The following is a 144,179-nucleotide window of genomic DNA, read 5'->3' on the forward strand; positions in this document are numbered from 1 at the left end:
AAGCTGTCTGGTTTTGAAGCATTGGGTATATAATATAGGTGAATTCATGTAGGTGAATGCCTGGGTAGGTGGTTCAAGATGTACAAGAAAGGGCTGCAGCACCTCTCCTGCAGCCCTGGGCAGTATGTGGGGGGCACTTCAGGAGGGAATATGTCCCCCAGTGCCCCACAAAGCAATGCACCCCCTTGTACAAAATGACTGAACTGAACTTTTTAAGTTTCTGCTCTTTGTTCAGTGAGATCCAGATCTGTCAGTGACAAAGAGAAAACTAAATGTGACTGAACTCAGTAAAAGATCTAAGGTGCAACCTGTGGCTATGTAATTATTAAAGTAATTACAAAATTCTCATATCTTATCATGATTTCCCACAGCCTTTTTTACTCAACTTATAATTGGCCATAAATTTAAAAGTGGTACTTCACACACATGAACGTGTACATGTATTTATCTTACTTTCATTCACCTTTTTCTACCTTTTCTCTTTCCTGCCCTGTGCACTGAATTGTACCTTTCATCTCTTTCTTATGGAAATCAGGGTAGCAAGGTTTAAAATCTGGGCCATATTTAGATCCTTCCCTTGCCACTCAACTTTATTTTTCACTGTGAAAAAAACCACTCCTCTTCTCTATCCATATTTCTGGTGCACTTTCAGAAGCCAGCTCGAAATGGCAGAAGTTTGTATCATACAGATCAACCCCAGGGTGGAAAATTTATCTCCCAAATTATAGTTCAGTGTATTTTTAACAAACCAAAACTGCCTGGCTTTGCAAAAACATCCACCCAGTCGTTAGAAGTCTAAAGACATGGAGCAGAATGTGCTTTTGGGGGGAACTGGAGCCAGCTCGTGATGATGTGAAAAACAGAAAAAAAAAAAAACCAGGCATTGCTCTGGGCAGATTTTCAGTTGTGTCTGAGCTTTCATTTTACTGGATATGTGAAGGCTTTAGCTCAATATTTACCATGAAGCAGAGCAAAAAGGAAGGAAATGAAGGACTTGAAGGAATTTTTGCTTTCTCAGTAGTAGTTTTATCAAAGTGACAGCCAGGCAGCTCTGTAAATAAACCGGTCAGCTCCCATTGTGCTCTTACCTGCAGGAATTCTCCCATCTGTAAGGAAAAGGTCACTGAATCCTTCCCCAAGAAGTCTGTCGATTGGAGACTCTCTCCCCAAATCATAATCACTGTCTCCAGCTTCACTATCACCCCGGCCACTGTCTTTCAAGCTGAATTTATCCATATCTTGCAGGGCATATCTGTGGAGAGAATTGTGCTGGAATTAAATTATGTCATGTACATTATATTCCACTTTTTGATTAAAAATACGTGTCTCTATTTTTGCTACGTGTACATGCACTGAAGCAGAACAGACCAGATCCTTACCTGTAGCTTCTGGAATATTTGTTTCCTCGAAAACTTGGCCTTGGTTGATACTGGCCCTGGTGAAGCATCGAGAGAAGCTGAGAAACCTGCTGAAGAAAGGATGAAAAGACTGATTCCTTGAAATGAAAGCTCAAACTCCTAGTTGTAAAACCACTAATTGAGTTCTCAGGTTTGTTTGTTGCGTGTGGCCTTTTTTTCCCTTTAAAGTTTAATTAATTCAAATTCCTGCACATATAGAGTGCAGTACAACAGACTATTTTGTAGTTTCATGTCTGCCACAGGAAACATCTGAAGACTTTGAACAATAAGGAAATGCACTGCTGTTCATTAGCCTCTGAACTCACAATAACTCATTCATTAACAAGTAAAACAAGTAGTCAAACAGAGATGGAGTTTTGCTTTAATAGGATAGAACCAACCTCTTACCATTCCAGCCTCCTAATTCAAAATAAAATGTCATTACTCTACATATAAAGAGTTACCAGGACACAGCTGTCACTTAAGCCATTACTTAGCATTTTCAGTGAAAACTGGGATGGAAAGTCTCAAAGTCTGAGATCCTCTGATCATGAATTACAACAGCTGTGCTTAAACAGTGTTAGTATTTTACCTTTTCCTTCCCCATTAATGTAAGAATTTCCTGTACTGTTTCTCTATCTAAATAGTCAGGCATTCTTTCTTAAACAAACCTACACAGAGGGACAGGGAAGGCCGAGAAGAAAGAAAGAGCAGAAAACCACAGCAGAGTAATGTCTACATCCCCCCTCCCAGGGAAGAAGCAAGAAATAATGCTAGTAATGACAGATTTAATCTGGTTCCCCAGGCTAATGGGTTCAGTTGATAGTGGAGTAAAACTGCAAAGAGGCAACATCTAAGGAGAAATCCCCAACAGCTTCTCATTAGGCAGAGACCCAATCGCCCATTGGTCTCTCAGAGCACCTCCACACTCCCACGTGAAGGCATGAGTGAATCAAGTGCAAACTGAGGTATGGACCTTACCTCCACAGCTGGGGTAGCATGGGTGAGTTCCAGAGAGAAATTCTCAGGCACGTGGTTAGAGGAGATTGTCACCAGGCTGTTCAGGGATTGGTGGCTGTGGTGGCTCTGCCGGCTGCTCATTTGTCCCCTTTCCAGGGTCGGAGATGACGATGGAGAAGCTCTGTGGTGGGATCTGATGGGTAAAGTGCCATTAACTGTTGGCACTAATGTAATGTCCCCTTTGTGGATCTGTCTGGAGGGGCGTTTTGGGTGGTGCTGGTAGGTTGATTCCGCCACCCTACAGTTGTAGGACCTGGTGTCTTTTTTCTCTCGATTACACCTTGTGGCAAAGATAACCATGATGACCAACAACACGGCACAGATTGACCCTAAGGATATAATTGTAATCATGGAGACATCCAGGGAGGGCTGGCTTACCAACGTTGCTTCTGTGCTTGCAAATGAATAAACGTACTCAAAAACAGTGCACTTCAGAAGTGCCTTAGTACTAAGCTGAGGACTGCCTTTATCCTGGACTATCACAAAAAATTCCCATTGTTTTGTTGGCACCGATTCAACACTGACATTGATAGAGATGTCACAAGTTTTGGGATCCATGACAAAGATGCTGTTCTCCTTGTCAGATGCTATGGAGCAGCTGAGTTCAGAGTTCATCCCAGAGTCTCTATCTGTAGCCCTTATCCTGGTGACAAGAAAGCCAATCCCAGCATCTTTAGGGATGGAGACTTCTGCCGTGCTGTTGCGTAGTGCTGGCCCCACAATGACAGGAGCATTGTCATTTTCATCAATAATGGTCAGTACAACCGTGGTGTTGCTAACAAGCTGCTGACTTCCCCCATCCCTAGCTTGAACCATAAAGGCAATTTGATTTACTTCTTCGTGATCAAAGGTCCTCAGGGCATAGATGGCCCCATTGGAGGGATCGATGGTCACGTAGGTGGTTATAGAACTCCCCAAAATATAGCTCTCCAAAATAGTGTATGTCACCTGCCCGTTGTCACCTAGATCGGGGTCTGTGGCTGTGACTGATGTGATGTATGCTCCTGGAGAGTTATTTTCCAAGATAACAACTTCGTATCTGTTTGTCTGGAAGCGGGGTGGGTTGTCATTTTCATCACTGATTTGGACAGTAAAGTGTTTCACTGTGGAGAGACTCGGTGTTCCCTTGTCCTCTGCTATTACAGTCAAGCTGTATTCAGATCTCTTTTCCCTATCCAGAGTGGCATTAGTCAAGATCAAATAGTTGTTTTCATAGGTCTTTTGAAGCTTAAAGTGGCCATGTCCATGGAGCTTGCAAACTATCTCTCCATTCACGCCAGAGTCCTTGTCTTGAACTCTGACCAGGGCAACAAAAGTGTCCAGGGGTGACCCTTCAGAAATGTAAGCTACCTCATCTTTCTCAGGGGACATCAAGTTTAAGTTAATTTCAGGTCTGTTGTCATTCACATCCACAATTTTAATGATAATTTTGCAGTGAGCTGGAATAGAATTGGGCCCCAAATCCTGAGCCTGAGCATCTAGTTCATAGGATTTGGTTACTTCATAGTCCACTTGCTTCAGGAGGGTGAGGTGCCCCTTTTCTGAATCTATCTTAAAAGTCTCTAAAATTTTGGCAGACACATGACTGCTGAAGGAGTAGACGACTTTCCCGTTAGCGCCCTCATCTGGGTCGGTAGCATTGAGGTCTATGAGCAAAGTCCCAACCGGGGAATTTTCTGGGAGTTGGATGATATACGACTGCTGCTCGAAAACAGGGCTGTTGTCATTGGAATCAGAGATGCTGATCTTCAGGAGGGACGAGCCAGACCTCTGAGGCACCCCTTTATCCGAAGCAGTGAGCTGGAGCTCGTAACTTGACTTCAGCTCTCGGTCCAGCTCCTTAACCACGATCAGTTCTGCATATTTAGCACCATCAGTCCTGGTTCTCACCTCGATACTAAAAAAATCATTTGCAGAAAGGGAGTAAGTGTGAAGGGAGTTGTCCCCTACGTCTGGATCAAAAGCACTGTCCAAAGGGATCCGGGTTCCTACAGCTGCACTCTCAGAGATTTCAATCGGGATAAGAGCTCTGGAAAACTGGGGAGAGTTGTCATTAATATCCAGCACTTCCACCTCAACATGGAACAGCTGCAGATGCTCAGTGGGCAGAGTGATCACATCAAACTCGATGGAGCAGTTTAAGTTTTTCTGGCAGAGTTGTTCCCGGTCAATTTTAGCTCCTATGCTGATTTCTCCATTATCCTCACGGACTACAAGCAAGGGTGAATTCCCCCTCTGCATGGCTCGAAAGCGAACCGAGGCAGGGTTTGGCATTTTTAATAAAACATCAGCTACATCCTCCGATAGTCTTGCAATTACCGATCCAACTCTCTGCTCCTCATAAATCCTGTATTTCAAATTCTTGCCCAGCACAGCCTTACTGAAAGATCCTATCACCAGTGCAAAAATGAATATAAAGTGCATTTTACTGCCGATTCGGTGCATTTGTAAGTTTTCGCAATTCATTTCTCCAAGCAAGTTAAAAAGCAATTATTTCGACTTCCTCCGGTACCTTAAACACAGCTCACATCTGGTCCTTAAAAAACTTGAAAACCGCCTTTTCTCCTCAGCCGAGCACTAATACCTTACCAGGCGAGAAAACTTTCTTCCTTTTTTTTTTTTTTCTTCTGGCTATACACACCGTGCCAGGGCATCCAGAGACAATCTGTACGCGGTCCCCGCTGCTCCTCTCATCTGACTCCCCGCTCCTCTTCCAGGCTGAGCCGTGCCGGGCCAGTCCGCTCCTCTCCCGCCGCCAGCATCCAGGGACCGCCGGGCAGCCAGCGGGAGCCGACCCGCTCCTCGCTCCCTCCTCCTCCTCTCTCCCCGCTCGCCGCCAGACTAAACACCCTCGGTCGCCGACTGCCAGCTTAAAAAAACCCTCCCAACTTCACTCCCAACTCCTCAGACAAAGCTTTTTTTTTTTTTTTCCTTTTTCTTTTTTTTTTTTCACCCCGGCATGTGCCGAGCCCCGGCTCCAGCCAATCAGCCCGACGGGGCCAGGGCGGCCGCCCCGCAGCCCGGGAGGGAGTGGGAGGGAGGGGAGAAGGAGAGGGAAGGGGGGGAAGGAAAAGGGAAGAAGGGGGAGAAGAAACGAGGAGGGAGGGGCGGCTCCTCAGCCCGCCGTGCTCGGTGTTGCCAAGATGGAGGGGGGGGTTGGTGGTGGGAGTGGGTGAACTGATGGGTGGGGGGTCGGGGGTGTAGGAGGTTGGGTACGCACACAAATGACTAAAGGGCAACTTTAAATCAACTTGTCCGTATCCCCCACTCCATCCCCACCTACCCGCATTTTCGGGGGCACTTTCAAGCGGTTTGGGGTTGTTTGGATTTGGGTTGTGGGGTTTGGTGGGGGTTTTTTTGAGTGATTTTAATTTCTCCCTGCCAGGAAAAATGCGATCGCGCTGCTCATTTCTGTACTTTAAGGTTGCCTTGTTTAACTAACTGGATTTTTTTTATTATTATTTATTTTTTTTTTTTGTGCTTAGTAAAGGAGCTGGGGGTGACGCCTCTCTAACCAGAGCTGCTTCTTGCTGCTGATTTACCTCTTTACCTGCTTGTAAACCTTTACCTCCCAACAGCTCTGCTCCTGCCTGCAGCACGGGGAGATCTCCCTGCTCCGAGCTCTCCCTCCTCCTTTCCCAGTCCCGTCCTTTTCCCAGCTCCCTCTCCCAGCTTTTCCCTCCTCGGCGCAGCTGCTTTAGCCCGAGTTCGGTCGTTCAGAGTGTGCAACTGTCTCTGCCTCTTTCTCTGCTGTTTTTTTTTTTTTTTTTTTTTTTTCTATTTGCTTTGCCAGTGGTTCTTCAGGAGGTCTGAGGAAGCGCTTCATGCTTCACCATGGCAATTTTTGCTAAGCGCACCTTCTTCGTGCCGAGTGTTCTGGAAAAAAAAAAAAAAAAAAAAAAAAAGCAGCCACCAGATAGATTTGTTTGTAAAGTGACAGTTTCCTCGCCTCTCTACACACAAATAATCTTATGACTGAGTCGGTAACATATTTTGTGTACACCAGAAACACTAGGGATGGTTATGTGAGCCTCAGACTGCACCCAGCTCACAGAAGCTGATGTGTTCTGCTCGTTTCAAATGTATGTTTTTAGGCTTTGATTTCTATTTCCTCTTCTTTGAGTTTGCTTTTTAGGTTTAGCATTTTAGCCAGTTTTGCTGTGCTTGTCATTGTTTTTTCTGCTTTCTCTCTTTGCTTCTAGGTGTTGCCCATAACCAACACTCTCCTACTGCTCTTTTCTCTCTCATATCCCCCCCCCCAAGTCCAAAACTGCCAAAAGTAAATCTCTGAGTTCCACAGTTTGCTACTAGCTCTCAGCAGAGCTCACTAAGAAGGTTCTTGCTAAAAAATAAAGCAGAGGAGGCTCAGCGTGAACCCTCCTTCTTTTTAAGCATTCAAAAGCATTTTATAAGCCATTGTCTCTCTCTCTCTTTTTTTTTTTTCTTTTTTCTTTTTTTCTTTTTCCACACACCAGTGCCGTGTGGCAAATTGTGCAGAATAGAAATGCCCATAATGAATGTATTTAGTACTGGGTCACGCTGATGAACATTCTGCCCCCATGAATAATACTGTTTTACAAGTTTGCAGCCCTTTCAAATTGCTGATCCCCAAACCCTATAGGCAAACTAGAAAAGCTAACACAAGCAACTGGGACTTTAGAAACCCATAGCCATCTGGCCTAAAGCTCTAACAATCCAAGCCAATAATTATATCAATTCAGGCTTTAGTGAACCCCTTTGCAAACACCAAAAGAGCAAAGAAAGGAATTAGTGGCCATTCTAAGTTCTGGTGGAGAGAATTCAAAGATAATCTAATTCCATTAGTTCAGGAACAGCTTTTTTTGCAGCTCTGATAAATCTTCCTAAAACATTTTTCCAAAACATCAGTGTAAACTCTTTTCTGACCATAATTGGGGAAATAGGCTCAATTAAATGCTGTTCTTAGTGTCAACAAAAAGTATTTTGTTGATAAAAGAAGTCAATGCCCCTTTACATGATGGGTACAGGAGATGAATAATTCATAGTAAAAATAATTTCACTGCCCAAGTCCTAGAGTATCATGTATATTCTTACATGATAACATCTTCCCTGTAACTGTTTAGTACATTTAGATATATAGAATGTGCTTAGACAATTTTTATCTCTTTCCAAGCAGTAATTCTACTTCATAACATCAGTCTTTCTCAGAGATGTACTCTGTACATTAGTAGAGGGCCAGATACTACCAGATAGGAACTACCAGATAGGAATTACAGCACCTCTTTTATTTTTTTTCCCCCTTTTTAAATTTATTTTTTGTTTTGCAGCTTCACCAGTCAGGTTATCTGTAATAGTGTCACTTAAGTCAACACTGTCCTGCAGCTAAGCAATTACACTTACAATGACAATAAAGTGTTATTGGCACAATCATCCTTAACTAAATTCTGGACTAAAGTAATGAAAAAGCCTTGATTATTATTTTGTTTTTCAATCTGACATTCTTTGAAATCTACAAGTGAGAAGGAACACATCTTGGGGTGGTTTGCTTAGACACAGCACTATGTAAGTGTGTGGCACTTACAGAAGTGATTTTTTCTGTCAGAGGGCTTACGAGCCAGGGCTGATTTCCTCCCACATCCAGTGCAAGAGTTTTTTCTCAAAGTCTCTTAAACTCCAGCCCACCTTTGACATGGCAGGCTGCCCTGACAAAGGAAAGGGAGAGTCCCACGTGCAGCCAGCAGACACTTCTTAGGGAGCCTGGTATTGTGATGCTGGGAGGCACGTGAGTGGAGTGCTGCTGGCCTCCTGGAGACAAATCTTGGTTATTCCCACCTCACACACGTCCACTCACCACAACATTCTTCTCAAAAGTTGCACTCAAATCCTCCAGTGATGCACATGAGGACAAAACCAAACTAACTCCAAACAGAACTTCCAGTTTCCTTCTGGTGCTACTTCCAAAAGCCCAGCTGCATAGCAGATTAGTTAATTTTTCACTTAGCTGAAAGGAGGCTTATTCCTGTGGTCGATAAACTTTAAAGTCTGTCTTGTTTCTCTGAGGAGTTTTACTGAGCTCTCAAGCATATATTTTCTTCTAAAAGTTACTGATCCCCTAGATGAGCAGTACTTCTGCACAACTTGGGTAACAGAATTTTACTTTGAAGAACTATTTTGAGAAATAGTCCCTCAGCAGGGCCAGGGAAGGAAAAATAATTTTCTTAACAATGATAGAAGCACAGTGAAATCAGTGCCATTTGGTTCATTCCTCTTGCTGTGTACACACACATACAAAAATGCAGTTTTGTTCACTTTCAGTGTGATTTATTGCCTTATGTTGCATCATGTTACAAAATGTCATATGCACTATGCTCCGGTGCACAAGACACAGAAAGATAAAATTTGATTTGACACCTGTGTAATGAATGTGAAAGACAAACACTCCTAAGTCAGAAGTGTATTTTAAAAGAAAATTTCCATCACAATGAATGACAAAACCAGGGGGCTTCCCCTCTCCCTCTCCCTTCTTCCTACTCTTTCTCTCTGTCTCTCCCTACCCCTATATCCCAATTTTCCCAAAGCAAAAGAAGTGACAGAGCTCTCCCTGGCCTCTGTATGTTAGATTTCCATCTGTTGCAGCATGAGTGCAATGAAAAATATCCTTGTAGGCAAAAAAAGTGTTGCCATTTTATACACTTTACACTCCTGGACCCACAAATAAGCTGGGTCAGTAGGATGCTGTTCAGCAGAGTGAAAGCAGGCTGGCATTTCACTCTGATTTTTTTGCACAGATAAATGCATTATAGAGCTTATCAGAAATTACTGCTGTATCTGCCCAATATAGCAACTATCTCATCATGCTTCTACCAAATACCTTTTTCAGAACCAAGGTGCATCAGAGGCTGGATTCCTTTAAGGCACATTAAAGGCAGGACAGGACATTGGATTACCAGGTCTGACCTCTGCATCACAGTCTTCTTAATTAAGTCCAAATACATGGATTTTAATCCGTGGGACACCAAACACTGTTCCTCATTCAGACATCAGTGATCTGGTTCACCTGAAAAGACAAAGAATTGTTGACCTAAAATGGGACCAGACAAGTCAGAAAACCCCCTCAATACTGGCCATCCTGTCCTAAAAACCCAGTACCTTAACAATATACACATATAACCCTACCTTAAAGTAATCCTGCAGAAGGTGCCCTGCCTGGCAGTTTCTGTTCCCAGCCCAAGAGTCTCAAAGGCCACACTCTGCCATATGAGAGACACCTGGGAAATAGTTGGCCAAGGTAATAGGTGTAACAGCAAAAAGGATCTTTCTGCCTCAATGAACAGCCTGTCAAAGCACTGGAACGAAAGGCAAGGTACTCAGAAGTAGGAATAAACAGAGAAATGGAGTTCTGACTCCCAATCTATGTTTTTTACTTTTTAACTTCTTTAAAAGAAACGTGGTAGTTATTAAACTACATCAAACCACAAAATTCTGTACACCTGCTGATGGGTGAGAATTATTTTTTTTTTATAAGTGAGTTCAACATTAGATCTTATATGATCATCAGTCAATGGCAAAGGGCAAAGGAGCAGGTTTTCTGCTATATGAGTAAATTTCCATGGCAGTTTTGCCATGCAGCACTGTGTATATAAATAGCAAGTTAAATCTGTACATGTTTCATGCATGACAATTGATGTACCTGGATATTCAGTCTTTCTGAACCAATATTTGTCTCTCAAAAGTTTACAAAGTCCAGAAGAGAAAAGCACATGAGACTTAATGTTTACTGACTCTCTATTCAAAACAAATCCCTGTAATGTATCACTAGATTATTTGAATTTTGAGGATTAATATGGCACTGTATATAATGGAAACTCCACTTTTGCTCACCCTAATGCATTTGTCATTTTGTTTAGTTATTTTTCTGTAAAGCACAAAGTAGAATGTGTCTCTATTTGATAGCTCTTTACCAAAAATTGCCTTTAAGAGCGATAGAAGCACTACAGCAAAATGAGGGTCTGAGTAGGACACACACTTGAGATTAAAGACACCTTTCAGAACCATTGCACACTTTGTTCCCACCACCCCTACACCACCAAGGGTAACACTGTGACCCTGTTCCACCCAAAACCAACTGGGGGTCCCATTTCCTAATGCATCATTTTTCCTTATGGCCATCTCTGTAGTTGCACATACAAGTAATAAGAGCCAGATGTTTCAGAGGACAGTGGCTATAACCTTCAGTCCATGCACAGGAATTCAAGGAAGAAAGATACTCTTCAAGGAAGAAAGATGTCACCTCCTGTCCTCTAATCCACCCCAGACCTCTTTTTTTCCCCCCAGTGAAAGCCCTATCCACATCAGTGCCCTTTCCCTGAGGTACACTTACAGGATTTCCTCCTTACACACTGGCATGCTTGCATTGGGTTCTCCACATCTGGTTTTCTTCCAGATGTTAACAAATTAATATCCTGCGTGCACTGGAAATGGAAATTCTTTATATGAATTAATTTGAAAGGCTTTTTGTGCCTTACACTACTACCATTCTAACACCTTGCACCCTGCAATACACCAGCTGCCTTGTGATATTCCCAAGGCCACTCTTACTTTGGAGAGACCAGAAAGAGCAGCAGCATTTGTGGTACTGTTCTTCTTCCCAGGAGTGAGGCTTCTGTAAAGGTAGGGTGTGAAATCTGGTGTAGATGTGAATTTAAGGCTTCAATACATACTTTGTCAACTTACCAGCTCAACCCAAGCCTTTCATGGAATTATAAGCTGCCCAGAACTTTAAGTTTCTCCTGGATAATTGCTGTTTGAGGTGTCTTCAGACCAAAGCATGTGTTCAATCTTCTACTGAGAGTTTAAATCAAATGATCCAGATCCACTCATCTGTACCTGCTGCCAGCAGATATTTGTGGCCACCCTGCTGTAAGGACATAGGGAACTGTTGTGAAAGGAAAGCATCACCTCCAGCAGAACCAGAGGGAAGCCAGAGGCTTTTAAAATACATTTTTGTCTTCTTTTAACCCCCCAAGACTGATGGGAACCAACGCCATCCCCAGAAGGATTTTGAGCAGCTTCAGGCTCAGTTGAAATTGTCTTGAGGAGCACGAACCTCACGGGAGTGCAAAGCTGGACACAAAGTCTTGCAGCAAGAAAGGACATTTGATCCCATTTCTCCAGAAGTAGATGTTTGTGGGCAAACATTTCCTGGAAGGCTCTGAACCTCTAACTGCAGCATTTAGCAAGCTTGTGTTACAAAGGGCTGTCATTTAATGGCCTTCCTCTCTTCAAAACCCCAGGCACAATTCACCACCCACCCTTCTTTGTGAATAAGGGCCAAATATGTTGTTTGTTTGATTTTACAGTAAATATTTAGATAGCACTCCACATGGGTATCTGCATTTTTTTATTATTATTATTCTTGATTTTGCTGGGAAAAAGAAGAGAAGGGAAAAAAAAACCAACCCACTCCTTGCTTCAATGTCATGGGAAAACATGTGGAAATACAAACCTGCTGTAGGAAGCAGGCACAGTGGGAGCTGTAATGGGAAAAAGGCAGGAATGGTTTATCAGCAGAATATGTAACATATACTGAACATCCGGCTTCCCAACTAAGTTGTTAACAGAGCTCAATACAAATGTTTCTCTTTAAAGAATCAGATGTTCCTCTCTTTTTTTTTTTTTTTTTGTTTTTTAATTCAATAGCTGCAGCCCGGTAAAACTGGTGCCATAAAGTCATTGCAACAGACAGCAAACAACTTTGTTATCATAATAGGCTTTTTTTTTTTTTTTCCCTCCTTTTTTTTTTTAAACAATGGCTCTAGCAGGTGGCATGTGGCTGAGACCCGGTCTATCACCATCTCCAGGGTGCCAAAACGTCCCTCAACGTTTCTGTGGGAGGAATTTGTTGGTGGGATTTGGATTGTAAAGGCACGTGAGCATCTGCTGCCTGCTCAGTCTCATTACCATGGACACAATCAGCTCCTGCAGCTCTCAGCCAGGCAGCCAGAGTGGGGACTCAATTTTCTTGCCTCTCTGACAATGCTCATTACCATCCAACCCAATGTGGGGGTTCCTCTGCCTCTGAGCCTGGGCCAAGGGGCTGTGAAAACAGATCACAGAGAGAAACACTTGGGAAAGGAAGAGCAAATTGACATAATAGCTGCTAACAACCTGGAATCAACAGCCTTGGATACAGCACCACCAGAACACTTTGAGTATTCATAGTAATGCCCCTTTTCCCTTTTGTCTAAGTCACTTTAGTCCTGAAAATGACATTCTATGGTTTTATGCCTTCTCTATAACCTTTTCTCTGTGATTCAGGAGATACTACACAGCATTACTTACAATTATTTAGGAACCAGACTGAAAAGACTGAGACTTTTGCTCCTTTTGGTATCACGTAAAGTAGAACTGTATTAACTTCTTCCTCTGGCAGCCACAGCCTAAAGAAAATGTTACCACATATCTGCAGATAAAGACTTCACATTCTGCCAAGTGTCTGCACCCCACATAAAACTCCAATTATTTTACATATCCTTACAATAGATGCTGCATAATTCCTCCTTGCTGGCCTTATGGCCTTTATCTGCTACAAAGAACTCTCAGCCCATAAATGGAAAATTAGAGAAGTCACACATTATTCAAATAAATCATCAGCTAAAAGCAGAGAGGAGGGGAAGGAGAAAGAGGGAGAGAGTTTAAACTTCTCTGTCTCCTGCACATCCATCACGGGTCCCTGTCTTTCAACAAAGAAAACAGAAGGGGTTCAAGACCTGAATCTGTGATCATCTTGGAGTTTTCAAAGGTTGCACAGATAGTCATTTGTGACCTTACAGACGAATATTAGATTAAAGCAGGACTATATTTACCACAACATGTCTTTCCTGAGACTCAGCTTTTGTAACACAGGAGGATGGAAAATATCACAGAGAGCTGGGGACGAGGCAGGGGCATGACATTTGCTTGCAGATGTTTTTAAAACTCAAGGAAGTGTTATTGTTTCCATAAATCATTACTAAAGGTTTATTTTTCTCAACCCCCTGGATATCTTGTTAGACAAAATATAAGCCAGGCATCCTCAGCCCATCAAAAGATGCACTAAAGAGGCTAAAAGGGAAAGAAATGTTGGCATTTTAGTGAGCTTCCCAGCTTAATCCCAAATTCCAGGCAGCACTGGAGTAGTTGTGCAAGCCAGGAGGAGAGGAGGGACCAGGGCCACACCATGTCCAGAGCTCAGGCTTGTTTGCAGAACTGCCCCAATTCCCTTGGCTTTGTCATGGAAATGTGAACCCTGAAAGAAGAGTCTATTATGTCAAATTACAAATTTTATTATAGGGTTTTAAGTAATTGTTTGCTGACTGTTGTCACGCACATGGGGGTTGTTGGAAGTTGATGTAATCACTTTGGCAAATTTCCACCAGCAAGGAATCAGCCAGGGTGAACTCTGCAATCAGCTGCTGGGGGGGGGTTCACATCTTGCAATTAATGGGTGAAAGAGAAACACAGCCACCCTTCAGAGTTAATTTACACAACCCCATTTTAGCAGTACTGCATTCTGTCTTAAGGGGATGAAATGTATTGTGGACATATTAGCATTCATAAAATTCATTAGAAACCCATTAGTTCAAATGAAAGAGTTCTGTATATGTAGCTCTTTCCTGCTATATAATTTTATAGTTATTTGCTACTTTAAAATTTTACATTTGTATTGCCAGCAAAACAATATGAAGTGTATAGGAAATAGAGCAAAATTATGTGCTCTGGTTTTCTGCAGACATTTGGATCAACTTTTCACCCATCAAGAAGATTTTTGTTTCAATCAGACGTCAATTAAAATAAATATGCAAGACTATTTCAAAATAACCTTAACCTTAGTGGAATGCATTCTCTCACCAGGCTACATTAATATGGGTACACCCACATTTTTGCTGTGGTCCAAAACATCTATGTCAGATTCTGGACCACTTCAGTATGATGTAATGAGCCAGCTGGCATTTTTTTTTTAATTCCATAAATTCATTAAACCAGTAAATTGTAATACTACAGTGACAGGAATATAAAACACAAACTGACACACTTAACTTTCCAAATGTAGCTGTAAAGAATTTTCACTGAAATAAATGATATGGGTTATATGTATACACATACATATGCATTTGCATGCATTTATGTAAATGTAACATTTTTAGAGAAACTTTTTAGAAAGTTTGGTAAAGAGAACTTTATAATGGATCTTGATAAGCTGCTTTTGCAGTTTTCATGTATTTACAATTGTTGTTTGTGGATGCCTTTTCTTAGGGCATCTGTGCTATTAGGATATTAGGATTTGGTCTCTCCACAGATTTCCATAACATACTGAAGCTACTAAGCAAGTGCAGAATAAATCAAGCACACACAGTATGGCATCTGGATTATTTCCATTAAAGTTCAAGATACAGATAAAAAGAAAAATTGATTTTAAAAAGGGGCAGAGTCTAAGTGGATTTGGTGTATTACTATTGGGATTAAGTGTTACACAAGTAAAGCTCCATGACAATGTTTGGTATTATTGCTAGGAACTGTTCTGGCCATCCTGTGTTGTTTAAGTAGCATTTTTTATATAGCTTCTATAACATAATTCAAATCTTCTTTCTTTTGAGCACCTTGGTAAAGACAAAGTCCAACAGCTAACAATAAAAGTCCCTTACAATTTGTCACTTGAATTTGGAAAGCTAGAAAGCCCAGTGATAAATGTACAAAGCATATATAAAGAAAACCTCAGTGTTTTGGCAAGTTTGATATTTTTCTGTTTTTAGCTTTGGTTTATGGTCACTTTAGAGAAAACACCTGCACTGGTTTTAAATCAGTTAAGTAATCTGTAACCTGTCATAGGTGCTCTGAAAGCTGTAGCATCTCTTTCCCCAGGTCTGCTCCGGTTGGAAGCTCAGCCAGGGTGTTTTCTATTTAAGCCATAAAACCCTTTTCCTTAAGTGATTATTATTTTCATCACACCAGCTCATGTAGGAATGTCAAACAACCTTTTCCTCAGCTTTACCACCAGCTTTTATTTACAGCTAATGAAGATAAACTCCAATCTGTTTGTTGATCTGAGCACGAGAAGGATGAAGCCCATTGACTGCATGCACAGACAAGTTAATAATTCCCATAACTACTCCTGGAGCCTCATTTCAGTTCATTAGCACCTGACAGCTCAGGATGGTTTGATTTACTTCTGCCTTTAGGGGGTCACTGGTCTCTATCTGCCTTCTTTTTCTCACCAGGGATGCTGCAGAGGGAAGCTCTGTGTTTGTTGTTTGCCCGGATCCCATCTATTTACTGCCCTGCTGCCTCTGTAAAGTCATCCTCCCAAAACAGCTGCTCCTGTGCCAAATTCTGCTGGCACCAAGCCCTCCTTTCAACAGGATTAAAAGGAGATAAACAGTCTCTCAGTGGAGGGCTCCTGATGTGGGCCACATTCACCTCTCATTTGCCGTAAGTGAATAGAACTGAAGGAAACTCCATTTTTAGTAAAATCAATTAATAGATTTATTTCCTTGAAACACAGAGTAGGTGTTTGCTCTGTAACAGGCATAACTCACCTGAAAGAATATGATTTTTCAAGAAATAAAAAAGGAAATAAACCCTTGGACCTATGAGACCCAAGTGATTGACATGGTTTCAGCTAAGCTCTCAGTAATCTGACAATTCACACATGTATGAAATAATCAGGACACTTCAGAGATATTTCCATTCAAAAATTACTATTTACTACTTACTAATTTACATAAATTATCTCTGTTACCAGGTTTAATTTACGGTGCCCCAAAATCACAACAGAGAAATTATGGTGTGTTTTTTTTTAAATAGATTTTCCACACTGAAAGAATTGTGAAATGAGTTTCATGGAGCTGAGCAACCTGCAGATTATCAGGTTTGTCACTGTGTAATATACACAAACAGCAAGAGATACAGAGAAGAGACAGAGAGAGACCACTCCTCTGACAGTTCATTATCAGTATTTTGTAGGGCAACCAGCCTACTGTAAATCTATTTCCAGAAGACAATAATTTTATAATTTTTGGATGTTATTACACATTCTCTCTTCCTAGTATTGTGAAACCATGAAAACCTTCTCTATTTTATACACTAGCAACTGAATATTTAAAGCAGAATCAGAACTATTACAAGAGGAAAAAAAAATTCAAGTAAAATTCAGCCTTGAACTAAAGACCTCTATGAATCATCAAGTGAGCCTGACATTGCCAGCAGACGAATGTTCTGTTATCTTTGTGCCATCCTTTCTAACAAGAAGTCCCCCAATAAGTTATTCTTTGTTAAAAATTTAAAAATAAGACAGTTTTATAGCAGTTTCCAGTTCTCAGGCTCCCAGCTGGTACTTGTGCCTCTCTCCATGGCATATCCCCTTTCCAAAGCTGACTCCTGTTATGCAAAATTGTTCTCACAATATTTTTACCACTTAATACAGGGGGGTAAGGGACAGGCAAACAAACCCAAACCTGCAAACGTGAAGCCTTAAAGTTACTTCTCAGCCCTAAGTGTTCTCCTTGATGAGGCTTTCCTTCTGAGTGCCACATGCTACATAAAGCAAGCAGAATCCACATCCTTTTGGACCAGTATAATCCCAGATTGCTCCCAAAAGTGGTGGTTGAGTGAGTTCTATCAGCAGTTTTTTCTGCTTTATCAATTTAGTACTGAAGTGTCTGATGCACTCAGTGATCTCCTAACAGTCAAAGCAAATTATCCTTTAGAATACCTCTTTCTATAACTAATCAAATCAAGAAAGAAATAGGATTGCATTCATTTTTGGGGCTGGTTAAACACTCTATAAGAAAGGCTACTTCTTTCCCAGTTAATAAGACTTTTCTTCCCATCCTGCATGAATTTTACCATACACTTTTAAGTATAAAAAGGTAATAATTAAAGCCACTGGCTATTCCCTTACTCAATCTCTTCTGCTAAACAACTTCAGAGGATCACAGCCTTTTATGTGCCTTATAGGGTTGTTACAGCACACAAATACAGTGAGCATTTACTACAGCAATAATAGAGAATACCTACATAGCTAGATATGGGCCTCTACTTTGATACAGAAAATCCATATTAAAAATCTAGGTATTGGCCTTTGACATTTTTGAGGAATTTTCCCATGATTATCACTGTATTTGTTCTAGATGCCTTATTCTAATTTTTTTTTTTGCTTTATTAGATGAATTGCTTTTGCTGCTGCTTTTACTGCTCATTGTGATTTGTTTCCTGAGCAGTTTAAAAGCAGTTTATACACATGTAGAGCTGCAGCTACACAAGCACTTCTCTGAAATTAAATGGATTCTTGATTTGAATCATTCCCATCCAAAGTGGGTGCCACAGCTTGGGCTTTCTCCTGAGTAATTTTGTAGTGGCAAGGGGAGTAGATCCTTTGGTAAACTGGGTGATTTCAGTGAAGGGCTTTACGAAGCCAAAAACTTTGATCTGGGCATCATATTTCATGGGAAATGAGAAGAGAATGGAGTGGTGCAGTGCTGCTTTGTCTGCTCTCTTCATAGCTAGGCAGGGAAATTGCTGTGTTCTGAATTCACTGTACCATTTTTAGGGCCAGCTGACAGGGAAATCGAGTCCTCAGAGTATAAACAACAACAGCAAAAGGAGATTTGACAAAGGTACTGAGAGAGGATGTAATTTTTCATGACCCTGCACGGAGGAGCAGGGTGGTTCTGCTGATGCAGGGGACCATATGCTGGGAGCCAGGACATGTGGGGCTCATTAACTCCCATCCCAGTTATGAAAGCTTGGAGCAGGAAAGAGCTGTGAAATATTTGGGAAGAGCTCACAAGTCAAGAAAATATGCTGTTCAAAAGCTTTCTGCTTTGGCCATTAGTATTGCAAGGAGAGGGGAAGGGAGAAAGGGAAAGGGGAAAAGAGAAAGGATAAAGGGGAAAGGACAAAGGACAAAGGGGATAGGGGAAAGGGGGAAAGGAAAAAAGGAAAGGGGAAAAAGAAAAGGGAAAGGGGAAGGGAAAAAGGAAAAGGGAAAAGAGAAAGGGAAAAAGGAAAAGAAAAAGGGGGGAGGAAAGGAAGGGGGGAGGGAAGGGGAAAGGGGAAAGGGGAAGGGGGGGGGGGAGGGAAGGGGAAAGGGGAAGAGGAAAGGGGAAAGGGGAAAAGAGGGGAAAAGGGGAAAAGGGGAAAGGAAAGGGGAAAGGGGAAAGGGGAAAGGGGAAAGGGAAAGGGGAAAGGGAAAGGGAAAAGGGGAAAGGGAAAGGGGAAAGGGGAAAGGGGAAAGGGAGAGGGTGGGGGAAAGGGGAGAGGGGAGAAGCGGAAGAGAAAAGGAAAAGGGAAAAAGGGGAAAAGGGGGAAAAGGGGGAAAAGGGGGAAAAGGGGGAAAAGGGGAAAAAGGGGAAAAAGGGGAAAAGGGGAAAAAGGGGAAAAAGAAAGGGAAGAAAGGGAAGAAAGGGAAGAAAGAGAAAAGGGAAAAGGGGTTTTACCCAGTCTAAATGTGTTCTTAACAGCAAGAAGTTCTTCTTCACAAGACTGAAGAATACGCACTACTTGGAAGTGAAATCTATTAGAGCCTATGAATCATGTCAGAGTTCTTGTGATGGGATCTGCCCATGCAATATTTTTTTTGTAGAATATATATGAAGGTTCATCTTTCATTTACATGGCAACATGTCTCCAAGTATATGCACATATATGTATTATTCTGTATATATATTTTACAGACATACAAATAAAAATTGTCTTTCAAGTGGGCAACAATTTTAGGTCCTCAGGAAGGATGAATAAAGTCAAGAAGTTAAAATTTGCACAGAAATTACAACTGCTTAAATGTTTTTAATACAGACTATAGTTATTGATCAGAGAATGTCAGAACACAGATTGGCATTAAAAAAAAATCAGACTTGATAAATCAGTTATTTTTAAACATAATATCATTATATACTAGTTCCTGATCCCTGCATTTCTGAGCAGGCAGAAAACAAGGGAACAAGGTTTAATTGAAAGAAGTTTAGATCCCAAATAGAAACAAATGCCACAGAGTGGAAATAGCCTCAATGCCAAAATGCCTCCCAAGCTGGCTGCAGCCAACAAGAACAAATGATCAGGACAACTTGAAGGGGCATTTCATGCTTCCCAGTAGCAGTAGCCAGTTTCCCATCTCTTTAGCTCACAGAATCATAAACCTGGCAATGGACAGTGGTTTTTATAAGCTTATACTGCAGAGGGGAAAAAATCCTCAAAGCAGTAAGTTCCTTCTTGGCCAGCCTGGATGTTTACTTGGGAGAGATCTGCTTGGGAAACTCCCATTACTTATATACCAGTCTTTGTAACTCAATTATAAGAATTGATTCATTTAAAAATTGAAACAGGAGATTTTTTTCTTTAGATTAATTTAAATAAAGTAAAAAAAAAAAATCAATTATTTATATTCCAGATCCATTCCAAGAAAAATATTTTCATTGTCATGATTCAGAACTCCCAGGACAGAGCTGAATCTTGGTCACACTGCCCAGGTCTCCCAGTTTCCAATAGCCCCTGTAAAAGTCTGACTTTTCTGCAAGTTATATTTTGGAAATGCTAAACCAATGTGAGTCAGTTCAGGAAAATCTTGAGCTCAGGAAGACTTTGTTTCTATCACTTGTAGAGCCCAGCCAAGAACTCACTTGGTTCTGGTGGAGACAGGGGATTCAAACATCTCTCAATACTGTACCCATCTAAGTTCCTTATATACACAGAAGTCACATACCTAGGTTTTTACTATAATTTTTCAAACTAAACTTTTAAACAACACCTTATTTATTTGTAAGAGAGATATCTGACCTGAAAATCCACTTTGTTTCTATGTGGATGAGATGAATGGCAGATGAAAAAGCAGTAATTTCCTCAGAGAAAAACACACGGTGACTGCAGAACTTCTTGTGGGCTTGAAGACCTTTATTTTACTGCCTAGAAAGAAAAAAAAATTATGAAAAAATTAAAAATATATATATAAAGAAAAAGTAGGTCTTGAACTATATTGCTGGAATTGATTCCATTTGAAGCTGTTACACTGAGTTGGAGCCTCTTGAGTAAGGATGTTCTTAACTCCTTGTGTTGTGCTGTAAAATGGCTTCTCAATAAAACCTTGCTGGGTGAAATTCCATGGTGAATTATTGTCATTACGGTGGAAAATCAAGAGAAATACCAGTGGTGGTGGTGATTGTGATAATTCAGTTTCATTATATTAAAAAACCCCCATGATATTGAATGACCTGTTGATTTTGGTTTTACCCATGAAAACTCCTGATAAGGCTGCTTGATTGAATATAAATATTATTTCTAAACATTGGATATTTTTCCTCACCTCAACCACAGTTATTTTTTGGTTCTGCAAATTTGCTAATAAAAGCATAATCCATTATGATAACTCTTTTTATAGGTATGTACATATCAATACAAGCATCCACACACACATACATAATCAGCACTATATCTAAATTAATAAAAGAAAATTAAATTTTAAATTACAATGAAGTCACATTGGTTTTTTAAGTTATTTTGCTGCTTTTTTTTTTTTTTAAGGTGCTCCAGTTTTGTCATTGGCAAACAGAAGCAGCTGTCATCTTCCTTTTCAAGTGTTCATGCCCAAATTTTGCTCAGAAATCTTCCAATTTTCTTCTAGCAGGAATGGCACAGTTTCTAAAGATGTGAGCTCAATGGCAGATGAGATCCAGGGGCTATTTTCTTAGGCATTATTGTGCCTATATTTGTATGTGGAAAGGCCAAGTTCACTCATCCACTCAAGTGAACATTTGTGACAAAATCTATCCTGAATGTAATAAATTTGTCCATGTCAGAAACTTCTGTATGTAGCATATAGGTGTATATATATGTATATATATATCTGTATATATAGCATTGCAAAGATGCTTTTTGGAGTCTGAGCTGTATTCCTTAAGGGCTTTCTGGAGGAAGAAGCCATTTTTAGATTGTTTGGATTCTCCTTGTTACAGACAGATGGAGATTGTGACATCTTACAGGATTTTTTTCCTTTATTTCTTCTCTGTTTAGCAAAACCAAAGGAAATCTGGGCTAGAAAGGTATACATTGCTCATGGGATTTGCAAGTTCATAAAAGTATGAAAGAAATTTCCTTTTGCATTCTGGTGGAAGATGTGGGAAAAATGTTTTAGTAGGAGAGTTGTGTTTAGTATCCAAAGGCAAAAGGGATGTGCTTATTCTATATAGGTACAACTAGGTAGGGAAGGAGCATCATCCTAAATGTGCAAATCAATGAATACATGGCTTAGAGTGATTGGATAACACCTCAGAAATGTCATTAAATAAAATAATGAGAATGTCACATGAAGTCTTAGCCTGGAAAAATGTGTTAGATTTATGGACGTTCTGTGAAGGCAACAAACTGAAACAGCAGTTTAAGACACTTAAGCATCATAGAGAAATCATCTGGTGTTGCTTGGAAATTTCAGAAGTAAAAAATAAAAGTTTGGGTGTCAGTTCAAAGCTTTTACAGCCTGTTTGAGCTGCTTTAGGGTGAAATTAGGATAAGATCTTGGGCTGCCAAGCTGCAAACCAGCCAAAACTGCTTGTGCCACTGATGGGATCAGTTCCATTCAGGAGCCACAATTTCAGCTCTTTTTCACCAGGGAGTAAAACTGTGGAGTTCCCCCCATCCATTTGGCCCCCTGGCTTTCAGGGAGCTTTCTTTTCCAGTTGCAATCAGGGGAGAGAAAAAGAGGAAAAGAGAAGGAAGAAAAAGAGTGGGCAGGAGAAGTTTTCCACAGAATGCTCCTACCTCCTGTTGGATGTATCTCAGTGGAGTGGGCACTGTAGAAACATGTCACTGCTCCAAAACTGTCTTTTCTAATTCAGTGCATCCACGTATCATTAGGAATCAGCTTCCCAGTCACTGGAGGATTCAGAGTCAAGAGAACAACTTTGACTGTTAGATATCAACTCAGATCAGGAGAACTTTCTTTCAGCACTGAACCACCGGTGTATGAAAAAAAGACTAAAAATATAAATGTGCACCAGCATGTTTTGCAAAGGAAAGAATTCCTTCTACTCATGTGTCTAGATGCTTGTAGGAGTCAGGGGGCTACATTCCTCCTGCCTCTGGAGTTTTAAAGGGAGTTTTAAAAGCTTCTGGAACTCTGCATTATAAATTACAGTCATTTATGTGCCCATATTCTTAAATCCTAATTACAGTGTTGTTGGCTGGCAAAGCTGTGGATGGTCAAGGATCAAAGCTGAAATATTTGAGCTTATTAGAATTTCATTAGAGGTTAACATAGAAGCATGGTGCTATATACCTTACACCTGAGTCATATTTCACACCCAGATTCTTTGAAATCTATGTATACATTCACACATCTCTTCAGGCAGATTGGTAATTTTACTATAAACCTATTCTGTGATGAACTCAGGATTCAAGATATGTGTAAGAAATAGAAAAATAATAATATTTGAGTCACAATATTGGAATGTTGTGCCTATTCCCATGTTAAATATAAAAAGGAAATTCTGAATGAGTAGAAGGGGTGCTTATTGACTCTGAGAAATGCTCCCTTCTTGCACATACCTCATCACAGTAGGTGGCCTGCTGTAAATTCTTGATCTTTCTGGGTAAAGAGTTAGGAACAGTGAGAGTAGCCTCACTTTGTCACAATAAATAAAATGCTCCTCTCCATGAGTACCACATAAAAACAATGCTTCATATTAGCATCTCTGCATTTGACAGCAAAGATATATTTTGCCACATGACTGAGTCTCAGGGCAAAGAGTTTATTTATATAACTTTGGTTTACCAGTTTCCTGCATAAAGACTGAAACCTTTCTCTAAATGATAATCTTTTGACCTCTAACAGGCTGGTGATTTACAGAGCCACAAAGACAACACACTGTATTTAAAAAGCTTTAAAACACCATTTAAAGCTTTTATGGTGAGACCTTGCTTCTAATAATACACTTGCTTCTCTAAGTACAGACAGTTTTCTCAATAAAGAAATACCTTTCTTATGTTTGAAAATTAAGAATTTGCTCATGTTATAAATACATTTTGCTCCATCCTGTGAAAAACACCTCAGAAAATATAAATACAGTTTCAAAGTATGTGGTAGTAAAACAGTGAGCAGCAAGGGCAGAGCAGGAGGACAGAGAAGCTGCAGAAGAAACCCCAGGATGTCTGCTGGAAGATAAAATGACATTTTTGATGTAAAAGCACTCTAACAATGTAAAGTAGAATGATGATGTACATAACCATTCTAGTGTAATGGACATGATCTTCACTTGGACAGATAAGATGTTATTTAGATTCTGTCATAAAATATAAGTCTTCATTTTCTTTATACATTCAAGTAACCAGATTTTCCACTCAGTGAAGCAGCACAGTTGAGTAAGTCACAGCATCAGATGCTCAGACTTTAAACATCCTCTCTCTTCTGGGGCTGTGTTGTGCTTGACTAGGAGCTGGTTCTAAGTAGATTTATTCCTAGGTATTTCAAATGTGTAGCTCCTTTTGCTCCTGATGATTCCTGGATAAAAAACTGGCCCGTGCTCCTGTTCATTAGCCTTTTGTGTGGGAATGGGAAGGAGGAAGCAGGATGCTTCATGGAGCAACCTCTTTGTGCCAGCAGGCAGTGCAAGTACTTTGTGGGGGGGGTGTAAGGGAAGTTGGTTAAGGCTGGAACAGCATAAAGTCAAGAGTGGGTAATTTATTGCATACAAATGCAAATATCAAGCTATCTTCTCTATAATGGTTAAGAGCCTCACCCAAAGACCCTTAAAGTCAGAAGAAGTCTTGTCTTGCTTGAGTATTATTCAGACCAGTCTAACAAAAAAGCTATCAGAGCATTTTTCACTACATAATAACCACCTAGAAAGGATTTCTTTCACTTCCACTTTTTCCATTGCAAAGGAAAACGTTATCTAAATAACATCAGAAAATGCAAGGTTTCACTTTTTTATAAAGTAACTAGATTTTCTACTCATTGCATCACTATGAATAACAACCCTGGACGTTTCCAGGACAAGTTTTCTCCTCCAGCTGTCAAAATATTTAATGCTTTGAAGGTTCACAATTAGGCACTGCAGTTCAAAGTGCTACATTTTGTTTCTGAAGCTTTGGGAAGAAATAATACCTTGGTCCCACTGGGTCCTTTAATAGCAGATTTCTGCAAGCTTCTGGGTTAACCTCAGGCTACACTCAGGATACTCAAGCCCTTCAGTGCAGTGATTTTTAAAAATATTGAGGACCTCTGGCTATTAGTTTAACTTTCCCAGTTGGAGGTGTGGATTGAATTAGCACTTTCAAGCTCCAGCTGTGTCTTTTGGGAATGGGATACAAATAGCTGAAGAGAGGGAAAAATTCCTTGACAGCTGGAAAGAAACAGTGGGACTAAAATGGGAAACAGCAGTGACTGAGCTCAAAACAAGGGAAGGTGTAAGACAGGGAAGAGCTTTCACTGAGCTGTGGGACATCAACAGAATATGATTTGTGGAAGGCAACATTCCTGGGATGAAGGGAGCAGGAGAAACACGCAGCACTGCCTGGGTTGTTGCTCCCTGGATCCTTCAGGTCAGGAGCAGGAAGGAGTCTGAGGATCAGCATTTGATGGCAGTGACCAAAGAGGAGCAGAAGCTGGGAGGATGCAGGCAGTGGTACCAGAAAGAGAGAAATCCATGGAAGCAGCAGAACAGAGGGAGCCACCTGGGAGAAGAGGAAAAGAAAGGACCTGATGAGAAGCTGCAGCTTCTTCCTTTGCTTTCCTGATGATCTGAGCTCACTCTTCTTGTGCAGATGCTTAAACAACATAAAAGCTTCCTGAAGTCAGCAGACTGCAAACCAGGCTAACAGCATGGGATAATTTCTGTGTTCCTGTAAGAGCAGGCCAGGATGTTTTCAGCTAATCATAGCTTCAGCAAAATATGCTGTTCCACCTAAATTAAGACATTTACTGGAACCTGTTTTTCACAACAAAACTTGAAATGGAAACTTGTCTGAAAACCAAGGTCTAGTCAAGTTTCAACACAGAAATAATGTCTGCTTCTGTTCTGCCCCCTTTCTCAAGACATTTGAAAGATTTGGGGTCCTCCCATTGCTGCAAATTCTTTAAATATAAGGAAAGAGTCAGGGTGGGTAATGCAGATGAGGAGCTGAAAAATAGAAATGTCTGCTTTCAAAATCAGAGTATGCTCAAATAGGAGTAACTGGAAAACCAAAGGATTCTTAAATAATGGTGCAATAAAACCTTAGCATTACAGCAAAAACTAAAAGTTAATCAGTCCAGGCTATAGCAATAATGCATGAGTAAGAAATATTACATTTCTATCAGGCAAGGGGAGGCAAATCCAGCTGTAGATGACACAGTGGTAAAGCAGAGAAAATAAGATTTTGATTATTTGAATGACAGACATAATCCTGGAACTTACCTTTTTAACAAAGTGAATTTAAAAAAGAGAAGCAAATTCAGTTCTTTTTAGCATCTTTTTCTGAAGATAACTTGTATTATTAATACAAGACTAGATTATATTCCTCTGAAGAGAAATAAAGTCTACTGTATTCCAATCAGATGTGTTATTAGAGCTGACACTTTCCCATATTACAGCAACTTTTGAGGCTTTTATTTTGGAAAATGTGCAAGCAGGATTAAAGAATGATTCTGGAGACAGGAAAAAGGGATAAGAAGCATAGGGGAGAAGTGATGAGTAACTTCTGTATGTAATGCATTTTCTTTAAACAATACTTTAATATAGGAGGTGGGAGGGGTTTCATTTTATCAGGATGTAATCTATAAAGGAAATTATCAGGTGAATTTAGTAATAAAGAGGTGAATTTTAGAAGAACAAGTTATATTTCAGAGCTGCTGCACTGAAGAGGACAGTTGTAATGTCTCCATATTTAACCACATTACCAAACTCTAAATCCTGGCCCAACCAACTTTATTGCAAGGAACAAGGGAGAGATCCAACCACTGAATTATATTCAGATTTAGCTCTATCTTGGTATTATTATTTTCTTAGAGCTGAAAAGGAAGATCTGACAGTCACTGTCTCTGACTAGTGGGAAAAAATGGGGATGAAAAAAACCTCAGGCCATGAGTCAAGGGGCATTGCAAGAATGGCTGAGCAGCATAACTCTTTTGTGCTTAGGAAGAAATATGCAAATGCTGATGTATAGCACACAATGGAGGCTATATTGTATTTATATGAATAGCAGGAGCTTGCATATGCACCCTAGGTAATGAAGTGTAACTCACACTGTTGGACCTGAATGCATCCGTGGAGTTGTTCCCAGGTCCTCCCATCCACATCTGAAGCTCCCTATGTAGTTAATCAACCTCTCAAGACAGACATTAAGAGGATCATTATGGAACAAAAGGAGGATGCTGGTGACAGAAATTTGATATTGTTGGAGAGGCAGAATTAATTCTTGTCTTAGTATTTCCAGAGAAAGCTAAAGGTCACCTCCTGAAGAATGTAAAGGTGAATGTTAAAAGGTTTTATGGTAACACTAAAGCAGACAGACCATTAAAAGTATCTGAAGTTTGCAAGGCTTTATAAATTCTAAAAGAAAACAAATTATGAGCCAGGATTGAGGAGAAAAGAACACACAAATTTTTATACTTGCTTAATCCTTCAGTCTGTACAACAGTGAGTGCTCAAACAGGGTCAGTAATTTGGAACTGACATTACTGACACCAAAAAAAGAAAAAACCCTACATGAATAGAACAGACCTATGTGCTCAGTAACATTAGAGAAGAAATATCAATAAGAAATGAGATGCTTACACATAATTTAGAGCTATTTGAAATTGCTGAAGGCAGCATGGTTACAGGAAATAAATTTTTTCTCTGCTAGCATGCATTTAGCCAGAGGGAAGAAGAGTTGAGTTAGCCTGTGGGTAAAAGCAAAGAGAATTTTAAGGAGGCTTTGAATAAGTCCTAATGTACAGTATGGCTGCTTCTTGAAACTGAAGCTCACAAGTCATTGTGTTCTAGACCAGGTTTGGGATAGTTCCCATGAAAAATCTGATGGGAATTTGTTCTCAAGTCAGCCATACCAGCATGCTAACAATTCAGCCACTGCTTCAGACTTACTCAAGACCTTTAATTTCCATGTATTATGGACCTATGAATATTATTTGAATCTGTACAAGCAAAGGTAGATGACTTTTACCTGTAATGAGCTTGGCATTGCCTCCTGAGGGTCATTGTCCAGCTTAGAGATAATTTCTCTAATGAACTTCAGTGTCTGAAGAGCTACAGCCATCAGTGGGCTAGCAGAGTTTCTACTGTCTCTTGGGTATTTCCTGTTGTTTCAGGATACTTTATGACTGAAAAACAAAACAAAAATAACCCTAGAAAAACCACACACACACACAAACCAAAAAATGAATGAGAGTAGGAATATTTTATCTTCAACAGGATGACTGCTGAGGAGGAAATGAAGGTTCAGGATATTCCAAAACTATGTTTGGAACAACAGGTAGAGGTTCGTGTTAGTAAAGATCTTTTTTTAACAGGTTTCTCAAGAACAGTGAAAAAAATTCAGTCAGGAATAAGAAAGACAAAGGTACCTATATTACATTATTGCTTTGAACTAGGACAGCTGCAAACAGAAAATTACCACAGCTCAAAACATCAGAACCTACATCTTTGCAGTATCTTCTAAATGTTCTATCTTTCCATCTTAACTCAGTTAATACCAAAATTACCAGACCTGGAGGTCCATATCTCCACTTGTTTCCAAAGGATTTAAAAGGGGGTATGCATGGAGAGGCTGGTGAACCCTAAACCCGGATATTACCCTAGAAGAACAGACATCATTGGGCATGATTGCAGTCTGGAAGAAGCAGGAAATCTTTCTTGTATATGGCATATACTGGCATAAGCCAACATCTCCCCTCCTCAGATAAAAAGAACAGTTTCCTTGATCCATGTAGTTAGGATTTCTTTTAATAAAACATTCTTTATTTCAGTCACAGAGCAGGTAAACTAGCATGAGAAGACAAGGTGTACCTGGTATATAGGTAACAGCTCAGCAGTGCCTGGCTCAGTAATTCTCCTAATTCTCCTGCAATGATTTCAACACATGGAGAGAAACTAAGGAAGGGCCCTGCAAAGTCATCTCTGCTGAGACTGCAACCTGCTCAAGTGCTAATTCCTTCTTTCACATTAAAGCATAAACAGTAGCTTACAGTTTATTCAGCCACCTGGATTTTCTTATTCTGATTTTTGAAAACACCCTGAGAGCACATCCAACCCCTCTCACTGCTTTTGTTTTTTCTGGCAGTGTTAATTACATTAGGGCTTGAGCACTGTCTTAATAGAGTGTAATTGTTTGCTCTGACCACATTGTCTCTTGAGATCTTGCTTGTTAAAGTATTTGCATGTCTTAAGTAGATGATGGGCTTTAAAGGAACTGGAATTCATTAAAATACCCTCATGACAGAGGGTGTATTACAGAGAGTGTTCAGATATCCCTGGAACAGGGTTATTTAGAAGATGCATCGTGTTTCCAAAGATACCAGATTGGTTGTGCTTCTCCTAGAGATAGGTGTCATGTTTTTGTCTATAAAATATGGAAATTGCTTTCAGGTCTGAAGCTGAAAATAATACCTGGATGATATATTCAAGAGAGTGCCTGTACTTGTGTCTCAGCTAGTAATCATGTTTATAAGGCTGTCATTATTGCTCTTGGTTTCAGCTCTGTTAATATATATGTATTCTTCAAAAGAGAAGTGCAACACAACATTTTCAAGCCATGCAAACATCATCTGATGCCTTAGAGTTACAAGATGGAAAGTGAGCCATGAAAAGACAGGGAGCTCTTTCTCATTAACTATTGTAAGATGTCAGCAAGATTAAGGTGGCAGGGTATAGAAAGATGAAGAAGAAAAGAATTACTTAGCAAATAGGCATAAATGAATAGAAAATGGGAACAAAGGGTTCTAGCTCCTTCCAAGGGTAAAAATAGGCCAGCAGACATTACATTGTGCTACAATCAACTCATCCACTTGATCCTGACCCTCATCTTTTATAGGTGAGACTAGTGGGAGCAAAATGTTACCATCTAGCCAGTGCTGGGAACTTTCAGAACCATTATTTCTGAAAAGAAATGAATATTCAAGGGCCCCTTTGACATAATGAAGGTTAAATCCTCACAGAGTTTTGCTGTGAGAGCTGTCTGGTGGGGCTCTGAACCAGCCTGGCTGGGAGCTGCCTGGCAGAGACCTGGCCAAGCCCATGGGTCCCCCAGGGAGAAAGGGAGCATCACCATGCAGCTTCATCAGGTGGGCAGAACAACAGCTCTGCCAGGAAAAAAACCACCATACAGACACCTAAACACACAGACTTGCCTGCAAATTAGTTCATCACTTCAGGTACTGCCAGGGAATAGCTGGAAATTGCCAGGTCAGACCATCTACAGACTTGTCATCTTGCTTGGAAAATACTTAAATCCTGTTAGTGAATGGTGTTTGCAGCACTACCTGCTAAGGAGAGAAAGAAGACACCATTTTGTCTGCAGAAAAAAGTAATTCCAGGCAGAAACTGCCATTAAACATCTGTTTTGAAGGGGGGAATTAAAAAAAAAAACAAACCTGTGACAAACCATTTGTTGGCTAGCAGCAAAAAGCAGAGTAGTAGCATCTTAACACTTCAGAAAAATGTTATTAGCTTTTTACAAATGCAACAGCAAATTATGGACAGCATTTCTGAGTTGTTTTCACCTGACTTAAAGTCATGTGAATTCATTGTGAATTAAATTCAGAATGATCACGTAAGTAGAATGGTCTCCCATACCTAGGCAGCTGCTTTGTGGCCCTGAGCATTGCAAGAAAACTGTTTCTGAAACCTAGGAAACCACTTCTAACATCTTGCATCAATTTAAATTATGAGCCAATTTAGCAAAGTTGATGTAAATCCCAAGATAATTACTTTCTATCAGATCTGTGCAGATAGAAAAAGATATATCCCTTCCCTCAGCAATTGTTTCAGTCCAGAAATTGTGGAGTCAGAGCATATTTAGTTTGTGTCCAGACTTCAGCAATAATAATTACATAGTTTTGAGGCTGAAGCTGCTAGGAATTGACTATCTGCATGTTGATCAGATGGTGCTCTAAATCACACTCCCAGCACTGATGAGATCAATTTAGTTTCCACATCATATTGGGAAAAAAAGGAACATACCATTACCTAGAACACAGTGAAAAGTATTTACCTCACACTTTTAATAAATCATTAAAAAAATCTTATTCTCTCATTTAAATTGTTAAAAGAAATCTTATTCTCTCATTCTACCAATGTTCTTACAGTCAATGTGCAGAGCAGGAAGGAATTTGCTTTGCATTTAGTGGGGTGCCATTTGCTGTATGGCTGATAACAATTCTGGTAATTGCAAAAAATGATTAAAAAATAAAAAAAGCAAGCTTCATTTTGCTGGCTGAGTTTGTAGCCCTTTGTTACCCACATTTATAAAGGTGCTCTTTGTTGTGCTTTCATCTTTTTATTTATTTGGGTTGGAAATGTCCCTCTCTGTTCCACTGTATTATAAAAGCTTTGCTCTGTTTCCCATCTGCTGCCTTGGAGAGATCAATTGTGGAGCATTCAGCAGTGGAAACGTGAGGCTTTTTGCCACAGTTTCTCTAAAATTCCTCTTGCCAGTCACATGCAGACTGAAATGGGTCACTTTGCACCAGCCTTGGCACTCAGCCTCACTGTTCTCCCATGAGCCCTTCCCAATAATTTAAGAGGGGTAAGAGTGGGAAACAACTCATGTGACTTTTAATTCCAGTTTTCTTGTTCAGATGCCAGCACATCAAAACCAGATCTCTCTGGGCAGGAGCACTTTGTCATATTATCTGGAGTAATTCTAGTTTGTGAATGATGTCTGGTCAGTTTAGTGTCTCAGTTTGGTCACATTAATCTCTTTGACCACTGCCTTAATCACTGAACTCTGCCAGCTCATTTTTCATCTTGCAGAAAGAAGCTGTCTGACTTTTTGTCTGGTGCCTGGCACAGTGATTGCTCTGCTGACCCCAGCGTAGTCAGAGGAACCCAGAGGTCTCACAGGCAGCATCAGGACCAACCACAGAGAGCAAGGAACATCTCCTCAGCCTCAACTAACTCATCCATCCCTTAATGACCATGCAAATAGCTCAGTAACCCCAGATGATGTAACCAATCCCACTGCAGATACCTTGGCAGGTTAACAACCCTCTGCCTGTCTCAAGCAGCACAAAGACAAAAACCTAATGAATTCATAGCCAGCAATTAATATTTAATTACTAGAGAATTTTGTACTTATACAGGATTTACAAAAGCCATGCTTTCCTGTGTTGTACTGAGCAAAGAGACAGGTAAGCAGAAGGCATTCACTCAGTGTATGTAATCTTGATAAACTCACGTTGCAGAAACAATCTTGAAACTCTCTTCTTATGCATCTGCCTTGGTTTGTTTGCCTTAGCTGTTCAAATGAGTCATGGATTGGGGAATATGATCATTGCTGTTAATACCTTCAAAAAAACTTATTCAGGATGTTCAAAATGTATTTGCAACTAGAATCTGTTACCCTGCCAAAGGCTTAATATTCACCTTTTTGTCATTAAAAAGAAATAATTCAATATGCTTCTTTAACTAACCATTGTTAAAATATCTGGCTTTTTGTTCAAAACTTACAGGTTTTATTTAAAACAGAGCATTTTTCTGTTAAACCTGTGTAATTAAGACAAGCTAAAATTCAACTATGGAAGCCTAGAAAAGATGTGGACTGGCAACAGATCGTTCTGCTACTGCTACAGAAGTGTGTAGGAAACACAAACACGTATTTTAGAATATAATAATTCAGTTGGAAGGGACCTATAATGATCATCTAGTCCATTTAGCAACTAGCCTGAATACAATGCTAGAAATACTAAGTTGCTTGTAATATCTCTTATCTAGAGGCCTTTAGAATGACATTCTATCAAAGAACATGTACTTTTTTTTTTTTTCCCTTGGAAAAGAACTCAAATAACTGGGTTTTGTTTCTGCAGTATAGGAACAAGAGGATGTAGTTCCTCATGATGACCTCTGAGGTCCCTTCCCACCCAGCCAATTCTATGATTCTATGAAAACAGTAGTAGTTTTGGGGTAAAATGAGGACTGATTGGCATTGAAGACAGAAAAATGCCTAGCACGTTCCTTTCCCTCCAGTCCCACTTTGTCAGCCCTTTTCATTAGTTGTCTTTTACAGTTGTCTGTGATTTCTTAGCTTCCCTGATAAAAACAAATCATATTTTTCCCTCAGAAACTAAACAAATAAAGTCTATTCTCATAAGAAAGCAGCCTGAGTTCATGAATATACTCCTGTCCCTATGAACTCCTTTCAACTTTTTAAAACCACAGAAGTCCATAAATCTAAAATGTTGAGAAACTTACTCTGAGCTGGAAAACATAGATAGGCACCAACCTTCCAGACATACACCACAGCTTTTGAGAAATGTGTCAGGATTTGCTTTCTCCTTCTATGGAAGTGATAAATTATCTTAAAAATAGAAATATATTTTTGTGTTGTGGAAGCATTACATTCCAGGACACTGCAAGATGAATTAGAGGCAATCTACCCATCTTTATGAGAGGGACTGAAAGGGAAGAAAAGTTGTCCAGAGGACAGCAGCTGCAAATAGAAGACTTTTTCACCAACTCATCTGTGATCAAGCTTCCCAGCAAATCAGGGGATTTGCAAATAATGCACTGTAAGCCACTACTGGTTGCTTTTGAATCTATTAGAGAGGCTGCTGCATTGCTCAAAATAGAATACAAAAAATGCTACAAGCACTAAACTCAGTTTTCTAGTAAGCAGATTTTAAAAACACAATATGATTTCTCCTAGCAGGATCTTCTTTGCTTGACAGTGAAATAGAGAAAGAATTAGGAGGACTAGATAGTGATATACACCTGGACAGACTAGAGAGCTGGGCCGATTCCAACGGGATGAGGTTCAACAAGGCCAAGTGCCGGGTCCTGCACTTTGGCCACAACAACCCCATGCAGCGCTACAGGCTGGGGACAGAGTGGCTGGAGAGCAGCCAGGCAGAAAGGGACCTTGGAGTTTGGATTGACAGGAAGCTGAACATGAGCCAGCAGTGTGCCCAGGTGGCCAAGAAGGCCAATGGCATCCTGGCCTGTATCAAAAACAGCGTCGCCAGCAGGTCCAGGGAGGTGATTCTTCCCCTGTACTCAGCGCTGGTTAGGCCACACCTCGAGTACTGTGTCCAGTTCTGGGCCCCTCAGTTTAAGAAGGATGTAGAGGTCCTGGAGCAGGTCCAAAGGAGGGCAACCAGGCTGGTGAAGGGACTCGAGTACAGGCCCTATGAGGAGAGGCTGAGAGAGCTGGGGGTGTTCAGCCTGAAGAAGAGGAGGCTCAGGGGAGACCTCATTGCTGTCTACAACTCCCTGAAAGGAGGCTGTAGCGAGGTGGGAACTGGACTCTTTTCACAGACGACCTTCAACAAGACAAGAGGACACAGTCTTAAGTTGTGCCAGGGGAGGTTTAGGTTAGATATTAGAAAGAATTTCTTCACGGAGAGGGTGATTAGGCCATGGAATGGACTGCCCGGTGAGGTGGTAGATTCTCCGTCCCTGGAGACATTTAAAAAAAGACTGGATGTGGCACTCAGTGCCATGGTCTAGCAACTGCTCCGGTGGGTCAAGGGTTGGACTAGATGATCTCTGAGGTCCCTTCCAACCCGGCTAATTCTATGATTCTATGATACAAGACCTAATATTTCCATGGAAAATCTTATTCATTACGACATGGCAGACAGCTTTGAACATTGCAAACCAACCAATGCAAACAAAAAAATGTGGGTTTCCTCATATGTTGGACACAGATGCTCCTTTGGGTGTCCTAACAACTTCATAAAATTCAGACTACTCATGAGGCTATGTCCAAAAGAAGTATTTAAAGGAAACTGAAAGATACAGATTAGGGTCTACTTTTAGGGAAAGAGCTGAGAAGAGCTAAGATGTAAATTGAAACCAGTATTTCATTGCCTAGAGGTTAACTGTGTGAAAATGATGAGAAATTTTGAGAAAGAGCTTACTTGGAAAGACTCACACTGGAGACAGTGTGTAGCCCATCAGGACAATAAACCTCCAGCTGCCCTAAAAGAGCTTTTTCCAGGAGTTGAGTTACACAAATTTATTTCCTGGAGGCAAAGTGCCAACGAGTATCATTTACTCAAGACACAAGGACTTAAGTTGAACGTAGCAGAAGTTACACTCCTGATTTCCAGTGGGGGCTCTGCCAGCATCAGGCAGATTCCCCAGTTTGGTCACTGAAGGGTGAAGTTAAACAGTGCTCTGAATGGAAGGCTCTGATGGATCAAAAAGAAGGCTGATTTTAACATGGTTTGTATTAAAGAGAAAAATACCAAAAAAACCCCACCCCAAACCAACAAAATATTCAAGTATCACATTGAGGTATTGTGTCCAGGCCCCAAAACAGCAGCAATTCTGTAACTCTACCCTGGGGTAATCACCATGTAGGCTGGAGACCAACTTACAGCCCTTTTTATTGTAGCTTTCTTATTTCTGAAATGGGTAGGATTTCTCCCTGGCTCTCACTAAGAGATGAGATTAGATCTCACTAATGATATTTTAGTCATTGGATGTTGTCCCAGATGTCAAATCAGACCATGCTGGAAAGCATTTTTTTTTCCATTGTTGGGATTGTAAAAAGAAGTTTAGGGTGAGTGAATGATACATTCCAGTCCAAGGAGAGCTGGAAGCACCACTGAGCAGCTCTACTGAGAAGAAATGAAACTTCTTCCTGGCTTAAGGTCCAAATTGTTGCAAGGGAATGATGGGTTTTGGAGCAGTGATGAGTAAACAAGTGGACCCTCAACCTATTGCACTGGGTGGAAAAAAAAACCAACTCAGAGTAATCTGGGTTGAGTAGAATTTGACAGAATTAAGACAACACTTGCAAAGTGCATCTGGGTTTCACAGACAGAATTGAAGGAGCAGACTGAGTACAAATGGCACAGAATTTACTTCTAAGAGCAGACATCTTAGCAGAGCACTCACTATGTGATTATTTTGCCACAAGCACATAAGTAATGCAATGCAGCCACACAGATGGCTGTGTCACATTATTATTTGCAAGAAATCCTATGAGACCAGAATATCAAATAATGGACAGAAGGACTAGCAGAAAATAGGGAAGGAGTGCTTATGGAGTTAGATGAAACCTGCAATACAGGTTGCAAATTAAATATACAACATGCCAGGATTTTCTTTAGAATGTTAGATTATTAAAGATTTAAATGATAACTTGGAAAATGGGAAGCAGAGAGTGGTAGTTGCTGCTGGGGAGAATGCTGAGGGTACAGGACATCTTAGCACTGACATGGGAGCAATACTTAATTTCCAGTTTAACAGCAGAAAACAACTTCCACAAAATGGAAGCAGTTGATTGATCACCATATCTTTCATTTGGGTAAACTGATAGGGGCTATAGAGTGGCTGGGAAGTAGATTAAGATAAGTGGAATGAATAAGCCAACAAATAGCTTCATCATTAGTTCCAAATGCTCTACCTTAAATTTAGCCATGTGAGGAAGCAATCCAAGTCACATTTTCATTCTATCTTTCCCTTTACCATACTGGAAAACCTGGGAGTCTTGTTGAACCCATATAAAGGAGAATTTAAAATTATATTAGCACTGAATTCACACTTCACAAAGAAATATATGTGGGTAGGCCAAATGCATATAAACTCTGACTTTCTTTATTTCAAAAGAAACATTTGAATATTAGCAAAGTTTAAACAGCTTTATCTCTTCTTTTCCCTGGTAAAATCATTGCTCATTTAGTAAATTCACTGACCACTCTCTGCAGCAGTGAAATCAGTGGTTCAAGGAGACACATGAGTACATTGTAAGGATTCCTAAGGATTCTCTGAGTACATAGAGCAGAAAATGTGTGAGTAAAGGACCAGGACAGTTCTTGTGGAGCAATAAAACACAATGACTGTGGTCTAGGCCTGCTAAATGCCAGCCATCTGCACCCTCTAACCTGGCACTTAAGTGGTGGAGGTTTCCTGGTGGCTTTTCACTTCTGATTCCACACTTACTCTGCTTTCACAGTAGAAGGCACAACTGACATTGTAATACTAAGGGCCATAAAACACCTGGTAGTTGGAAGGGAATTTTCTAAACTAAGAATGGGTCAAGCCTAAGTAAGTATTGCCAGGATTAGATGATGTTACTGGGACCTCAGAGAAATGATGCTCAGATTTCTTCAGAAAACCTTTTGGTAAAGGTGTTCAAAAGGCAAAAAAAGAGAATAAATAATAAAATTAAAAGCTTTCAAGTGAACTTGACTTGTCCTTATGCTGTCCTTGAGAGAGACAACTATATATATATGTTTTTAAAGGTTGTTCCAGTGGTCATAGTAATGAATGACACTTGCATTTGACTTCAGCACATGCAAAGGCTTTGTTTCAAGAATTACCACTACTTAAATTAGGGCCATCTGATAATTCAAAAGAAAATAAAAAGCCTTCTCTTGGCAATATGAGCTGAGGGTAAATCTCAGAGACATGCAGAAGGGCTGTTTGGCCCATTCCTCTTAGACAGCAGCCCTGGGACACCCAAGGCACTGGAACAAAGCAGCCTAAGTACACACTTCAAATAATACACATTGTGATGGTAATGACTTCCCAACTCAAGTCTTAAGTCAAACATGTCAAAAGCAATGAAATTACTCTGGAGAATGACCAGTAACACTAATTGCTATGGCTATGAGAGATCTGAGAGTGCTGAACATGTACATGGTCACTGGAGATGATGATTTTGAGAACTAAAGAGTTTTCTCTGTTCATCTCACTGCTTGGTTAATGTTGGCTCTAGCATTCCCACCATATAAATCAAGCAGTAATGTCAAGCCACGTTTTTAACACCTCCAAAGGAACTCTTAAGTTTTTTTGTGACAACTGTGGTGTTCCCTTAGCTCAGCAGAAGTTGTGGCAGGGAATCCTAGAAGATTTCAATTAAATGTAATAATTTGATATAAAAAGCACAAAAGAAGCATGCAGAGTTACTTCTTTGTTTCTTACTGTCAGAACTGCAACTCTGCCAGTAACTCTTAATACAAAGTTAATTTAGTCAAGATACTTGAGAGCCACTTGGCTATGTTTCTAAATTCCTCTCTTTGTCCTTCACAAAGCTCTTTGAAGTGTTACTCTGTGAGGTGGATGTTGTAATGAGCCTATTTCTAAGAGGATCAAAGTAGCAGAGCTGCCCAAAGCACCATCAAAGATACACAACAGAGAGCCCTTTAATGAGGGAGAGAGGGACAGGACTGTCTTCTCCCCCAAATAAAGCCCTAAACCTGGATTTAGATTAAATATTTAAAATTGAAAATTGTTTTGTCTGCCACTCACTGGCAGAGAGTGCAAACCTCAAAGAGAAGAGAAGATTTCTCCAGCTGACTGCTAAAATGTAGTGACTGTCATTTGCTTGGTGCTTCACCATCACTTAACCAAGCCCAGAAACCTGTGGCCAAAGCTCAAGGTGGCAGTGACAGCCAGAAGGGACACGGGCAGGACAGCAGCCTCGTGCTGGAGCAGATTCCTTTCCCATGGATATGAAAATAGAAAGCAAACACAGGGCAGGAAGCAGCAGCAAAGGCTGTGGAGAGAGGAGAGAGCTTGGAGGGGGAGTAGGGAGGGAGGGTGGGAGAGAAAAAAGGAGTGGGAGGGAGGACTGGACATGTAAATGATGTGCCAGGAAATGAATTCCTTATAATGTCTCTTGCCAGAAGCTAAATCCTAGCAAATGTAAGTTGTCTTTTTCCCTTTCTTTTGCTCTTTCCATAGATCCTCTGAGGGTCAGAGAGGAAGGCACAGGGACAGGAAGAGGGGCCATGCAGTGTTTACTTACTTATTGTGTGACCCAAGTGCTATATGATCCAGCTTTCACATTAGAAGGCATGTGACCCCATAAAAGTGATGAACAGGATAATATCCTGCTTCTCATTACACAGTTTTTCAACTGACTTTATTTGGCCACGGGGATTCTGCAATGTGTTCTAGGGCTGAAACACCAGAATAAATGTGTTTCTGTTCAGAGGCTGGATGTGCTCATTGCCCCACGTTCAGGAATGAGATGGGGGCTTATTTTGTTTGACTTGATAGCTATCTGCAAATACTGCCTCTGCTTAGCTTTGTGTTTGTTTAAGGAATCACCTCCTGCATACAGCAAGACTGCAGAAATGGATGCCACTGACCTGTGCTTAACTGGAGGATAAGACTTGTGTTTAATCTTAAACCCATTTTTAGGGTTTGTTTTGGGTTTGAGGTTTTTTTTTCTGTTGGTTTTTTTTTTTTTTCAGAATTTAGCAGAAACCATCTGGTAGAAAGTTATAAATCCTTAGCAGCAAACCTTTGGCTGCTGGGCAAAATACACTTCGAGCTCATGAGAAATCAGTAATACATGATGCAGCAAGCAGAATGACTACTCAAAGTGGACACAGAATAACTATATAATACATTAAAATATAAAAGTAACATATAATCCATTTACTGGGCATTAAACATGAGAATCAGCCCAGACTCCTTTTTTGGTTCTCAACACCATATATCCCAACATCTGCAGTGCTATGGACCAAACCAATACTTGAAGTTGACTTGGATTCTCTGTTTAAAAACATTGGACACTTCCAGATGGAAGGAACACAGATCTTAACTTTTTTTTTTTTAATTAACTGCAACACTACAATCATTATGGAAGTTTGTAGGTAGCAAAATTTTGTGATGGAAGTAAATAAACTTAATTAAAAGGCTGCATTTCAGCAGAAGGTACTGAGAACCCAGAAGTTTCCAGTGCAGGAAGCCAGGAAACACAGCTCCCAACTTCCTTCCCTTACAGGGTACAAGGTACACAGCTTTTCCTAGAGTGCTGTAACTTCTGGGAATGTAAATATCTATGAATGCCTGTATCCTACTTAATTCTGTAAAATTCAGGAACTCTGAAAAGCTTTTTAAAATTAAATAACTTCCTGCATATCCATTTCTAATTAGTATTTGGGAACCTAATGAGAATCTGCAAAAATCAGGACCATTGGGTCTTGGTTGACACTTTAACAGCAGATAAAACTTCTAAGGTACTGATAGCACATAAACCTTCAAAAGCTGCCCACTGCACAAAGAGTTTATGTACAGAAATGTACATATAGGATGTGTTTAATGATCCATATGCTGTGGGCTCACCTCTGTAGAATTGCTTGAAAATATTTTAATGCTACAAGTGAAAAGAGAAATTCTTAGCATCCATCTGCTTCTCTTATGTTCCTGTTTCTAGCTCCTGGACTTTAAACCCCTGAATAATAAAGAATATAAAAAAGTAATATAGTAATAGAAACACATAGTCTCTGTAATTTTGGGTAGATGTGAGAGATAACACACAAGGACAAGGACAAAACGAAAAAGAAGGTTGAACAGGGTGTAAAGCTTTTGAACTTACTTGGCCTGTTGAAGGATAATCTCCACCAGGGGCATCACTCAAAGATTTGGTTCACAGGAATTTAGGTGTAGAGGATATTCAGGGCCTATACCACCACTCTGCTTTCTATATGGTGCGAAATATGTCTGATTGAAAGGTGTTGTCAAGAAGAGTCCCATCCCAGTTTTATGTAGAATCTAAAAAAAAAAAAAGAGAGAGAGAGAGAGAGACAATTGATTTTTAAGAAGGATGTTAATCCCTGAATACTAAATATTTTTGAGCACTGTGATTTCTACTGATTTCTTCAGCTTTGATACCAAGTATAACCTACATTAAGCAGTTCTGGAAATCCCATCCCATAGGAAATCTTACTGTCACTACAGAGAAGAAAGAAGAAAGAAGAGAAGAGAAGAGAAGAGAAGAGAAGAGAAGAGAAGAGAAGAGAAGAGAAGAGAAGAGAAGAGAAGAGAAGAGAAGAGAAGAGAAGAGAAGAGAAGAGAAGAGAAGAGAAGAGAAGAGAAGAGAAGAGAAGGAGAAGAGAAGGAGAAGAGAAGGAGAAGAGAAGGAGAAGAGAAGGAGAAGAGAAGGAGAAGAGAAGGAGAAGAGAAGGAGAAGAGAAGGAGAAGAGAAGGAGAAGAGAAGGAGAAGAAGAGAAGGAGAAGAGAAGGAGAAGAGAAGGAGAAGAGAAGGAGAAGAGAGGGAGAAGAGAGGGAGAAGAGGAGAAGGAGAGAAGGAGAAGAGAAGGAGAAGGAGAAGAGAAGGAGGAGAAGAGAAGGAGAAGAGAAGAAGAGAAGCAGAAAAGAGAAGAAAATAGAAGAGAAAAAAGAAAAGGAGACTTGATGTCTCTTATTTTTGTCTTTATCTTCCTATCACAAAACCAGCTAGAGAAGGAGAATACTGAACACATATGCTTGTGACTAATACTGATTTATAATGTGGGGTCATAATTTGGCCCAAATGTTGCTTTTTTCTTTTCAAAAAGCTGCAGCATTTTTCAGGCAATCAGTAATTGCAGTGCCTTTTCACTTGACAACATGAATCAGTAGAGTAAATAAAGAGAAAAATGCAGCAACAAACAAGTAACACAAGAGTTCTGTTGTGACCACCACCCACTCACAAGAACACTATTTCCCTTTCCTTCATTTATTTGCATATGTACTTATTTGCAGAAGACAAAACACAACTGTGTAGATCATTTACATTCTGAAGGATATGAAACTTGGACAACTCTGTGGAAAATTCTCAGAAATAATCTTGATGAAGTGGTTTTATTCATCCCATTCTGCTTTTCTCAAGGGCTGACATATGCATAAAAGGGGAACATGATCCCTTGCACATGTTCTCCATGAGGACTGCATGTAGCACAATTATTAACTTAAAACAAGTTTGCTGACTCTTACCCAAAGGCACTGCTGAATCAAAGCCAAAGGAATTCATGCTGGCATTTCTCCATCTCCACTCAATCAGTGAATAGGCTAGAAGGACAATTTTCACTATATTATTACAGGGTTTCAGAGGACCTACATGGTCTGTCCCAACACCTCTGCTGTGCAGTGTGGGACCTTTTAAATCGTGGACTTCTAGAACTATTGAATGCCAGGTTGGAAGGGATCTCAAGGATCATCTGGCCCAGCCTTGCTAGGTAAGAACATGGTTTGGATGAGATGGCCCAGCACCCTCTCAAGATGAGTCTTAAAAACTGTCCAGTGCTGAGGAAGCCAGCAGCTTGCTGGGGAGCTTATTTTGATGGCTGACTCTTCTCACTGTGAAAATTTTCTTCTGATGTCCAACTGGAATCTCTTCAGGAGTAATTTGCACCCAACTGCCCCTCATCTTTTCCATTTGACTCCTTGGAAAAGGGAGTCTCCATCTTCTTGGTTGCTTTAAACACTGGAACATGGGGATACATTTTCCCGAGCCTTCTTTTCTCAAGGCTGAATAAACCCAGTTCTCCCAGTCCTTTGATCATCTTTGTGGCCCTTCTCTGGACCCTCTCTAGACTGTCACTTTAAGGATACCTTCCTTTCTTGTGCTGCTGCAGGCTGAGGATGCTGAAAGACAGAAAGAGGGATGGATGAAAGGATGGAGAGCTGGGACTGTGCTTCCCTAGCATGACCAGGTCCTACCAACATAAACCACCGACATTTCAGCAAGTCCCCCTTTTTTCATTTCATCCCTCAAAAAGGGAAAACCATTGCAGTGAGACCATATATGACATGTGCTGTGTATGTGTGAAATGGACTTGATTCTCTTCTGGGAGACAGAGAAACCACAGGGTGGTCACCTCAGCTCCCAGATAATAATTTACCATTATTACACATTACAGAAATGTGTCTGTGGGGAGAGCAGCTCCTTATCAAGAGAGGACTGACAGCAGAAGCCCTTTCCCCTCACAGTCATCTGGCTTTGCTCCAGCACCCTCTCTGCTCCTCCTGGTTTGTCCAAGGGCTCTGCCTCCTATTCTTCCTTCAACCACTTCCTTCCTTTATCAGTTCTCCCATCTTTAGGTCTTTAAACCTCGAGGAGAAAGATCCATCTCCAGGTTGAACCAAGCCAAACCTACAGAATGCCGTCTCAGAAGTGGGAGGTGAGAATCATCTTTAGATGATGAGTAACCCTGGTTCCTGCTTTGTGCTCCTGGATAAAGCCATTTGCAATGATCAGCTAACTAATCTAACCAGCACATTTTGGGAAATGAAGAGTCCAGTCTCTGTATGAGGTTTTTTCCCTGTACCAAAGCCTGTATTTTTTTTAATCACAACTTATTTGTCAGTTATAAAATTCATCTTGGGTCAAATCCAAGCCAAGCAGTTGATTTTTCAGAATCACTTCAACTTCTTTCAGTAGTCATTTGATCTTCCCAGACTGTCCCATGGGAACTGGACTGGATTAGTCCCCTTCAAGCTAGCTTTCCTTGTCTGATGTATCTCCCAAACACTTCAGTATCTTCCCTCCAGTGAAACCTCAAAAGAGAACTACAGAAGTAAATATACAAATGGCTGCTGACAGAATAAATGGAGTAAGGAGAGAGCCCAACTTACTGGAAGTGGTGAATATTTTATAAGGATGAAAGAATAATTACACACAGGCAGATAAAATGTTCATTTAGTTTTGCTATGGTCAGTACAAAAGGTAAGAAGATATAAGAAAATTAGAAATAAACTGCTTCTTCCAATATATTTGGAGTCCCAGCTCCCAGAAATGTGTCATTTAGAGAGCTTTCTGAGCTCCTGATTGCATCCACTGTCATATCAACTCTATGCTCCTTCAAATTAATATTTCAATCTATTTAAATCCACCTATAATTTCAGCCTTCACAACTTGCTGCAGCACCGAGAGTTTCAATTTATTATGCAGAGTGTGAAGAAAGGATTTCCTTGATGCATGTCAAAGCTTGATTTCAAATTGGGATTGGGTGTCTTCCAGTCCTTCCAGTGAGAAATAGTGAATAATGATTCCCTATCTACCATGTCAATCACTAGTTTTCAAACTTGTACCATTCCCCTCTCATTGCCTCTTCTGTCCAAGCATCCTCTCCTCCTGTGTTAATGGTTCCTTTGATCTCTCCAGTCTTCTCCTATGTCCCTCTCCAGTTCCTAAAAGTGTCTTGAAGCAGTTAGAATCATAGAATCATAGAATTAGCCGGGTTTGAAGGGACCTCAGAGATCATCTAGTCCAACCCTTGACCCACCGGAGCAGTTGCTAGACCATGGCACTGAGTGCCACATCCAGTCTTTTTTTAAATGTCTCCAGGGACGGAGAATCTACCACCTCACCGGGCAGTCCATTCCATAGCCTAATCACCCTCTCCGTGAAGAAATTCTTTCTAATATCTAACCTAAACCTCCCCTGGCACAACTTAAGACTGTGTCCTCTTGTCTTGTTGGAGGTCATCTGTGAAAAGAGTCCAGTTCCCACCTCGCTACAGCCTCCTTTCAGGGAGTTGTAGACAGCAATGAGGTCTCCCCTGAGCCTCCTCTTCTTCAGGCTGAACACCCCCAGCTCTCTCAGCCTCTCCTCATAGGATCTGTGCTCGAGTCCCTTCACCAGCCTGGTTGCCCTCCTTTGGACCTGTTCCAGGACCTCGATATCCTTCTTAAACTGAGGGGCCCAGAACTGGACACAGTTCAGGGGATGCAAAATGACACCAAATGAATTTAAAACAAAACATTTCACAATTTCCATGTAATATTGTTCATTCCCTTCTTATGCATTCTGCATGCTCTGCTTTAGTCTCACAGAGGACTGAAAATAGTTACAGAGATTTAATGATTTTTCTGGGAACAAAAACTTGCAATTTGAATGAGTTTTATAATTTTTTTTCCAGAGAAGAGTTGGTATTTTTGTCTTTATACATATTTTCCTGAACCCTACTGACATCAAGATAAAAGTTCAGTTTACCACAAAAAATAAATTATCTCCATAAACAACTCTCTTAATTTATGCCCACGTGTATAATTTTCCTTTTTTTTTTTTTTTCCTAGTTGGAATATTCTGCCAGCAAATCTGAAAGTTAAAATGACTGCAGGCAGATGTGAAACAGGCTTCCTTCTGAGGCTGAACAAAGCATAAAGCATGAGAAGCACAAGAAGTGAATTTGTCTTGGTTTTAGTGATTTTTCTTTTAGTAGAGTCACTTACCTTGGTACAACCTTGTAAATCTAAACAAACTCAGTTGGTTTTAGTGGATTTGCACTCACTGAAGGGAGAAAAGAATTTATCACCCCAAGTTTTATATTAAGCAGTCCTCTAAATGTCATGCTGCAGATATTTTATTTTTTTTTTAAACTTTCAAGCACTGTCAAACTATTGCTTGGCAGTTATGCACACATGGTAGGGCAGTGAGATTTTCTTCTTAAAGAAAAAAAAAAAAAAAAAGCAAATTGCAAGCCAAAATGAAGTTCAGACATTGGGGCTTTAAGCCTTTCTCAGGTGACATTACTAAGAAAACAAAAATGCATATGCTTGTTTTCAAGCCTTGTGCCTAGAGAGGAAGCCCAGCCCTGCTGTCATCCAAGCAGCCTGCTCTGGAGATGCTTTTCTATTCCAAAGCATCCCCCTCCTTCCACCAGTCGTAGTCACTTGCCCCTTTTGCTCTGAAAATAAATCAATTTCATCTGGTGCAGTTCCATTTCTTTCTTCTCTCCACCTCAGTCCCACTCTCCCTTTGAAAGCCTCTTTCCCCTGCACCATATGGCAGCTTAGAGAAGGGCAGAGCTGGGATCCAGCTCCTAACAAAAGAGGCTGTGGTGTCAAAAAGGCTCATGAATGCATGAGACACATTCATGTATAGAGAAATGCCTCCAGCTCAGTCAGGGAGGGCTAAAGACTGAGCTGATGGGCCTGACATGGCTTTTGGGTTGAGAAAGGCAGCAGCTCTCTCTGCAGCTCATCCCCTCCTCCCTCCCCCTCTTTGGTTTCATGCCAAAATCCTATTAGATCCATTAATGACATGAGACACAAAGTCAGAGTGTGTGGCAGAACAAGAAATTAAATCAGGCCATTTATTTACTCTCCTTATTGCTGTTTTTTGAGATAGAATCACGCTACTAAAAGAAAAAAAAAAAATACACAGGCTTTAATAGCCTAAGAATACACTGGCAAGTCTTATCCCCCAAAAAGGGGATTGTGCACACTCCAGTACACTGCCTATGGCAGCAGATTTACAGCAGAACTGCAAGCTGAACACTTGCAGGGCAGCCCTGAAATACTGTTTAAAGGCCTGAAATACTGTTTAAAGCCCACTCTGGGCTTTATTTTCCTTTCCCAGTTTGCTCAAGCTGCTGTTGATACGAAGGACTCTGATGCTGGAAAAGGAACCAGACCTCTTGCTGTATGTGCAGGCTGAGCTGTACCAGACCCACACTTGACTTTTGAATATGAGAGAAATACAAACTGGCACTTCTCACACTGTGCATTCCTTTGCCCTCCTCTCCCTTCTGTTTTGCTTCCTCTTTCCCTGTCTTGTCAAAGCTTGGCATGTTGCAGTCCACAGAAATATCTACAGAATGCATTCACAGCCTTTATATGTTGAATTAATGAAAATGATAGAATATATACATCTGAAATACATTTATTATAAACTTCTATTACTGCTAGGGAAAAGTAAAGCCAACTCTTGCACAGCAGAATGCAACAGCCCCTGTTTTATGAACAACACTGCACTTAAAATGGGGGGAATTATTCTACTTTATTTCTGCAAAACGAAGCACAAGTTAAACTATTAAACTTGAACTTCACTACTATTACTATTACTATGCTGTTTTCCCCACAAAGGCCCCTGCAATCACAAACCCCTGTGTCCCTAGGGTTATTTGGAGGAACCTGGGCAAGCTTCCAAGTGCTGGTAGATGTGACCTTTGCAAGCACTCAACAATAATGTGAAATAAATTCCTGCCCACAGGTAGAGTAACTCAGGAGTGGCAGGGAAGTTTCACCATCAACTTGTATCAGCACCAGTGAATTGTGTCCCTACAAGATGTTACTAAATGCATGGCAAATGTAATTTATATATAATATGTTTGCAGTATCTCCCAAGTCTTTCTTCTTGAAATGCATTTAATGCAAAGCTACTGAAGAGTCAGATAATTCTATGTATAGGCTCAGGATGAGTCACAGACAGTGGGAAATTAGTTTCAAAAATAAGCTACAATTAACTGGGAAATATAAAAATTCCACTGGAGATCACTTGGACTGTCTTTTGAAAATATATTCTGCCATACACTAGGAATAAAAGTGTTGTAAAGCCTGCTCAGGAATGCCTCTAAATTGGCTCTGGGGAGGCAAAGCAGCATTCCTGATATTTGATAGACTTAATAAAACCCCAGTGCACTTGGGGTTTCTTAACTTGTAACAGGCAGAATTTAAGCTCTCATCTGTGAGCAGGACTTGTGCTGGGTCCCTGCTGGGAGGGAAGGAGGGGAGGAACAATGCTGCCATTCAGGCTCCCCCATTCAGCCCAGCCACATCTGTTTACATGGCCTCTGCCCACCTCTGAAATGTTTGGTCCTCCCACCTCCATTTTATTTCCCATGGTCCTGAATGGTGAAGGCTCTGAAAGCTTTTCTGCTGGAAATCTGGAGCTTCAGATTAATTTGATGATACCAGAGCTGAAAGACAGACCAACAACAATGGTTGCACATTTCTATAGTCTGCTTGGGATTTTATTGTAATCTGAGAACAACTGTAAACTTGTCACCAACTACCTGGTTTTCCAGGTAAGTAGCTGGTACTGAACAAATGGAGCTGAATTTAGAACTTAGTTTTCAGTTACATAAGTTTTTAAAGAGTTCTTCTTGGAAAAAATAATTTTATGGCTCAAATATTTTTAAAAACCAACACTGGCAGCACTCACAGAAGGACTAGAAACTATATTTGACCAAAAAACATTACACACAACCATGCTTAGAGATTACAGCTTTACATTCTGCACTTCACTAAATAGTTCATGTAGAAAATATTCTGACTACAATAAATTTCTGTCTATTTAGGTACCAGTTCTATAATGTTTAGGCTGAGCATCACTTTGCACAGCAGGTACTTCACAGATAAAAGCAATGTAAGGAATTTTCAAATGGCTGAAAACCAACAGAACAACCCCATGTTTTTATTTGAATTGAAACTTCAGCTCCATGTCATGTAGGATTTTTCCTCCAGATAGTCAGAGGAAGCCCATGATAACCAGGGAAAGCAGGAGACTCCCCAAAGTCCCTTTAGGCCCATGGTTTACCACTCAGCATCCCCCAGTGTGATCCAGTTTTCTGTAGCAATATAGAAACATAAAGCAAACTTGGTGAATTCAGTGTCAGCATGATTTGTCTCCACTGATTAACTGCATTAAATGAATTTATGGAAGGTTTGCCTGAATAAGAAATGCAGGCTCATATGTCTGCCAAAGCCATCACAGTAATTGTACCGTAAAACTGCAAAGTCTGCAAGTGTGCTGAAGTTCTTGTAGCTGACATGATGGTATCACAACACATTGTACACAGAAAACAGATAAAATCCTGCAGCTTCAGAGGGAGATTACAAAAGAGAAGTAGCTAAAGAAAAACCAAGACAGTCTGCTACTTAGGAAGTATTAAATGGCAGAAAATGAGATTGAGGCAGAATGTGAAAAACCTGAAAAAAGACACTCAGGAGAAGATTACTGAGGTATGAACCCTTAACTCTCCTGTAAATTGCTGGGAACTTAAGTAGTGCTTGGTGGTTTGCTTTGCAGACTTTGTTGAACATGCTTGTGCCTCCCTGATGCTTCCAGATGCCAAGTCCTATTCAAGATTACTTTACATTATATTATGTATTTTCCTGATGTTATTCTTCTAGGATCATTAATTACCATGATTATAGCAACTCCCTAGAAGAGGGAGGACCTGAGCAATCCTTTGCCTATTCAGTATAGAACTTGCTCAGTGATAGTTGTCATAGGTGTCCCTGCCCATGGCAGGGGGGGTTGGAATTAGGTATCTTTAATGTCCCTTCTAACCCAAACCATTCCACGATTCTGTGATTCTTTTCCATGAAGATATTTAATCTAATCATTTCTTTATGCACCAAGCAATAATTTACTGAAAGATCCTGACTGTTGTAACCATTTTCTTCTCTGGTGTTGCTAAATATAAATGTAAATATAAAAAATAAAGATATATAATTATAAAGACATAAAAGGGGTAGCCTGAAAATAAAAAGGCAGGGGACAGAGAAATCCTCTTTTTTTTTGGTCTTCCAACCATACAGAGTGAAATCAGAGGCCATATGAATCCAGTCTGACTGCAGGAGTTCCCTGGGAGCATTGCAGCATCCTGGGGGGCAACCTCCTCTCTCTTCAAGTTCAGAAATCTTTGCCAGTGACATCAGTAGGGCAAATATATTACTTTGAAAGGTCAAGATTTATGAAAGAAACTTCGATATAGCATTAAGAGCTTGGCTGAACATATAAGAAAATAAATATTTTAACATCTGAAGTATAAATCATGCACTGTACTGCAGCTGCCTGCAAAAAGAGGCATCAGAAGCAGGTAACTGAGCAAAAGGAGGAAAGAAGTTTTATCAAAACTGTAGCATAAAATCAGGTCATTAAACCCAAATGCCTTTTTTTTTTCTTCTGCATTTATCTTGCATAGAAGATAAATGTTACTTCTGCTGAAGAACAGACAGTAATTTAAGTCTAGAGCTAAAAGTTAGTCGAGTATGACCAGCTGAAAATTTAAGTTCACCATACATTTCTTTGAATTAAAGCACCACACAACAAAGAATGGTGGAGCATTGTAAATTTATACACAGGTTTCTGTGGCTTTTTGCATTACTTTACTGTTAATTTCAATGCAGAATATGATTGATGGCTTTGGTTATTGATTTCCAGGCTGCTGAAACATCACCCATTGCCCTCACAACAAGGATTAAATTCCCTACCTATCTACTAAGCAAGCACTACAAACTTAGGGAAAAGAGTGCTCCTCAATACTTTTTACCCCACATTTTCTCATATGGTGACTTTAAAAGTTGTTTGAAGTAGTGTGTAGTCTACTAAGATTTCCTAAAGGATTTTCCACTTGTTAACAATGATGACCCTACTTTTATGGTAGGTGCATGTGTTCCCCTAAGAAAATAACATGGCCAGAAGCAAGCTCCAGCAAAACATCTCTGACAGAACCCCCTCTGCATGTTCACAGATTTCTGGTTTACATCTCACCCTCTCCTCCTGAATGGAGTGAAAAAAATGTGTCATATGTAAGAGTTTCATTTCAGAATGGCAGCTCACTTCAAAATGAACAAACCAACAGGGCTGGGGGTTTAAAGGGCCTGAAAATAAACCAGAACTTTTCAAAGGGAAGATTTCAACTTAACCCAATGTTATTTCTTTTCACCAACAAGAAAATATTCCCACAGCCCCAGCATATAATTCTTCTCTCAGAGATAACACTGCAGATAAAGACAACTTTGCCCATGCTGCCTGTTGTAGATAAAAACCCTTTAAAAGCTGTGTCCGTCTGGATGCTTCTGTTCCTTGCTTGAACATTTGAACCTGTTGCATGAAGGGGAGGGGAGAGAGGAGGAAGGTGAAAAGACCAGAGAGCATGGCTAATCCCTTGAGCCATCTGGTGACCTGAGCTCATGCTTTAGATTATGCTGATATTGAAAACCTATTCCTTTCATTCAGTTCCCTTCCCTGTGCCAATTTGTCACTGGCTTTTTTGCTGTGCTAGGGTTTCTTGCAGTTAATCATGGTGAGAATCAATTGTCTTTTCATGCCACAGTAAATATTCACAGTGGAAAGAGTTGGTTTTTTTTTTTTTTTTACTCATTTTTTTCCACCCCTGTCTGCTACTTGCTGTGATTTGTGTAAGGTGTTGATATATTTTCAGCAAACTGAGATGAAATGAAGGGTAAGTTTTGTTGGGCTTTTTTTGTTGTAGTGTTTTTTGTTTGTTTGTTTTATATTGCTTTTTAAAAAAGAGGAAAATAACTAATTCATTCAGTGTCTGCATAGTCAGGAAGAGTTTTGCTAGATGACAGGGATGCTGAAATGTCCATGTTATGCAGGGTTTCAAAGAACTTTACCTAAATACCACCTTATAATTCATCTATAAGACACATTTGTGTGTTTAATTATCTAAGAACCTATCTGTAGCTACACTGCATGTCACAAACCTCTCAAACCTGCTAAATTTGCATCCTTCCCAGTGTAGCATATTGCACATTAAGCCTGACCAAAAAGCTGATGGTTTCCTAAAGCATCCATAAATTTAGGGTCTATCGACTCGTGCAGTTCTGTAAGAAGCCAAATCAATCACTTCTCCACCATGAAGCAGCAGGGAGACTTCACAGCTATTTGACTTTGTTAGGTTTCTTACAGATTTGACAAAATTACACTTGAGGACGTTGCAGTTAACTTTCAATAATGTGCAGGTTTTTTCACTATATCTCATTCCATGCATAAGATAATTTTTTATATTATGTTTCCTGAAGTATCTGCAAAGCAGTTCTGTCATAAATGTACTGGTTCTGTGCATTCTAAGTGAAATCATGTTCTGCTGCATGCTCTTTCCATATATTAATTAATTTTTTGTAGTCCTCTTCTGCCTAGATGGCAGATCTGATTTGTGAGGCTTCCTTTCTCAGATAACCTTTTTTTTAAAAAAAAAAATAAAAATAAAAAATTCTTGCAACAGTTAGATCTAGGTTTTAATATAAAAAGGAGAAGAAACAATCACAAAGCACAGCAAAGGTAGGAAAAAGCAAATCAAAACAGCTGAGAAATGAACAGACTCTGAAAGATCTTGCAGCCAAGAGTCTGAGTACTTTTTAAAAAGTGAGCCAAGGAAGTAAAAAGCTGCTGGGAGGCATATTTGAGTCCTTAAGTATGAATTGGGGGTTAACTCTGGTTGGTAACCAAGCCCCACACAGCTGCTCACTCATTTCTCTGTGGTGGGATGAGAGAGAGGAATGGCTGAAACTTGGGGCCAAGGTAGTTAAGTATGGAAAGAAAAAGCAAAGCAAATTAGGGAATCAGTGTGTTACCAACACACTTTTTGTGGCAAATGAAGATAATCAGCTCTATTCCTGCCAAAACCAGGCCAAATTCCTGCCATTGCCTCTGCCACTTCATCCACCTACAGCCTGGGGCGCAAGGAAGAGATGCAGAGCTCTGCCCTCTCCATCACTCGTGGGGAATTCAGAGACTTTGGTCTAAAAGTTCATAATCTTTCAGGTCTGAGAAAATAAGTGCATAAGATTTCATTTTAGGAGACAAAAAGGTTCCCTGTTCTGGCATAAAAAAGAAAACAAAGGCTAAGGGATGTGATAAAAAACTACAAATAACAAGTTAAAACATCCAAACCACGACTGAGAACATCCCTGGCCAAGAGCATTGGATCATATTAGCTGGAACTAACAGCTTGAAATAAACACATGCAGTGCTTTGTTGCTATTTATTAATACAAAATCCTGTAAACTCCAGATTATTATTAAACAGTTTGTATAGCAATACCTCCAAGAGGTGCTAATGAATGGAATCCTTTGTTGTGGCAAAGGCTGGAGGGCATGCAGTTAAAAACACAGGAGATCAACAAAGCTTTGGGGAGCTGAGGTACTAATTGGACTCAGTATTCTGGAATTGTAAATTAGGATTCAATATTATTATGTCTGGCCTGCATCAAAACCAGGGCCACTCAGCCAGGGTCCTCTTGTACATCCAGCTGTAATGTTTATTAAGGTTTGTCCCAGTTTCTACAGAAACAAATTACCACTCAACTAGGGGGAAACAACAAGTCCAGGCTGAAGAACAGGATGGCCACTGGAAGAAGTAAATTAATTGTATTTCTACTAACTTATCTGGCATAGCTATGCTGGGGTGCAAACTGCCTTTACATCAGAAAATATAAAATCCTGAGGTCATCTCTAAAAGTGAAATAAACTCCTGAAAAAGGTGGCAGAGGATAAGAAATCTATTTCCACCATCAGTATTTCCAGAATCCAAGAGTAAAATAGCGTTGAACAATTGTGAAGTTCAGATTGTTGGCTAGCAAAAATTACAAGACATAAAAAGAAAGAAATAAATCTCACTTTAGAAGGCTTAAATGAGCCACTAATTGACAGGAGCTGAAAAAGCCCTTCTCTTGTTGGCTGGTTATTTGTCTGTGGATTCTGCTGCTCTGTCCTCTGAAGCATCTGCTGCTGGCCATTACCAGAGATCAAACAGGGGACCAGATGGTCTGTTGGTTTCACTCATTACAATGCTATGACTGCTGAAATGTAAAAGCTCTTCACAGAACCAGAAGGAGACCATTTACCACTGAATGCCTGATCTCTTTTAAAAAAAAACCAAAAAAAACCCCAAAAAACCCCCCACAAAAAAAGTAAAATAAAGGAATAAATAAAAAATAAAAAGAAAAACAAAAAAGCCAAAACCACGACTCGTACCCCTGTGAAGCCAAGAGAACAGCAACCCAATTTAGTGACACTTTAGAATGGAAGAATTTAAATTATTTGGGAGCTTTTCCCACTGAGGAGGATGTGGCCTTTGCAAACCTTTCTGTTATTACAAAAAATTATACTGAGGGCAGTTTGAGAAGCTAAAGGTGAAGCTGGAACTTGGTGATGTAGCCTGGCAGGACAATGTTGGATCAACCCTTTAGGACAGGACTGGTTTCCTGCATCCTAAGTCAAGTTGTCTGTGATTTAAAAGCACCACATCTGATCCTCTGTGTTTGCTTCTCACCAGAGGACCAAAGGACTAGAAGAGAAATAAGGTGGCTCAAGAAGTCATCCCCAAGAGGGGAAAAAAATTGGCATTTTAGAGAAGGAGAGTATGGGAAGCCTCAAAAAATGGTGAATACTGTTCCCTCTTCATTGGTTTGCAGAGTCTGATATTCTAGGGATGTGGGGTCACCATTTTAATTCTCCTTCCTACAAGTATAGTCTCAATAAAATATGTGGAGTTGATAGAAGCAGAATAGATGAAACAAAGTAAAGTAACCTCATAATTGGGCTTGCTTGGTGATAATGAGCCTCCAGAGGACATTTCCCCTTCCCAACTTCTAGTGTCTCTATCAAGATGGTTCTCAAGAATCTTGGTATCTGAAAGCACCCCCAGGCAGTGACAGCTCTGGCTTCTGCATGTAGGAATCTGAACATATTTCCAATCTGAGGCTTCTGGTTTTCACCCCGTTTTAATCTCTGTTTAATAGTTATTTATATTTTGGTTACTGTTTTGCCAATTCAAAGACCAAGAATTTATAATGTCTGAAAAAAGGAGATTAGCTGGGGTCAACTGCAAGTTAATATGCAGACAGAAAACACGGAGCTGGAAAGATGCTTAAGGAAGAAACAAAAAAACGTGGGCTTTTTTCCTTGGATTCAGAAACAGGATGTGTGTTTTCCTTATCATCACAGTGATTTATAAAGGGGAGCTGCTGTCCCATGATATAAACCTTGAATATGTCAAACCTCCATAACTGGACTGCCTCAAAGCACATTCTCCAGCTCAGTACCCTCATCTTCCCTTATCCTCCCCTTACTACTTCCTGATACCCTAAACCCTCTGAGTCTATTTTGTGTGCAAAACCAAAATCCAAAAACTACTGCACTGATTTACAGTGTGACTTGTGAGTGCCAGAGGCAACACTGTGTCTGTCTTGAGTCTTTTAGAAAGAGCTGCATGTTAAAATAACTCTTAAAAAGCACTGATTTTTAATAAAGCAAACTGGAAACTCACACCCTATCAGCATACACACCTCTCACCTATGATGCTTATGTTGATGCTTGTTAATTTAAGTTAACCAATATTATGTAGAAAACACAAAATCTTCAGCAGCTTTTTTTACTTTTTAAAACAGTTCCTGTGCAAGAGCAGCTTTTCTGAGCAGCAAGGCTATTATTTAAAAGGGAGGCAATGAGGACAGAGCTGTGAGGCTTGCCAGCCCTCTTGGAAAGTTGCAGTGCTCACATGGCAGAGCTGGGGTCAACTCTCCCATGATGTATCCCCTTTTCTTCAGACAACAGGAGCTGTAAATATTCATATAAGGACACTAGAGATTCACACTTAAATCCCATTTCTCCAGAATATGAATTTATGTGCCTATTTTTGCACGTGACCCAAGAAAAGCCTCCACAGAGAAGACAGCAAAGTGGATTTGTTCTGTGAATTTTCCTATGGTTTCCCCTGATCTTGTTTGTTCATTTACTTGATGGATCACATTTCCAGTGAATGATATCACCAGGCCCTACTTGTGAAGCTCGAGGTAGAGCGAAATAATAAAAATCATTTATAATATTTTAGAGTGAAATATAAAACAATAGATCTTTGAAATAGCTGGTACCCTGGATGGAAATGTTGTCAAACTAGTTGGTACCAAATTCTTTCTCACTGCATAACATTTAATTTTTGGAAGGAATGAAAAGAATAGAGACTGAGTTTAACAAAAGATTACATAGGAAAAATCTTTCAAAAACTCTCTACTAAATTATACTCTCATTACCATGGCTCCTCCAATACACTGAGGGTAGTACAATAACTTGAATATTGCTAGAAAAGAGAAGGTTTATTTTGAAAACCTATGGCCAGGTATGGGTTGTCCAGTACAGGAGAAACAAACCCCAAGAACTACAGCTGGGTATGAGAAGGAATACAGCTATATTGTCATGTTCTTTAGATGGAAAATTCAACCAGCACAAAGAAAGAAAAGGGAAAAGGGATAACATCTGCTTTTGCCAGGTAGCATTGAAAAGAAGACATGATTCTGCTTTTCTTCATCATGGTTTTCCACTTGAGGCTAAATGCCAGTTTATTAGCTAATAGCAAGTGGTGTGAGTGACAATCTGTTTAGTCTGGTTTAGTGATCCTGGGTTGTGCATTATCTAAATCATGGGAAAACTGCAGGGATCTCTGCTCTTCACATTCCACATCAGCTCCCAAGGCTGTCTCTTCAGAAAGCCTGGCAGAAAACATATTAGGATACTTGGTGCCTTCCCTGCTACTCAGAGTCATTATTTTAAGGCAGAAAATGAGTTGTGGAGGTGACTCCTTCAGCTGCTCAACTTAAGAATATAACCTCAGATATAACATTCCCAAGATGGGACTACAAAGATGATAGGATATTTATATTCTTAACATGATTTAATTTTATTTTTATTTTATTTCACCTGCTGTAGGTGACCCTGCTTTGGCAGGGGGGTGGACTAGATGATCTTTTGAGGTCACTTCTAACCCCTACATTTCTATGAGTCTATGATTTTCACTGAAAAAATTAGTTCCTTTGTAGGTATTGTAACATTTGCCATGTTTTGGTAAAGTCATTAATACTTAATTAGAGATGATTAAAAAAAACACTGGTTATTGACTCATACTCTTTGTGCATTCCTACCAACCTGTGCTTTGTGCACCTTTGACTGTGTACAGCTCTTCTGTTTAGGCAGGAAAAACCATCACCCAAGATGTCCCACAAAACAACCACAGAAAATATTGTCCCTGCCAAACTTACCTATTCACTGCCAACTTTATCTGTCAGTGTTTACTGGGTTAAATAACAAACAAAACAAAAAAACAAACCAGAAAAATCCCTACTCAGAACCAATCCCTCTCTGACAGTGATATTTTTTCTCATGGGTTTTCTGAGAAAAGAACTTTCATTTACTGGGAGCCCCAAACTGTACCCCAAAATGATGGCTGCAAATGCCATCACCTCCTTCAGCTGACAGTGCAGCAGATCTGAGATGTTTATTTGCCTCTCAATTCCAGCTCACATAGAAAGAATTTAATTTTTAAATGGCAGATCAGGTGCCCAGTTGGTATAATTTCTAATGGGATCTAAGTGCTTTAAGTGTCATGTGGAAAACTGTATGCTTAAGGTGCCCAGTTTTTCACATGACTACAAAAAGGGAGCAGTTGTGTCAAGAAATCCTGAGATCCATCACTTGGCTTCCTTTCCACCTGTCTGTGTCCTCCTGGAAAATTCCATGTTACTGGGATTGGGGCTTTAAAGATGGTGAATCAGCTCATCTTGTGAGATGCAAGGTGAAAAGAGAAGAGAAGGAAACTGAAGATAAAAAAAAAATAAGAAAGCTGCTACTGTACTTCATTCATAGTTCTCCCTGTCAGACAGAGGAATACATTCAGAAGGAAGGAGGGAGATGTTTACTGAATTCTTTTAAAAAAGAATCTGGTTTAATTATCAAGGCAGTGCTGTCATACAGAATGTCTACAGTGGATTGCTTAATTATATGTTTCTTCTTTGGTGATTGGGACCACACTATAAAATAGGAATGTGTTATTTTATTTCTTGAGAGAGCCTTCTGAAGGCCCTCACATAGAATCATAGAATCATAGAATTGGCTGGGTTGGAAGGGACCTCAGAGATCATCGAGTCCAACCCTTTTACCACCGTTGCGGTTGCTAGACCATGGCACTGAGTGCCACATCCAGTCTCTTTTGAAATATCTCCAGACACGGAGAATCCACTACTTCCCTGGGCAGCCCATTCCAATGGCTGATCACCCTCTCCAGAAAGAAATTCTTTCTAATCTCCAACCTAAACCTCCCCTGGCACAACTTGAGACCCTGCCCTCTTGTCTTGCTGAGAGTTGCCTGGGAAAAGAGCCCAACCCCCCCCTGGCTCCAACCTCCTTTCAGGGAGTTGGAGAGAGTGATGAGGTCTCCCCTGAGCCTCCTCTTCTCCAGCCTCAACACCCCCAGCTCCCTCAGTCTCTCCTCATAGGGTCTGTGCTCGAGTCCCTTCACAGCCTAATTGCCCTCCTTTGGACCTGCTCCAGCACCTCAATCTCCTTCCTGAACTGAGGGGCCCAGAACTGGACACAGGACTCAAGCTGTGGCCTCACCAGGGCTGAGCACAGGGGCAGAATCCCTTCCTTGGACCTGCTGGCCACGCTGTTCCTGATCCAGGCCAGGATGCCATTGGCCTTCTTGGCCACCTGGGCACACTGCTGGCTCATGAACATTGCACATTTTGTTCTGGCCTCTTTTCTCTCTTTTTGCTCATGGTTTGGGGGGGAAGAAAAATTGTTTTAATTTTTTTAGTGAAGCATTCCTGGTCTTTATTTCCTCAGAACTGTGCCAAATGTGTTACTAGAAGAGATCTCTCCTCCCTGAGTTCTTACAGGAAGATTCATAAATAAGAAGGAAAAATTCAATTACCTGCCCTAATAGTGGGGGGTAAACCAAGCAGCTATTTATAAAACCACACACAAATTCCAGTTAAACTTTCTAAGGGGATATACCTGCAAGTGGCAGTATTTTCTACCCAACCTTTCAGAAGCAGGAAATTTGTAGGATCTTACATTAAATAGTGTTCCTAGCTTCCCTATTTTATCACAATATTTAAATAGAATGTATACTGTAGAAGCAAGTCAATTATTTTGTAGCTTTCCCTGCCCAAAACAGTGATTCCATCTACAGTGATTCTTCTGGATTTGGGCAAAAGTTGAGGTCACAAAGTTCCTAATATTCTGACATCACTTAGGAACTGAAGCCCTTTTCAAAAGGGATCTGGGACATGCCTGGGCTCCAGCATCCACTGGGATAATTGACACTGGGGCCCAAGCATCTGGGTGAGCTCAGCAGCAGATGTTCCCAGACACTTTCTAAAGCCATCCTCCTGCTTCTGGGTTCTGCTGAGGATCTGTCACTAAATTTCTGAGGACATCTCCTGCGTGTTGTAAAGCTCAGCTGCTCTCTGGTTAGTCCCAGAGCTATCCTGCTGGGAATGTGGCAGGGAAGGGAGGATTTGCAGGAAGTGAGGAGAGGGTTATTAAACCTTGCTCTTTCAACATAGCTCAGGAAGAAAGCTCAAATAGGAGCAGAATCAAGGCAAGCCAGTCAGACCTGACAGTATTATTATTTGCTGCTGACATATACCTTGGTGTGTGAGTGGGAATGTGGGAAGCAAGAAACAAGGAGTCTGCTGATATATAGTGAGTGTGCATCCCTAAGGATTTCTTGGGATGTCAAAGCAGTTTTGCTGTCCCCTCCTGTGAGACACTGTCACCAATTACACTACATTTCTCTAAAATTTAGAGTGTGTAGAAGCACTGCTCATTAATTTGAGCAAATACATTTGACAGGGCAGCAGAATGGGGAGCAAGAATAAAACACCTCTGAATTTTTGGTTCAGATCAGCATGGGGGCCAGATCTTTATTTCCTTCTTACTCATCTTTTTTTGTCTGTGCATATCTCATTGCAGAAATTTTGTAGCATCTCTGTTGTGACAATCCCTGAGTTATAACAAGGACAGGGAACTGAATCTACTCACATTGTAAAATTTCCCATCTGCTGACAGCTTGTTTCCTCCTCAGTCTCTGCATTATCGCCATTTGGAGGATCATCAAGGCAAAGATGCTCATCCAGTAAAAAAGCAACTTCTGTAATATGTCAGCAGTGAAAGGTTGCCCCTTCTCAAAGGGAAACCACAATGTAAAAACTAGAAATGCTTTGAAGACAGTGACATTAAACAGAGAGGACACCCACAAGCATAAGGTGCAGATCTACTGTGATTATTGACAAGGAAAAACATACTAAAGCTTATGGACAATGCTGCAAAAATGGGTGGTGGGTGAAAAGAATTGGATTTCTTTTGAAAGTCCCCAACCACCAGGCGCAGCTCTGCAAGTATGTGAGAGCACAAATGAACCCACATGCCTCTGACTTTGGGGGTATCCAGCTAGAATTAAGTCTGCAGGGTCTGGGCAGCACCTGGAAGACATCACCTGCTACCAAAAGCAAGATGATGATGATAATGATAATAATAATGATAATAATGTCATATGTATAATAAAATATATAATAATTATTATTTATATTATTAATAATAATAATTGACAGACACTAAAACAGGATACAATTAAGGCATCCTATTCAATGGGGTTTAGTTACAACTTGACACATGGGTGTGTGTGTCCCCCCCCATGACAGGACAGATACATTTTGACAGTGCAGTGTTGAGAGGAAAACTAAAATATGCAGCCACATACAAGTTAGTTGCTAGACTGCACATTTCTGTATGCACAGCAAGGACATGGAGAACCCCCTTGGGTGACTGTATAATGTAACTTTGCAAGTCCAGAGCTGGATTCATTACTTTGCACAGCATTCAGCAAAAAAGAAATAGCCTCTGTCAGCACAGAAGACAGTGTGATTTCATAACAAACTTACTTCAGAACAATGTGTTTGTTATGAGACTTTGGAGCCTCCTAACTCTGCTGTGCTCGCAATAATGTCTCTGCAGCTGAACACAGCACAAAGACAAAAGGCTCAGCAAAGCCAGACCTAAGTATTCAGAGTGGTTTGGACATGCTCATAGGAGAAATCTGGATGTAGACTACTTGTGATGCTACTTAGCCATGGGATAAAACTATTATTCTCAGCAACTAAGTAACTTCACTTCCCCAAATGGGAAAATAAATGGCATAGGAAATGTCCTGGTACCCTAGGAATCAATGCCAGATTTAATAATGGAATTTTTGAAAGTTTTATGCTCAGAGCCCTTTAGACAAGTTCTCACATTCATGTTGTTCCATGTGAAAGGCAAAAGGAGAGCATTTGCTTGTGAATTAATAGCTATATGAAGATAGGAGACAGATTAAATAATCAGGTTTTGCAGTGATACAACATTTTTCTGTCACAAATTCTACATGGATCTGTTCTGAGACCCAGAGTGTTCAACACAATCTTGAATTATCAAAAGAGAGCAAGACAAAGCCTGGTGATGAGGTAGTTCAATCTGAAAGTGAGTTACAGAAGAATATAATTAATTTAAGCAGCTAGATAATATTAAAAACCCCAAACCCAAACACATATAGACCCCCACCAAGGCAAAACAGCTCACATACACATCAGGTCTGCAGTTTGTCTGACAAGGTAGCTCCTGAACCATCTCCCTGCTCTGTTTTTATATCTTCTGAAAGCACCCAGTACTGGCAGTTGTCAGTGGCATAAGACTGGATCAAAAAATAAAATAAAAAGTGAGAATTGTGCAGTGGGTGCTTCAGAAAAGTTGCCTCCTCAGCTTTTTTCAGCCTCCTCTAATATGCAGTTTACAGTGGGGACTGACTGCAGAAGGGACTGTCACCATCAAAGTCCTTATCTCTTCCAAAAGGACACAATATCACTTGGAAGTTGTCTTACTGTCAGCCTTGGTCCTTCACCAAGGTTTGAATCATCTTGTGTCCTGGTACTTGGCTGTCATCACTCCACTGAAATGTTCCTCTCTTTGAGTCCTGCTCTTCCAGATCACACATTACACTCTGGCAGCCCTTTGGGGTCCTGCAGAGCATCCAGTGTGATGTAAAACAAACAAGCAATCACACAAACCTTTCATAAATGTGTTGAAAATGAACTTGGTTGTGCTAAATATGATTCTGCTACCCAGCACACTCTATTCAGCTGTGTGGCAAGTATTAGCTGGTTAAAATTTTTCAGTATTGCTATGGCAACCCTCATTCTCCAGCAGCCTTTTAATGCAGTCCCCAGAAAAACATTCATTCTTCTGCCCCTCTGATGAAACACATACCTAACTCCCATTACATTTAATTTGACTCAGGAACACATTCTGCAAAATTTCCTTCCTATTGGGCAAGTTCAGATCTCACACACACTCAAATCACTTGGTTTAAGTGCAGGCACAGGCTGAGAAATGGCTCTGCTAAGCACAGCCCTGTGTGGCTTCCATGCAGGGATCTGAGTGGTTCCAACATCTGATTTTACTTAAGACCACTGAAAATAATTTCCCCATGCATCACAACCTCGGGGCAAGGGGCAGGGAGAAGAAAGGAGAGGAGAAACTTCATCCATGTGCTGCTTTCACCAGGAGGAGCACTGGAAGAGGGAAATGGAGAGAGGTATCACCAGGGGGGTGGTCAGTTGGTTGAGAGAGGTTCTCCTCCCCCTCTGCTCTGCCCTGGTGAGGCCACATCTGGAATATTGTGTCCAGTTCTGGGCCCCTCAGTTCCAGAAGGACAGGGAACTGCTTGAGAGAGTCAGTCACAGAGCAACCAAGATGCTGAAGGGAGTGGAACATCTCCCTGATGAGGAAAGGCTGAGGGAGCTGGGGCTGCAGCTTGGAGAAAAGGGGCAACCCATTAATGTTTATAAATATGTAAGGGAGAGAGCCAGGAGGATGGAGTCAAGCTTTTCTCAGGGGTGACTGACAATAGGACAAAGGGAAATAGCTATAAACTGGCGCATGGGAAGTTCCTTATAAATATCAGGAAGAAGTTTTTCCTTCTGAGGGTGACAGAGCCCTAGCACAGGTGGAGTCTCCATCTCTGGAGACATTCCAAACCCACCTGGATGTGTTCCTGTGGGACTTGCTATAGGTGACCCTGCCCTGGCAGGGGGGGTTGGACTTGATGATCTTTCAAGGTCCCTTCCAGCCCCTAACATTCTATGATTCTTGCCACACTGATGGACAGCAGAACAATCCACACCCCTCAAAGTTTGTATATTTGTTAGGTGTGAACCCCTGTGCAGAAGTAAGGTACTCCAGAGTCCCCCAAACTGATGTTTAAATATAACAAACTGCAAAGTGGCTCTTTTTAAGTCAGTAATGATTTTGTTCACCAGCCAGGTCTGCACCTCATATGGATTCTGCAGCAGGTTTTTGATAGCTGATGGTAAAGCACAAGCCCAAAAGTTTCTGCAAACCAAAAGCTGCCCCTCTGGTTAAGCCTCTGCCATATGCTATGCAATAAACAGATAAATATTCCTGTCTACATTTCAGGGATTTATGTTCCTGAAGCAACCGCAACGGTGGTAAAAGGGTTGGACTCGATGATCTCTGAGGTCCCTTCCAACCCAGCCGATTCTATGATTCTATGATTCATAATTTCAGATACATGAGAAAGAGCTTGCGAAGACTCCTGTCCTAAGCTGTCCTTGTATTAATGAGGAAACAGCTTGATGAAAGAGCCCAATCTCTCTTGCAAAGGAGAAACAAGAAATCCTATTTACCAGTTACAGAAGGATGAAACTACTCCTCCTACCTTAATTACTATCATCTTTACAACTCTGTGGAGCAAAGGCATATCCATACATTCACTGACTCCAACCTTTTTGTTGGAACACCTGTGCAAGGAATGACAAAGTTGGTGTTTCTCAGTGTTCTGAATTCTCTTCCCACACTAAAGGGTTACCTGAGAACTCGCTTTTCAATAACCATAACCCAAAACAAATATTAATTTGTTAATTAAATATTATTTTTGATAATTTTTAGGTTCTTCCTCCTGCAACTCAGAGGAACACCATATTCAGCCCACCACAGGGTTGGCTACTTCCTCTGTCTCAGCTGGAAAGGTTTTGGTAGCTGTTTGAATTCAGTTTAAGCTCAAAACAAAAAAGTAGAAGACAAAAAAAGCACTGGAAAAACATGTTCTTTGTCCATGACATTGGGAAACTTATCAATGAGTACAGGCAGATGTGAGAACACATTGAACAGGTGATTCCCATATTTTGCTGAGTCAGAAAAAACCCCCTCAGTTTATAGAATTATAGAATAAATCAGAATCATAGAATGCCAGGTTGGAAGGGACCTTAAAGGACCTCAAGGATCATCTGGTCCAACCTTTCAAGATAGGAACATGCTTTAGATGAAAAATATTATATGGGAGAGGCTGCTTAAAAAGACATCATCAAAATAGTTCTGAGACATAATCAAGTTAAACAGTTTTGCCCAAACTGGATTTTCATGCACATAAAAACCAATTGCATCCTGGGGCCTTACTTGCCCCATGAATGGCTGAGCCTCTTCCCAAGCACAGCTGGCTCCATGGTTTATTTCATTTTTCTGGTTGTTGTTTTGTTCATAGTCATTTGAAAGTGATCTAGCTTCAATAATGGGAAAACATTGCAAGAAAAATGTGCTTTCTTTCAAATGTTTTTATTATTGCCTATTCTGTGACCCCCCAAAAATGCTCACAAACAGACTTCTGAAGGGATCAGCTATTGTAATAACCACTTCAATTAAAAAATCCTTTTAAAAAAAACCAAACACCCCAGGACTAGTGTTTTAATAAATGGCAAATGTGTCCCTTCACACCTTGCTAAACACAAGCATATTTGAAAAATCTGATGTGTTCATTCTTTATGCTTTAAAGTTCCAAGTGGCTGCAGCTCAGCAGCCAGGAGATGACTGCCAGCTACGTTCCCTGAACCATTCTGCCTTCATCTTCTCTCTCCTAGGATGAGATACACAAAGCATCTGTCATCTCAGGTCCTGCCTACAGCTTGGGCAAGCCTCTCACTGGTAACCACAGACTGACTGGAACTCACCCATCCTGCAGAGAGAGGGTTTGTAACTTCTCATCTTTGTAGCACAAGAAGAACAGCCTGCCAGAAAACCAGCTCTCCCTTCTGGAACTAAGCCCCATCAATAGGAACAGACAGGGCAGTGAAGAGGAAACACGTGGAAGCTTCCACAGTTCCATCCTGCCTTTCCAGAGGCCCTGATTTTCCTTTACAGTGACCACGTAGCTGGCATCTTGTCACCTGCCAGCTGGAAATCCCAGCTACATTCTCCCCTGCATCTCATCTTCCTGTGCCTTGCCCACAGGCTGATGGGGCTTGATCAAAGCAAATAGTCAGAAATGATGATGCAAATTAACTCATCAGTGAATGAGCACTGAACGACACTGAAGATTACACCAACTGTGGCAACCAAGACACCCTGAGCCCTGGCTAAAGATGTGCAGCACTGCCCACATTTCTCAACTGACTGAGAGTTTGAAAAGCCAAAATGGGACCAGAAGTTGGCACCAAGCTGAAAGGGGGAGGTTACAAATTGCATCAGGAAGCACTGAAGGAAAGAGTGCCTCCCACTCAGAGCAGGGAATCTGATTCCCATTACCAAGAAGATGCATTTACTTCTTTTTGAACTGCAAAGATCCTGCTCAAGTTACCCCATTCCCCTGGAAGACTGATGGAAGGAGTTTATCATGGTACTTAGAGCTTGGCTGCTCAGATTTATTGGAGATGCAGGAGCAGACAGGCAGACTCAGGATAGGAAATAGCATGCATCACCCACTCTCCAGTTTCCTCTCCACAGCTCCACTCAATGTGGATTTTGGCTCACAGGCTGGAAAAAATATTTGCCATTCATAGCCTGGACTAGTGTATTAGAATAATGGACTGCCTTCCAAGCTCTGTGAGATCCAAGAGGTGTTTGATTTAGTCTAAACAGGGCCCCTACAATCTACAGTGCTTCCTGGATATCTGTGTGTGTGCATAAATACATCCATGTGATTTTATAGAGACAGGTACAGACATATGGTTTGCATTTTCCTTTTGATAATTATTTTTTCAGGGATTCTGCACTAGAGACGATCAGAAAAATATTGATGGAACCATGTTCTGCTAGGAAATGCAAGTGCCACCCAAAGGCAAAAAGTATTAAAATTCATCCTCAGAAAAATCTGCATCCAAACCATCGTTTTGATCCAGTCAGAGCAGACACACTCTGTGACTTGCATTTCCAAAGGAAACAGCTTGCATAGCAAATAGCTGCAAGTGCTGAAGTGCTTGGGAACAAGCAGGAAGCTGCAATATATTCACAGAAGTTATTCATGAATGAAGACATTGCCCAGCCCTACAGTGTGACTGAGAGCCACAAGAGAGGAGAAAATCCTTCCTAATTATGATCCCCATCCCTGAATTTGGACTCAAGGAATGCACTGAGCTTTCTGTGTCTCTCTCTCTTTGTTAGCTGCAGATTGCCAGGAGATCTCTTTTGCTCTGTGGAGCTTTAGCCAGGTCTCACAGCATGATTCCAGACTGCACATGAAACACAGCATGAAATAATTTGTCACCTTTCTTTACCAGGCCATTATTTGCAGTCTTCTGGGCCAGCTTTGAATCGGATCTGCCATTCTTGGCTAACTGAAATGTTAATATCCCTTTGATATTCAGCTGTGGTTTTGCCAGGCTGGATGAAATAACTTCCACTGGAAGCCCTGATAACAACTGTCTGCTGAGTACTGGGAGAGCCACAGAAGTCAGGGAAAAAAAAAAAAAAAAAATGCTAAAGCTGAAGAAATTGCAGATGATCATTTCAAAATGGGAAAAATATAAAATATTGTGCAGCTTTGTCATTTATCTGACAAAAAAGCACAGCTGTTCTTTAAAGAGATGGAGTAAAAAAGTCTTAGAATGTAGCCCCTGAAATACAGCAGAAAACTGAAGTGAAAAGTGGCAATGCATTTCTTAATCAAGAAATAAAGTGGGAATGGGAAGTCTGGGCACTTCCTCACAAAAAAATAAAATTAAAAAAAAAAAAAAAAAAAAAAAAAAAGAAAAAGATGGTACTGCTTATTGGGCAGACTGAGTTTTCTTGAGTGAGAAAAAGCCATTCCCTGAGAAAAGACACAGAATAATCCTTTTAATATTTGAATGCAAAAGCCATGTGTACAGACACCTTTCCTCATGATATAACTGGAGTTTTATTATAGTTCCTACAATGGTGATGAAGAAGTATCAAAAGTCATGTAGTTTAGAATAATTGAAAGTCTGTTTTCTTTTAATTTTTTCTTCTAACCAGATGGAGGGAAAACCTCTTGACAATATAGCTCTAGTGATGTCTTTTACATGAAGGGAAAAAATCCTTTCCTTCTCTAAAAATGCAAATCTGGTTGCCAGCAAGCCCATCTACAAGTGACTTTGGATTTATAACAACAAAGAAATTACATAAGCTCCTGAGACTCTTACCTAAAAAAAAAAAAATCCTTTTAGTCCACTTGTGTATGTCTAGAAGATGCCAAATACAAATACAAGTGACATTCAGACAAATTATCTCTCACCCACATGCACCAGTTTCAAAATTCCAACTATTTTTTTTGTTATAACTATATTTTTTCTTTAATTGAAGTATCTTTAAATAAACAGGCAACACTTCTTCTTTTTTTCCTTGGGTGTACTCATTGAAAGCTACATGGAAATTTGCAGCTGGGGCTGGATGGTGGCTTTTTAAGCACAGTTCAAAGCAAGGCCAAAGCATATCAAGGAAACTTAAGTTATCAGTCTTCAGAGCAATGACTTCACAGAGTTTGCACCTCTTTCTGTACCCCCAGCTGAGGCTCAGCCATTGGTCCTGAGGCTTGGAGTTGTATTCTGCAAAATGGTAGCAACATAGCTTGAAGTATTTGATTTATAACTTATTGTTTGGATTGACTGGGCTGTAGTAAGGTGTTAGAATAGAGTTGCTTGGAAGTCTGGAGAATTGCTCTTGGATCTCAAAACAGCCCCACATGAGCCATCTGTAAATGATCAAAAGGAGTCAAGGAGCTGAGAGCAAGAGAAAACCTTCAGGAATTTATGTAGATCTGGGCCTGAAAACTTTATCAGACTTACAGTTCTCTTTTTATTGGGCTTTTCAAGACCTTTCTTCCTGTAATAAATGACTCACATTCCAGGTCTGGCTGTATGGACAACTGTAAATGTCCTTCACATCCATCCTGGCTGTGAATGTGCAGCTAATTTCTCAAAATCTGTTTATAAACAAATATTTTCAAATATTCTCCAGGCAGTCAGAACTGAAGACTTTCAGAGCAGGAAATGCTGGGAGGTCGATTCCTCTGCTTTCAGGATACTAATAAGGAACACATGGAAAAGATGTAAATAATTCCTGCATTGTTTGAAGCAAAAGATCAAATACTCATCATGTGTGCCAGCTGTAATAGGGATAGCTGTCTAGTCAAGGGGGAAAGTAACAAGGGTAAAAGTACCTGAATTGAGTTTGATTTGGATAAGGCTCCAAAATTCTGATGCTTTTAAGGTTGTCTGAATTTGTCTGCACTTCCTGATGTCCTTCTGCTTCCTCTCTGCAAGACTCCTCTCATATTTAGTTTTATCCACTCATTTTTAAAGGCTCAGATCCCCCACCACTGACCAAATTTCCATGAAAAAAAGGAACATTTAACAGACTTCCTGACTCTGTTGTCCCACCCTCCATAGTGAAGACACATGATTTAGTCACTCTAGTTTGTTCTCAGTTTCAAGGTTAAAATTTCCTCAGCAGATAAAGATTCTGCTTTCTCTCCACTAATTCCTGTTATACCTTGTGTTTTTACACTTAATGCCATACCCACTGCATTCCAAGCTATGATGTCCATGTCTTATCCTCCTCCTGTAATTTGAAATGTACCCCTTTGCTAAATCACAGTGGAGAAAAACTAAGGTGAAAGCATCTATCAGTATTTTTAATCTGTCTCAGTTCAAAGCATGTTAGAATTCCCAATTTATTGGTCAGTTCTTGCAATGCTGAATCAAGATCATGCCATGAAGATTTGGGGTAAAAATGTGCAGCTCCATTTTTTTCCTTCTCTCTGAATAGGTGTTTTTTACCCTTTCTGAACAGACAGCACAGCAGTGCAATGTAGTCAGGGTAGAGATGACTGGGACTTTTATCATTCTCTAAGGTTTTCATTATTCTTTCAGAGAAATTTACCATTCCTCTGGGTTTCTCATGAAACTGCTCCATCCAGTGTCAGGAGTGTTGGGAGTTTTGCATCAAAGTGAAACATGATTAGCAGAGAAAATGTGGCCTGGCAAAGGCAGAAAGCATCCCTGTCAACACACAGAGTTTTCCCAACATGCATGAACAACATCTCCCAGCCTCAATGTGTCAGGAAGAGCATGAAAGGGGTAAAGTTGGGGTGAAATAACAAAATTTATCCAAACAAGCTCCTTCCTCTTACTTTGCCCTCAGGATAAGCATGTTGGTTATCATGAGAGTCCAGCATAACCTGAAGCAGCCTAAGGAAATGTTAATTTAGTGGTCATTCCTGGCAGACCATGAACACTTGCCTGGGGAATCTGAGTGTCAGAAAGTACTGATCATCCTACAGGATCAGCATAAATCCAATCTCTCTGATCCAGTGTAAGCTCACCTATTTTCTACTCCTAAAAAAATAAAAAAATCCAATTAAGACAACCTTACAACTATTAATATAAATCCCTTTTAGCTCCTTTCTAATATTGCCACATTACTTACAGTACTTAAAACCATAAGATTTATAGTTTAAACACTTCAGAATTATGGCAGCTTCATAAATTGACCTATAATGATGATATAATTGGCATTTTTTCCAATTGTAGCCATTGAGATTTGCTAATTGCTGATGCATTACAGAGCCCTAGGAATGCCTTGTAGCAGCCCTTACTGACTTCACCTCAAGACATTTTGCCAAAGGAAACAATGATGCACACACTCAGACTGTTCAAAGCACAGTTTAAAGTGAAGAAAAGAAAAAAAGAAAACCTTCTTTCCATAAGCTCTTAGTAGGTGTTCAGAGATATTGCAGTTAATGTCTGCTACTGCTGTGGAAAGAATATTTAAGCCCCCTTTTTTCACTTCAGCTTTCCACAAGCAGCAATTAAGAGTAGAAAAGCAAGAGAAAGAGGGAAATCAAGAGCAGCTGAAGGCAAGAACAAAAGGAATGGAAAAAATTGAGAGAGGCAGAAGGTATAAGAAAAAATGTAAAATTAACTGTAAAGTCTTTCAATTTTATGAAAGTCAAAGTCTCTGAGACCACAAAAGAAATGTATAAAAATCTCTCACAAGAAAATTACAAAATCCAACCCCTCTACCTCAAACATAAATAAGAAAAAATGCTTGGAACAAGGAACAGTTAAGTTTCCATCCATGGTGAAGCAATTCAGCTTATGGACCTCATCTATGAAACAAATTAGCTCTATCTTAAGAGCAGTTCTTTTCTGAAGCTCCTTTTCTTTGTTTCTTGCTTTTCCTTGATTATCAGCAGCATACCAGATATGAATAACTGAGAAGTACTGCACAAAATCTGTCCTTACAATTCCCAACCTTGATTCCTTTCTATGCTGGGCTATTCTTGAGCTTGTGCACTCCTTAGACATTCATATACAAGTAAGTAAGGGTCATCAGACCCATATAGAAAATGTCAAATTCTTCCATGCTAAAGAAATGGAAATACAGTATTCTGCTTCTGAAAGAACAGGGCTGAGGGCTAAGTACCATAATTTTATTTCAGATGCTGACATTTTCCTGGGCAGTCAGATGTCTGAAAGAGCCATCAATTCTTTCTGGTTACAGAAGAGGCAGTTGTGAAGACATTGAAAGCCTTTCAATAGTAAGGAATTCCTTTCCTGTTATCAAGTAAGCTTTAGAAGCAATTTGGTCTAGATAGATACTTCTGTCCATTGACCTCTTGGGAGAAGACAGTCCCTAGTTCCTCTCAGAAATATGTTTGAAATGTGAATTCCTTGCTGAAGAAAAGCACATACAGACTTACAATAGGAACAGTTCTTGAGAATCTGAAAGGCCTTTTCACAGCCTTGAAACACTGAAGGGAAATGCATTCTTGGTTAGGTCTATTAAAAAGGCTTCTACAAAGAAACCTGATGGAAAAATTTCCTGTGCAAAAGGCTTCGAAGAACCACAAGCAGAATAGATTTTTATTAATCCAGGGATATGAACAGGTCCAGGAAAGACTACCAAGTGACTAAGAAGGTCCTGTTGTTCTGGTTTTTAATTAAACTTAAAATTTGCTGTCTAACCAACCTTTCCTAATGTGTATATCTGTCAGATGACAGTGGTCCAGTTTCAAGGAAGAGCATTTCTGTGAATGCCAGACCCCTGCCCAATACTGCTTGTGGAAATATACTGACTCCAGAACAAAGAATAAATTACTTTTTTTCCTATGAGTTTATCACAGCCAGTCATGTTTTCCTGTACATCAATAATTGCCAGTTCAACTCAAACCTAAGGACACATCAAAGGTAGAGAAGTATCAGCCAGAATGTCAGGAGCAAGAGGAGACCTGCTGGCCTACCTGCTTCTGAGCTCACTAATTAGCTCACTAAACTAATTGCACTCTCTTCCCTGATTCTGGAGCTCACTTAATTTGCACCCCTCTGTAAACCTTTGCAGCTTGTGGCCAGATGGACAATTTTTTTAAGAAATTGAAGTAAAACTGCACCAGCTCACCTAAAGATGCAGACAGCAGAGCTGTCCCTACTCACTACTCCCTTTGAGCATCTACCTGGGGTTTTTCTTTTTCACACTTTGCTTTTTCTCAATGCTTTTTTCTAGGTTTTCTATCTGCCTTGCAGCTTGCACCCTCTCACACTGAAGCCTCAAACCACACCAAAAGCCAACGAGTGCAAATTCTGCTTTGCTGTCAAAGCAGACTTAAGGACTCACTGAACAGGGCAAACCCAAGAAGTGTGGAAATGAAGCCTGGAGGTGTTTTGAACTGCAAAGTGTTGAGCAGTTCCTGAGCCACAAGTGGGTGGTGAGAGATAAGCTCCTGGGGACTGCCTGTCCTCACCATAGGATGATGGGAGCATTGCCAGTGGTACTGCAAACCCATGGGAATTCATGCAAGAAAAGGGAAATTGTAACAAAAGTCACTTTTCTTCCTCTTAACACTTAGACGGTGAATCCTAATCCTTCCCAAAAGCTCAGACCTGCACTTCCACACCACCTGAATCTGTTGGCAGAGTTAGTAAGCTCTCAAAGTACAGGCTGGGCAAAGGGAAATGGGAAAAAAGCTGAACCAAGGCATAGATAACTGAGTTTTCAACATGCAATCTACATGCTTATCATTTTCTCATGCACTCCAAGCCCTTAATTAGGAAGGGCACTTAAAAAGGGCATAAATGTCAGGAAATTAAAACACTCTAAATTACTTTTTTCTCTCCTGTATATGAACAAGGTTGAAATTATGTTCAGTAATAAGCCTTCATGTTGGCTCAAGGAACTGTTGGAGAGTTAACTTGCACATAGTCCTGTTAATCCCATTGGCAATTTGCTAAAAGCTGTGAATTTATTTCCATACAGTAAACTCTGTGTCACAAATGTAAAACAGACATAAAGCACATGCATTCACATGATCTCTCCAAGTTAATCTCAATCCTTAAGAGTCCTCAGGCCATCAAATTTAGGTGTGGTATAATTTTTTTAATATATATATAAAATTACAGACTGGCCAGATGAAGTTTTTATATAACTTGTTTTCTAGAAAAAGGAAACAGTATTTGATTTCAGTACAGAATTAAACACTATGGCACATAGGAAAATACTAGTTCAGGAAATATACAGAATTGTTAGAGGAATTGTAAGATGGGCAAGGAACTGGATGGAGATAACAAAGGCTGTGTTAAAAGCTGGGGCTAGAGGGGTGTTCTTCAAGGATCACTCTTGTGAACAATCTTAGGCATTATTTTCATTAATCATCTTGACAGAAAATGTAGAAATATGTTGCTAAACTTCCTGAATGCACTGTAAATTCAAGAAGTAGTAATATGTAAGGCAAAAGGAGCGTTTTGAGTAAAGTTCTAGAAAAGGGATGAAAAGATCTAATAAAAAGTATAAGACCATGCAGTTAGGGGGTAGTAATAGTTTTCCCTTTACACTCTGATTTTTTCTGTTTGAAATACGAGAAAGATAAAGATGTTTATCACAAGCCACACGTCTTAGAAAGACATAAAAAAGGCAAATGTAATTCTGCTGCCTCAAGAAAGATAATTCCACCAAACCAAGGAAGTGTGCAGGATGTCCTGTATGAAACACTGCTGTGTCCCTGCCTGCACTGCTCCTTGTTTCTTGTCACAAATGTTGAAGCAGAAGAGCTCAAATTGAAACAGAGACCTTTCTATCATTTAAGTGCCTTATCACCTCAGCGCTGTGAGGCCACACCTCGAGTCCTGTGTCCAGTTCTGGGCCCCCCAGTTTAGGAAGGATATCGAGGTCCTGGAGCAGGTCCAAAGGAGGGCAACCAGGCTGGTGAAAGGACTCGAGCACAGACCCTATGAGGAGAGGCTGAGGGAGCTGGGGGTGTTGAGGCTGGAGAAGAGGAGGCTCAGGGGAGACCTCATCACTCTCTACAACTCCCTGAAAGGAGGTTGGAGCCAGGGGGGGATTGGGCTCTTTTCCCAGGCAACTCTCAGCAAGACAAGAGGGCAGGGTCTCAAGTTGTGCCAGGGGAGGTTTAGGTTGGAGATTAGAAAGAATTTCTTTCTGGAGAGGGTGATCAGGCATTGGAATGGGCTGCCCAGGGAAGTAGTGGATTCTGTGTGTCTGGAGATATTTCAAAAGAGACTGGATGTGGCACTCAGTGCCATGGTCTAGCAACTGCAACGGTGGTTCAAGGGTTGGACTCAATGATCACTGAGGTCCCTTCCAACCCAGCCAATTCTATGATTCTATGATAAGAATGTGCTCTAGGTTTGTTGGGGTGGTGAATCTATCATGAATACTAAATTAAACATCTTATCTTGCTTAGTCAGAGGTACTGGGCTCAGTGATATTTTGTCCTCAGGAAATTCCTGATGAATGTAACTATCATAGGAGACAGAGAGATGTTTACTAGATGGCATCCTGTTAGCACAAGACTAAAATTTATTATTTACTGGCCACCAGGAGAAGTGAAATTAAGGAATAAGGAAAGTTTTTCTAGCAACAGAACACTGTGGTACTGAAGCAGCATTCCTGTGTCAGCAGAGGAAGACAATCCTCCTGCTTGAAGACAGAGTTTTATGAAAGCATATAAAAAACCCTGGAATAAAAATAGCTTGAAATTAGAGAAACTTGGAACTACATCAAAAAATGCCCAATGTACATCTATAATCCTTACTGCTAAAGTCCACACACACATCTTATTATGCAGAAAGAAATACTTCCTATTTTTTCTCTGCTTCAGTATTTATTAATCCTACTCTACAAAAGGAAACAAAATCTTATTTTCTCCTTTTCTCCTTTCATTAGGAAAATCATCCAAAACCTCACAATGTTTATAGAGCAACTTGGATTCTGAAGAGCAACATAATTTTATGTTTTGAATGAATGCAGTTTTATTGCTAAACTGTAGAGCAACAACTGGATAGCACTACCCATGCTGTAAAAAAGTGTGAGGTCTTACTCAGTTCATTATTAGAGTGCCCAAGGAAAATAATTTTTAGAGACTTTCCAATTCCTACACAGGAAATCCTAATTTTTAAGAAACCAAACAAAACTTTCTGTATCACCTGTAATCTTAAAAAAATCTTTTTTCTAGCTGCTTGTAACTTCAGAAGGATTAGTAGCACTGACTCTTCTAGGATACAGTTCTGTGGTTCTTGTCATTCTAGATAATTTAAATCCAGTGTCCACTTATTAAACCTGAGCCCTTTATTATCTTGCATTTTTAATTACTTTTTGCATTTTCAAAGCCTATTAGTATGTCATGGTCTACTCATACACAGACCATACATATAAATAACAGATTCATTTTTAGAAAAATCAATGTTTGTCCCTCAGCCTAATATTAAAAGTAGGTAGTTAAAAATTACCTTTTATTTTAATGTCAGATATTTCTTAGTATATTTCTCCATCTCAAGCACTGCCTGAAAGCACCAGCAGAACTATTACCTCTGTGCCTGACAACAGCAGCACAGAACACTTGAAGGAAGAGCCATTTGATCACTCATTAATGAGACCTGGCTTAATCTTTGAAGTCTAAAGACTCTGGGAGGTTTAAAAGCCAAGGTGGACTTTGAAAAATCATTAAATGCAAATGAATCTTTTGACCTTGCAAGAAGCAAGCACTTAGTGCAATGTTAAGTACAGCCATGTGAGTGGCACTAACAAGCCCAGCATAAGCAATGGGTGGGAGGGTGGTTAAACACATGGATAAAATCTCCAAAGTATCACAGCCCAGACTCAGGGTCTATCTGTGTGCTGCTACTTTGACAAATTATACTGTCAATACTTTTTTTTTCTATGATTTTAGCAGAAAACATAAAAAAATGTTGGTTTTTTTTGAGGTCTCAATTTCTTTATCTTCCACATTCCACTAGATGACACGACTGCAAGTTCTCTACACATTGTAGAAAAGTAAAAATCTAATCAGATCTATACTTATACCATTGTCCTTTGCTGTAAACTACCACTGCTCCCTGTATATTACAGTGAAACTGAAAAAGTGCTTTTCTTCTTCTTGATATGCTCTTATACCTACAAGTATTTCAGCACTGAAATTGTTTGCAAATACAAAACCTGACATTTTAACCCCCTTGAACAATATTCCTTTCTAAATACTTTAATAGATGAAGTGAAATATATTAAATTCCATTGAAATAAATGCCCTTTAATGCAGAAATGATATAAAACATCCTTTAGGGCAGCATGAAATTATTATCTAAAGATACTTTTCCCTGTTCTTGCCACCACTATTTTGTTTCTGTCCTGTGTCTTGTTTAAGTGTTGCAGAGTTTGAATATGTCTGAAGAAAAATGGGGGCTCTGAATCCCTTCTGGGAACCTCATGGTTTCAAAACTTTTAAAAATTCAACACCTAAAGAATCTTTGTGATAGTCAAGAATTCTCTCTGCTCTGCCAAAATGAGTATTATGAAAAAGGAAGAAAGCAGAGGTGACTGAAACTCAGCCAAAAAAAAAAATAATAATAAAAAAAAATATATATATAATTAAAGGAATCTTTACAGACCTGACTGGCCAATTCATCCTGCCTCCTACCTGACCACATGCTGGTTTTTGGTCCCCATCCAAACCTTGCTGATGGACACAGGAGCCTCTCCATGGAGCTGAGTGCACTTTGTATTGCAGCACAAAACCCCAAGTCAGACAAGTCTAAAGGCTTGCTGAATAAAGCTTTACCTCCAGAAATGGATTGGTGACTAAAGATTTCAGACACTAAGAGCAGAGTAAGAATATGGCTTGTCCCAGACTGCATTCAATATTTGAAGCATTTTGTCATTTATTTTTATTCGTGTGAAGGACTGATGCTCAAGATGAAAATCTGAAAAAAACAGGAAGGTTTGGGTGCAAATGGATTCAGCAAATAGATGGAATTCTTGAAACAGGGAGCAGTGAGGGGTGGGAAATGGTTATTCAGGAGCTGTCCAAGTGAATTAGGAGCAGAAGTCTCGTTTTGAATGGGACAGATGCAGTAAAAGAGTATTTTAAAGCTACTGTCAATACTTACAGAAATAAAAATACTCAAAATTGCATAGGTTTGGAACAACAGTTACTAAATTAATTCATAGGGAAAGCAGGAGACAGTAAATGAATATATATTTTAAGTGACATTATAATGGAAATAGGTGGAATTTCTGAAAGCATCCAGCACTACTTAATTGCACTCACTAAAACCAGTGACAAAAATATACTGGTTTTGGTAGAAATAGAGCTGGTCACCATTAAGATATTCTGAAAAGCTCCTCTTTAAAATCTAGAAGTGCAGCTCAGTTTGCTACAGCACTTTAAAAAGCAGAACATTTGCCTGAAAAGAACTATCTTTCATATTGTTATTAAATATAACTTCTCTGTGAATACACTGCTTGATGACAGTGAAAAGCTGCCAGCCTTCTCTGACACTATATCTGAAAACAGCAAAGTGAAAATATATTCTCTACATTAGTGATCTATTTCTACAGCAGGAAGCATTCAGTGATATCTGACTGAGTTATTTACAATTCTGAAAGTGTTGCTGCTTTATTATTTTGAAATATGGAACAGACAGCCAGGAGATTGTTAAACACTTGGTTTTGAGACATTCTTGTGAACTTTAGGCAGCCAGCCAGAACTAGCATAACCAAATGGGAAAATGTTAGGCATTTTTTAATTGCCTTGAGAACATCTGTAACCACAGAGTTAAAGGAGAATCAGTGTTCACACTCCTGTGTTATTACAGAAGGACTTTCTGTAGGAGAAGCATCCTGATGCAGAGCTGCCCTGGGAGATGCACAAAGGTCTTTTGTATAACTTTTTTTTTTTTTTTTTTTGAGCAAGTTACTTATCATATAGCAGCTTCCTTTGCTATCCCTTTCCCCCAAAATGACAAACAGCACAAATAAATGTGTTTAGTGAATCTAAGGCATCCCTTTCCCAAAAAATTCCAAAAACTCTTGACAAAAAGTGGGTGTAGAGAACTAAGCACAGTCTATTCCAGCTCGATTTCAAAGCAGCCTGTACTTGAGTTCATAAGAAACAAGTGAGGGTAACTGGACAGAGGAGGCCACTTTTGGGGTGAGAAGATGGATTCCTGAGCAGGACCTTCGTGAGCATCCTCTGTGAGAGAAAAATGTTCCCTGCTGAAACCTATTTCAAGAGGACAGCCTGAAAAAGCACTGGCAAAATATTAATAACATCCTAATCCCTGCATCTTCTGAGTTCCTGACTTTCTCCTGAAGCTTTCTTTTTTGTTCTCCTCTAAAAGGGCAAGGTAGAGGACCAAAGAGGGGCAGATGAAGAACATGTCCTCATCCTCCAATGCAGGAAGCAGGAGCTCCAGGGCACTGCCTGCTTCAAACTCAGCATCTCATTTGTTATAAACTAACACAAAACTCCTCTGGGCACACTGGACCCAAATAATTCCTTAAAACACTAAATGAATGGCGACAGGTTTACTACAAAAAATAGTGGTTTTACTCAAGGTGAAGAGATGGAAAAGGGCTGACATTTAGTCTCACGTGACCTTTATCAAGGACAGTACAAAACATACAGTTTTTGCCTTAATAACTCACTGTGGCTAGGAGTCTTTGACTTTGATAAAGGTCACTCAGGTTGGGTGATTTTCAGTTATCCTTATGAAATAAAAATGACATTCTTATTAGTACAGTTGTCCTCATTTGTAGAATTGCTAAAAAAAAAAAAAAGTCACTTAGTTCCAGGAGGAAATTTTTGTGTTATTCTGCATCAAACACAGTCTTTTCTACTGTGCCTGTTTAATTCTGCAAAGCTCTTTTCTCAGATCAAATAAGCTGCCCTCTGCTCATGTGAGATGAGTAAATAAATGGTGGAGCCCAGTACAAACAGCACAGGTTTTTTGGGGGTTTTTTTTTGCTTTTTTTTTTTTTTTAATAACTCATTCATTAAGCAATAGAACTAAATGGAAATGGGGCACATTTATGTGTGCAGTCACACTGTACTTAAGATAATTGGGACCAGCTGTTCCACTCTTCTCTTTCTGGAAGAATGTAACGTTGCACAAAGCTAACACAGCAAGACAGACTCAAGGAAGATGCTGAAACATGTACTTGAAGCCTCAATAATTTTCAATGTTCTTCTTCAAAAAGTTTCTTATTCTGGTTGTGAAAGCTGTATTTTCCAGCTGATGCTCAGATTTTTGTTTTCTCCATGTAAATTCCACAAACCCTGACAACCATTTTTAATTTCTCTCCATGCTTTGGTGTTTACCCAAGCCAGGCCACCTTCAATCAATTAAACACATACAGGGCAGGGACAGAGTTTACTTTACTGTCTGCAGAGGAAAATGCTTTCTGTAAACAGTTTCTTTCTAAAACTGCCCAGTATGGCACATTCTTCCCTCCAAAACTCATCTCAAGAGGAGCTTGACAAAGAGTTTTGCATTCACAAGTTGCTGTGCTGCAGAAATACTGATCTGGAGACAGACTGCATCACTGCATCCCTGTGTTGTAACTGAATAAAGGTAAGTAAATTAACTCAGACTGCCTTTTCTATGCCTACAGAAAAAAAAAAAAAAAAAGGAGATGATGTAAAGGGGTCAGTTTTCCCTGCCATGGAGTTAAAGGAAAGAGGAGAAGCTATGAATATCAAGCAGGACACTGCAGCCAACTGAGGGCAAAAATCCCTCAGGAAAAACTGGGAAAGAGGATATAGCCTGTACCTCTACAGCAACCTGGTCCTAATTTCTTGGATTAAAGTGTGCCCAAATTGAAATCAATTCCTAAAGTAGGCACAGTGACTCACCTTAGAAGAGCTGCAGAAGTTTTGCAGTCAACTGCAAAATACATGGATTAAAGGATCTTTCCAGCTAATAATTAACATTCATACAAAAACAAACCTTTGTTTATGGCTGCCTTTAGGGATGTTTGTTTCATTGACCTCCTTTGATGTCACCCTCTCGACTCACAAATAAAAATACTCCTCCTACTACTATTTTATTCTGCTGTTGTGGCTTGAAAGAGACACTACTGGAGATGGTAAAGTAGCCTGATGGTAGCTGCACAGGTCTGCTAGAGCTAATGGAAGAAAGTAATTTGGCCTTCAAAATTTGGCCTTCCTAGTACATCCTAGGACAAAAATCAGCAGATTTCCAACCCAAGGCATCTGGACATAAATTCAGACAAGATTGAAAACAGAGATTTGTTTTTCTCAGCAGATTCTGGGCATCTCAATCTGCATCAGATTCTTCAGTTTATAATGAGAGAGGAACATACTAAATAGTAAAGCTTTCTGCATTCTGGTCCTTTAAATCTGAAGCTAAATTCAAACCCTACACTGGCTTTGCATTCCTGACCCCACTGACCCTTACACCATCACATTGCTCCATTTTGCTTCTCTGGGATTGCTCCAGAAAACAGAGATTCACTTTAGAAAATTTCTTAGGTTTTCACAACACTACTTGCTTTATATATTCCTGACAGAAGCTGGCATGGCATTGGAAGAGGGGGAAAAAAGTAGTCAGAAGCTGATAAAGTAACAGTTTGTGGAAGATTCTGCATGGGTGAAGATAGAGCTGAACTACAGCCCACCCCTACGTCCACAAAAGCCAAACCCATTGCCATTTACTCCACAGAACTATTATTACTGTCCCAAGGGAAAAGCAAAAATAGCATCCCAGTTTGCATCTGGCTTCTAGCTTTCTGGTAGAAGAAATTCATGAAAGAAGAGATCACACAAAAGAGGAGACAAAGTCAATCTCATTTTATGTCTTTGATTCAGTTGTCCTCAGCTTTGAGGGACAGGAGTTCTCAGGGAAAACGTGCAGCCAACTTGGCCCCTGTCACCCAGTTTTGAGTGGTTTAGGATTGTCATGATGCTACCCAGCAGCTGGCCTAGCAGTCCATCAGTTGCAGGACATCTGGCTGACTGGTGACTATTCCCTTAGAAGTAACTATGAAATGGTTTCTCTTGACCTTCCTGAGAAGAAATACAATATCTGCATTTAAATGAGCCTGCACCAGTACAACTTCAAGGGAAGTTGTATTAATCAGTTGTACTGTACAAGCTCAGAGTCAGTGACCTTCTGAGAAAGTGAGCAGAGCAAATCCTGTAAGGACAAGCACGTATCCCCTGCACACACATGCATGTCTACATACATCAAGTTAAAGTACATTCTGATTTTCCCCAGTAAGAAAATAATAATCATAAAAGAATCTACACACCCTGCTCTTTCCACAGATAGTATCCAGCATTCAGAAGAGACCCTGAGCTGGCATAGACTAATTAAGAAGAAAGGCAAGGATTATATTTATGTGTAAATGATACTCTAAAAAGGAAATGGTATCAATAATGTAGTAGTAAAATACTTGAAAGAAAATGGATTTTTGATGAAGTCAGTTTTTCAAAGTCTTTCCCCAGTAAAGGGAAAAATGCTTTCAAATTGCTGCTCAACACTGACCGCTGCTACTTGTTAACATTTTGCCCTTGGGAGAAAATACAGCTCAGCAGTACAAGGGCTCTATAATAAGCATCTTTATCTACTCAGGATTCTCAGGCCTGTCATTATTTTTTTTTTTTTTTGCCTCCTGAGCCATACTGTGAACTGCATACCACTGGGGCTGACTCACAGAGGCCTCTGGAGGAGGAGATGGAAGAGCTGTTTTCTCATGAGAAGTTCAACATGGTGAAATTCCTCATCCATCTCAGCAGCTCCAAAGCCATTTTGCACCCAGCTTGACCTGGCAGATGTAACTCTTCTGCTCTCACTCCTTCATTTGTCTGCATTTGGCACGGATTCCTGGCTTTTTGAAGTGCCCAATGGCTTTCCTGGTTGGAGCTATCAAAAAGCCAGGGCCCAGTCAAATATCAGCACGAGAGCAATATCATAGGTGGTTCTTGGAAGTGGCAGAAGGAAAGGGGCAGAGGAACTGACAGCCAACATTCCTGTCCTGCCAGCTTGAAGGATGTTCCCTGCAGCCAGTCACCATATGTTTGGCTCCAAACTAGGGAGCAGAGAGGCCAGAATGATGCAGAGAATTTGGATGATTTGTTCTCTGTCCCTCAAGGCAGACAGGGAGCTTTGAAGCTTGCAAGCATCACCTGCATGCCCTGCCTTCCCCAAGCCTGATGTCAAAGGACTGGCAACAGGAACCTTCCTCTTAAGTGCTCTCAGAGAACTGTGGTGGACAAATGTGATGGTTTCCAAAAGGGCCTTTATTCTAGGCTGTCTTCAGATATATTGCCATTCTCTGAATTTGCTTTTGTTTTGTTTTTTTTTAATCAGGTGAAGGCTTTTAACCTGCTCAGTTAAAGGAAAACTTCCTGACTGCATACATCCAACCTGTGCTTTTACAGCAAGGAACAGAAGAGACTTCAGAAACCCTTGATCTGATTTAGATCCAGCAAATCTCTCCAGTGCAACAAGGTGGTCAGTATAAAAAGAAGTAGTGTCAGAAAACACTAAGACACTTGCCTGCAGCTCCAGGTTAAACATTTACACTCTTGAGGATCTGAACCAGTTTGTGAATGGGAATAAATGTTTTCATGCCTCCACTGCCAACATTTTGGGTGTTGGAGACAGGGGACTCTCCAGCAACAAAGAAGTTTAAATTACACAGATTAAAGGTCCTGCTAAAATACCATTTTTAAGCCCATTCCATCACATTACATAAACCTACAAACCAGCCATCACCAATGCTAGTTGAGATTTCTTCCTTTGGTCCCTATGTCACTTTGTCCACCACCTTGTCTTCCACTCTGAGTGGACACAGACCTAAATGAGAAGGCAAAAAATTTTGCAGGTGCAGAGATAAACCTAGGAAGGATAAAAAAAAAGAGCAAATCTTATGACAGGTCAGCTGCTGCAAAGGGAAGTGGGATGTGTAGGCAGCCTGAGCTTGGACTGCCTTGGAACAACATCCGTGCACTCAGCTGAGCCACTGACTTACTGAATGCAGAGCTCAGAGAAAAGTCAGACCATGCACCCAGAGAAAAGGGCTCCTAGAGAAAAGTCACCCAAATTAGAGGCACACAAGAAATGTTAATTCTTAGCCAATATTCACAACCCAGCCGTCAGCTGCTGTTATTTCTGGGAGGCTGAAGTTCTGTGTGCCACTGCTCTGACCCACCATGTGCTCTGCTACAGCACTGCTGATTCCTGCAAACATGCACACGTTGTCATTAGTAATGTGTGACCTTACAGATAGGTTATTAATGGAACATGTTGCTGTTTCCAGACGAAAAGGGTTTCATCCTGAAGGAGACTGTCTTTGGAGGAGTGCTCCATTTCAGCTGTCAGTGAATAAAGCAGTATGAAGTTAACTAAAGGTAACTTAGAAAGGAAGAGAAAAAAAATGACAAATTTGTGCTCTCTCTGGCTTTGTTATGGCATTAAAAAAAAGTTGTGAAAGGCTTTTCTTGAATTTTGAAATTATATTTTTCCTTATCATTTAATAATTAATAATAGGATTAATTTCCATTTCCAATAAGTAATTTAAGTATAGTACAAATCTAGGTATAAGATGTGGGTGGCCAGACCATTCCCTGCATACATAAACCCATCTAAATAATTTTAATCCATTTATATATTTAGTCAAACAGGCATCTGGACCTCAGGATTGACAGCTTGATAAATATTGGGCTTTTTAACAAGTGGGTGTAAAGTTCCAGTTCTAGAGCTGGAATAACCTGCAGACTAAACAGATTTGTTAAGATAATAGTATAGAAAATGCTTGTGGCACCTGAACACAGCTTTTTCACAATGAAGCAGATGTGATTGAAGAGGATTGGATAGGAAACTAATGCTACTTTGATTTATTTGTGTGTCTGTTACTTTTAACCAATATTTTCCTCTCTTTCAGTAAAAAGACCAACTTGTACAGGCCACAGAATACCAAGGAAAAAACACAGAAAACTTATTCACATCAAGGAATGAGAATGGAGATGAGCAAACCTGTTGCTGCCAACCACACTAATGACCAAACAGCAAATAAAACCCAAAACTAACCTTGAAAAGTAGCACAAAACTTCTAATCCCTTTTAAGTTACAGAAATATTGTGTTAGTAGTAAGGCAAAGACCAGGAGTCAAAACATTCTCAAAGCAAAAATCAAGTGTTCTGGAATAATGTGAATAAATTAAAGGCAAAAAAGGAAGCTGCAAAAGTCATCTTAAAAATAGGACAAGGACCTTTGACAAAGAATTGTTAAAATATGGAAAAGAAATAAATCTTGAGTGTGCTACATTCTGTGATCTAGAAGACTAAAATAACATTTGGAGAGCCTTGAATCAGTAGGAAATATTTCAGAATTGTTGGCTTGCCTTCAGACATATCCCTGGGACATATTGTGGGAACATTCCTTGCACAAAGTATTCTGGTTGGGATACAGCTGGTAGCTTCCCATGAAACTCTAGTTCCAATAATACTGTAAATCCTGTATTATAAACAAAGCTTTTTTAAAAGGATCTTTCAAGAAGGTAACACCACCATACTGTAAGGTACCCTTAACCAGCTGCCCCTGCTTTTTTTGAGGTTTAGAAGACCAGATGTTCAGAAATACACATTTACAATGACACCTCCAACTGGAATGTGCAACAGCCATCATCATACACAGTGACTTCAATGTGTACTTTAGCACTTTTGGGAAGGTAAATAATGGCATCTTTGGGAGGAAGACTCCATGACCAGAAAACCAGGCTAGCAGGAGATGCTGGATTTTATGTGACATTATGTGAATTCCCTGGTTTAGAAACCTTCTCTTCTCCCTTTTGCTTTCAGCACCTAATTCTTACCTCTCACCCCTATTTTTAAGCTTGTTTTTTGTTATTTCTCTCTAATCTTGCCCTTGCCCCCACTAACCACCCACAATGCAGCATCCAAATCCACGAGAGTCAATGTTGGTGAGGAATTTGCCAGTGTTGAATACTGAAAAGAAGGTAAAATGAGCAAGTCTGCACCTGAAGGTCAGAAAAATACTTCTAAAATAGTTTAAAATACTGTAAAAGTCCAGCAAGGCAAACACATGTTCCTCCTGCAGTTGTCCATCACTTCATGAGCCTGGCTGCCACTTTGGCTGATGCTCTGTAATACCCAACTCCCCATGTAGCCCTATTGAAAACTGTGAGACAAGGTGGGGAATGGCATTCTCACTATTAACAGCAGCACTGGGGCTGTCCCTTTGTCAGTCACCCCTAATCTGTACTTTTATTAAAAATAATTTGAAGAGCTGATAGCTATGCTGACTGTCTCCAGCCCTGGTGCAGCAACTCATTGGGTTTAAAAAGGATTTAGTGGTCCAAATGCTGCAAGAAAAAAAGGATTTAGGGGTCCAAATGTTGGAAGAAATCTTGTAACTGCCCAATTATCACTTGATGGCCACCACTCTCCAGCACCCTGGGGGCCATGTCCTTGAAGATAAGCTCTGTTTATGTTAACTTAGTGTCAGGATGTACAGCATATGTCTGGGAAGCTGGATAAGTGCCCTTTTGCAGGATGTTCTGTACGTTCACATCGTGCAGCTAAGAGCCCTGAAGGTGTTGAAAAAGAAGAAAAGGCCTTTCATGGAGTTTAATCCAATTAAAGCACATTAATGAAGGTTAGGATCATCTGTCACATTATCCAGACACATCCTTTCATGCATCATCGTCTGATTACAAAGTCTGATTTTCTTTAAAGGCTTTTCATCTTCACCAAGAAAATGGGATGGGAAATTCAACATTTAAAATATGGGAGGCTTAGATGGGATTTATGTTTCTTCTCATTTTTATTTCCCCCCTTCTCTCTTGACAAAGTGTGATATTTATATTAAGACAGTGAACTCATCAGGTGCTACAACCTGTCATGCATCTGCTAAAGCCTAGAGAGCAACCCCAAATAACATTTCCTAGGCACAGATAAAATCTTAGCACAGATAAAGAAAGGAAGAAAAAAGCAGAGATTGAAACACCAAACACTACAAGTAAATAAAATTTCAGACTCTGCCACTGCTAAAATGGTATCAAGTCAGATTTCTCCAATAGCACTGAGTCCCCATCATGGACACATTAAGGTTTTAGCAATCATCAGAGAGAGATCTGCCATCATTGACCTGAAAAGAGGGTCAGGCAGTGAAACTGTCCTCACCCTTCTGATTTGCTCCTTGAAGCAGCTGCAGAGCAGAAATCCCCATGCTAGCAAAGCTAACATTAGAACCAGAAGCACTCTAATTACCAAAACTCTCTCCACAGGTAAATCCATTAGAGACCAATGTGATGAGAATTCTACTGGATAAAAAATGACTGGGGAAATTCAATGCTACAATAATGCCCCCAGAATCCTCTCTTTCACCTCATCGTTAACCCATGATAGCAAACATGACAATTTCTCACTCTATCACCCCCCTGACTGGTTACTGCTGCCTCCCTACAGAAGGTTACTGGTCTAAAACCATAATTGTTTAGAAAATATCATCACCCATGCCAATGCAAATGCCAGCTCCTCATGTCACCTGGAAGGAAGGCTGCTCAGATTAACTTTGCACAGAAGTCCTACAAGGATGTCCAATCAGTGACCAAAGTCCCACTTGCTTACAACTCTCAGCCAACTAGAGAAAAAAAAATAAGTTCTTGCCATTATCCCACAGCAGTCCCTCAACCTTCAGGCAGCCTTTATGTCTTCTTGGAACTACAGCTCCAGGCTGCATGGAGATTCAGGCAGGCAATATCCATGAATTTTTGCTTTTCCTCCCAGCCAACAGGGCTAAAGATTCTCATTTCTGAAGAAACAAGGACATGCTGCCTGATGCAGAGTGTCCACTTTTGGCTTGCTCCAATTGCTGGGGTCAGGATCCAGGCACATATGCTGAAATTTGGGCAGTCTGTACTCTGATATTTGCAATACTGGGTGCAAAACAAAAAGGCAAGAAGCCAGACTCGCTGGGTCTCTTTGACAGAATTACTGAGAGGCTGAAAGGATTAATGGAATACGTAGGGGAGGAACTGCTTATTGGCATTCAAGGAGTGTTCAGAGCCTTCAAGGATGTTAGGTTTTTAACATAGATCATCTTTGGGGTTTATTAAGTTCACTATGCAGCGTGCATGACCAGTGTGCTTCATTTCTAAGTTGCATTTAAAGTATTATTGAGGAGCTTGCCCTGCTGAGGACTCCATCCATTTCTGAAAATTCAGCATAGAGAGAATGTGTCTCATCTTCCATTGCTTTGCTATCTCACAAACAACTTCTCTCAACCTCCCTTCTGTGCGAGGGTGAGGGGATCTATCTCTGGAACTTGAAATACCTGTGAGGACTTATTACTAGGAAGGTATTTAAAGGAGTGGTGGATGAAAAGGCAAAATACAATGAAAAGGTATAAAGGATGTTGTGCTATTTTCACTTTTTCCCTACTTCTCATGTGCCAAGATGGTGCAAGTAGTACTGCTGCAAAACCAGGAGACTCCTCCCTGTATATTTGTGCTTAAAATACTGCAGACATCATTTTGATTGAGCCACTATCCATTTACCTACTGGGGACAGACATTTCCTTGCAAGCAGATGCAACTACTAAAGCTCAGGCAGCATCAGGGTCACCACATGCAGTTTTACCCAATTTTCCTCAGCACTGCCAGACTTATTCTCCCAACTTCACCCAATGTAAAAGATCAAAACCACTATGAGCTTGCCCTCAAAGCTTTTGGGAATGGGCAAAGTAGAAATACTGGTCAAGATCCACCTAGTTTAACATTCACTACAAAATACATACAACAAACACTTGGGAATTCAAGGCAACTTGCATAGTGCACATTCTATATTGGTAACATATTGACAGTTCAGATCAGTAGCAGCTGGCACAGCAATGTCCCATGAACTCATTTCATTATAAAACTTACTTATTCTGCAGTGTGTGTCCTTTCTGAGTGCCTTCAGTACTAAGTTAATGTCCTTATGCACAAGCTCTCATTAGCATTCATTCAGCAAATACAGGTTTGGCATGAATCTTACTTGGTGAACTCGTAGATTCAGATAGCCTGAAACTTCAGAAAAGCTTGCATCCCAGTATAACCCCTTCTTGGTTTTATCCTTTTCCCAGTTATCACTGGTCACATTAATCATTGTATGAATGTAATTGTCAAATTGTCATTTTATGAAAGAAAAAAGGTGCCCTTGTGCCAGGCTTACATTTCCATGTGCCCTGTTTTATACCAGTAGTAGCAGACTTAACAAAGAGAATGTGACCTGATTTCCCAGATGTCTGTAAATGTACTTGGCATTGAATTTTAAATCTGACTGAATTCAAAGCTCTTCATATAAAACACAACTCAAGTTAACTTTTATCTTTTTTTTTTCGCCTTTCTGTCTCTCAGCAGCTGTTCTTCTTTTATTATTTCATGTGCTATATTCAATATGCAAAGTTCCCTTGTTTGTTAGAGTGCATTACACTTTCTAATGCATCTGTCATGTTGGAAAACAGGAAAGTAGCATAAAGCCTCTCTTGTGATTTTTTTCCCCTCCAGTTAAAGGAAGGCTTAGTTAGAAAAAAAAAAAAGAAAAAAAGAAGGGAAGGAAATTCGCCTCTGAGTATCTAGAGGGCTCAAGAAAAGTGTTCTTCAGCTTTATGAAACTTTAAAAATTAAAATACCAGTGAATTTAATGCTTAGAAATGACAAAACATGACTGGTCCTGGGAATTCTCCTTAAAAAGATGATTTTAGAGGTAAGACACAAGACAGACAGGAGACCTGGATTCTGTTCTACATCTACCAACAGCTTTCTGATTAACCTCTCAGGCTGTGTCAGTCCTGCAAATATTTAGAAATATCATCCCCATTCTCATCTGAACCAGTGCAGGATCCTAGGAGAGTGGTTTTTTCAGATAAACCAGCCAGACCTGCTTTTACCCTTACTTAAGTTAATTCTCCCAAAACTGAGCCAGAGTCGTACGCCTCAGAAGCCTTTTCCACGTAAAAGCTTCCCAGAAAATAAGCCACTCCAGCTTTGTTGTTAAGTTTCTTTGGAGCAGACAGATCACCAGGCTTGGATCTGGGTATTTCTCAGTCAGGATTACTGAGCCCTAGGAGGAACCTAACCTCAGCACTATGAAACTCAAATTCAGCTTCCAGCAGCTCCAGCAGCAAAAGATCAATCCTGCAAAACTCTGGATGGCCCCTGCACCCCTCCTTAAGGGATCTCTGAGTATCAGCACAGCACTAAACAGCTGGAAAAACCATGCACACTATAGGGCATTTCTCAGTAGTAAATCAAAATTTAAAAAATGGGCAAGATAATAAAAGTTAGGTCTATCACTGGCTGCTGGGGCACACACAGACTATGTCTAGATCTGAATACACTTTGTATGCATTACATAGGCATATATATGCACTGCTATGAACATATGTGGCATGGATAATACATCTTTTTTTAAAACTGGGCTCAATATAATCAACTGGTTTTTTTATCCTTTACAGCAGTGTTTACACAGGCAAATCTATTCCTTTTTGCAGATGGCTGTTGTTTGCTTGGTAGAAGCAAAACAACAACAGAAGGTAGTTTTTTGAAGCCAGAGAGCATGCAACTCTAACTCACTCAAAAAAAAAAAAAAAAAATCCTACCACTATTCACTGGAATTCATCCAGAACATACTAAAACTCGATTCCAGGAGCACATCTGGGGCTGAAACACTCTACAATTCCAAAAGTATGTGGTCACAAAAACATTTTACATCACTGAACAATGTTCTGGCAGGTTTTTTTGCTGGTTCCTTGTGATTTTAGCCAAGTTTCACTGGGCCAAAGCTCCCTGCAACTCCTTGTCTGGCACCTGAGGCTGGAGACTGTCCCCAGCAGCCAGCCCCCTGCCAAGTGTGGACCCAGCCTCTTTCATCTTCAAAGATGAGGTCTTTGTTTTGTAGTAGAGTGATATCAGATTGAACATTATCAGCTGCAAAACAGAATACACTTTTTCCACCCACTACTTCGAGTCCAAATATTTCTCTCTTTTCCACATTGTACATGGATTTTCGGCAGCTTTTCAGGTACTGACGACTCAAATGGAGCCATCAGGTGAGGTTACAACACAGATGTTGTCTGATTTCATTCCAAGGTTAAAGCTGATGCTCAACTGGCTACAGTGGGCAACAGAGCTAAGATTTTTTTCCAGTCTCTGTAGCTGGGTGTGACTCTGTCCTGGTTTGGGCCAGGATAAAGGTGATTTTCTGTCTTGTACTTTTGTTTTTAGCTAAGTCTCTTGTAAGTAGTTGCACTTGCTGAAATTAACAGCAAGTTTCTCAGACAGTGTGTGCTTCTAGGACTGATAACACTTGATGTTTATAGTTACTGCTAGAGACTGGTGTGCAGAGCCAAGGACACTGCTCAGCTCTGAGGAAAACTTACCCTCCAGAAGGAAGAAAGAGGTCCCACCTGCAGCCTCCTTTGGGGAGGAAGGGACAAGATAGATGCCAGAATTGACCAAATAGAGAATTCCATCCCATACACCTCATACTCAGTATAAATTTGAGGGATCGCCAGGGCCAAGCCATGATTTCCTGCTTCCAGCTGCCTGTCCTTCCTGCTTTTCCTGCTTCCCTTCCTTCATCCGGCATCCTGGGAGGATTCCATCCCTTCCTCTGCCTGTGCTCCTGATCCATCCCAGCCTGAATCCCTGTGTTCCTGCCTCCAGCTCCCAACTGCTGCCGACTCCAGAATTCCAGCTTGGACTTTCCCAGGGCTGCCCTGCAGCCTCAGTGGTGACCTGAGAGTTATTGGGGGGAGGAACGTGGGATCAATTTTCCTGTATATTTGTATATATTTAGTAATTTTTCCTATTTATCATTACTGTTTCATTAAAGTTGTGTAGTTTAGTTTCCAACCCATCAGTCTCTCTCCCTTATTCTCTCTCCTTTCTTTATCAAGGAGGAGAGAGGGATTAATAGAGAGTGTATGTTATTTGGTTTAATTGCCGGGCCAGTGTTAAACCCTGACAGACCCAAACTCTGCCCATGTTCACACTGGGTCAGTGTGGGCTGTGTTGCAACCTGCCCCAACGTGAGTGCTCAGAGGATTTTCATCTGAACCCAGTCACAGCACATTTTCTACAAGACCTGCCAAAAGCTGAGTGTTTTATCATTTAGGCCAAAAGCACAACAGAACCTTTAAACACGCTGCAAACTTTTCTCCATGAAAATGGAGACTTGGTACTCACCCCAGAACTTTTTGGCATCTTGTTACCAGGCTCTTTGGTCTGTCCTAATGCTATCTTAACATTTTGTAAGTACAAATTTTCCCCAATCTATCTGCACAACAGCATTTCCAAACAATAGGAAGCCACAGTTTGAAAAGGTATTTAAATGCCTCAAGTCCTTTCAAACTTCTAATTGCCTGTTAAACACAGGACTGAATGACTCAGAACTGAACCTACAATCAGAAATTATGTGCTAAACCTGTTCCTAATTTTAACTACACAGCTGCCCAGCCAGCACTACAACTTGGATTATCCATGTAGTGCTAAAGCTGCAGTTAAGACTGGGTTTGAGAGAGGCCAGCACACTGAGATGGAAAATACTAATTTATACAATTCCTGGGAATTTTGGATGGAAAAATTAAAAAAAAAAAAAAAATGCTGAGGAAAGGGGTGAATCAAACTTCACTGCTCTGGAGTGCAAAAGATCTTGTCCCACACTGCAGAGAAATGTCTATCTTGTGGTAAAAATAACAGAGTCTTCAGATGACTATTCATGTTCACAGACATCATACAAATGAATCCACCAAATATTGAATTATTCTCATGAAAGAGTAACTATTTAAACAAGAGTGCCTTGGCAAGCTCTAAGCTAATGGCCACGAGTGGCCTGATACCCAGGGCACTTCAGACAAGGGAGGAGCTCAAATCCCCTCCAAGAGAGTGCTCGAACACCTCTGCAGAAAAGGGCTGGGTTTGTACAGTCTCTCTGGGTGATTTCCCCTCTCAGACACAATATCTAAATGCCTTCTGAACTAGGTCTGCCAGGGCACACTACTGGAGGAAGAATCAAGTTATTTAAACCTGACCACAGCCTTCTGCCCAGCTCAGAATAAGCCAAGTACTTTAAAGCCTTGTAATGCTAAAGCTTCACTGCATCCCATGGGTGCAGGGGTAGGCAATACACCAGATGGACAAAGATGAGACTGAAACTTTTTTGAAAAAAAAAGTCTCACTCTCTGCCAGCCCTGCTGGGACTTTGCAGATCACAGCGTGGCCCTCTGTTCTGATCCCAGGGTTTCCCTTATTGTTCCTAACCACAGAAGGGGGAAAAAAGCCCATCTTTTACTTACACTTCATTGGTGTATCAGCACCAACAGCAGCAGAGCATGTGAAGGTGAATATCCATACCATTACATTCCTGAGGTTGTTTAGGCTCCTGAAAATGCCAGCTCTGTGCAAGCATTCAGCTTACAGTCTCCAGCAGTTCAGAGATCATAACAGAACTACTAAAAATCAGTATCAGTAAATCAGAAAAAAAACCCCAACAACTAATCCACAGTTTCACAGGTTCTTCCATTTCCTTTAGTTCCTTATTTGTTCTTTAGGGAGAGGAGCTAAATGTCTGAGAATGCCCCAGACATCCCAGGTCTGTCTGAGAAGGAGTAAAGAAAAAGTAAGACTTTGAGTAAAACAATAGGAGGAGTAAAAATTAAGCATATATTTCTGGATGTATGTGAGAGAATAGAAATTCAGAGACTGGTGTGAATAGTGGGAATAAAAAGCTGCAGGAGCAAAACAGGAGGAATCCTATAGGTAGGAAGGGCTATTTCAAGACATCTGTTTGGAAAGTGATCAGCAGATGGAAGGCTCACAACATCTGGCACTTAAAGAGAAAGTCAATATTTAACAGGATTTCCTCTGTCATTCAAAGTACTGATTTTTGAAAATAAATAGCCTTTAAAATGGCACATACATACATGTGAAAACACCTCCAAAGCAAGCTGGCCACCATGCTGAGCCTTAGCACATCACACAGCTGTTTCAAATGTGGCCACCACCTGCCCCTTAAGGGTAGATATAAACCTTAAAGCCTCGAAATTGAGGAACAGTTGTCCTCAGGTGATCAGGTCTTGTGATTTCCATGATTTAATCCAACCTTAAAATCCATCTGCAATTCCCAAGGGCCATGGCCAAACTCCATGAGTAGAGAAATCCAGCACTGGGCTCCCCATCCAGGGCTGGAAGATAAAAGCAGCCTGCCAAGTCCTCTATCTTGGGTTTTAACCCAAGGAAAGGAGCAGAACATCCTACATTTGGGTGCAGTTGGAAAGGGCACCAGCCACAAACCTCCTTCATCCTTCCCCTCTGAGAAGTAACCAGGCAGGAATGGGACACGTGCCACTTCTCTGTGTGCCTGCATTTCCTACCTTTCCCCTGGGACACAGAAATGGAAGAGAAGTGCAAAAAGCTATTTTTTCAGGCAAAGGCACACCTAGTGATGGCCCATAGCTTATCTGTGCTTACAAGAGCTCTCTAGGCTATGGTGGTTGCTCTCCTGAAAATATTATATATTTAGATAAATGAAAATAAGTATTTATGAGATCAAGGCCCAGAAAAAACAGAGAACACTTATCTATTCTTGCAGAAATGTCTGCATATATACATTTTTCAGATGTCAATATTTATAATATAGATATATTTTAGATAAAGGTTCACTCCTTGAACAGAATATACTAATATATATACTAATGAATCTGCTCTCTCTAGTTCCCAAATAAGTCAAACCCTCCATTGACTAAATCCCATTAAATCAGTGTAACTATGACCAGAACTGGCACTGTGATCCCCAAAATGAGGTTCTGATGACCTATGCTATCTTGGAAATTAGTTAGAAATACCATTTAAAATAGAGTAGTGATATTTTGGTTCCTTTTTTTTTCCATAGCAACTATTCTAAATCAAGTGTTGTCTCCACACATTAAATCACTGTGGCCAAAACCACCACACAGGGGCTAAGGTGGATGTTTAAGAGGGAGCAATATCCCAAAAATGTTCTCTAAGAAAGGGAATTTCTTTTCCTGTTCTTTTCCTTAAGCTGAAGTATTTGCTTCATCCAAATTGAAAAAACATGTGCATGGAAAAAATGTAACAGGAAACTTGGAAGAAGGAGCCACAACAGGAGGTCATCATTAAAAAATTCTAAGTTTAGAGCTGTGGAAGGCCAGGAAGTGTCATTCACCCCTTACACCCTGCTAAAAAAAAAAAAAAAAACCCAACAAAAAACCCAAAACCTAGAATTGGGTTGGAAAAATCTCAGTCATAAACAAATTTCAATTTGTGCCTGAAGGGAAAGTTAAATTAAGTCTGTGCCACTTAGCCAAAACTGTAAATTAAATGCTAAACAATCATGCCCCAAAAGAGTCAACAACCTTAGCCCAGATAAAAGCCAGCTTATTTTATACACTATGAGAGCTATTCAGATGTCCTAAATTCCATCTAAGCCCCTGAGCCTCGTGTTTCCTTTTCACTAAATGTTTCTGAAAGCCTGAAGCTATCCAAGAGAAAACATCAAGTACAAAGACTCATGTGCAATTCTGGCCACATTAATAAGACCTAGATGAGAAAGATTTTTGCCCCTTCCAGTTTTTTTTTCCCCTGAGTTAAGCTGCACTGTCCAAAGCCCTTACCATGAGGTTCATAATCTTTGCATGGAAAGGGATTATTTAAAAATAGGAAGATGGACACTCATCCCTCAAGGTCTCAGGCTTTCCTTGCAAAAAAAAAAATTAAAAAAAGAAATTAAAAAAGAAAACAAATCCTTGCAGAGTACAGTGTACAGAAGCCAGCAAGTATGTAGTTCACTGGAGCAGGGGGTACTGTATTCACAAGCTGCAAGCCTGTATCCCCAAAAGAGCTCCATGATGAGGAGTACATGGACATGAGCCAGTCAAACCATTTCTCCCTCCTTAGCAACTTCTATGTAACTTCTTTCATTTAAAAATCTTTCTTTGAAATGGGATGTGGAACTAAGGTAGCAGCTGCAGAACACTGCTGCTACAGCTCTGGTTCACTGCACAGGCCACTGCAGAAAGCAGCTGAGGAGGACTGGATGGTTTGTGTCCTTTCCATAAAAATGACCAGAATCTGTCTGCACAGGTAGCTGGTCACTAAGAACACTCCACTTATTTGGGACAGCTTTTGAAGATGACTTGAACAAGCTACAAAATCTCTCTGCTGCAGCCAAACAAGGTATTTGTGACACACTGGACAAAGAATTTCTCATTTCTTCCAGTTTCTCAGCAGCTGGTAGCATACAGAGCTGCTTCCGCTGGATATACATCATTTCCTTCTATTAAATAACTCGGTCCTTTAAATGCAGGTGTTAGACAATTCATTCTAATTAATTATCTATTTCTATAGCATCAAACCCAACAACATAACCTTCAGGTTTATGAATCTGACTACATGTTCAGCTCTCTCCCTCCTCTCCTAATGACCTGGAGCTGTAAAGAGGCTGTTGTTCTGACTTACTGGGGATGAATGGCCTGTTAGCATTCAAAGTTAGTGCAGGCACTGCTTGTTTGGCACCCCTGAATTTATGCCCATCTGTCAAAGTGGTTTTGTTCCCACTCAAAGTCATATGTTGGTTGCAAGAGATCACTGGCACCAGGTGTAAGGTTAGAGGAGATGCAGCTAGAGTGCTAAAAAGGAGAAAAAAAAAATAAAAAAGAAAGGAAAAGTTTTTGATTTGCAAGAAGCTTCTTCTGATAGCAAGTAATCAAAACATATGGAGATTACAGACTCAGATTTGTTGACACTTTGAGGCATTATGCCACAAACACACTCTTTTATCCTTAAAATGTTTCATTGCTGGGAATTTACATTTGAAAAGCCTAATTAAGGGACAATATCCGTCCCCCACAGAAAATAAGCAACCTCCACAAATTCAGTGAATATCCTTTGAAGTAGGCTGAAAAACTTACCCTTACATAAGACTTCATTTTGTTAGTGGAGAACTGGTGTTTCTTGCTCCTTTAAACGAGTTACAGGCATTCAAACAGGCAGAGGCCAGGAGAAGTCGTCCTGGGAAGAAAAGAAAAAGCAAGTTTTGCTTTTTGGGAAGACCATTTTCTTTATTCTGCTCACATTTCCTGTTCAGGAGCAAAAGAGGGTTTATTCCTTTGACAACAAGCAAATGGAGACTTTTCTAAAACCATGAACCACATTTGAAGATTAAGGACAGGAGCATATGTGTTTGATATTCAGTAGATTGTGTCTTTGAAAGGCTGTCTAGGAGATTTACTGTAACAAGAAGCACCCATGTCTGAGCTCTGACAAAATACTTAAAGAACCAGGGAAGGAGAAAAAAAAAAAAAGTAAGAAAACTTTTGTACCATATCTTAAAGTCAGGGGAACAGGTGAAAATAGAAGGGCAATGAGACTTAGTTGAATGAGATGGGGGAAGAAAAATTGGAAAGGATGAGCAATAGCACCCTCCAGTAATGTGGTCTGAAAGGAGGTGCTTTGCTATGCCAAAAGGACACCAGAGCCCAAACACCACCAGGGAATTTGGCTCCATCTGTGATGATCAGTAAAGCCCTGAAGTGCTGTCCCTCACAATTCACACACATCCAGTGGAGGTTGTGGAGCAAGAATTTATGCAGCTCACCTTACAGATCTGATTTCATCTTTCTTCCCATCTGTGCTTGCTGAAACCTCCAGTTTTCTCTCTTACTGTGTTACAACAATGAAAGCAGAGATGGCAGCACCTCAATAGATCAGGCACTCAGCATCAGGGGGTTTGGGAAGAGAGTGGGATCCCTGACACAGAAGGGATAGAAAAACCTCTCCAAACAACTCTGCTCAGGTCTGTGAAAGCTCTGGTGTAAAGCTGCTTTCTCCTATGGAACACAGACATATCCTGAGGGGCCTTGGGGAACCTTCAGGGCTTTACAGATCAGACAAGGTCACATGTAGTCACATGAAGTCACATGAAGTCACAGAGGGATCCCTCAAGGATCCCTCACCTAGCATGTGGTACTTGGACCTTGGAGGGCACATCTCATGGTTCTTTATCCTGCTATAAATGGACCTAGGAGGACTCAGCCAGTAAATTTTGGGATGGGCAAAAGGAACATTGGAGAAGTGCCCTCTTTGACTGCAGGGTGATCATATGAGTGGGTGAAAGCATCACTTAGATTTTGGATACACTTCCAGTTAGGCAGCAGATCCAGATAGAATACATGAGACTTGCTAGACATCTTTGGGTACAAATAGGAACCAGGTGTAAAAGGAAAGTCAATAAAATCCTGTGCTGAAGCTGTAGGGGAAAAATATAACAACCAAACATTTTCCTCTCCACATCAAGGTAACTTGTAAGCTAACAAGCCAGAAACAGATGTTTGGTACTTTCAGAATCAGCAGCTCCCTAAAATGGTTTCCAAGTTTTATCATCTTTGGTGTTCTGCTCAAAGCCAACCATTTAGAGACAGAAATAGTTCTGACAGCTCTGTACTGGCTGCTGCTTCCAGCTATGTTCTTCTGCCTGCAATTAAAACATTATGCTTTATATCCCCATGATAAAAAGAGATAAGAATCTCTTCTCAGTATCCAAAGTTACTATCCTCAAACTTTTATGAGTTTTAGATTGTGTTTAAGAAAACAGGAAATGGAAAAAAATGTAAATAAAGGAGAGATGTTGGAATAATCCCATAATATACCCTTTCATTCCCATGATGCTCAACTGCTGGGGGTTGCCTAACCTTTTCAGTAATATTAACACAAATTTAAATCATATTAAGGTGCCATTCCCAACTGTAGCTTATTCACTGAGATCCCCTATGAAAAATGTGGACAGACTATTCTGATGTTTGTTAGAAAGAGAAAGAGACAGAGGGGGCACAGAATGCAACTCTTACACTGGAAGTGGAAGCATTTCTAGACAAAATAGTGCTAGTGGTACTTATTAATTTTCATAACAGGATATTCTCAGAACAAAAATCCTCCTTGATATTATAACCGAGACTGTCAGAGCAAAACCACTCTGACACCAGATAAAAGTTTTATCTTTTTTTAATCACCTTTTCCCTCTGGCATTACAATCCCAGACTCTCAGATTCCTGAGGTTCCCACACTCCTATGTATCTCACTTCACCCAACTGGGGAACCCACTTTTACCTTCCAGATTCCTGCATTACCAGCTCTTAAACCAGCCCTGCAATTTGAATGGTGTTATCCTCTGGGTCTCTGCCCACCCCTCTCTGCTCCTGTGCCCCCAAACCCTACAAAAAACCCCTCCCATCCTGACTTTTCAGAGCAGGTAAACCAGTCAGCTCTCTGACTGGTTCTCTGCTGAAGCCTTTAACAGGTTGGTAACTCATTCTGGGTAAAAAATGTCTGTTTTCTGAGGCAAGAAATGCCTCCCAAATCAATGTTTTGCCTTTCCATGCATTAATCCTCATATTTTATACAACATGTTCCGTGGGAACCACACTTACTGCATAGCTACACCACTCATGTATATGACTCATGAATATTGAGTAAGATCAGACAGGCAGGCAGCCATTTTAGGGTGAGAAAAGGTCTGGAATGACACCTGTCTAAATAAAGAAACAGGGTGGGATCACTACCTAGCTATGATTTACAACAGATATTACTGGAATCAGCTGCACTGTGCTATTAGATTTTTATTTTGCATTATTTTTTCCTACATGCTAAGAACCAGGCCACAGTAACACTACTTTGTTCTCTTCCTCCTCACACTTGTCAGCTCTACCAAAATAAAATCTTAAAATATCAGAAAACATATAGTTTGATATTTAGCACAAAGATTAGTAACACATTTTGATAGGTGGCCACAAACTATATGAATACATATCCAAACAAGTACACTTCTCAGTGCATCCCATATGTGCATATTTAGATATCTATTTACACGCACATGCCAAGTCAAAGGCTGCTGTGAGATGAGGTAAAGATTGTCATCTGTTAGATCAACCAGTTGACACAACCTGGAAATATTATTTCCTAGGCAGCCACCCTATTTGGTATAATATATTTTCACATTCTTTTAACCATTTCAATGCCAGACTCTTGTTTTGCTCCCCACAGCCAGCTGAAGAAAAAAGCAGGTGTGAAGGAGCTGGAAGGTACCTCAGCAAAGGCTCCTCCTCCTCTCTTCTCCCTTTCTTCTCCTCTCCTCTCTCTTCCCCCTCTCCTCTCTCCTCTCCCTCTCCCTTTCTTCTTCTCTCCTCTCTCTTCTCCCTCTCCTCTCTCCTCTCCCTTTCTTCTCCTTACCTCTCTCCTCTCCGATGAAGGCCTCACACCTCACCCCTGCCAGTGCCTGTTCTCACACCTCCTTAATCACAGAACGCTTTGGGTTGGAAGGGACCTTAAAGCTCACCCATTCCCAACCCCTTTCCATGGACAGGGACCTTTCCCCTCAGCCCAGGTTGCTCCAAGCCCCCTCCAACCAGGCCTTGGACACTTCCAGGGAAGGGGCAGCCACAACTTCCCTGAACAACCTCTTCCAGTGTCTCACCACCCTCACACTGAAGAATCTAAGCTAAGTCTACCCTCTTCCAGTTTCAAACCACGACCCCTTGTCCTTTTTCCAAAGTCCCTCCCCAGATTTCCAGCAGTCCCTTCAGGTACCAGAAGGCCTTTACAATGTCCCCGCTCTTCTCCAAGCTGAACAGCACCAACTCCCTCAGTCTGTCTCCACAGCAGAGGTGTTTCAGCCCTCTGGCCATCTCTAGGGCCTTTCTCTGGACTCTTTGCTCCACCTGATTTGGCTCTGTTGTGACACAGACCCTGTCTCATCACCACGGACTTGCTGGGCAGTTGTTGAGCTGAGGCTGATCCCAGTGCCTAATCACAACCTGTCACTGGTGACATCTTCAGGCCTCTTGTTGATGGGACAACATCCCCTCACCTGCCTGGCTGTCACCCTCAGCACCCAAGCACCCAACTCATCGGCCTTGTTGAGCTCTCAGTGCTCCCCCACTGCCATCAAATGTCATTCCTTTACATCTGCTCCTAGGACCCAGCCAGGATCCCAGCCATGCAGAGCTCTGCATTTCCATTGCCAGTAGCAATGCAGGACAACCCCACAATTAGCTGCCAAATCACCATGTCTGGTTCAGAACCTCTCTGCCTCTCACTTGCTCTGCACCCTGCTTATTGCTCATCCTCGGAAGCTCAAAGATCATTACGTATTTTGGAGCATAACCAGAACCTTAATTTTATTCCCAGCTCCTCACAATATTAAAAGTTTAAAGCTGTTGATACTGTGGCCCTTGCATATGTTAGCAGCAGAAATTCCTTCAGTGTGAGTGCAGAGAAAGCAGGTGTTTGGCAGCAAAAAGTTTTTCTCTTGTGCCCAACTCCAGAAGCTATAATGACAGCACACATCAAACTTACTGATTGTGAGTGCCAGCTATGGGGCTTGCAGGGAAACGAGGCTCTGATCCCAACAGGTTAGGAGGAACATCATACAGCTGAAAGCCCAAAATGAGTCAAGTAATTCATGGACAAGGAAAAGAGGCTTAGTTATGTTTTTCCTCCCCTGAAACAGAATTATGTTTCATGGATGGTGAGATAGAGGTGAGCCACTACAGAGCTCATGCCATCCACAGAATTCTAATCTATGCTAAATTGAATCATTAATATTCATATATCAGTGTTACTGCCAAAAGAAATAATTTTTACAACAAATTTAGCTTACTGCATTCTGAGCTGCCAAATCTCTACAGGATTTTGAAGCTCACAGGCTCCTTTTAAGCTGAAACTGAATCCAGAAAACAAAACTCTCCTTTAGCTTTAATAAACTTCCATTGTCCTACCTTTTTTTCCTCCTTTTCCAGACACCATAATCCTATGGATTCAGCTTCTCAATTTCTCCAGCTCACCATGAGCTTGAAGAGGGCAGCCACTACTAAAGCCATCAGGGAACATCCTTAGATGCTCCTTTCATATTTTCAGAGGATTTCAACAGATTTTTGGCAAACAGAAAATGCAGAGATTTACTGTTTTGTTGACTGCACTTCATTTTTCATAAAACACTTTTTTTTTTTTCCCTTTTTTTACTGTCCTGACCTCGGCAATCGTTTCAGTGAAAAGACTTAAATCAGCTTTAGCCTAAGCTGTATTTATTAAGTTCTACTTTTATCCAGTGAATTGTCTCTGGTGGCTACTTTTTAAAATTGAGATACCACTGGGATTTATTAGGCTGTTGTTCAAACCTGAACAGAGGACACTATAAAATATCACAAGAGCTACATGGTAGACTCCTCGTATCCCAGCCACCTGATTCTATCCAGTAATATCAGAACAGTCCAGCTCTGAAGAAGCAATACTCCACTTTTCTCCAAGAAAGAGATAAGCTGCAAAGCCACATGTTGTTTGTTGTACTGAAGGAAGAGGAATAAAAAAAAAAATAAAAAAACAATTAAAAAAAAAAAAGTAGGACTAGAGTTACCTTTTACAGCTTATGTCTCCAACCAGGCTGGATAAATTCTTCTTCCTTTCACTCAACATTTTAAAATCTGTTTTTCTACCCTAAAATTTTTCCCTAGATGGAAATATTGTCACACTATCAAGAGCTATGGCCAATTGCACTTCATGGTTATGGAAATCTTTGAAAATGTGCCTCAACACAATTCCTGCGTGTGGGTTTCTTTACAATTAGATCATGGGAAAGCTCTTTTCTGAAAACACGAATATATTTCAAAGAAAAACTTAGATGCAAGTTTTCATAAAATAATGTCTCAAAATAACCTGAGGTTCAAAAACTTTGATGGCAAAGACAGGATTTGAAGATGCACAACATCCTGCTGAAACTAGAGATCCTTTATTGGCATTAATCATCTGTCTCAGACTTAGTAGTGTGGGAGGAGAAGAACGTGGCCTTGAGTCACAGCAGCTTCACTGACATGGCAACGTTTCCATAATTCATCTGGCTGTGAAACTCCAGTGGAATGGCACTGATCTATTGCTGTGGAGGCTTACAAACCAGAGGGATAGGATTCCATGCAAGCTCACCCTCTAATTTTATTTTCAACTAAATTGCAATTTGTAACAAAAGATTCCGGGGAACATCACAGGCGTAGCTGTGGCAGAGATTCATACTGTTGCAAATTCATTTGTTGTTTGTTCTGTAAAACAAGTATAAATCCAGTAATGGTAGCTCATGTTAATAATACTATAAAACCAACTTGTGAATAGCCATACAAGTGCTGAGTGCATAGACTTGAGTTTGCTCACTGCTTTATACCATAATTTCCACCATTGGATCAACTCTAAAAAAAAAAAAAAAAACAAAAAACTACTCTATGTTTTTTTTTACTCTCCATGTTTTTCCAACTCAATACACACTGGTTCTGTCTGCTTGGAAAAATTTTCTACCTCCTGCCCAGAACTACATAGGAAAAGGTGTGTGGGCTTAAGATTCCCTGCAGATTTTTGTGCTTTGACTGCTTCTGCCTCGTTCTCTTTTAAAAATCAAGCCCTGCATCACCAAAGGAGTTACAATCCCCAGGACCCCATAAAGACCCAAATGTATCACCCCAGGTACTGGAGCTGTGCCAGGGCTGGGACCCACATCTCCTTCTGGCTGTGACTGATAAAATCCCAAGCCCTGGAGCACTCTCAGTACCACCTCACCCTGCCTTGCTGACAGGGTCCCTACAATCACAGCTGGAGCCAGAAATCCCACTGGTTAATATCTTAGGATGCTCTATCCTGTTCTTTCAACAGAAAGAGGTTGGGAGGCATCAGCTCCAACAAAACCCTCAAGGAGGGCGGAGAAAAGAAGTAGCAAAAGCAGAGATGTCCTCAGCTAACAGACTTCTATCTGCAAGAGTCCCAGAAGCCTGGCTACATTGTGTGGTGCAGATTAAATTACCTATTTTGTTGCAATAAACTCAGCTCCTGTATGCTTCAAATATGTGCATTTATTTATATTAGTTCCCAGGAATTAAATATTCTTTACTGTCCTTTGCTAAAATGGCCCTGCATGTAAAAGTCAAGACTTTTACAAACACAGAAGCAATTAGCATTAATGATAATTTACTGTATGGCCTGGGTTATCTTCCTGATTAGACTGTTGACTTTAATGGAAATGTCTATTTGTATTCTGTAAAAGATATTTTAATATTTATGTTGTTTACAGCCAGAGCAGGGAAACAGTTTATGAAAAGCAGTTTGTTCAGTGTAATTCTTCAGTTGCCCAGGAAATCGCCACATTCGTCACTGAATTTATTTTGTATTCAAAATCATTGCTTAAAAAAAAGATAGCACACAATTCTTGGTCTATAAATACATTTCCAAGCACTTTGTTGCAGACAGCTCATATTCCACAGTCTAGAATTATGCATAGATGACATGGCATAACTTCTGGATATCTTTCTATAGCTATTTTGCATAAGCAAGCCAGTATTTATACAAACAATTTTCTGAACAGAGGTAGTTACCAGAATAAGTACGTAAGCAAACACAAGAATCCCCAAAACCAGATTTTTTTGAAAATATTTTCCTAAAGGCATATACATTGACCAGTTCTCTTGAGAAAGCACTGCAAGGTTTCCTACTGCACAGTCAATTGTTTTTAATTTTTACTTATTCAGCCCACTGTCACAACAAAGCCACAATCGAGACACAGGAACACATCTCTCAAGAGACTGTTCAGAGATCAAGTTATCTTGAGTGGAAAATCTTATTTGTGCTTTTTTCCACCCTTAAAGAGAGCAGAAAGACAGTACCAATGTATTCTGTACACTGGAGGGGCAAGAGTTGAATAAGAACTTAGTGTCTGATTTTTCCTTCTGCACCTGACATCAGCTTTATAAAAGTGTAACTGAATGGTTATCTCCATAAGTAATTTTTAGCCTAAAAGTGCACACAAATTATAGGATAGTTTCCCTTTTAATGGGGCACCCATGGGAGGATTTTGACAGAACAGAAGTATCTACAATGGCAAAAGAGCAGAAGTGAGATGCTTTCTGTAGGATCTCATTATTTTCCATGGGGATCAGGGGGCACTATAAGGGACTGCACTCACACTTAGAGCAAGATGCATCCACAACAAGTCAGATGATTTATGCACATTAGATGTACACTTACAGATCTCAGACACTATAAATAAGATGAACCCTATCCCATATGAACCCATATTCCCTTATTAGGGAAGATGGGACTGTGAAAGCCCCACTACTAAGTACTCTTCAGCAAGGAGGAACACATTTCCATGATTGTTTTCAGGGAGTTTTTTTGTTTGCAAACAGAAACCTGCATGCCAGAGAAAAGGAGATTGTTGTAACGTACTCAGATGGACTAAACAGGAAGGTTTCACATTTTTCCTAGAGTGTAATAAACCAAATTAAATTTTAGAGGGACATTTTTGAACTTCTCCTCTATTAAGCAATAGAAATTTCCCCATTTATGGAAGAGAAATTCATCTTGTAATGTAAAAACTATGAAAGAAGATGGTTTGGAGCAGACCTAATTTTGCTCGCATGCATTTCTTAACTCTGTTTCATCAAGCTTCTATTCTCTGTATAAATCCTCAAGTGCTACATAAGCAAATCTTGCACAAATAATGACTGTCATTAAACTGCTCATTTAAACAGTTGATTCAAGTGAAATATCAGGGTTCTCTAGTCTGCCAGATAAGCACTTGGGAAGTGTTGCTCTGTTATTTTATGTTTCTCTTTTTTAAATCCTAAAGAATTCCATGACTTGAACGATAAGCAGCTTTACATTTTAAACTGGATGAGCACAGATACTGAAGTAAAAAAGAAATCTATCATTGAAAGAACAAACAACTCTGTTGATACTTCTTTGTTGACAGGCGTGCTTGAAAAGAAGGAAAACATTTGCTTGCTTTAGGGCACAAATGGATTTCAAACCTCACTGTGGTCAAAGCACAACGTGAATGCAAGTTCAAGAAGCTCCTTGTACCTTTGTGTAAGGAAAAGCTATGAACAAAGGATATTCTGTTTCAAAGAAGTATTGGAAAGGAAATGAAAGCTTCTCTCCTTTTTACCCACAGGAATTCCCAGCTAAATCACCTCACAGATACCTTCATTGTTTAATTAAATAAAAGGACAGACAGCATCAGCTGGCAACCTGGACCTGTTCCCTCTCTGGAAGTGTGACCAAGGTGTTTAGGAACCTCTGTCATGAAAGATGTGGACACTGCTATGGGATGCCTGGGAATTCTTCAATTCTCATCAGAAATGTGTGCACTGAACAGAAAACCACATTTTTAGAGCCAAGCTCCTAGGCCTAGAGCAGAGTTTATATCATACTTTCCTGGCAGGTCTGTCCCTACCAAAATGGATTCACCTGGAAGACTGGATTCCTTCTAATTAATTACTCATTACAGAGAGATTCCTCAAAGCTGTTAAATTAGATAAAGGTATTAAATGATAGTGGAAGGGAGTGGAGCTGCATACAGAGAGTTTCTGAACAAACATTACTGCCAAAGATGCTGAAGTTCAGGACTGGAGGTCACTTGTCTTAAGCATTTGTTTCAACAACAGAAAAATTTAGGAAAGGTCTAAAGAGACAGATGCATTTGCACAGCAACTGTATGGACAAAGAGAAGACTCCAAAAGGATAAAATTAATAGCAATCACATAATTCAGTTTCTTTTGTTCCCTATAACTGCTGCACACACGTCACCAAGCAAGGGGTAAATGAGAACAATGCAGATTTCAGCCAGCTCTCAGGAGGCAATGATCTTACTCTCATTTCTCTCTCATTGCCTTACAGCTGCAAACTGAGACATGTACTGCCCAACAAAAGTTAAAGGAACAAATCATGACCATATCAGCACCATGAGTCCTACAAAACTGAGAAAAAAATATATATATCTGTCATGGTTGGAATAGTTCACAAGCAAACCTTGGAGGGAAGACAGATGCTCCTTTTGTTTCTAATCCTTTATTCCAGAGAAGCTCCAGCAGGTTTGACATATCAACCATGCTACAGTCTTCACCTGACAGCCAGCATAACTTCTAAGAGATCTCAGTTGCTTTCCATTTTGAAGCAGAGATCAAATATTGTGGCATGCCTTCAGGAAAATCTCTCCTTTAAAGCTTAGGAAGTGCATTAATACCCAGGAGGCCAAAGGCATGATAAAATCAAGTTTACACAAAAGAGGACTTGCTAAAATTGCTCAAAATTAAAATTCAAAAGATAAAACAGCTGAAAAAGAGCAGCAACATGAGTCTATATTTTACTTCTTTGGAAGTATTTATTTTTATGAATGTGCTCACACAGTACTGTATAAGTTGAAGCACTTTGATACAGTAAAAATGTCATTTTCACCACTGTGCATACACAAGGCCAAACAGAAATCACTTTCCATACCCCTGAATGCTCTGTTCCACTGTGTAATTACTCAAGGGAACACAGATAGTGGAAGTTCTTGTTATGTTAATAGATGAAGGTTTCAGAAAACTTAGAAAAAATGAATTCAACAAGACATTCATTTCTCTTTACCAGAAAAAAAAAACCCAAAAATCTACTCTGAAATTGAATAAATCCAGCATTTTAAAAATAAGTGAGAAGTGTCTTACACTAACTGAATAAAAACAAGGGTTTAATATAGAGGATTAATGTTATCCCTTTTCTTTGTGCATTACTTGCAGGTACTACAATTCAAGACACAACTTTATTACTGCTAAATGCTAAAATAAATCTTGTTTATGAGAGTTTGTTTGAACCCTATTCTGAGTCATATATTGAGATATGTAGGTGCTTCTATGAAAGATTACCTTGCAGTAATCCTTGCAGCATCCTCCTGAAATACACTCTGCAAATTGAGACATGCTAAAATGTACCTCATTCAGCAAAGAGGGAGCAGTTTGAATAATGAAAAGAAAGTAAAAAAGAAAAAAAAAATTAAAATAATAGTGGGCCCTGCAAATTTGCAGGCTGGGTGGTGACACAGCCAGGACAGCTGACCCCAAATGACCAAGGGGATATCCCAGATTATATTATAGCAATAAAAGCTGTGGGAAGGGGAAGAAGAGAAATGGGGGACAATGGGAGTTATGGAGCCTTCCCAAGCAGCCTTTGGGTGTGATGGAGCCATGGAAATTGCTGAGCACCTTCCTATTGATGGGAAGTAGGGAATTCATTCTTTATTTAGCTTTGATTGAACACTACTGCAGCTATTACTGACCACCTCATATTTTAAAAATTCTGCTAAAAATGAGTTACATGTTCACTTCCTAAATCACTAAGAGATGGCACCACTTTTCCTATTTCAAGCTGTAATGTGAAGAATATTGCAATGCACTGCAGGAGGGGTTCATGGGTGAGCAAAGGCAATGGGAAATCCACTTCATCTACAGTAGATCCCCACCCCAGCCACAGTTCTTGTCCAGTCAAGGCACTGCTTCCAGATATGAGGTGTTCAGAAAGCAGAAAAGAACCTTTTTCAGATACAGCTAAACCTTAACACTTAGGACACCATTAAATGTGCCAAGAAAGTAACAGCAGAATATGAACACAAGCAACCTATTTGGAAAACCATTAGCTTTTTATAAACCTCTTCTGAATCTCCTGATTTCTGCAGCCTTCGAGAGCCAGAGGATAAACCATGTAAATAAACATTACCCACAACTACAGATTTTTCTAAGTGTCCAACCTTTTTTTAGCAGTACAACTCATTTTGCAGGTCCTTCCAGGCAGTCTCTGATCTGCTTCTTCACATTTCCAGCCCTCATTTCACATCAGCCAAGGGCAGAATACTTCATGCCTGTACCAGCACACAGTTCTGGATTCCACAGAGCAGAGACTGCACGTAGGAGTAGCTACAAGAAGGAGTCCTTACCACAGGCTGACCCTCAAACCAAGAGGACAGTAGTTGTACTGCTCCAAAACAATGACAAAATCATCAGAAAATCAGAGACAGCTGAGCAGAAGCTCCTGGACATGTTTAATCCACTGGCCACTAAAGTGTGCTGAATGTCACAATTCTTGTCCAATTGTCCAGGGTGAACTCAAGATGAAAGTCTTGACAAGATTCCCACTTTGCAGAGTGGGACGCTCAGCTGGTACCAGCTCAGAACCATCACTTCCAGCTTGCTGCATGGACACAGAGCTACTTCCCTAGTCAGGAACAGCACAGATCTCAGCCCTGGAGGGCTTCCAAAACATGGGAACTCTTTGGGGTACAGGCAGCAACACTAACACCTGATCTATGCTTCTTTTCCCCAGAAAGACATGGGGGCAGATTCAGCAGCAGAAAGTGAAGCACAGCTCCTCTGAATGCTCTGTGACTGGACCCCTCCCTGCCCACTCACTGATGGGTCTGGACATGGAGGAACATCAGGAACTTCCCTGTGTTTCCAAAGGGTCAGATGATAAGCACTGATTCTGGAATCTGACTTTATGGGACACTTTAACCACCAAGCAGGAAATGCTCCAAGAGGGAATTATAATCATCGGGGTTTGGAGGGGAATGAGGTAACTGTTTCTGTTGAAGGGGGAAGCAAATAAAATAAAAAAAAGGTCTTACAGCATGTTCAGCCAAACTTACTGAGGCAAGAATGTGTTTTCCATACTCTTTCCTTAAAATACATGGAGAGCCTTCCAGTAAAGTCCTAAAGTGATGTTACATTTAACAGCTACTGCAGCCTTTACTTCATCCTAAACTTACCTCATCAGAGCTTTTTATATTCATGGGATTAAGGTCAGGTCTTACTGATGGAAATCCAGAAAAATCATTACCAGAACCCACAGATCCACCAAGTTTCTGTTTGTGCATATAAATCACATACTTACTTAATAACCACTTGTTTATTTAAATAAGGAATTTAAATGCATACAGAAAGAAGGCAAATTCAAAATTCCACATAAGGAAAAAGGGAAACTAGTAACACATCTGTAAAATGAATTATATAGGAGCACTGCTATTAATTTGCAGGGTCAAATTAGAGTTAGGATTTAAATGCTCATTGAAATACACATGAATTTTTTCTCTCTCTTGTGTACTGTAAAGGGCTTATAATAGCATGACACTTGGGATTGCAGCTTTGCTCTTCCAGCTTTTAAAATACATAAGCCAAAGTACTTGCATAGCTATTTTGGTCATTCACTGGGAGATGTTATTTGAATTTTCACATAGTCTGGCAACACATTTGCAATGATTTTATTATTTAGAGCACAGTTTTCATGTGACATAATAGCTGTTAAAGAGCTGCTCTATATTTAAATTTGATCTTTTATAATTTTTTTTTTCAAAAGGCTGGGTGTGTGTGTTTAAGTTAAGATCCTAGAAAGTAAGGATTTAAATGCATTGAGGAGGGTATTATCATTAACACTGGTTTCTGTTTCTGTAGCAGTATTTATCCCAGGATTGCAACACGTTAATTAAAGCTTCTGTTCAGAAGAGCTTATGTCTCCAGGAAGGCTGTTTAGCACATGCTTAGTGAGACTCATGCATAAGATTAAATTTAAGCTGGTTTTAATGTGACTTCCTGAACAATACTGTGGATTTTACACATAGGTAAAGGAGTTTTTGCCCTTTACAATTAACTAAATTTCATATTAGCAATGTCTCAGCTTCCTAGGTCTTCTCAACTCACATGCTCTTTAGCAAATTTTGCTCTACTGTAGTAGAGGAAAATAAAACACAGACTGAGATGCACATTTTTCCAATCTGGTCTTTTATTTGGGCAACATTTCCTTTTCCAGACCAGCCTAGAACCCTGGGGATTTTTCTGAAAATGAAGATCTAACTGTTTAAAAAAAATAAATAAATGACTACTCAAACCCATGCTGTTCAGATTTGCTGCTTTTAAAATTTGCAGAAAAGCAGCTGGAAAGGTTAGATTTCTGGTCACTATTAGTGTCAATGAGAGTCATTAGAATTTACAGCCTCACAAAGTCAGAATGTAGGTGTATAAAGGGCATAAAGAAAATCAAAATTTTACTCTATCTGATCACAGTTCCACGTGCTTCAGGAGTCTGAGATGAGTCCTACGTAGGACTCGTTCCCAGCACACACAAATACGAACTCCTCTAGAGGTCTCCAACCACATTAATCATAGAATCACAGAATTGGCTGGGTTGGAAGGGACCTCATAGATCATCGAGTCCAACCCTTGAAGCACCGTTGCAGTTGCTAGACCATGGCACTCAGTGCCACATCCAGTCTCTTTTGAAATATCTCCAGGGATGGAGAATCCACCACTTCAATGGGCAGCCCATTCCAATGTCTGATCACCCTCTCCCTAAAGAAATTCTAATATCCAACCTAAACTTCCCCTGGCACAACTTAAGACCCTGCCCTCTTGTCTTGTTGAAAGTCATTTGGCAAAAGAGCCCAACCCCCCCCTGGTTACAACCTCCTTTCAGGGAGTTGTAGAGAGTGATGAGGTCTCCCCTGAGCCTCCTCTTCTCCAGCCTCAACACCCCCAGCTCCCTCAGCCTCTCCTCATAGGATCTGTGCTTGGGTCCCTTCACCAGCCTGGTTGCCCTCCTTTGGACCTGCTCCAGCACCTCAATCTCCTTCCTGAGCTGAGGGGCCCAGAACTGGACACAGGACTCAAGCTGTGGCCTCCCCAGGGCTGAGCACAGGGGCAGAATCCCTTCCCTGGACCTGCTGGCCACGCTGTTCCTGACACAGCCCAGGATGCCATTGGCCTTCTTGGCCACCTGGGCACACTGCTGGCTCATGTTCAGCTTCCTGGCAATCCAGACTCCCAGGTCCCTTTCTGCCACTCTGTCCCCAGCCTGGAGCTCCCCATGGGATTGCTTTGGCCAAAGTGCAGGACCCGGCATTTGGCCATATTAAACCTCATCCCATTGGAATCAGCCCAACTCTCCAGTCTGTCCAGGTCCCTCTGTAGAGCCCTCCTGCCATGCAACAAAGAATCCATCTTCACTTCCTAAATCACTAAGAGATGGCTCCACTTTTCCTATTTCAAGTTGTAGTGTGAGGAATATTGCAATGCACTGCAGGAGGGGTTCATGGGTGAGCAAAGGCAATGGGAAATCCACTTCCCATTAACTCCTAGGAATGGTGAAGCAAATCTTACCCAGCCTCTCCCTCACCTTGAACTGGCCTGGCACATTTCAAGAAAGCAAGCAAGATCATATGCCCAAGAGCAAACAGTTAATATATTGCTTTTTTCTTGTGTATGCGTACCCAAATATTGAATATTTTTCCTCTCTTTCTAGAGCACCCAGCCTTGGTCTGGCAAGTGGGCTCACACCACCCATTGCTTGTTTGGTTTTTGTTATTACCCAGTCCCAGCAGCACTCACTGGACTCCTCTTTCAAACCAAACAGCAATCATCAAGATTAAAGAAACTTTTGTGGTCTCTTTTACACTATGTTTGGTCAAAAGATGCAGGTAAAGATAGCAGTATTTTATCTGGCCCAGATGAATGCTTAACCTTCACTGCCTGTTTGGAGATCAGGTCCAGACAGACAGATGTTTCAATAAGGTAAGTTTGATGGAGTTTTACAGTTTTCTCAACTCCCTGCTCTTAAACAGATCTTTGGAAGTACCACTTAGCAGCAGTTCAGCACTGGCACTCTCAAGTCCCTGCAAGTCCCTTTAGAACTATATGCCAGGAAAGTAAAAAAAGTAAAAAAAAAAAAGTAAAATCCACTAATTGGAGCAGTAAAGCACTTCAGAATAAGTGTGTTTGTACACCCACTTCCCAAACACAGAGGAAAGTGGTGAACTTTCCTATTAACTCAGAGATTCTCAAGCACCATCAGGCAGGAATCCTAAAAGCTGGCAGAAGAGAGGAGAGGGATTTCTGAGGAGCTCTCCTGACATCTCCTTCCTTCTCTGGGAGCTCCCAGGCACCCTGAAGTGCTCATTCAGTGCAAGGCTGTCTGCATCCATAAGATTGCTGAAAAGCACAGGAGGTTTTGTCATTTCAAACTACACCTTTTCACTGTCCCAGAAACACCGAGGGCTGGGGGGATGCAGAGAGCCAGCAGCACACTGCAATGCTTATTAAGCTGGATTCTGTCCTGACTTCATGTCCTAATTTCAGAGCTCAGCCTGAAGCAATGTGCCAGCACTCAGCTCATGCTGAAGTAACAGCAACACCGACAATCACAATAACACAACTTTGGCAGAAAATCCCATTTTCAAAAGTATAATGCAAGACACCTTGCCCGATCCCTGCTAACACTCACTGTTTGAAACCCTGCACTAGATACAAGAAAGCTCTGAAAACATGAGCACTCTGTAGAGCTGGAAGGCACATTTCTCCACTTAAAAAATTAAGATGATCTTGTATGTTGAGAGTTTCTTTTTCTAAATGTGGCTTTCAAGAGGGTGCTTGAGAAGCAATCTCAGTCTGGGTTTACAGTTCTGGGGCTCTGGCAGTGAGAGGGGAAGCAGAGAGCAGCTTTAAGTCTCCTTGGGCAGTGGTATCTATTGGATTCCTACTTCCCATCACCTGAGCACACAAGCCTGCAGGCTCTTGGAGATAGCAGCCTTCCTCCAGGTCTCCAGCAGCTTCTGATCTGAAGGAAAAAGGTGATAGAGACCATTCTCCTCTCTTTGAACACTTTGAAATGGAGACATCCTGGGACAAGTGGAAGATCAACTCCCAAATGCCAACTGGAGAGATGTATTCATTGATAAAATTACTGAATCTGTTTTTTGTTTATTTTCCATGTGACCTGGTTAAGTTCACTGAAGAACATTCCAAATATATAGGAACCTCAAATGCCTGTGCTGTCATGTAACTCACACTGAGTTGAGAGAATTTATCTGGCTCTGCAAAGTCAGAAGCTGCTCTGTTGTGTCACACCAGCAAAAACCATTATTTCCACCATCAAGATAAAGTTTATTAATATTAGAACTTTGGAATGTATGTTATTTCTTCTTTTATCACCAATAGTAAATATTCAGCATTATAAAGCTGCCCGCTGGCTAAAGGCACTTTCTTACACATTTGCTTTGCTTGACATCAAAAACAAGAAGCCTGAACCATTTCCCACCACAAACATCCTGGAAAACCTCTCTGGGAATTGCAGCCCCCTCAGAAATACCACAAGCCATCAGAGGACATTTATTTAAAACACTTGAAAGAACGTGAGGCTGACACAATGTATGAGAATGTGTTTTCTGGCTCCCCAGCTTGCTCTTTTTTTTTGGCATCTCCCATCTTGCCAATACATTTATTCCACCTCTCAGATCATTACTCATCATGAGAAGATTCACTTTATTTGTTTGAACACACTGATAGTTTTCCAGAGTACCCACTGATCTCATCAGATTCGTGTTCATAGGAGAGTTTTAAGATACTCTGACCTGGTAGATGTTGCCCTCAATGACCAGGAGCTTGTCCCAAACATTGCAGACAAATACTTTATCTCATTAAAACGTTTCTTTGGGTTTGGGGGGATTTTTTGTTGCTTTTTTGTTTGTTTTGGTGGGGAATTTGGGGGTTGTTTTGTTTGGTTGGGTATTTTTTTTTCTCTAAATTGTATTGCCTATTGAAATAATGGCATTTTCCCAACCCAGCCCCCCAGCTGAGGAGGCTCAACAGCAGCAGCAAACCTCCCTTGGAATTCCAGAAGACCACAAAAGAAATGTGTTAAGGGCTAAATTAAACCCATCTTTTACAGGGGCAGAAAATGACAGAAAGCACAGAAAAATAGTTCCTCCTTGCCACACACACAGAACACTGGGAACTGGAATAAGCTGCAGGAATTGTGGCTCTGTCTGGGAAGTTATTCCAGCACCCCAAAGGTGCAGACCCTGTTGTGGAGACACCACTTTTGAAGCAGGACATCTCTGAGCTGGATATTTCTATAGGATTAAGGAGTGTTCAGGGGAAATACCTTGGCTTCCTCCCCACCTTCTGCAGCTCTGCTCCTGGCCACTGCAGGAGTTGGAACACTAAGCCAAAAAGACTTTCAGTCTCCTCTGGTGTGTCCATTCTTATGTTCAGCCTCAGGGCATTTTTCTAGGAAGGATTTAATTTTTCTGAAGTGCATTTCTCTTTATTTTCTTGAAGAGTGGGGCTCACCAGACTTGCAGCTAAAGTTTTTCTCTCCCAGTGACCCACCAGCTCATCTTGTTCCCCCAAAGCATTTCAGAGCATCTGAAAGTTGTGTCCAGTCCTTTTAATATGGCCTCTGTAGTGCCTATCATTTTTAAAAAGCCCCAGCTACTTCCTCCTGTTATTTCTTCTGTTCTTTTTAATACAGGCTGCTTCTGTTCTGCATGCTTTTGAACCCATGCTAATTACACAGTTATTTTCTGGCATATCTGCACAGATGTGTCTGGAAAGACCTCCCTAGGAGGCTTCTGGCATATTTGCCTACCCTTGATATTTCATTTGTTTCAGTACATAACAAGATATTCTGGGCTGGAAACCAGGAGAAGGTGATTTCAGCCAGACACTGCAAAAGCTTCCCCAGGCTGAGGGGCCCCTAAATCCCTGCAGAAGGAGATGGTAAAAATCTTAAACTACACCACTTAAACCCCCCCAAGCTTTCAGTGCCCTCCTTTAGCAAATCTCACTCTTAGCTCTTAAAAAAAGGTCACATATTTGAAGGGATATGAAACAAAAATATTGTCACTGCCTAATTTTCAAGGCCATAAGCAAAAGGTTTCTCAGGGGTCTTCAGGAAAATGTCAAGGTATGAAGAATTTTTTCCATAAAAACCTTTCTTGTCTAGATGAAAGTTTATTACTCTCAGCCTACAGAGGAAACAAAGGAAAAGAAAAATCATGTACATACTACAACAAGCCCAAGGCACAGCAAGAAAAGAAAAAAAAAATATTTCACAGCAAGGCTAGAGAAATATAAGAGAAGAATTACAATAATGTAACATAACAGGTGTAAGAAAGCAAAAAGAATGGGTTAGATAGGGCTGGATCAACAAGAGACACTGGCATGGCCTGACCTTTAGAGCAGAGGTGTACAAACAGTAAATTACTGCCAAAAGCACTTTGGGATCCAGTGCCAGTAGCAGCTAATTTGCTACAAAGGAAGAGGAGGGGTGATGTGAGATGATTGCTGCTGTTTCTACCTGGAGAAGGCAATGCAACCCATATTGCTGAGCACCAGGGTGCTTAACCAAGGCTTTTTTAGGGTTTTTTTTACTGCATTCCTCCTCAGGGTTCAGGGATGCTGCAATTGCCCAGGTGACAGCTGAGCCATGTAGGAGAAAGGAAAACAACCCCAAAGAGTTGCTGATGGGAAGACAACACAGATGGGAAGACAACAGCCTGCACTTAGTGATGGGAAATTAGCCTAGGAGAGGTACCTGATTCCTGCATGCATAGTGGAGATGGGGAAATTCCCGTGGGGAAATGAAGAAAATGAATGTGTCCCCTCCTTCCTGTGCTTGCTATGTATTCAATACTGGGGGAGAGATGAGAGAGCCTGGTATGGTGTCTGAGGAAAGATAGGTTCTTAAAGCTATTTAGGGTTAGAAGGATGCACTGTAAAGCACACGTCCTTTACAGAGAAGCAACAGATGATCCAAGGTCAGTGGATTAACAGAGAATCATCAGAGATGTCTGCAAGAAGATAGTTTAGAAAGAGAGCCCTTGTCTGCAGACCATGCTAAAAGATTGCGCTGTATCCTGACGTGAAGAGAGCAGAGAGGATTCCCAAGGAGACCCTGAACCAGTACTCATGCTTGAGCTTCATTCATTTGGTCTGATGTCATCAATTTATGATCCCCTAAATGGTTATAGCTCCCCAGTTGGTCTTTAAAGCTTCTCACGAGGTAACACACTGCACTGCTCAGCTTTCACATCACTGCCTTCTCAGATAGATACTAATCATGGTTATAAATTATATATTTGCATATGAGTGGGACTTACTCAAAACAATACTTTAAACATTAGGAGGCAGCCAATATAAATATGCCCTTCCCTCTGTGTTTAACTGTTTTCATTAAATCAATTTTGTCTTTCTATCATGAAGCTGCTCCAGACAAAAGAACTGGAATTCTGCTTTGTGGAATAAAACTTCACTTCTCAAAAGAGCTGACAGGCAATTCCTCCTGAAAGTCAAGCTACTCTAGAATAAATTTAGAATTTATCAGGCACCGTAAGAGTTCCCAGTTTTACCAACAAGTAAGAAATTTCCTTCAGTTTATGATCTTTGGAACCTAATTGTAAACCAAATGCAATTATAAAACAATACATTAAAGGGTGTTGTTAGATACTCTCCAGTTACACATCACTATAATTTCCATTACAATGTTATTTTATTCTACATTCTTTGGCTTTAAAACTGGTGTTGGTTATAGCAGCTATATAATTTCTCTGCTATGTTTAGATGTAAGACTCAACTGAGACATCCTATAAAAACCTCTGAGAGAAAAACTTCCAAAATTTGGTCGTTACTTAATAAAGGAGAAGAAAAATGAAGAGAGAAGAAAAGAACTTACTTTGGTGAGGTAATAAAGTTGACTTCCTAGTACAAAGGAATGAGACTGACTGATTACCCTTGGTACTTTGGCCATCTTGTAATAGAGTGGGAATCCAAGTCTTTAGAATCTGACTTTAGCACTTCCCAAAAACCTCCTTCCAGACAGAAACTCAGGGTAAGATTAAATCACAGGTACAGCAAATACCAAATTTGTTATCATATTTTCTAGTAATTCTGCCAACAATGATCAACAGGATTTCAAAATATTCTTATTAGGAAGTTGGTACCTTCTACTTTTGGTTACCAAGTTTTAATTTTTTTTTTTTTTTTTTTTTTTAAATGACCCTAGAAAGAGTTATTGACAAATGATATTTGTTATCTAAAGTGGCTAGCTGAAGCATGAAGCTCCTCACAGCATGAAAGTACATTATACTGATATGCTAGAGAGAGCCAGAGGCCAAATGAAGATTTTCTCCCACAGCCTATGGAGTCTGACAAGGATAATACTTTAATTACAAAACTGAAATTCAGGCTATGTTGGCTGAAAGGCTTCCCAGAGCTCACCAGTCATTCTGAGCAAACTCCTGAGGATGCTCAGTTTTGACCTTTTGCCAAGTGCAGCTTGAGGGAACTTTGCCAAGTGCAGCTTGAGCTTTCACCAGCAGGTCCAGGGAGGTGATTCTTCCCCTGTACTCAGCGCTGGTTAGGCCACACCTCGAGTACTGTGTCCAGTTCTGGGCCCCTCAGTTTAAGAAGGATATCAAGGTCCTGGAACAGGTCCAAAGGAGGGCAACCAGGCTGGTGAAGGGACTCGAGCACAGACCCTATGAGGAGAGGCTGAGAGAGCTGGGGGTGTTCAGCCTGAAGAAGAGGAGGCTCAGGGGAGACCTCATTGCTGTCTACAACTCCCTGAAAGGAGGCTGTAGCGAGGTGGGAACTGGACTCTTTTCACAGATGACCTCCAACAAGACAAGAGGACACAGTCTTAAGTTGTGCCAGGGGAGGTTTAGGTTAGATATTAGAAAGAATTTCTTCACGGAGAGGGTGATTAGGCTATGGAATGGACTGCCCGGTGAGGTGGTAGATTCTCCATCCCTGGAGACATTTAAAAAAAGACTGGATGTGGCACTCAGTGCCATGGTCTAGCAACTGCTCCGGTGGGTCAAGGGTTGGACTAGATGATCTCTGAGGTCCCTTCCAACCCGGCTAATTCTATGATTCTATGATTCTATGAAGTTCTGATTATTTGGGGGTTTCACTGAAATCCCCCCATACCAAGCAAAATTCTGAGAAAATTGGAAACCTCCCACCACTGTCACATCCTATCACAGCAATTCCCTGGGAATGCTGTTCTGTGACTCCTCTTTGAAACTGGGCAAATAAACTCAAAGCAGCCAATTCATGGAAATTTATCTCTGCATTTTTTTACTAATGTGGCCACCCAAGATGCTGTGATATCACTAAATATGGAACAGAGAAAAAAAAGCAATTAAACTCAAGCCAGAAGCATGGTCACTGATGAAGAGACAGGTTTTTCTGGGAATGTTCATTTACAGAAGAGAGATGTGGAGAGATGATTTTCAAAGTATGGAGAAATGAGACAAAAAAATACAATAGAATTCATACACTGCACAGCTTCAGGGAATTGGTTGTGCAAACAGGAACTGCCCTGAGCATGGGTCAGCAGCAGAAAGGGTCAAGCTCTGGGAATAAAAAACCTCTGGAAAACCAATTCTATGACCACATGGGGCCCAGGCACAGCTCTACCATGGGCTGGTTGGCTCCCACAGTCAGTAAATTCAGTACATGAAGCTGTTCTAGACATTTTTCAACTTTGCCTAAAAAACTAAAGAAATTATTTTCCAGGCTAACATTAACAGATTTGTCACAGGAATTTGCTTCCAGTTGCCTGTAGTCAAAGTAAAAAAAATCTTAGCCGTGGTTTAAATCTGAAATGAAGCTTCATGTTCTCTGTTTGGGCTTTGTAGTAGGCTCATATAGGCAAAGCAGGTTTACACATCACAGAAACTATTGCTGTTTAATCTTCTTTTCAGCTCTTAATAAACAGATAGGGAACTTTGTCCCTTCAGAGCATCTGCTGCAGGCCTAGATATTTATACAGGTAAGCCCTGAGAGTAGAAAAAAAGCTCTCCAGAACAAAGGCAAAGCAGTAAATACCCTGAATGTCTGCCAAGAGTGGTGAAGAAATACATATACAATTAATGACCAGTGAAAACTTCAGCATTAGTCCTGATTTCATTTTGTCAATTCCATGAAAAAAACCCAACAGGATTATATGCTCCATAGAGCAGATCTGTAAAATCCCACACTGTCCCATTAGTGACTGAGGACCCACTCCCTCAAAGATCCAGTAGAAAGAAAGGGGTCAGGAATTAAAAGAATAACAGGATGAACAAATATTTAGTGACTTTAAGGTGATGCAAACATCTTTTCCAGGTGCTTTCACACAAGCTTGGTTTATTCTCCTTTCTGAGACAACTCCAATGCCTCTTTTAGCATTGTAATGACACATACATATGCATAGGAATCTCTCCAGAGCTCCTAAATGCTTTAAAAGCCCAAGAGACTGCATTTGAAGTGTTTAACCAGAGCACTTGCCTTCAATGTATGTATCACCTTGCAAATTGCCAGAATATTCATGCCAGCTCACAAGGGACAAAAATTATACTCAGCCTGACAGCCCCACTGCCATCACATATGTTCTGAAACAACCCTTGGTCAAAGCCTCAGAACTGGAGTTGTGTAAGCTTTTGTCTAACCAATCCATCATTTATTTTCTTGGTTGCCCAGCACTAAAACTTGCAAACCACGTCTAAGTTTTCCTGCAGTTCAATTACTCCCTGATATTGTGCCAAGTTCAGACTAATGGGTTTTATGCATCATTAAACATACTTGGAGTAAGGATCCTACAAGGGGTTTCAAACTAACTTCTACAGATTATTTTCATTTTTTCACAAATGGCCACTTCTCAGCTTGGGGCTCTGTCCTTGTAAATATTTCAAATACCCAGTTAATACATCAGTTTCCCAGGAAATACCATGTTAACTGCTGAGGTTTTTTCGAGATTAAATTGTTAGAATAAATGCCTAATAATGGCCTTCCAAATGAGAGAAAGAACTGATTTTCTGCCTTCCATTGCAATTGTCTGGCTTATTTCTCTACATTGGCTAATTCTGTGTGTACACACATATATATATATAAATATTTAGCATTATAGGTCTATAGGGGTTTTTACAGGAAAATATCAGACCATCACCACTTGCTATAAGCTGTCACTAAGGAATCAAAACTATGCAGCACCTTTGTCCAGCTTTTCCTCACTATCTTCCACTGCACACAAGGGAACAACTCTATATTAAAAACACTGAGATTTTCCACAGGATGCCCATTATGGGCACTTAGCAGGATAGGAGGGCTTAGAGAAGGGGTAACAGTGTTCTCTGAGCTAGAAAGAAACCTGAGAATAAATCCAAGGCTCTGCCATATGGCTTTCCAATGAGGACAGAGTTAAAGCCTGCATTTTCACTGGAGAATTCTCTGAAACTCTTAAATCCAGATTCCCCACATCCAGCAGTCTACAAGCAGCTTAAACCTCGAGCTGGATCAAAGTGTGGTTCCTGCTCCAACTCAGGCTCCAGCCCATCCTGCTCTTCCAGGGTTTAGAGGAAGAACCTGGGACTGAGAGCACAGGCTGGCTGATCTTCCACTTACAATGTCTATTTACAAACATAGTTTTGTTCTTTATTTTGTCCATATTTTTGTCTCTGAGGTTATTGAGGACAAAAAGTTGAGAAACTGAACATTTATGCACAGCTTTGGTTTGACTTAATAAAGATTATTATTCAATTTTATTTTCTAGCTCAATGGAAGATAGTATGAGGAGCAGGGAGAGGGAAGATCTTTTTACTTCTTTTTACTTCCTTAGATGTATAAACCACGGGGATTACAATTTTTTATATCAATATTACTGCATCCACATATGGTAGTATTAAAGAAGGTAAACTCTTTTTTTTTAACCAGGAAAATCAAAATTATGAATCAGATGCAGAGAATCTCTGAAGACAGAGATACCTGGTAATAGTCTGTTCTCCATGGTTGTAGTCTGCCTGGAAAAAATTCCCTCCTAACCTGAAATAGCCCAAGTCTGCTGTCAGGGCCCATTGCAAGGTGCCTGGTTTTGTGTGAAATGTGGCAAAAAACAGGTATTACAGCTGGGGGTGGGAGAAGTTTGCAGTTTCTGGCAGAGGGTTGATTTCTGCTTGCTGCTGGGCTAAGCTGCTATTTAATTTCATGGTGAATTGTGTCCAAACTCCGTTTTCCTTTGCAGGATGAATCCTAGGAAATTGCTAGACACAACATATGTTTGCTTTAAATCTATTCTCATTGTCTATTGATGGACAAAAGTCCAACCTACTAAAAGGAGTATAATCCACTGAAATCACTTTACTCTGTGAAGGCAGAGCCATGTCAACAGCTTGTGTCAAGTATCAACCCCTCTCTTTCATAGTTAAATGGCCCACTTGAAGTGACTGCCTCTATTTTTAATACACACATCCCCACAGCAGCCCATCCAGTACAGAACAGATATAGTTGCACCCTTTTTAAAGAGAAAAACTCTGACACAGATGAGCCATGGGACAAATAAACTGTGCCTAATAGGATTTTAAAGAAGCCTTGCATGCCTCTTCAGAGGCTTCAAGCACTGTGACGATTTGGTTTCTCTTTGCTAAGTCACTTTTCTTGTTTTGTCCTGCATGCATTTCACTGCCACAGATGGAGAGGTCTGAAGCAAACCCTAACACAGTTCCCAGACTCCAAGGCCTTTTTAGGAACAAAGTACTCTGGAAGAAACATCACCAGACCAAGAACAAAGTACAACAAGTCTTTAAGACAGGTGTAGGATATTGATAACTGTTCAAGGTTATTAATTCAAATCAAGTGATTCACTCAAGGAAAAACAGTAGCAGACAGAAGTAGTGTTGTTAAACAAAGATTTTAACCAACCCATACTCACAAAAGTGTCAAAGCTGTAAGAAAACTTCACCTCTCTTGTCCTACCATAAGTGAATGTTGTATCTGCTGAGGCAGAAGAGGTCAATCATAGAATCGACTGGGTTGGAAGGGACCTCAGAGATCATCAAGTCCAACCCTTGATCCACTCCCGCTGCAGTTCCCAGCCCATGGCACTCAGTGCCACATCCAGGCTCTTTTGAAATATCTCCAGACACGGAGAATCCACTACTTCCCTGGGCAGCCCATTCCAATGGCTGATCACCCTCTCCAGAAAGAAATTCTTTCTAATCTCCAACCTAAACCTCCCCTGGCACAACTTGAGACCCTGCCCTCTTGTCTTGCTGAGAGTTGGCTGGGAAAAGAGCCCAAACCCCCCCGGCTCCAACCTCCTTTCAGGGAGTTGGAGAGAGTGATGAGGTCTCCCCTCCTGCTCCAGGACCTTGATATCCTTCCTGAGCTGAGGGGCCCAGAACTGGACACAGGACTCAAGCTGTGGCCTCACCAGGGCTGAGCACAGGGGCAGAATCCCTTCCCTGGACCTGCTGGCCACGCTGTTCCTGATCCAGGCCAGGATGCCATTGGCCTTCTTGGCTACCTGCAATCATTGCATCAAACTTTCTTCTTATTATGACTTTTTCACTACACAATAATCACAGTGCCATTTTTCCTGTCAGCTCTAAAACTCTCTTTAAAAACCTCTACTAAGAATTTTTCCCCCTCACTTCTTGGTCTGAATGATCTGATTAATGGCTGACCATACCCTCCACTGCCAAATGCTGTCACATCAACCTCTGCCTAAGTGCTTAAAAAGTGCCACCCTTGGGTAGCCCAGCAGCCTGGCCCAGGTGGTTCTGGCACTCTCTTGTTCAGCTTTAAACAGCCAGAAAATACTGCTCTGTTTGCTCTCACTCCCCCTAATTATTATTCCCAAGACTCAGTTTGATTTTTTGATCACCAAGCAGCAATATTCTTCACTTTTCCCATCAAAATGCTCAATAAAACACTCATAATATTTTATATAAGAAGGCTTTCTGACTTTAGGAAGTTTATTTTTGGGGTTTTTTTGGTTTTTTTTTCATGACTGGGTTTGCAACAGCATGGTAGTTTTGGTGCTCTAAATTTAGGATGACATAGTCCCACCCTTCACCTCCCTCTTGTCCCCTTTGACAGAAGCCTTTCTGCATTTCTGCCAGCTCCAGTACTTGTGCAAATGCAAAGTGAGCACTTCAGGGATTTTCAGATTCATCAGAGCCTTGAAGCACCTCCTTAGTAGCCAGGTAAGCAGAGTGAGTTGAGGTTTGGAGGTGGAAATGGATTCCCAAATGACTGGCTTAGTACAGACAGTGAGACCAAGTCCAGCTCAGACTAAAATGCTTCAACACTGAACTGAAATTCCTTTCTATGACACAAAAACCAAATCCATTGGAAGGACTTAATTCAGTGAGGTATGGATTGAGAGTATGTGAGTGTTAAAAAAAATGTTAATTTCTTTCTAAAAGAAAATGTCTCTTCATCCTCTCCATTAGCATACACAATGTTCACAGGCATAGATACATCTTACATAAATTACTGATGGTCCAAACAACATATGGTTTAGTTTGAATATTTTATTTGGCTCTGTCATGGGATTTTACTTGAAGTGAAGTCTTAATTCTATCTGAAAAGCCCCAAGATGACTTCGCTAAAAACAAACCAAAATCAAAGAAAGCCTTGGACTGAATCCAGGCAACCCGTTATAACTCAGAATTCAAAAGGCAATGTCACAGGGAATGTTCTAAAGTCACAGGAAATTACAGAAATAGAGCAAGAAAGCTTTTTCTCACACTCTGCTTAGTGTGGTTCATTTGTGTGAGAAACTGCAAGGGAAAGAGTAGACCTCTGATATTTTCTGTGGATTAAAAAACCACATGTTGTTTAAGAATATCATCCTCAACAGTCCCTACCAGGCTTTGTCTGCATTTAAGAAAACTAAACACAATTCTGTCCTTAGCAGAAGGCACATGAAGAAGAAGAAGAGACTTGTCTCTTGCCAAGTACTCCCTCAAGGTAGGCAGGGACTACCCTGAGCATATGAGAGCTCATCTGCCTGTTAAGCTCTGGTTCAGATTGCAGTATTTGAAAATACCATATAAATGAGTATCTGATATGAAAGATTTCACCTACTTTTTTTTTTTTTTTAACTTTTCCTGCATTTAGTGAATAACTGTCCATGTTTCTTTGTGAACTGGTTAACAGGAGACCTATTTAGTATCATGGATTTTACCTGTTTATTGTCAAATTATCATTTTGAAGATGCCTGTGAGAGAATCCCACATTGTTGAGCTACCACCTGATTATCACCCAGTTTGACCTTTCCACAGATGCCTTTATTCACCTTATTCTTGTTTAAAATTCTTGCTTTACCTGACTGCCTCCCAGCAAAGCAGTTAAGCACAAATCTAACATGAAACACAAGCCCTGGCTCTCACTTCCACAACCAACCCATTTTACTGCTCTCCTACAGCAACAAAAATGAGTCCTGAGACAGCTTCCAGCTACCCAAATGTGGGGTCACCCTTGATCTCTGCAGGCTGGGGAACAGACCACAGTTTTCATTCATTGCTCACCTCAAATTTTCATTTATAAACCTACAACCATCCCAAAAGGGTTGGAGCTTTATGCACTGCCCACAGCATCCTAAATCCCTACAATAGAGTTTCTTCTTCAAGATCTGACATATAAAACACGCTGCTAAGGTCATTTTAATGTAGATTTCTGTTGATGTCAATGGTTGATGACATGTGATGATTTTCTTAACCATGCTGCCTATCTCTGGTAAAATATATAGACACCTAAAGATGGACTCAAAATAAGATTCAAATCATCTGGGCTTCATTTTTAGCTCTGTGAACACAAAGCTTCCCAATATTCTAGTTTTGTCATTTATTTTGTATTTTTAAATCCTACTTTGAGTGTAAGGGGATTATAAGAACTGCTGGGGACGAGGGAATAATAATCCTTACCAGTATTTCCTTTGAAACACAGACCCTGAGTTCCCTAATGGTAAATCTTGCCAGTGGATTAGTCACAGAGACTCACTGTGAGAACATCATATCTCTGTTGAAGTTAAAAGTCTCTTCTAAATGTATTTAAAACCATTAACTTCATCTAGAAAACAGCCATCTCTCAACTGATACTGTTCTGCTTGTTGATTACTGAGAAAAGTTTTTCAGTTTGTATTTAAAAACACTTAAAAAAAAAAAAAAAAAAAAAGCCATGCTTCATTCCTTGAGCATCTGCATGAAAATGCTGCTTCTTATGTACATTTACATGAGAATAAATATTGAACTCTTTCACTGTTTAAATTGCACTGGAGGAGAACTCCAGAAAGGACTGATTTGGGAGCTTTTGGCCAAGTTATCAAAATAAATACATGAGAGAAATGAAGAATATTCTTCAAGTGACAATGTGACTCAGATAACTTCATCAAACACTTGGTTTAGGTACAGAATCAACAGGTACAGTGTCACAAACAGTGTCCTAGAGGCTGAATGTATACTCAGTGTCCTAAAGACTGTCCCTAAAGTCAGTCTTTTTTTTTAAGACCAAACCCTAAGTAGTTCCTTTTTGCCACTTGTTGCTGCAACCATCATAAAATAATTGTATTTACTCATTTACCTAAAAGTATAAATCTTTTATTTACTGATTTCTGTCCAGGGATGATGTGAAGTGAAATGTTCACTTGTGAAAAAAAAGTCCATTTTTCATGGGATCACATTGAATCACATAAAAAGAGATGTAACCACTACAACTCAAAGGAAACTTGAGCCCAGGGCTAGCAGACACCATCCACCCTTTCCAAACCAACTAAATCAAGGCTCTCCAAATTTTGGGGAAGGAAGGAAATGATTGAGATTCCCCCTGTAGTCTGTTTGTGAAACCATGAAGAAGAGGAGCTCTGGTTTTCACAGCATGGTTTTCACAACTGCTTTTCAAACCAAGTATGGCTGGAAAAGGAAAGGGATTACTCCCAAATACAGAAAACTGAGATATACCAATTGCAGCATTTTGAGAAAACAGAAAGGATTAATCCAAATAATAACATTCATGTTCTTTTCACCAACCTTTATATTAACTATATGGCATAAAATCCATTGTTCATTAGCCATGGGTTATCAAAGCAACTGGACAGCACATTCTAAAAGTACTTTAATGAGAGGCTTTCACTGAAGAAGGAGTCTAGAGAACACATGCAATCAGAAAAGCTGAAATATACTGTATATATACTTATAAATGCTTATATATATATATATTGCATAAACTGTACTCTCACCACTCCTAGCTTTTTGTTTTATTGCATGTACACTCTTAATTTTACAAAAGCATCATCATGTTCTTCCTTAATCACCCCTCTGGTTACACACACCACCAGTGAGCATCTCACTACTGAGATGTCTAATTCTGGGGACATCTATCCCTATGTCCCTTTTGCTTTCTCTGTCATTATTTTCCAATGAAATGGCATTCCCATTACCCTTAATAAAAACATTATTCTCAGATGCAGTCTTTTCAAGCCCTGCTCTAATACCTTTATGGGATTTATCTCTGAGCAAAGCCATCAGGGTGGAAATTTGAGGCTCAGGACATTAACTGTGCTTGAATTCCTTCCAGCCCAAGTACAGTTGGCTGAGAATTGATTTTCCATTGCAATGTGGTGTTGGCATTCCTGCTCTGTACAGTGGGCTGCCTGCCAGCCTCACCACTGCCATGCAGGAGTAATAACAGAATATTATACAGACTTACAAGTCCATTTCTTTGCAAGCTACCACAAAAAGAACTCAAATGTTTTCTTGACTAGAAGCAATATTGTTATTTGATTGACATTCCAAGGGAACCTAAAACAGTACAAATTCCTGACTCTGAAATATAACTTTCTTTGACTCCATAGTAGGGAAATTACTACAGACACTTTTGTGCAGTCTGAGCTGGGTTCCCCACAATGGTTTCTAACTCAGGAATGATGAATTTGCTACCTGGTCAGAAACCCCAGCCTGACACTTCTTGGTCTCTATGCTAAGACAAAAACTGAAATTCTGTGTTTGACACCAGTGACTGTGTTTCCACATCATCATCTCCTCATGGGTTACACACAGGATAGACACTGATCCAAAGCAACAACTTCAGGAGCATTTTAAGCAGGAATAAGATAGGAATTCCACTTAAAGACAAAAGTTCATATGCCACTGGGCTACCAACCACTCACCTACAACTATGATGCTACCTTTGTGCAAGGATCAGAGGCTCAGTGAAGAGGATCAGAAAACCCCCAGGTCTAAAGGGGACCATTAAGGATGAAGTTCCATGGGGATTTTTCATTTCACAGTCATTCTCACTGCACCATCACCTCTTCTAATCCCCTGGGTGGTAGAGGTAAAAACACTGAGGAATATGTGTAAAGCAGCACTTGAAGGGGGGAAGGAAGTGAGGATGTAACAGACAACATGACTTCAGGTGTACAGATGAACTTGAGGGGTGTAATTCAGGCACAGAAATTCAGTGGATTTTGAGTCTTTTATTTCTTGATTAAAAGCTTTCTTTTCAACAGTGTGGAAGAACAGGTTTAGAAAACTGAAAGGAGAGAGAGAACAGGAGAAAGAACAAAGCTCTGTGGAGTATCAAGGCCTAATCTGTAATTCTGAAAACTCCCATTCAGTCCCCATGTAATCCTTAGCATGGTGGAGAAGAATTCTGTATCACTTCTCTACTTCTAAATCCCACTTCTGGCTACCTGGCTCAGCCCAGAACTCCTGACTATGATAATGGTGACAAATCTGAAAAGACATTCTCCCAGTGAGGATAGAGAAGTTCCTCTGCCCAAAATGTGTAAGGATTTGCAGACTTCCTCAGGGCATAACAGGACTCTATTCAAAAAATGCACTTTGGTAGCACTCTTGGGATTCCACTTCTCTACACATGAGTAGATTTGGGAAGTCATTCCATGATCTGTAGGTACAAGAATAGCAATATAATTCCCAAAGCAGAGAAACCAAAGCCCACATTCCTTTTCCCCACTCAGCTCCATGATAATTTCAGCACCTTCATCACTGGGCACTGATGTAGTCACAGACTTTCTTCTTGTCTCTTTCTGCTCACGTGTTTTCCTGAGGGTGATCAAAGATTAACTATATATTATTTTGTCCTTAAGTTATGCAACTACCTTGGGAGGAAGAAATTGAACTCATGGCCTGACCTACTAAGTATGTGTTCTTAAAAAAAAACCCAAAATAACTACTGCATAAGGAGAGAGCATCCTGCAGACAGGTTTTAGAACAAAATAAATCTCCCTTAGACCTAAAAACCAAAACCAAACCACTTGTTTTCACAAGGTTTAAAGACAAGCAGACCTTAAGGTGTGTATATGGTCAGAAATATTTAAGTAAGCACATGGGGGTATCATCTTCCTGCATCTTGAACCATTTTGAGTGATTCCTTGCACAGGGTTCATGCTTAATAACTTGCAAGTTGTAGGTGGGGAGTAAATCCAAGCATCAGAACCTCTCTCTTTGCTGCAGTGTCTTGTGTACACCTGCCAAGTCACCAGAGGCACAAACGTGAAGATGAAGAGAGGATCATTCTCTCTAGGCCTTGGGTTAGAGTGAGGGAAAATCACTTATGATACAAAGAATAGCTAGCTGAATAGGGCCTAAAGACTTAAAAATATACACAAATGTAATTAGCATTTTTTTGGTAATTAGAATTGGCCATGGATCTAAGACCTAAACATAAATGATACAAAGGAGGCTGTTTGCACACTTAAAATTAAGTGGATGCTAAAACTACCTGCAGTAATGATTGCTCAATATGTGTTTAACAAAATTAGTTCTTTTTTCTAAATTCTATAACTGTAGGTCAAGTAGTTATTTTCCAAGATACTCCAAAACTTCAAATTCCAAACGTAGTAAAAAAAAAAGGACCAAAAATAACTTAATTTTTAATGGATTGCACAAAAATAATACATGGTGTACACCAGCACACTACCAAATAATATCCTCAGAACTGTGCTAACAACATTCAAAGATGCTGCTGCAGAAAGATATTAAAGGACTATTTAAGTGGGAGTTGCTAAATAAAACCAGTCTTGCCTGGATTCTGTTACATTTAAGAGACAGGAAAGCAAATCAATGTTGCCAAACGGGAAAGGATGAGATCAATAGGGGAAGAAAGTACATTTTCAAGGCATTAAAAATCTGAAAAGTAAAAACAAAAGTTTTAGAACTCCGAACAATTACCTGGCTGCATTCTTTTAAATCAAAGTTCATGGCATTTATAGAATGCTAGACATAAGATAATACCTACCACCTGAGTGCTTAGCATTGCAGTTTTCTGATAATGCACCTCTAAAGGTCTAGACCTTAAACAGAGCTCTGTAATCATCAGCCATGATTTATGGAAGCAGTAATTCCCCTTCTCCCTATATTTCATGCCATTAAAAAGAAAGATTGGTCTGTCAGTTGGAATTCTTTTTCCTCAGGTAGAGTTAAAAGAAGTGTAAAAACTACAGGTGACCCACATTTCAGCAAAGTTATTTTCTGAAGATTAGTGACATTGTTACTGAATAAAAGCCTGACTTGTCTTGAGTTATATTCACAGTTCTCTCTCTTCCTTTCCTCTGCAAGTTTCCAAGAGGTCCATGGAGTGATGTTACCAAAGCTGGGGTGTGGAGAGTGAGAAGAGCACAAAGTTCTAGCCATTAATTTTTTATTTATTTTGGATTCTTTATTAATTCTATACCTTTATTGCTATCCTCAGTCAGACAGGGAAGAGGAACAATAAATACCCACCAAATTAAATACTCTGATTTCCAAATCAGAGCAAGGTTCTTGCTAAGACACATTGTAGATTTGTGAATGGAAGCATTGGTACCATTACAGCAGCTGTGGACATCAGTATTACACCCACAGAGTCTGTTAAAATCAAGCCTAAATCCTTCCCATGGCCTTAGGTTGCTGTGTCTGTGAAGCCATTCAAATACTGCAGTGGATTTATTCAAAGCTCTCCAATATAAAGGGAAAAAAGAAAAAGCACTTCATTCTTCCTTCTTAATTACTTAATCTCTGTCTCACCCAGCACACTTTCCACATAAAAACCTAATTCTGGGAAGTGGTTTCCACAAATGCCTTTTGATGTGCTCCATAGCCAGCACTATAGGGGCACCCTAGTGACATTACCATCACCCACATTCCCTAAATCCTTGAGACCAAGAGCTCTGTGAGCATCACCTGCTTGGAAATGCCTGCTGAGGAGTTCATATACTGTGATTTTCCAGACAGACACGTGTGTCACCTGCTTAAATGGCAGAGTTCTGCATTCACAGGCAGTTAGATCTGATGGCAAAATTAAGATTGTCACCAAAAGCTAATCAGAGAACTGCCAGGTACAACTTCAGCAGCTTTGCAGACCCATTACAAACCTGAGGCAGTACTTTGGAGAATGTAAAAGAAGATTGTTTTTTCTTTTAAAAGGTTTTAAATTGTGTTTACTGTGGTTTATACATTATTTAATGACTGTTAAAAGAGCAATACAAGTCTCAGCCCTGCAGCCACACAGCCCTACCACATGTTTTTTTTTTTATTTTCAGTAATTGGTGGTAGAAAGCATCCTAAAACCCTTTTAAATCACACAGTTAAAAATATAAAAACATTACCTCAAAGCCTAATGAAAAAGTCTCCTCTGCTTTCATTCATTCCCCTAGCCATTATGCAACCCACCTTCCTACAAAGTCTGGGCCACCTACCACAAAAGTAAGTGGAAAACAACAAGGGGACAAACCTGGCTTGAATTCCAGGAATTTCAGAGCCAGCCAACAGAGTGGTTCTCAGAGATTTCCTTGCACAAATGGACAACTACAAAATTAATTCTTTGCCTTTGCAGTTTCCCAGCCATTTCACCCTCTTCTCTGTCACATTCAGTCTCCATCCTCACATTCCACATGAAAGGAATCCCACACACTGCACCACCTGCAACCAAGGACCTGACAGAAATAAAGTTTTCTAAAACCTGCCTTTCTGTAAGGAAATACCCTGATTTCAAAGCTGATTTAAGAGGCTCTGGTACCCAGCCCCTACAAACCACTGAGCTGCCCACTCAGCAGGAATCAGCTTCTTCCTCTCCTAAATGGAAAGCTTGGCAAGAGTTTAAGGCCTTAGAGGACACAATTCTTTGCAAGATTCTCCCAGATTTGGGGTCCTGCTGAACTCAGAGATGCATCACCACTTATCCTTCCTGCCATTTAGAGGCAGGAAAAACAGAGACAGTGCATCTTAGCCCTCTGGTAATGATGAAGGGCATGTTACAGGGATGGAGAAAGGGAAATACAGAGGCAATGTAAAATAGATGTTCTAGAGAGGTGGTCAGTGGTTCTGTCCCAAATATTTTCCTTCTCATTTCTGAGCTGAAAAACTGCTCACTTCAGGGAAAAGTGCAGATCTGGTTCCTGAGACATTGACAAATAATTTTGATAGAGCCTGAGTATTTCACCTTCTCTAGGGAAGCCTGTCAGTTTTATAGCACCTTTCCATCTAATGAAGCTTGCAGTACCATCCTGATGTTCTGAAATGTTAAATATACATAAAAAGACATATATGTCAGTTCTCTTACTCAGGGACAGGTTTTGCTCCTACAGAAATCAGGTTTCTATCTTCAGATAATAAGAATCAGCCAGGACTGACTGATCCAGTTTCCAAATACAAAAAACCCCACAAAAACCTAAAAAAAAAAACACACTAATGATTTTTTAAAAGTAACTACAAGGGGGGCATTCCATGAAATGAGAGGAAAAACATGATTTACACCAATTTAAATTACTACTGACATCAATAAAAGATTCCATTCACCTTTCTAACACCTGATGCAGTGCAGGAACAGAGACATGATAAAACTGAGACTGGAAAACAAAGGTCCTAAAGAAAGAAAAAGCACAGAAATGAATGCTAACCTTGTGTTCTTTAGTCAAGCTGTCAACTTAATCCTGTGCATATATTTAAGTAGATACAGACTCATTACATTCCTTTTACAGCTAATTCCCATTTCTAGCCATAATGCAGTAAAATTGAGGAATTTCTGTATGGAAATAGTGGTAGAAATAAAATTCCTTATGCATCCATTGCCTCAAGAATAGGGACAGAGAATTTTATTGCTTCATCTTCACCAAAATCAACTTCTCAGAAAAAATGATGCCCCAAGAAGCCATCAAACATCATCAGCTGGAAATTCATGAAAACTGCCATTCATTTAGCTATGGGAAGGCAAGAGAGATGAGAACCAAGGTAGCATTTCTAAGATGATACTTTTGAAGTGTTTCTATTGAAAAATGTCATAAATATTTTATTGGAAGAATAGATAGAAATTCCAATCGTCCCTTGAAGAGCTATTGTGCCAAATTTGGAGATTAGATTCACCCATTAAAGTATCAAATTGAGATATTTTAGTCCTGCTTTTATTGGAAATCAAAATACAATTTTCAGCTGTGGAGTCCCCACTGATGCCTCTATAATAGAAGCGTTTTGGAGCTGGACTCAGATGGTTTATTCCACTCATCAAACTGACACTGAAAAGAAGAGAATGCCTTGGAATAACCAGTAATTTTTCCAGACAAAATGATTGCTGGGGAAGATTCAGATTTATTAAAGATTCAGAAGAGGGCAGCTGATGTTTTTTACTATATTTACAAAATAAATATCTTTAAAGTTGCTGCAAATAGGGGGAAAAAAACCCCTGCTTCTCTGCAGAAGATGCATGCAGATTGCTACAATATTCTAAAGATAACTTGTTAGATTGAGTTCATCCAGTTATTTCAAATGGTACAGTGACTTTTAACCCCTGCTATCCCCTGACAAACAGTATTAATAATAAACCAATGTTATTTACAAAATTATCCTGGGTTTAGATTAATAGGAGAGGAAATTAGAAATCACTTTTGCTGTGTGGAAAGAAAGGAGTTTGAATTTGCATGAATAAGAAAAGACAGAGGTAATCACAGAATAAATCTTTGACTTTCTGAACACATTCTGCAGGGTATGGACTTACATAAAGGGAGGAATTTATAAACTGCCTACTTTTCACTGTCTAGTTGAATATTGATACTCTAGAGACCATCACAAGAAACTCTAAATGGGTCTTTTCATTTCATTACAAACTTTGCAATACTGTGGTAAGCTGAAACACTGTGAAGGAGAGAACAGTGCGCTCCTGAATAGAAGCTACATAAAAACCAACAACTATGAATTAGCAAAATTAATCTAAGTGGTTGCAAACTGATTTGCAAGATAAATATATCTAGTTCCTTCTGTCCCATGAAGGGGACAGTTTTTTGGGTAAAATATCTGGAATTAAAAGAGTGATTTTGTGGGAGCATGTCTGAATAACCATTCTCTTTTGTAGTAAATTCTATCACATTATTATAAATACACACATAATCCTTCCACTACACATGTAATCGCCTTCATTTTGCCACCAAAATGAACTAAATATGACATGAAAAACTGGTGCACTGTCATCACATTCAGGATTGCTTTTACAGGGGTAGAATTACAACAAGTATCATACAGTTTATGAATTTATTATATCTACATTAATAGTGAACAACTTTAAAAATGTTTTATCTAGAAATATCAGTACCTTGCTTGCTTTTTCTGGTCTGCAACCCAACCCAAAGAAGCCAGCTTTAAGTCAAAGTAATTAGCTACTTATATAGTAATTAGCTACTTAATTAATTACCCCACAATTTCCACGCCTCAAATTGTTTGTCTGTTGCCATGTCTATCATCTATAAACACCTATAAGTAACTTTTTTTACTTTTATTTGACAGAAATCACAAGATGCATACCAAAAACCCCACATTATTAGGACCAGGGGACTGCAGAAAAAATGTCCTCAGTGACTTTCACCAAACATGGATTTGACAAAGCCACCACTTGAGATGACACAGGAGGAGAAATTCACCTGAAGTTTTCTGATTTGGGGAAAATTAGAGGCAGACTTTTTAAAAAATATGGATCTCAAACTACATAGCAGTGTAATTTTGGGATTTGGGGAACATTAAAGACAGATATTTAAAAAAAAATGGATCTCAAACTATGTAGCTGTGTAACTTTTGCTGTGTTGGCAAGCATCTATCAGAACATCCTGGGAATGAAACCACAGAATGGAGAAGGAGCAAGCTTCCAGCTGCAAGCCTTCCCCCAGACTGTCCCAGGTGAGCATGGCAGTAATTTATTCACTAATTCATGTATGCATTGAGCACTTGGATGAAAAGAGACACTGAGGCAGTCTCCTCTCCTCTTCTGGTTGACTAAATCAAACCCCACCTCATTCCATAAGGTCACCTCCTCTCTGCTGCACCTTTCCCACTGCACTTTTCTCCAGACCCTCAGCATCTTCTCTTCCTCAATGTGTTTTCATCCTCATCTCCCTCAACTTTGTTTCACCTTATTCTGCCTACAGATACCTCTTCCCTCCTCCATCCCCAGCTCCCAGCAGCATCATGGAGCAGGGATAAGGAGACCACAGCCTCTCAGGCAGGTCCAGCTAGCCAGTCCTTTGTCTCCCAAACTGGCTGATCATCAGAAATCCCTTTAAACACACACAGTGAGAGGAACACCCAAGGGTTCCCCAGGTTCTGCTTATTCTGGATCAATTTATTAGACCTCTCAGACCCTGCAAGTCATCACCACTGGGCTTGAAGACTTCTCTGGGGAGCAGGGCTGGAGGCTGCCAGTCAGAGACCTGCAATTTCCTCCTTCCTCTCCACATGGATTTATTTTGGCAGCTATCAATAAGCTCTACACATTTGAGAGTATAACCTGATCATTTCAAAGGAAGATTTCATCCTATCATTGACTTCTGTTTCAACCTATCTGTGTGTTTTATACAGCTTCTGTGCAGGGTACACCAATATTTCAGCTTTAGATTTCTGCTGCAACCCCTTTCTTGAGGAAAGCATGAAGAGATAAAAGGTGCTCCTACCAATGTTTTATTAAAATTACACACATAACCTAATTGTTTCTAAGGCAACTAATTTCTCTTTGCTACTGCATAGTTTAATTGTGGAGAAAATCTCCTAGCAAAAATACCTTTGCCATAAACTTGCAGAGTCTGTATGTCTTTCATGTGTTGCTAAAATCAGACTAATTAACAATACTCCATGATAGCTCATTAATTAGAAGCAAATATAAACTCAGTACCCCCATTAAGTGCCACAGGCCAGCTAAGGTGATATTAATGTGAAAAATCAGCACCATCAAGGGATGCAGCTCAAGTAGTGTTGATGGCAAGGATGAAGCTTGGAGCATCTGGCTCTGGCACCACTCTGCAGCAGGAAGATTTGTCAGACCTTGTGGGGTGGGGAGTTGTTCATAGGCCAATTAAACCACACCCTGGGGTACTAATGTGAGATAGCAGTGGAAAAAAACAACAACAAAACAACATTTTTTTTCCCTGAGAACTCCTTGTTATGAGAACTCTGCCATAGCACTATATATGGGCTGAACATTTCTAACAGGGGAGCAAAATACTTGCTAAGCCAGTTATGAGGTTTAGAAAATAAAGAAAGTGTCAAAGTACATTGGATTTCTGCTCTTCCTGGTCAGGAGAATATCTAAGAAAATCTTCACTTTAAATATTTGAGCAGTCTTTTTTAAGTCCAGAGGCAACCAAAGGTTGCCTTTAATCTTAGATTTATATTTAAATATCTTGCTGAAGTAAGGTATTTTATACACTATGTTGGCAGATTGTTTAAGAGTTATTTAGGTATGTGGTTGGAAGCACTCAAATAATTCTGTCTGTAATCAAAATATACCCATTTGTATTTAATATTTTTCACTCTCTTTCTTCTGCATTCTATATTACTGTATTCACCAGTAATAACCACAATTTATCTTCTGATAAAGCCGAGCCATTAAGAACTAAATCTATAGATTCATTCTTTATATAAAATCAGGACATTACTCTTACCCATTTGAGCTAATCAAAAGGATGATTTTAGCCTCTCTGCTTAACAAAGAAAAGTCTATTACAGAAACATGACCACTAGAGCAAAGACAGGGAAAAAACACAGACAAATGATAGTAGCTTTCAGGCACATAAAATTTCACCATAGCCTGTGAATTTAGGAATAAATATCCACTGAACCTAGAATTCATTTATGTTTTTAATACAAGTCACTGTAATCAAAACTATTGCCAAAACTGAATGGACGTAAAACTCTCCTGTAAATTAGAAGAGCTTTGTTGACTTCCGAAATTTATTCAGGAAAGAGTTGTAATTGAGATTTTAAATGCTCTAAATTTATATAAGGTACTGATTTATTACATATAATAGTTGTTTATGCACAGCAAGCAACATGTTTTCAGATAGTTATTCTGCAATCAACTCATATATTGACTGTATATTGATTTACCACCTCCCAAACATGGCCTAAATCTACCTCACACATTCCTGCCTGTCTGACCTGACCAAAGCAATCTCATAGAACATGCTTCATATTTTTACCAGCTATATGGATTTTAAACACACAACCCTTCCACACACACACCCCCACCCCCAAAACCCAACACTTTTTTATTTGCTGATGTTCCCTAGAAAGACACAGCACAAGGGTTTTAATTCCTCTTTTAATTCATACCCAATACTTTCCCTGGAAGCTGGGACAAGTGCCCAAAGATGAGAAAGAAACCCATTTCAGAATATGCCCTGGTGGTTAAGTTATTCCTTTACCTAAACAGGGAAGAATATTCCTTTACCTAAAGCTATTCCTTTACCTAAACTGTTGCCAGAATACCAATATGGTAAAAAAAAAAAAATAATAGGAATCAAATCTACATCCCCTTATTAACAGCACTAAGAGTTTTATTCTGGTTGTTTGGGTTTTGGGGCTTTTTTTGGGGTGTGTTTGCTTTTTTGTTGTTTTAGTCTTGTTTTGGGTTTTTCCTTTCTTTTGTGAGGTTTATATTATTCTCCTTAAGCATGTGGGGTTTCCAGACCAAATATCTCCCCTCCTACTCAAGATTATTCTCAGGTCTTTACTTATATTTAAAACTGGTCTCGCTTTGACCAAACCAATATGCTTCATCAGCAACTACACACTTTTGTCATTTAGGGGAAAAAAACCCCAAAACAACAACCAAGTTTCACTCACTTGAAAATCTTTAGGCACTACAATAGGTGGATTCCTGTGACTCTTGGAAAAACCACCAGGATCAGTGAATAGTAAGAACATTTTTAAATCTAGATATAAAATGAGCAGAAGGGAAAAGTGCATGAATTCGAGATTAATTTGAAATATAGCAACTGACAGAATCCAAAGGAACATGAAATGACTCTCAGACTTCCAAGCACATCACTTTCCCTCTCAAACACTGAAGTCCATGGCCATTACACTACCTGAAATTAAGGTTACTCTTGCACATTGCCCCCTGTAATGTCCCCAGAGTATGACAAAATTTCTAACACTGTCTTCACCTTCTCTGGATGGGAGCACCTAGAAAAACCTGTGATTTTTCATGTCTGTCTGATAAGCATGGTTATCTTCCTGTGCAAGGATTTTCTACTGAACATCACTGCAGTGTCCTTGCCTTTCACTTCAGATTTCTGAGCACTGATCTTTATCCTAACTGAGCACTCCAAGAAATAAGGAACTCCCAAGCCTGTGATAAAGGGTTTCTAAATGTGATTCTGTGTTAGCCATGATTTGAAGTGGCATCTTCCTTTTGGTCCATCACTGCAAACCTACACTCTTACACTAAGCTTGGCCCATTGGCAATGCATAAATACAGCAGCTTTTACACCTACTGTAACCACTTTAAACTGAAAATAACAAGTACTTTAAATAATAGAGCATATCTACTAAAAAAAAATAATTCAGTGACCACACATTTAACAACAAAACCTAAAAAGCTCTCGGGGGGGGGGGGGGGGGGGGGCACATCCTCACCTTTCTCCTGTATCCAGCCACTTGTGCAATTCACTGGCAGTTATCACACAGAATAACAATAGTTTACAGCAGAGAGGTTGATTTTTACATAATTCTGGAAAATATTAATAATATAAGATGTTGTTGTGCTATTTGATTGGGAGAGTAAGGGAAAACTTCAAAGAGCTCAAAGTCCCTTAGGGTTTCCATACTTGAAAATAACATTATTTCTGTATTGCCAAGAGGGGAGAAGAAACAACAGCCCTTCAAATTAGTATTACATTGGCAGCAGGTTTTTACAGACTACTTTTCAGGGCTGTGTGCTGACTCCCTGGCTTAATGAACAGTTTGATTTAAAGCTTAAAATTATTAAGTGTTCTACCAGAGTCATAAATAATGCAGTTTATAATATTCCTATCAAGCATATAAAACATTTGTCTTCCATTAATAACACACTTTTTAAGTAGCCCGACCTCTTCAGATATAGAAGAGCAGGCAATTAGTGCAATTTGTCACAGGTCCTTTACATTTTAAGAAGATGTAATTAATTGTCTGTTTAGTCTAATTAACTTGGAAACCCTGACAGATCTTGCTCCCTAGTATAAAGCACAGCTCCTTATTTGAATTGCTAATATTGGACCATACATCCAGTGCCTCCATACAACAATAAATTCAAATCTGAGCACCTCTGCAGATAAAGAGACACTGGGCTAACTTGCCAAGACATTAACTTTTCCAGAACTTTTTTTTTTTATCAGTCTATGCCAATATATGGAAATCAAATATATGTGGGAATCAGAGTGTTTGTGAGTTGGAGTCACTATCAAGTATCAGAATTCTATCAACCATCCCACAACTGGATAATTCTGACCATTTCAATCATACTACTGATGTTTCCTACAGAATTTAAAAAGGAGTTACAGGCTCAGGCCAAGAGAAATGTTAATTCTTTACATTTTTTTGAGGTTAACCTGCAGCTCATGAAGAAAGTAGTGAGGCATTAAACAGATGACCCTGAAAACATGACATTTTACTGATCAGAAGCATGGAAAGAACACAGAGCAGAGTTAACTATTAAAAGCTCAGAGCTGAGGATTTTTTCAGCTGTCTGAGATTCTGTCAATACATCTTGATTAAAATGCAAATTTTTTAAATACGAGTTTTAGTTTATATTCTCCCCATGATGATTATAAGTACTTAGAGGATTGCATTTTCAGATGATAAATGACACTTAATTCAACTGAACAGTAAATAAAAGGGCAGATTCTGACATCCTGTTCTCTCCTGAATAAAATCATTCACTGTAAAAAGTACTCCTCAAGTTGATGATCTTATTGATTGAGAACTGTGGAACAAGAGACCATGGGAACCTCTACATAGAACAGAAATTATTCTATGAAGTGTTGATTTGTGTTCAAACAGAGCATATCATACATCCAAGTTTTTGCAAGCTGAAATATTTTATTTTTTATCCTAAATAATTCCAGTCTTGGGTTCTGTGCATGTCCCTCACAGAATGTCAAGTAAGGGGATATATATTTTATTTTTTATCCTAAATAATTCCAGTCTTGGGTTCTGTGCATGTCCCTCACAGAATGTCAAGTAAGGGGATATATATTTTATTTTTTATCCTAAATAATTCCAGTCTTGGGTTCTGTGCATGTCCCTCACAGAATGTCAAGTAAGGGGATATATATTTTATTTTTTATCCTAAATAATTCCAGTCTTGGGTTCTGTGCATGTCCCTCACAGAATGTCAAGTAAGGGGATATATAAATCTTGCCTGCTAGAACATATAGACACTGATAGGGACAGAATGAGCACCAAAGCAAATATGAGGTAGAAATGATTTTTTATTACTGTAGGTATTTCTAGATGTCAGATAAAAATGAGAACATTGCTAAAAAATTTACAGAATGACAGCTGTGCCTTATGGATAACATTCTACAGTTTGATGTATGAGGCAGAAAATGTGAAAAATATTGTGAAGTCCCACCTTGACATGATGATGGAATGCCACAGGAAGCATGCTAACTCTGGAGGAATGGAATAGAGCACTGCTAAATAAAAGGAGGAGGCTTCAGGTCCAGAAAAAAAAAAAAAAAAAAAAAAGAAAACAAAAAAAACACAAAAAACAACCCAAACATCAAACACTGTCTTTAGAAGCACAAAAGTTGCAAAACTTTATTTTTCTACAAAGCTATCTAAGCTCTGATGCTTGTTTGAACTGGATTACCTCTCAGTTTCAATAGGATTTTGCAAGCTATCTACTATGCCTTTTACAAAACACCAGAGGATGCATCCTCTCCAGCATTACAGAATTTATAGTCCAGACTATTACAACAGGCTCTGTGCTTTTTTAAAGCCCTGAGAGCACATGAAGGCTCAATAGGCAGTAGTTATGTGGCTGAAGCAATTTAAAAAATCTGTTACAGTTTCATTTATCAAAGCCTGCTTTGAGTCTGACTCCAAACAGGGAAAAGCTGAAAATGAGTTAAGCACTAAATGCACTTAACGTGAATTCCAATGTCCCTTTAACATCAAGGATACACACCAGAAACACCTGAATTTGGACATTTCATGCTTTAGTGTAAGTATCACCCTAAAGCAAGGGCCACAAGTTGAACCTCAGCCTGGGCATCAGCAGAGCAAGAAAGGTTGGGTCCACCCTGCAAGGAGAAGCCACTTCCAAAGCCCATTCCCAGTTTAACCCCAGGCTTGGATGAGCCCTGCAGCAGCAGCAAGAAAGGAAGGAAGCAGGAATTGGGATGAGGGATCCCCAAACACAGCCAAGGCAGGCACTATGGTCTGGCTAGGGATGCAAAGCCTGCCTGGCTCACAACTTCTGGGCAGGGGCAGAGGTGACAGATGTGATGAGAGGAGGGAGAGGAGGGAGAGGGAGGGAGAGGAGGGAGAGGAGGGAGAGGAGGGAGAGGAGGGAGAGGAGGGAGAGGAGGAGAGGAGGGAGAGGAGGGAGAGGAGGGAGAGGAGGGAGAGGAGGGAGAGGAGGGAGAGAGGGGAGAGGAGGGAGAGGAGGGAGAGGAGGGAGAGGAGGGAGGAGGAGAGGAGGGAGAGGAGGGAGAGGAGGAGAGGAGGGAGAGGAGGGAAGGGAGGGAGGGAGGGAGAGGAGGGAGGAGGAGGAGAGGAGGGAGAGGAGGGAGAGGAGGGAGAGGAGGGAGAGGAGAGAGGAGGGAGAGGAGGGAGAGGAGGGAGAGGAGGGAGAGGAGGGAGGGAGGGAGAGGAGGGAGAGGAGGGAGAGGAGGGAGAGGAGGGAGAGGAGGGAGAGGAGGGAGAGGAGGGAGAGGAGGGAGAGGAGGGAGAGGGAGGGGAGAGGAGGGAGAGGAGGGAGAGGAGGGAGAGGAGGGAGAGGAGGGAGAGGAGGATAAAAGGCAGTATGAGCTGTTAGCAGTATTAGCAGGCACTGTACACAGAGAAATCAAATGTATAAAAATATTAAGGGTTGCTCACTATGTTAATATCCCACAGCACCACCTTCTAATCACTTCAACCAAAGAAATCTGAGCCAAAATGTTGTCTCTGGCATTGGACACCCCAAGTTAATGAATAAAGACTAATTAAAAGAAACTTAGAGAGTATCAATAAGGCCTGCAAATTCTGATCCAACCTTAAAAGCTGAGGAAATCTAACTTCAAAAAGTCCAAGTCACTTGACAACACCTTCCCAAATCTGTAAAATATGTTCTAAACAGAAGCAATAGATCCCTACTGAGGAAAAAAGGAATAAATCACTGTATACTTGTGAGGTGGGAAGCAATCCTTAGTTTAGACATTAAGAAAGCTGATTTTTTTTTAACCATAGCATTGCAAATACTTCTGTCAGGGATGCTTTCAGTACATTTGTCTCAGAGCACACATGCACATAAAGTCATCTTTTGAAGTCCTTTCCAGCTCAACCTTTTAAAGAGTTCTAATTCTAGAAAGAAGAAATCATTCCTAATATGCAGCAACATTTGAATGGAAGCAAGCATGTATCAGTAGTGACTTAGAGATATTCTGAAGTTTCATACCATAGATTTGAGATGAAATAATTTTTGTCTGCTTAAAAAAAGAAAAAAAAAAAATCACAGCAAGAGTTTTATATTAATATATTCTAAATTAATGTGTGCCAGAGGAGAAAATCCTCTGAAGAAGTTCAGCATTGTTGACAGTAGTTGACATGCAGGTATGATTGATTTCTGCCTTCCCTCCAAGGATAAATGGAAAGCTGGCAAATGCCACATATACATAATGCCTCAAATTTTAAGCCAAATTGGTTTTCAGACATCGTACTTGACATTTCCCCTTCATACTTCAAATTATTCCTTGGTACAAATTGCATGTTTATATAATGTGTTTTGCTGTACAGTCTGGTTTTATCACATCTCCTGTAGGCTTTCTCCAGGCAGCCACAGTTATAAATAGGCCAAAAGCACTGCTTGTAGCAGAGATGAAATAGAGATTACCCCTGTCAAAAAAAAAAAAAAAAAAAAAAAATGCAGCACCCAAGAAGGAAAAGCTGAGGTCTTTGCATTAAGGTATTAGTAGTACACTGAATTTTTATCCCACATACTTCAAACAGCCACTCAGGCTGCTACTGCTTGTTTCTATTAAGAGATGGTAAAATAGTAAAAGAGAACCTTGGCCTTTCAGATTTGTGCCCCCAAAACCCCAGGGGGGCATCTCAATACTCCTGCTGTAGTAAGGGCCAGGGAGGATCCAGCCTGGGTGACCTCAGGAACATGGATCCAAGCTCTGGACATGAAATAAGGAGGAAGAAGGAAAAGGAGGAAGAAGGAAAAGGAGGAAGAAGGAAAAGGAGGAAGAAGGAAAAGGAGGAAGAAGGAAAAGGAGGAAGAAGGAAAAGGGGGAAGAAGGAAAAGGAGGAAGAAGGAAAAGGAGGAAGAAGGAAAAGGAGGAAGAAGGAAAAGGAGGAAGAAGGAAAAGGAGGAAGAAGGAAAAGGAGGAAGAAGGAAAAGGAGGAAGAAGGAAAAGGAGGAAGAAGGAAAAGGAGGAAGAAGGAAAAGGAGGAAGAAGGAAAAGGAGGAAAGAAGGAAAAGGAGGAAGAAGGAAAAGGAGGAAGAAGAAAAGGAGGAAGAAGGAAAAGGAGGAAGAAGAAAAGGAGGAAGAAGGAAAGGAGGAAGAAGGAAAAGGGAAGAAGGAAAAGGAGGAAGAGGAAAAGGAGGAAGAAGGAAAAGGAGGAAGAAGGAAAGAGGAAGAAGGAAAAGGAGGAAGAAGGAAAAGGAGGAAGAGGAAAGGAGGAAGAAGGAAAAGGAGAAAGAAGGGAAAAGGAGAAGAAGGAAAAGGAGGAAGAAGGAAAAGGAGGAAGAAGGAAAAGGAGGAAGAAGGAAAAGGAGGAAGAAGAAAAGGGAGAAGAAGGAAAAGGAGGGAAGAAGGAAAGGAGGAAGAAGGAAAAGGAGGAAGAAGAAAAGGAGGAAGAAGGAAAAGGAGGAAGAAGGAAAAGGAGGAAGAAGGAAAGGAGGAAGAAGGAAAAGGAGGAAGAAGAAAGGAGAAGAAGGAAAGGAGGAAAAGGAAGGAAGAAGGAAAGGAGGAAGAAGAAAGGAGGAAGAGAGGTGAAAGGAGGAGAGAAGGAAAAGGAGGAAGAAGGAAAAGGAGGAAAAGAAAAGGAAGAAGAAAAGGAAAGAGGAAGAAAGGAGGAAGAAGGAAAAGGAGGAAGAAGGAAAAGGAGGAAGAAGGAAAGGAGTTGCTCATTCTCAACCCTGGCAACTGTTGGAATCCACAAAAACTGAAGGAATCCCCATTCATTTGAGGTCAAGTTGATTTGTGAAGTGCAGACAGGGTTGCCCCTATCCAGGATGCTGCATCCCAGCTATCAAACACATGAGAACCAACCCCAAGGAGCACTGAAGCTGCATCACATCAGAGGGAGGGATGGGATCCTGCTGAAAGAAGCTGAAACAACACAGCCCTAAGCTACTGTAGTCAATCATTAAAGCTAAATCTAAGTCAGCATTGGGTGCTATTAACTTTAGAAGCATTAGAAACACCCTGGTGGGAAGCTGACACACAGTTTTAGCTATTATTGCCACCTTATTGCTCAAAACTGGATGAAAGCTTTAAAAGGTTGAACCTCTCACTGGATAGTTTCCATGTTTTGTTTCTAAACTTAACCTAAAAATACAGCAATGGAGCCTTGCTTAACCTCTGAACTCAGTGAGTGATTAACACATACCAGAAATCACTGAACATCCTCCCTTTACATTGCATAATAAATGTTAAATATATTTTTATTCACATCAGTTATGCAGTAATTGATCCACACCAGTGCAAGGTCTGTGTAACCCTCTCTTCATCACTATTTTATAGTGAATCTCTCATTTTAATCCAAAACTTGAAACCAGAAAGAAATGAGTAACCAAAAGCAGTAACCAAACCATCTATAAGAGGTCCTAAAAGCAGCAGCACCAGAAAAAAGCACCATACACAGCCTGTGTTCCATGCTTCCAGCCTCCTGTCACCTTCTGGGAAAAAAAAACAAAAAAAAAAAGAAAAAGGAAAGAATATACATATTCTGTTCAAGGTGTTCAGATTCAAACCAGCAAAAATACAGAAGTGGTGAGGAGCAAAGCTTCTAACCAGTGGCACAGGCTATAAAGAAATAATTCCTGGGTTAAAAAATTAAATAAGGTCAAAACACCAATTAGTTTAATAAGTTCAGAATTGCTTATCAGCACTGACCTATTCCTCAGTGTCTGAGGGGGATCCTCTGCATAACTTTGCCTTCCAGTAAGCCTTTGTTTTGCAGTTCCATCCCTTCTAAAAATCCAACTAACAATAATTTACTTTAGCAGAGCTATAGCTGGGTTATATGGTAATTTATTGGTTCGTACAAGTGTGAAGTCTATGGCCCCATCCTCCCCAAAGGAAAAAAAACAAACAAACAAAGAAGCTTATACTAAGTACTAAATAATAAGTACCACAGACATTTACCTGCATTTCTCCTGGGAACTGCAATAGATCAGATATGGATGGGTCTAGACTTAGTTTGAATTACATATATTGAATTTTTAATATATGGAAATCTTCATATTTGCTCTCAGTGGAAAAGTTTGGCTGATCAGCAATCCAATAGCCATTTCCTTATCCTGGACCAAAATCTAAGGCATTTACTTATTTTTCATTTGTTCTTTATTTAGGCAGACTTGCTGACTTCAGTGGGAGTTTAGCAGAGCAAGGACTGGAAATAAAAATTGAATGAAGACATTAACATGTGTTCACCTGGCCAGAGTAACTGGATTCTTCTTGGCTTACTTTATAGACCTGCTGCTGAATAAAACAGGCAAGAGCTGAGCTTTCAGAGAATATTGTAAAATGAACAGTTTTATACAGCCCTATAGAGAGACTGAGGAGAGGGGAGATACCAGGGGTTTTTTTTCTGAACTATACACTGAAATTCCATCATCAGACAGGAGCAGCCTAGCAGAGTTTCAGCTGTGTCAAAGGGAACTGCACAAACATTTCCAGGATGCTCACACACCTCTTTGCTACACTTCAGAGACAAACTTAGGTAAATGGAAACTTTAAAATTAACCTGGTTATATATTGCTGAGTTCCTTCCTACAATCACACCATGACAATAACTTATAAGAACCTTCTGTTCTGCATGGATTGAGTGTACTCTTCATGTCTTCATTCCTCTTGTGGTCCTGTAATGCTAAAAATAACAGGGTTTGGCTCTTTGTCTCTTGTACCACAGGTTTCCTTTTTGGTTTGGGCTCTCAGGAGAACCCCTTGGACTTTTATTTAGCAGGGGCATATGGTACAGATGTCTATCTACATCACTTCTCTGTTATACTAAATGACTTCTTATTCATCTGTGTTCTTTGGGAAAAACCTCTAACTGCTCCGCCTTGTTGGTTTCTACTCTGCATGCTCTGATTTCTTCTGACTAGATCAGGCTGTTTTGGGAAAAGACCAATAAAAGCAAAGCAGAAAATGTAGATGGCCTTTATGATTCACTTAAAAAATGAATTAACTGAAAACTGAATCAAAACTTCATTATTTTTTTTTCTTTTTTTCCCATTCACTCTGCAGCAGCAGGTATCACAACCTCAGCTTCCTGACATCTCCAAGTCATGTCCTTGCACTCCTAAGGGACAGCAGCAGCTCTGCCCATGCAAACTCTGGATTTTGAAACAGGAATTCAGCCCAAATCAGGAGATACTGTACCTTGAACTTTTGGAAGTACTATATCTGCTTTTGTTTCTTTCTTTGAGCAGTTACTTCCCTTGTTTTAAAACCTTCAAACATCTATACAACAGAGCAAAGGCCTTTTTTGCAATCTATACATTTTTTTTCTTCTCTCTCTACTCCCATTTTATTTTCTTGGGCATGAATGTGTCTTCTGCTCTGTAAAAAAACCACCATAATGGAAAGCTTACTCATATCAGTCAGCTTCTTTATAAAGTATTTATATTTTATATCATGCTCCTTCCACTGATTCCAGCAAGCCACAGATGACCAATTACTCATTTTCTCAACCATTAATTCTAAAGAAGGCCTTAAATCTCTTTGAGAGATCACCAAGCCCTTGAAATTTCAAAGTCTGACAGCCTGAGCTTCCCATGTCAAATGGTTATGAGCACATTTCTGTGTC

General features: G+C 40.3%; 1 protein-coding gene across 2 annotated transcripts in view; it reads right to left on the reverse strand.

The window, feature by feature from the left end:
• Nucleotides 1-5,213, reverse strand: part of PCDH18 (protocadherin 18) — a 9,219-nt gene extending 4,006 nt beyond the window's left edge. The window contains exons 1-3 of one of the 2 annotated variants that reach the window (XM_008490299.2): nt 2,379-4,883; nt 1,380-1,468; nt 1,089-1,252 (exon numbers count right to left, since the gene is read on the reverse strand). In XM_008490299.2, the coding sequence (XP_008488521.1) occupies nt 1,089-1,252; nt 1,380-1,468; nt 2,379-4,883 (2,758 nt within the window). Of the gene's footprint in view, nt 1-1,088; nt 1,253-1,379; nt 1,469-2,378 lie in introns of both variants that reach the window. The other variant, XM_008490300.2, reaches the window with a different exon arrangement.
• Between the last annotated feature and the right edge of the window lie 138,966 nt (nt 5,214-144,179).

Source organism: Calypte anna, chromosome 4B (genome assembly GCF_003957555.1).
Source record: "Calypte anna isolate BGI_N300 chromosome 4B, bCalAnn1_v1.p, whole genome shotgun sequence".
NCBI lineage: Eukaryota > Metazoa > Chordata > Aves > Apodiformes > Trochilidae > Calypte > Calypte anna.